The 126,217-nt window shown below is 45.4% G+C and overlaps 4 protein-coding genes and 1 non-coding gene across 9 annotated transcripts; 1 reads left to right on the forward strand and 4 right to left on the reverse strand.

Annotated features, from left to right (window-relative positions):
- Window positions 1-26,053: 26,053 nt before the first annotated feature.
- RNF168 (ring finger protein 168) lies at window positions 26,054-52,343 on the reverse strand. 3 transcript variants are annotated; one of them, XM_054039606.1, is made up of 9 exons: window positions 51,632-52,343; window positions 50,308-50,475; window positions 43,036-43,143; window positions 39,117-39,460; window positions 33,055-33,131; window positions 31,085-31,261; window positions 30,273-30,397; window positions 28,952-29,039; window positions 26,054-28,235 (listed from the first exon to the last, which is right to left on the reverse strand). In XM_054039606.1, exons 4-9 carry the CDS (start codon window positions 39,415-39,417, stop codon window positions 27,150-27,152), a joined length of 1,854 nt encoding a protein of 617 aa, XP_053895581.1. In that variant the 5' UTR covers window positions 39,418-39,460; window positions 43,036-43,143; window positions 50,308-50,475; window positions 51,632-52,343; the 3' UTR covers window positions 26,054-27,149. The 3 variants fall into 3 exon arrangements, with proteins under 3 accessions (XP_053895581.1, XP_053895580.1, XP_053895582.1); XM_054039605.1 differs by lacking the exon at window positions 50,308-50,475; XM_054039607.1 differs by lacking the exons at window positions 43,036-43,143; window positions 50,308-50,475.
- Window positions 52,344-55,460: 3,117 nt separating this feature from the next.
- Window positions 55,461-79,970, reverse strand: SMCO1 (single-pass membrane protein with coiled-coil domains 1). Of its 2 annotated transcripts, none has more exons than XM_054040258.1 (3): window positions 79,857-79,970; window positions 59,698-59,847; window positions 55,461-56,323 (listed from the first exon to the last, which is right to left on the reverse strand). In XM_054040258.1, the coding sequence occupies exons 1-3, from the start codon at window positions 79,910-79,912 to the stop codon at window positions 55,900-55,902; spliced, it is 630 nt and encodes a 209-aa protein (XP_053896233.1). In that variant the 5' UTR covers window positions 79,913-79,970; the 3' UTR covers window positions 55,461-55,899. The 2 variants fall into 2 exon arrangements, with proteins under 2 accessions (XP_053896233.1, XP_053896234.1); XM_054040259.1 differs by having other exon boundaries at window positions 79,740-79,970.
- Window positions 63,379-63,450, reverse strand: TRNAG-UCC (transfer RNA glycine (anticodon UCC)). Its single transcript has one exon. It is a non-coding gene; the product is annotated as a tRNA-Gly (tRNA).
- Window positions 79,971-82,253: 2,283 nt separating the features above from the next.
- On the reverse strand, window positions 82,254-94,562 carry WDR53 (WD repeat domain 53). 2 transcript variants are annotated; one of them, XM_054040632.1, is made up of 3 exons: window positions 94,165-94,562; window positions 90,401-90,896; window positions 82,254-85,288 (listed from the first exon to the last, which is right to left on the reverse strand). In XM_054040632.1, exons 2-3 carry the CDS (start codon window positions 90,878-90,880, stop codon window positions 84,701-84,703), a joined length of 1,068 nt encoding a protein of 355 aa, XP_053896607.1. In that variant the 5' UTR covers window positions 90,881-90,896; window positions 94,165-94,562; the 3' UTR covers window positions 82,254-84,700. The 2 variants fall into 2 exon arrangements, with proteins under 2 accessions (XP_053896607.1, XP_053896608.1); XM_054040633.1 differs by lacking the exon at window positions 94,165-94,562 and adding an exon at window positions 92,711-93,248.
- Window positions 94,563-94,701: 139 nt separating this feature from the next.
- Window positions 94,702-101,332, forward strand: FBXO45 (F-box protein 45). Its single transcript, XM_054040504.1, has 3 exons — window positions 94,702-94,953; window positions 96,142-96,498; window positions 98,713-101,332. The coding sequence occupies exons 1-3, from the start codon at window positions 94,702-94,704 to the stop codon at window positions 98,896-98,898; spliced, it is 795 nt and encodes a 264-aa protein (XP_053896479.1). The 3' UTR covers window positions 98,899-101,332.
- The last annotated feature ends 24,885 nt before the right edge of the window (window positions 101,333-126,217 follow it).

A 126,217-nucleotide genomic window follows, 5' to 3' on the forward strand; every position in this document is an offset into this window, starting at 1 on the left:
ACGGTCTCTCCTATTCCCATGACTCCAAGAGCTGGGACCTTATGAAAAGCAGCATGGATCATGCAACACACTATATATTAATGAGAAATGGTGGCATGAGGGTTAGAAGTTGGCCAGCTACACTAGAGCTACCCATAGGGGATCCATCACCACCGTTCTGTGAGCAGGCTGCTCATGCCATGCCCATATTGAGTCTGGTGCTACGAAGGCAGTAGTTAGGCTTCAACCACTCCCACCACTCCCCGCCTGCAGTAACGGTGGCAGGAGTCTAGTGCCAGTGAGCATTCTGTCAACACACCAGGCAGATGAATGGGGTAATTCAGACTTCTCCAATGCTTCCTGTAGATGCAAATAGATGTCACAGAGACCACACTATAATTAAATTTTAGCATCATTAAAAAGGGTAGGGAAAAAAATACCAAAGAAACCCACCCCGGTAGCATTTTTTAACTTCAAAGAGAGGAACTTACCAAAAAATGAGGAAGCTAGTTAAACAGAAATTAAAAGGAACAGTCACAAAAATGAAATGCCTGCAAGCTGCGTGGAACAGACTTAAATGCCACAGTGGAGGTTCAAACTAAACGTATACTTAAAATAATAAAAAATAGGACCAAAAAATTGCTACCCTGGCTAATCAGCAGACTAAAGAGGTGGTTAAAGGCAAACAGGCATCCTTTAAAAATTGGAAGTCAAATCCTGCTGCAGAAAATACAAAGGAGCATAAACTTTGGCAAGTGTAAAAGTGTAATTAGGCAGGTCAAAAAAGAATGTGACGAGCAAATAGCAAAAGACACAAACAGCAAAAAATAAAATAATCAAGTACATTAGAAGTGGGAAGCCTACCAAACAATCTGGGTCCACTAGATAATCAAGGTATTCAAGGACCACTCAAAGAAGACAAGACTGTTGCAGAGAAGCTAAATGAATTCTTTGCATGAATCTTCACTGTAGAGGATGTAAGGGAGATTCCCACACCTAAGCCATTCTTTTTAGGTGACAAATCTGAGGAACTCTCTTAGATCGAGGTGGCAATAGAGGAGGTTTTGTAACAAATTGAGAAAAAGCAGGACCACATGGTATTCACCCAAGAGTTCTGAAGGAACTCAAAAATGAAATTGCAGAACTACTACCTATTGTATGTAACCTATTCCTTAAATCAGCCTCCGTACCATATGACTCAAGGATAGCTAACATAACACTGATTTTTAAAGAAGGCTCCAGAAGCAATCCTGGCAGTGACAGGCCAGTAAGCCTTACTTCATTACCAGGCAAACTGGTTTAAGCTATAGTAAAGAACAAAATTATCAGACACATAGATTAACATAATATAGAGATGGATGGAAGGGACCTCAAGAGGTCATCTCGTACATGTCCCTGTGATGAGGAAGGACCAAGTTTACCTAGACCATCCCTGACTTGTTCTTAAAAACTTCAAAGGATGGGGATTCCACAATTTTCCTAGCAATGATGGGGAAGAGTCAACATGTTTTTTGTAAAGGGGAATCATAGAATATCAGGATTGGAAGGGACCTCAGGAGGTCATCTAGTCCAACCCCCTGCTCAAAGCAGGACCAATCCCCAGACAGATTTTTACCCCAGTTCCCTAAATGGCCCCCTCAAGGATTGAACTCACAACCCTGGGTTTAGCAGGCCAATGCTCAAACCACTGAGCTATCCCTCCCCCCAAAAATCATACCTCACCAATCTATTAGAATTCTTTGAGAGGGTCAACAAGCATGTGGACAAGGGTGATCCAGTTGATATAGTGTTCTTGGACATTCAGAAAGCCTTTGACATGATCCCACACCAAAGGCTCTTAAGCAAAGTAAGCAGTCATGGGATAAGAGGGAAGGTCCTCTCATGACTCAGTAATTGGTTAAAAGATAGGAAACAAAAAGATAGGAATTAAATGGTCAGTTTACACAGTGAACAGGTAAATAGTGGGGCTTCCCAAGGATTTGTAGTGGGACCTGTGCTGTTCAACATATTCAAAAATTATCAGGAAAAGGGAATAATCACTGGGGTGGCAAAGTTTGCAGATGATACAAAAATATTCAAGATAGTAAAGTCCAAAGCTGACTGTGATGAGTTACAAAGGGATCTCACAAAATGGGGTGAGTAAGCAAGAAAATGGCAGAGGAAATTAAATGTTGATAAATGCAAAGTAACACACATTGAAAACAATTCCAATATACAAGCAAGATACCGGTATCAAAATTAACTGTTAACACTCAAGAAAAAGATCTTGGAGTCATCATGGATAGCTCTTTGAAAACATCCACTCAAAATGTGCAGCGGCAGTCAAAAAACGCTAACAATGTTAAGAACCATTAGGAAACTGGTAAAATATAATGCCACTATATAAATCCATGGGTACACCATGGATTCTGCTTGCCCCATCTCAAAAAAAGATTAGACTTGGAAAAAGTACAGAGGGCAACAAAACGATTAGGGATCTAGAACAGCTTTCATATGAAGAGAGATTTAGAAGACTGGGACTGTTCAGCTTAGAAATGAAATGATTAAGGGAGGATATGATAGAGGTCTATAAAATTATGAATGGGTTGGAGAAAGTGAATAAGGGAGTGTTATGTATTCCTTCACATAACACAAGAAACCCAGGATACCCTATGAAATTAATAGGCAGCAGGTTTAAAACAAACATAAGGAAGTACTTCTTCACACAATGCACAGTCAACCTGTGGAACTCATTGCCAGGGGATATTCTAGATTTGATTTTGACAAATAGGAAAGAACTGGTTGAAAATTTGAAAGTGGAAGGCAACTTGGGTGAACGTGATCATGAAATGGTAGAGTTCATGATTCTAAGAAATGGTAGGAGAGAGAACAGCACAATAAAGACAATGGATTTCAAGAAGGCAGACTTTAGCAAACTCAGGGAGTTAGTAGATAAAATCCCATGGGAAGCAAGTCTAAGGGGAAAAACAGCTGAATACAGTTGGCAGTTTTTCAAAGAAACATTATTAAGGGCAAAAGAACAAACTATCCCACATAAGAATGGCTGTGTGAAGACTTCCTTTTGTTTTAAACCCACTGCCCATTAATTTCATTTGGTGGCCCCTAGTTCTTATATTATTGGAACAAGTAAATAACTTTTCCTTATTCACTTTCTTCACACCACTATCCCCTTTTTAATGATTCCTAACATCCTGTTTGCTTTTTTGACCGCCTCTGCACACTGCATGATGTCTTCAGAGAGCTATCCCTGATGACTCCAAGATCTTTCTCCTGATTCGTTGTAACTAAATTAGCCCCCATCATATTGTACGTATAGTTGGGGTTATTTTTTCCAACGTGCATTACTTTACATTTATCCACATTAAATTTCATTTGCCATTTTGTTGCGCAATCACTTCGTTTTGTGAAATCTTTTTGAAGTTCTTCACCGTCTGCCTTGGTTTTAACTATCTTGAGCAGTTTAGTATCATCTGCAAACTTTGCCACCTCACTTTTTACCCCTTTCTCCAGATCATTTATGAATAAGTTGAATAGGATTGGTCCTAGGACTGACCCTTGCGGAACACCACTAGTTATCCCTCTCCATTCTGAAAATTTACCATTTATTCCTACCCTTTGTTCCCTGTCTTTTAACCAGTTCTCAATTTATAAAAGGATCTTCCCTCTTATCCCATGACAGCTTAATTTAAGTAATAGCCTTTGGTGATGGACTTTGTCAAAGGCTTTCTGGAAATCTAAGTACATTATGTCCACTGGATTCCCCCTTGTCCACATGTTTGTTGACCCCTTCAAAGAATTCTAATAGATTAGTAAGACATGATTTCCCTTTACAGAAACCATGCTGACTTTTGCCCAACAATGTATGTTCTTCTATGTGTCTGACAATTTTATTCTTTACTGTTGTTTCAACTAATTTGCCCGGCATTGACGTTAGACTTACCAGTCTGTAATTGCCGGGATCACCTCTAGAGCCCTTTTTAAATATTGGCGTTACATTAGCCATCTTCCAGTCAGTCATTGGGTACAGAAGCTGATTTAAAGGACAGGTTACAATCCATAGTTAATAGTTCCGCAATTTCACATTTGAGTTCTTTCAGAACTCCTGGGTGAATGCCATCTGGTCCCGGTGACTTGTTATATTGTTAAGTTTATCAATTAATTCCAAAACGTCCTCTAGTGACACTTCAATCTATGACAATTCCTCAGATTTGTCACCTACAAAAGACGGCTCAGGTTTGGGAATCTCCCTAATATCCTCAGCCGTGAAGACTGAAGCAAAGAATTCATTTAGTTTCTCCGCAATGACTTTATCGTCTTTAAGTGCTCCTTTTGTGTCTCGATCGTCCCTCCCTCCCCTGCACGACCTGTTCTGTCCTTCCGAGATATTTTGTACCCCGGAATGATTGTGTCCCATTGATTGTCCCCACTCCACCAGGTTTCTGTGATGTCTATTATATCAATATCCTCCTTTAACACGAGGCACTCTAGTTCACCCATCTTATTATATAGACTTCTAGCATTTGAGTACAATCATTTTCAAAACTTGTCACTGTTTATTTGTCTGCCCTTTTCTGATGTGTCAGATTCTTTTTATGTGAATGTTTCTTGTCTGATCTGGCCCATACTTTATCCTCTTCCATCCTCTCCTCCTGATTAAAACCTAGAGAATCTCTATCAATAGACTCTCCTCTAAGAGAAGTCTCTGTCCGATCCATGTGCTCCTCTACAGCAATCGGCTTTCCCCCATCTCTTAGTGTAAAAACTGCTCTGCAACCTTTTTAATGTTAAGTGCCAGCAGTCTGGATACACTTTGGTTTAGGTGGAGCCCATACTTCCTGTACAGACTCCCCCACCCCAAAAGTTTCCCCAGTTCCTAATAAATCTAAACCCCTCCTCTCTACACCACCGTCTCATCCACGCACTGAGACTCTGAAGTTCTGCCTGCCTACCTGCATAGGAAAGATAGGAAATATCTTCCCACTGCGTCGGAAAGATAGGAAGCATGGCAAGAGACCACCGTGGCTTAACCAGGCGATCTTCAGTGATCTAAATCTCAAAAAAGAGTCCTACAAAAAGTGGAAACTCTGTCAAATTACAAAGGATGAATATAAGTAAATAACACAAGTATGTAGGGACAAAATTAGAAAAGCTAAGGCACAAAATGACAGGTTTCAGAGTAACAGCCGTGTTAGTCTGTATCTGCAAAAAGAAGAACAGGAGTACTTGTGGCACCTTAGAGACTAACAAATTTATTAGAGCATAAGCTTTCGTGGACTACAGCCCACTTCTTCGGATGCATATAGAATGGAACATATATTGAGGAGATATATATACACACATACAGAGAGCATAAACAGGTGGGAGTTGTCTTACCAACTCTGAGAGGCCAATTAATTAAGAGAAAAAAAAAAACTTTTGAAGTGATAATCAAGCTAGCCCAGTACAGACAGTGTGATAATAAGTGTGAGAGTACTTACAAGGGGAGATAGAGTCAATGTTTGTAATGGCTCAGCCATTCCCAGTCCTTATTCAAACCGGAGTTGATTGTGTCTAGTTTGCATATCAATTCTAGCTCTGCAGTCTCTCTTTGGAGTCTGTTTTTGAAGTTTTTCTGTTGTAATATAGCCACCCGCAGGTCTGTCAATTCAAGTGACATCATCATAGGACCTAATCACATCAGCCATACCATCAGGGGCTCGTTCACCTGCACATCTACCAATGTGATATATGCCATCATGTGCCAGCAATGCCCCTCTGCCATGTACATTGGCCAAACCGGACAGTCTCTACGCAAAAGAATTAATGGACACAAATCTGACATCAGGAATCAAAATACTCAAAAACCAGTGGGAGAACACTTTAACCTGTCTGGTCATTCAGTGATAGACCTGCGGGTGGCTATATTACAACAGAAAAACTTCAAAAACAGACTCCAAAGAGAGACTGCAGAGCTAGAATTGATATGCAAACTAGACACAATCAACTCCGGTTTGAATAAGGACTGGGAATGGCTGAGCCATTACAAACATTGACTCTATCTCCCCTTGTAAGTACTCTCACACTTATTATCAAACTGTCTGTACTGGGCTAGCTTGATTATCACTTCAAAAGTTTTTTTTTTTTTTTCCTCTTAATTAATTGGCCTCTCAGAGTTGGTAAGACAACTCCCACCTGTTTATGCTCTCTGTATGTGTGTATATATATATCTCCTCAATATATGTTCCATTCTATATGCATCCGAAGAAGTGGGCTGTAGTCCACGAAAGCTTATGCTCTAATAAATTTGTTAGTCTCTAAGGCACAAAATGAGATTAAAGTAGCTAGGGACATAAAAGGAAACAAGAAAACATTCTACAAATACATTAGAAGCAAGAGGAAGACCAAGGACATAGTAGGCCCATTACTCAGTGAGGGGGGAAAAACAATAACAGAAAATGTGGAAATGGCAAAGGTGCTAAATAACTTCTTTGTTTCGGTTTTCACCAAGAAGGTTGGTGGCGATTGGACATCTAACATTGTGAATGCCAGTGAAAATGAGGTAGGATCAGAGTCTAAAATAGGGAAAGAACAAGTCAAAAATTACTTAGACAAGTTAGATGTCTTCAAATCAGCAGGGCCTGATGAAATGCATCCTAGAATACTCAAGGAACTGACTGAGGAGATATCTGAGCCATTAGCACTTATCTTTGAAAAGTCATGGAGGACGGGAAGATTGGAAAAGGGCAAATATAGTGCCCATCTATAAAAAGGGAAATAAGGACAACCCGGGGAATTACAGACCAGTCAGCTTAACTTCTGTACCTGGAAAGATAATGGAGCAAATAATTAAGCAATCAATTTGCAAACACCTAGAAGATAATAAAGTGATAAATAACAGTCAGCATGCATTTGTCAAGAACAAATTGTGTCTAACCAACCTGATAGCTTTCTTTGACAGGGTAACAAGCCTTGTGGATAGGGGGGAAGCAGTAGATGTGGTATATCTTGACTTTAGTAAGGCTTTTGATACTGTCTCATATGACCTTTTCATAGACAAACTAGGGAAATGCAACCTAGCTGGAGCTACTATAAGGTGGGTGCATAACTGGCTGGGAAATCGTTCCCAAAGAGTAGTTATCAGTGGTTCTCAGTCAGGCTGGAAGGGTATAACAAGTGGGTCCCACAGGGATCGGTTCTGGGTCCGGTTCTGTTCAATATCTTCATCAATGACTTAGATAATGGCATAGAGAGTACACTTATAAAGTTTGCAGAGGATACCAAGCTGGGAGGGGTTGCAAGTGCTTTGGAAGATAGGATTAAAATTCAAAATGATCTGAACAAACTGGAGAAATGGTCTGAAGTAAATAGAATGAAATTCAATAAAGACAAATGCAAAGTACTCCACTTAGGAAGGAACAATCAATTGCATACATACAAAATGGGAAATGACTGCCTAGGAAGGAGTATTGTGGAAAGGGATGTGGGGGTCATCGTGGATCACAAGCTAAATATGAGTCGACAGTGTAACGCTGTTGCAAAAAAAGCAAACATTTTGGGATGTATTAGCAGGAGTATTGTAAGCAAGACACGAGAAGCAATTCTTCTGCTCTACTCCGCGCTAATTAGGCCTCAACTGGAGTATTGTGTCCAGTTCTGGGTGTCACATTTCAGGAAAGATGTGGACAAATTGGAGAAAGTCCAGAGAAGAGCAACAAAAATTATTAAAGGTCCAGAAAATATGATCTATGAGGGAAGATTGAAAAAAATTGGGTTTGTTTAATCTGGAGAAGAGAAGACTGAGAGGGGACATAACAGTTTTCAAGTACATAAAAGGTTGTTACAAGGAGGAAAGAGAAAAATTGTTCTTCTTAACCTCTGAGGATAGGATAAGAAACAATGGGCTTAAATTGCAGCAAGGGAGGGTTTAGGTTGGACATTGGGAAAAACTTCCTAACTGTCAAAAAGTGGTTAAGCACTGGAATAAATTGCCTAGGGAGTTTGTGGAATCTCCATCATTGGGGATTTTTAATAGCAGGTGAGACAAACACCTGTCAGGGATTGTCTAGATCAGACGTGGGCAAACTACGGCCCGCGGGACCATCTTGCCTGGCCCCTGAGCTCCCGGCCAGGGAGCCTAGTCCCCGGCCCCTCCCCCGCTATCTCCTCTCCCCCACAGTCACGCCGTTGCACGGGCCGCACTTTGGCTCGCCGCTCCCGCTGGGCAGCATGGGGAGCGCAGTTGATTCTGGCTGGGTGTCACGGCTGCGAACTCCTCCTGCTGGTAAGGGGGTAGGGAGCGGGGGGGTTGGGTAAGGGAGCGGAGGTCCTGGTGGGCAGTCAGGGAGGAGGGGGCTGTTGGATGGGGTGGAGATTCTGGTGTGGCGATCAGTGGATGGGGAACAGGGAGGGTTGGGCGTGGGAGTCCCAGGGGGCCTGTCAGGAGGCGGGGATGTGCATAGGGGTCGGGAGGGCAGTCAGGAACAGTGAGGGTTGGATAAGGGGGTGGGATCCCCAGGGGCAATTAGGGGCGGGGGGTCCCGGGAGGGGGTGGTCAGGGGATGAGGAGCAGAGGGCAGTTGGATGGGGGTGGGAGTCCCGTGGGGGCTGTCAGGGGGCAGTGATGTGGATAGGGGTCGGAGCAGTCAGGGGACAGGGAGCAAGGCAGTTGGATAGGGGGTGGTCAGTGGACAAGGAGCACAGGGGGTTGGATGGGTTGGAGGTTCTGAGGGGGGCAGTCAGGGGGTGGGAAGTGGGAGGGGGCGGATAGGGGATGGGGGCCAAGCTGTTTGGGGAGGCACAGCCTTCCCTAACCGGCCCGCCATACAGTTGCGCAACCTCGATGTGGCCCTCGGGCCAAAAAATTTCCACCCCAGTCTAGATAATACTTAGTCCTGCCTTGAGTGCAGGGGACTGGACTAGATGACCTCTCAAGGTCCCTCTCAGTTCTAGGATTCTATGTTGTGAAGGCATAAAGTATAACTGGGTTCAAAAAAAGAGTTAGATAAGTTAATGGAGGATAGGTCCATCAATGGCTATTAGCCATGATGGTCGGGGTGCAACCCCATGCTTTGAATGTCCCTAAATCTTTGATTGACAGAAGCTGGGATTGGATGACAATGAATGGATCACTTCATAGCTGCTGTGTTCTGTCCATTTCCTCTGAAGCATCTGACACCAACCATAATACTTAGTCCTGCCTTGAATGCAGGGGACTGGACTAGACCTTGTAGATGGCAGGATGACTATGAGTCGACAATGTGACGTGGCGGTGAAAAAAGCCAATGCGGTCTTGGGATGCATTAGGCGAGGTATATCTAGTAGGGATAAGGAGGTGCTGCTTCCATTGTATAAGGCGCTGGTGAGACCTCATCTGGAGTACTGTGTGCAGTTCTGGTTTCCCATGTTTAAAAAAGATGTACTCAAACTGGAACGGGTACAGAGAAGGGCCACTAGGATGATCAGAGGAATGGATAACCTGTCGTATGAAAGGAGACTAGAGGAGCTCGGGTTGTTTAGTCTGACAAAACGAAGGCTGAGGGGGGGGATATGATTGCTCTCTTTAAATATATCAGAGGGATAAATACAAGGGAGGGAGAGGAATTATTCCAGCTTAGTACTAATGTGGACACGAGAACGAATGGATATAAACTGGCCGTGGGGAAGTTTAGGCTTGAAATTAGACGAAGGTTTCTGACCGTCAGAGGGGTGAAATATTGGAACAGCCTTCCGAGGGAAACGGTGGGGGCGAAGGACTTGTCTGGTTTTAAGATTAAGCTAGATAAGTTTATGGAGGGAATGGTTTAATGGAAAAACATGATTTTAACCAAGGAATACTGAGCCATGGCGAGTAAATAGTATAATGGCTAACAAGAGTCAGGCTGGAGACTCTTGCCTACGTGCTCGGGGTTTAACTGATCGCCATATTTTGGGGTCGGGAAGGAATTTTCCTCCAGGGTAGATTGGCAGCGGCCCTGGAGGTTTTTCGCCTTCCTCCGCAGCATGGGGCAGGGATCGCTAGCAGGAGGGTTCTCTGCCAATTGAAGTCACTAAGCCACAGGATTTGGGGACTTCATCAGCAGAGTCAAGGGAAGGGGTAGGGACGGCTTTGTGGCCTGCAGCATGCAGGGGGTCAGACCAGATGACCAGAATGGTCCCTTCTGACCTTAAAGTCTATGAGTCTATGACCTCTTGAGGTCCCTTCCAATTCTATGATTCTATGATAGTCGGAAGACAGCAGACTAGGCTTTATGAACCATTGGTCTGACCCAGTATGGCCATTCTTATGTTGGTTTATCTCAGAACAGTTCACACCTCAGAGCGGTTGCTCAAGGCTGCCTGTAGACTCAGGCACACATCATTGCATATGGGATGTCCAGGTCATGGTTTGAAGTGTTTTTTAAAATATTTTTTTAAACAGCCATGAAATCTAAACCTATTATTAAGTGAAGCACTGGAATAAATTGCCTAGTGACATTGTGGAATCTCTATCATTGGAGATTTTTAAGAGAAGGTTAGACAAACACCTGTCAGGAATGGTCTAGAAAATACTTAGTCCTGCCGTGAGTGCAGGGGACTGGACTAAATGACCTCCTGAGGTCCCTTCCAGGCCTATGATTTTTTTTTTTAAATTAAACTTGAGATTCATCACCGGATTAATCATAGAATCATAAAATCATAGAATATCAGGGTTGGAAGGGACCTCAGAAGGTCATCTGGTCCAACCCCCTACTCAAAGCAGGACCAATCCCCAACTAAATCATCGCAGCCAGGGCTTTGTCAAGACTGACATTAAAAACCTCTAAGGATGGAGATTCCACCACCTCCCTAGGTAACCCATTCCAGTGCTTCACCACCCACCTAGTGAAAAAGTTTTTCCTAATATCCAACCTAAACTTCCCCCACTGCAACTTGAGATCATTACTCCTTGTTCTGTCATCTGGTACCACTGAGAACAGTCTAGATCCATCCCCTTTGCAACCCCTTTTCAGGTAGTTGTAAGCAGCTATCAAATCCCCCCTTATTCTTATCTTCTGCAGACTAAAACAATCCCAGTTCCCTCAGTCTCTCCTCATAAGTCATGTGTTCCAGCCCCTAATAATTTTCGATGACCTCCGCTGGAATCTTCCCAATTTTTCCACATCCTTCTTGTAGTGTGGGGCCCAAAACTGGACACAGTACTCCAGATGAGGCCTCACCAATGTCGAATAGAGGGGAAGGATCATGTCCCTCGATCTGCTGGCAATGCTCCTACTTAGACAGCCCAAAATGCTGTTAGCCTTCTTGGCAACAAGGGCACACTTAACTCATACCCAGCTTCTCATCCACTTGTAACCCCTAGGTCTTTTTCTACAGAACTGCTGCCTAGCCATTTGGTCCCTAGTCTGCAGCAGTGCATGGGATTCTTCCATCCTAAGTGCAAGACACTGCACTTGTCCTTGTTGAACCTCATCAGATTTCTTTTTGCCTAATCCTCAAAATTGTCTACGTCCCTTTGTATCCTATCCCTACCCTCCAGCATATCTACCACTCCTCCCAGTTTAGTATCATCTGCAAACTTGCTGCGGGTGCAGTCCACGCCATCCTCCAGATCATTAATGAAGATGTTGAACAAAACCGGCCCCAGGACTGACCCTTGGGGCACTCCGCTTCATACCGGTTGCCAACTAGACATGGAGCTATTGATCACTACCCTTGAGCCCGACAATCTAGCCAGCTTTCTATCTACCTTATAGTCCATTAATCCAGCCCATACTACTTTAACTTGCCGGCAAGAATACTGTGGGAGACCGTACCAAAAGCTTTGCTAAAGTCAAGGAATAACACGTCCACTGCTTACCCTCATCCACAGGGCCAGTTATCTGCTCATAGAAGGCAATTAGGTTAGTCAGGCATGACTTGCCCTTGGTGAATCCATGCTGACTGTTCCTGATCACTTTCCTCTCCTCTAAATGCTTCAGAATGGATTCCAGAATTGATTCCAGACCTGCTCCATGATTTTTCCAGGGACTGACATGAGGCTGACTGGCCTGTAGTTCCCTGGATCCTCCTCCTTCCCCTTTTTAAAAGATGGGCACTACATTAGCCTTTTTCCAGTCATCTGGGACCTCCCCCGATCGCCATGAGTTTTCAAAGATAATGGCCAATGACTCTGCAATCACATCCGCCAACTCCTTTAGCACCCTCGGATGCAGCGCGTCCGGCCCCATGGATTTGTGCTCGTCCAGCTTTTCTAAATAGCCCCAAACCACTTCTTTCTCCACAGAGGGCTGTTCACCTCCTCCCCATGCTGTGCTGCCCAGTGCAGTAGTCTGGGAGCTGACCTTGTTCGTGAGGACAGAGGCAAAAAAAGCATTGAGTACATTAGCTTTTTCCACATCCTGTCACTAGGTTGCCTCCCTCATTTAGTAAGGGGCCCACACTTTCCTTGACCTTCTTCTTGTTGCTAACAAACCTGAAGAAACCCTTCTTGTTACTTTTAATATCTCTTGCTAGCTGCAACTCCAAGTGTGATTTGGCCTTCCTGATTTCACTCCTGCATGCCTGAGCAATATTTGTATACTCCTCCCCGGTCATTTGTCCAATCTTCCACTTCTTGTAAGCTTCTTTTTTGTGTTTAAGATCAGCAAGGATTTCACTGTTAAGCCAAGCTGGTTGCCTGCCATATTTACTATTCTTTCTACACATCAGGATGGTTTGTTCTTTATAAGGATTCTTTAAAATACAGCCAGCTGTCCTGGACTCCTTTCCCCCTCATGTTATTCTCCCAGGGGATCCTGCCCCATCAGTTCCCTGAGGGAGTCAAAGTCTGCTTTTCTGAAGTCCAGGGTCCGTATTCTGCTGCTCTTCTTTCTTCCTTGTGTCAGGATCCTGAACTCGACCATCTCATGGTCACTGCCTCCCAGGTTCCCATCCACTTTTGCTTCCCCTACTAATTCTTCCCAGTTTGTGAGCAGCAGGTCAAGAAGAGCTCTGCCACTAATTGGTTCCTCCAGCACTTGCACCAGGAAATTGTCCCCTACACTTAACAAAAACTTCCTGGATTTTCTGTGCACCGCTGTATTGCTCTCCCAGCAGATATTGGGGTGATTAAAGTCTCCCATGAGAACCAGGGCCTGTGATCTAGTAAAAGACGGTTACTCACCATTGTAACTGTTGTTCTTCGAGATGTGTTGCTCATATCCATTCCAATTAGGTGTGCGCGCGCTGCGTGCACGATCGTCGGAGAATTTTCTACCCTAGCAACACCCGGTGGGTCGGCTGTTGAGCCCCCTGGAGTGGCACCTTCATGGCGCTGGATATATACCCCAGCCGACCCAGCGCCCCCTCAGTTCCTTCTTGCCGGCTACTCCGACAGTGGGGAAGGGGGGCGGGTTTGGAATGGATATGAGCAACACATCTCGAAGAACAACAGTTACAAAGGTGAGTAACCGTCTTTTCTTCTTCAAGTGCTTGCTCATATCGATTCCAATTAGGTGACTCCCAAGCCTTACCTAAGGTGGTGGAGTCGGAGTGAGACATTGCTGTGTGCAAAACCGCTGACCCAAATGCAGCATCGTCTCTGGATTGTTGCACCAGCGCATAGTGAGCTGCAAAAGTGTGGACTGACTACCAAACTGCAGCTCTACAAATGTCCTGGATCAGGACTTGAGCCAGGAAGGCAGTCAAGGAGGCCTGGGCCCTCGTGGAGTGAGCGGTGAGGTGCGGCATCGGGACACCGGCCAGGTCGTAGCAAGCACGAATGCAGGACGTGATCCAAGAGGACAGGCATTGTGAGGAGACCGGTAAGCCTTTCATCCGGTCGGCCACTGCAACGAAGAGTTGTGTCGTCTTCCTAAACGGCTTTGTACGGTCAATATAGAAAGCCAGGGCCCTGCGTACGTCCAAAGAATGCAAACGCTGGTCTTGGCGAGTAGCGTGTGGCTTAGGATGGAAGACCAGGAGAAATATATCCTGGTTCACGTGAAACGGTGAGACTACCTTGGGAAGAAAGGCAGGATGGGGGCGAAGCTGCACCTTGTCCTTATGGAAAACAGTGTATGGGGGCTCGGACGTAAGCGCCCTGAGTTCAGAAACGCGCCTTGCTGAGGTGATGGCTACAAGGAAGGCTGTCTTCCAGGATAGGTACAGGAGTGAACAGGTAGCCAATGGCTCGAACGGAGGCCCTGTGAGCTTGGAAAGAACCAGGTTGAGATTCTACATCGGAACGGGCTGGCGTTGCTGTGGGTATATCCGGTCTAAGCCCTTGAGGAATCTAACGACCATCGGGTTAGAGAAGACCGAGGAAGCGAGTTATCCTGGGTGGAAGGCCGAAATAGCGGCGAGGTGAACCCTGATTGAAGATATCGCCAAGCCCTGCTGTTTTAGGGATAGGAGATATTCAAGTATGAGAGGAATAGGCACCTGTAAGAGGGACGTGACTCGCTGCTCGCACCAACAGGAGAACCGCTTCCACTTGGCTAAGTAAGTGGTCCGTGTCGAGGGCTTCCTACTTCCCAGCAGAATCTGCTGGACGGACTGCAAGCATTGCCGCTCTGCCCGGTTCAGCCATGGAGCATCCATGCCGTGAGGTGGAGCGATTGCAGGTCAGGGTGACATAGTCGGCCGTGGTCCTGAGAGATGAGATCTGGACACAAAGGAAGTGTGATCGGTGTTTGAACCGAGAGCTCCAACAATGTGGTGTACCAGTGCTGCCTCGGCCAAGCTGGAGCGACTAGAATTGCTCGTGCCTGGTCTGTGCGCAGCTTGAGCAGTACCCTGTGGACCAGAGGAAATGGAGGGAAAGCGTAGAACAGGTGGTCTTTCCAGGTTAGAAGGAACGCGTCCAACAGAGAGCCCAGAGCTCGCCCTTGTAGGGCGCAGAACGCGTGGCACTTCCTGTTGGCTCGAGATGCAAACAGGTCGACCTGGGGAAATCCCCACCTCTGGAAGACAGAATAGATGATGTCTGGGCGAATTGACCACTCATGTGTCTGGAAGGACCTGCTGAGACTGTCCGCTAGCGTATTCTGGACTCCAGGAAGAAACGATGCCGTGAGATGTATCGAGTGGGCGATGCAGAAGTCCCACAGGCAAATGGCCTCTTGGCATAGAAGCGACGAGCGGGCTCCTCCTTGTTTGTTGATGTAAAACATGGCCGTGGTGTTGTCGGTGAGAACTAACACACAACGGCCATGTAGGAGATTGAGAAATGCCTGGAAAGCCAGGCGCACCGCAATCAGCTCTCGAACATTGATGTGCAGGGCTAGTTGGGGTGCGGTCCACAGGCCCTGGGTATGGTGCTCCCCGAGGTGGGCACCCCAACCTAGAGATGAAGCGTCTGTGACCAGGTGCAGGGAGGGTTGTGGGGCGTGAAACGGGACTCCCGCGCAAACCACTTTGTGATCCAGCCACCAGGTGAGGGAAGTCAAGACCGAGCTCGGAACCGTGACCACCATGTTTAGGTTGTCCCAATAAGGACGGTATACCGATGATACCCAGGCCTGAAGTGGGCGAAGCCGAAGTCTGGCATGCCTGGTTACGTAAGTGCAAGAGGCCATGTGACCCAACAGGGCGAGGCACGTCCTCATTGTGGTAATCGGAAAGGCCCTGAGCCCTCGAATGACGCTTGTGACAGTATGAAAGCGATTGTCTGGTAGAATAGTTCGTGCACGTCTGGAGTCTAGGACTGCCCCAAAAAATTCTATCCTCTGGGTTGGCTCTAGAGTGGACTTCTCTTTGTTGAGTAGAATGCCCAACTCATGGAATGTGTGTACTATTATGTGGACGTGAGCTTGAACTTGCTCTCTGGTGCGGCGCGTACCAGCCAGTCGTCTAAGTACGGAAACACCTGTATCCCTTGTTGACGAAGGTATGCTGCCACGACAGCCATACATTTTGTGAACACTATGGGGGCAGAGGACAAGCCGAAGGGAAGGACTGCAAATTGGTAGTGCACCTTGTTTACCACAAATCGCAGGAAGCGCCTGTGAGGCGGGTAGATCGCTATATGAAAATATGCGTCCTTCATGTTGAGGGCGGCGAACCAGTCTCCAGGATCCAGGGAAGGGATAATGGTCCCCAGTGATACCATGCGGAACTTCAACTTTACTATGAATTTGTTGAGTCCGTGTAAGTCTAAGATAGGTCACAGACCCCCTTTTGACTTGGGGATCAGGAAGTAGCGGGAATAAAACCCCCTGCCCCTTAACTCTAGCGGAACCTCCTCTATGGCCCCCATAGAGAGGAGCCCAAAAACCTCCTGTGTAAGGAGATGCTCGTGAGAAGGGTCCCTGAAGAGAGATGGGTGGAGAGTGGGGGGGAAGGGACGAAGAAAACTGGAGAGCGTATCCCCTCTCCACCGTGCGAAGTACCCAACGGTCCGAGGTTATAAGGGACCAAGCACGGTGGAAACGGGAGAGGCGATCCTGAAAGGAGGGAGCTGGATCCTGGGTAGTGGCTGGGGCGCCGTCCTCGACCGCACCTTCAAAAGTTCTGCATAGGGCCTGAAGGTGGCCTAGGCGGCCCCTGGTTCTGACTGGGTTGAGGGTTGGTCGACCTTCACCTACCACTTCGTCCCCGCCTTCTGGCGAAGTCCTGTCTTGGACGAGGCGGGGGAGGGTAGAACCTTTGAGGCTGGGGCCTAAAGGGTCTGCACTGGGGCCCTGGGACATGCATCCCCAGGGAGCGCATGATCGTTCTCGAGTCCTTGAGGCTCTGCAGCCGAGAGTCCGTCTTCTCCGAGAACAGCCTGTGGCCCTCAAAGGGTAAATCCTGCAGGGTCTGCTGCAGTTCCGGCGGCAAGCCAGAGACCTGGAGCCAGGAGACTCGCCGCATGGTGATACCTGAGGTCAGCATCCTTGCAGCTGAGTCCGCTATGTCCAAGGAGGCCTGTAAGGAGATCCGTGCCACCTTCTTACCCTCCTCCACTAAGGCCCCGAACTCTTCCCTTGAGTCTTGGGGAACCAACTCCTTAAACTTCCCCATAGAGTTCCAGGAATTAAAGTTATAGCGGCTCAAGAGCGCCTGCTGGTTAGCCGCTCTGAGTTGCAGCCCTCCGGCTGAATATACCTTACGCCCAAACAAATCGAAGCGCTTAGCGTCCTTCGATTTGGGCGCTGCAGCCTGCTGGCCGTGACGCTCCCTTGCGTGCACCAATGACACCACTAGTGAACACGGTTGGGCATGAATATATAGGTACTCATATAGTCCTTGGAAGGGACGAAGTACTTCCTTTCCACCCCTCTGGCTGTGGGTGGAATAGAGGCAGGAGTTTGCCATATTGTAGTGACATTAGCCTGAATCGTCCGAATCAAAGGCAATGCCACCCTGGATGGCATCCGCGGAGAGGATGCTCACCACCGGGTCCTGTACCTCTACTATCTCCTCCGCCTGGAGGTCCATATTACGTGCCACCCTATGTAATAGGTCCTGGTGTGCCCGAAGATCTATCGGGGGTGGACCTGTGGCGGTTGTGCCCGCCACCGCCTCATCTGGGGAAGATGAGGAGGATGCCTCAGGTGGCAAGGGGTCTAATGGCGGGTCCTGCTCCAAGGGTCCCTGAAGCGGAGCATCGCCTGCCCCTGGGTCCAGGGCCTCAGGTGGTGTAGGCACAGGAGCCTCCATGCCCCCCTGGGGGAGGGCGGGAGATGGTGGCCTCCGGGGCCCTGGGCTCAGAGCGTGCCGAGCGAGAGGCTGATGGTGGAGCCCCCTGCGCCTGATGATACGCCCACGGGGTCCAGAACGACCAGTGCGTAGGTCCCTGTGCAGGGTCCTCCGCCACCTCCTGCCAGTGGCCCAAGTCAGCCTCAGCAGCCTGCCCCTGAGGAGGGTATGCCGATCTCAAGGCCCCATCGGAGGAGCGAGATGCTGATCTCGAGGGCCAAGGCGGTGCCGATTGCGTCGAAATCGGCTCCGGATGATACGGTGCCAATCGGTGCCAGTCCGGAGATGATCGGTCCCTGCGCGGTGCTGGTGAGCGGTACCGGGATCGGTGCCGATGGCCATGTTGGTGCCGAGATCCGGATCTGGACCTGGATGAGGACGACCGTGAGTAGACATGGTACCGGGAGCAGCCCCTCGAACTCGAGCGGCGCTTGTACCAGTGCCGGGAACTATGTCTGGAGTCCGATCGGTACGATGATCGTGACGGTGCCGAGACGTAGAGCGGTGCCGCGACGAGGATCTTGACCGCGAGTACGACCGGTGCCGAGGTGATAGTCGGCGCCGGGACTGCGAGCGGCGTCGGGACCTGCTCCGAGACCTGGAGCGGTGCCGTGAGTCCACGCTCTGAGACAGCGGGCGCACCAGGGCAGGCTTGCCCCTGGATTGCACAGCGCGAGGAGCCAACGGTGCCGGTGGTTGGGGTGGTTCTGGCTCCGTGAGAGCAATAAGGTCTCTTGCCGTCGCGAAGGTCTCTGGGGTGGACGGAAGACAAGGCTCCACCACCGACCGAGGTGGTGATCCTGTCCGCACCGGACTCAACGGCCGCGGAGCCGGAGTCGACAGCGTAGCAGGCACTTGCTTCTGGTGGTCCAAAGGTGGACGTGGCTCTACCCCCGGCACCGGGGGAGCCGGCGTCTTCAGGACAGCAGTCTCCTGCGCCTTGCGGGATTTCTTGTGTCCCGGAGACAAGGATCGGTGCCGAGGCCCCTGTGGCGGGCGCGGTGCCAAAGGAGGCCGGTGCCGTGAGGCCTTGTCCGACTCTGCCCGTGGTGCAGTACCGGTCGGTGCCGCAGGGGCACTGCGCACCAAGGCGCACGGTGCCAGGGCCGGACGCGCCGATGGAGGGTCTGGGCTAAGTGCCGCCTCCATGAGGAGCTGCCTAAGCCTAAAGTCCCGCTCCTTTTTGGTTCTTGGTCTGAAGGCCTTACAGATTTTACACTTATCTGTCTGATGGGACTCTCCTAGACACTTCAGACATGAGTCGTGCGGATCACTCGGGGGCATAGCAGGATGCGCACGGCTTAAAGCCAGGAGCCTTGGGCATGAGCCCGGCTATGCGCCGGGGGAGGAAGGGGGGAGAACAACCCCCTTAACCCCAGCTATTTACAACTATTAAAAAGTAAAATGAATAACTATCTAACACTATACAACAAATATAACTACAACTATCTACAGAAATAACAGGATAAGCTAGGGAGAGTGGAGAACAGCTATGCCGCGCTCCACAGTTCCAACGACCGTCAGGGGCGGTAAGAAGGGGGCGCTGGGTCGGCTGGGGTGTATATCCAGCACCATGAAGGCGCCACTCCAGGGGGCTCCACAGCCGACCCACCGGGTGTTGCTAGGGTAGAAAATTCTCCGACGATCGTGCACGCGGCATGCGCACACTTAATTGGAATCGATATGAGCAAGCACTCGAAGAAGAAGAACTTCTGTTAGTTGCCGGAAGAAAGCCTCGTCCACCTCATCCCCCTGGTCTGGTGGTCTATAGCAGACTCCCACCACAATATCACCCTTGTTGCTCACACTTCTCAACTTAATCCAGAGACTCTCAGGTTTTTCTGCAGTTTCATACCGGAGCTCTGAGCAGTCATATGCCTCTCTTACATACAATGCAACTCCTCCACCTTTTCTGCCCTGCCTGTCCTTCCTGAACAGTTTATATCCATCCATGACAGTAGTCCAGTCATGTGAGTTATCTCACCAAGTCTCTGTTATTCCAATCACATCATAATTTCTTGACTGTGCCAGGACTTCCAGTTCTCCCTGCTTGTTTCCCAGGCTTCTTGCATTTGTGTATAGGCACTTAAGATAACTCGCTGATCATCCTGCTTTCTCAGTATGAAACAGGAGTCCTCCCCTCTTGCGCTCTCCTGCTCATGCTTCCTCCCGGTATCCCACTTCCCCACTTACTCAGGGCTTTGGTCTCCTTCCCCTGCTGAACCTAGTTTAAAGCCCTCCCTCACTAAGTTAGCCATCCTGCCTGCAAAGATGCTCTTCTCTCTCTTCGTTAGGTGGAGCCCATCTCTGCCTAGCACTCCTCCTTCTTGGAATACCATCCCATGGTCAAAGAATCCAAAGCCTTCTTTCCAACACCACCTGTGTAGCCATTCGTTGACTTCCATGATTTGACTGTCTTTACCCAGGCCTTTTCCTTCCACAGGGACAATGGACGAGAACACCACTTGCGCCTCAAACTCCTTTATCCTTCTTCCCAGAGCCACGTAGTCTGCAGTTATCTGCTCAAGGTCATTCTTGGCAGTATCATTGGTGCCCACGTGGAGAAGCAGGAAGGGGTAGCGATACGAGGGCTTGATAAGTCTCAGCAGTCTCTCCGTCACATCATGAATCCTAGCTCCTAGCAAGGGGCACACTTCTCGGTTTTCCCGGTCGGGATGGCAGATAGATGACTCAATCCCCCTGAGGGGGGAGTACTCAACCACCACCACCACCTGCCTCCTTCTCTTGGGAGCGGTGGTCGCGGAACCCCCATCCCTAAGACATTGCATCTCATGCCTTCCAATTGGTGGAGTCTCCTTCTGCTCCCTTCCCTCAGATATATCACCTACTCCACTCTCCAAATTAGTACCTGTGGAGAGAACATGAAAATGGCTGCTCACCTGTATCTGCATTGCTGGTACATGGACATTCCTCTTTCTTCTTCTGGAGATCACATGCTGCCAAATTTCTTCACCGTTCTTGTGTCCCCGCTGCGCAGCCTGCTCTGATTCAGGATTCCAGGAACTAGGGCTTTAGGCAGGTACCTAGAGTGCTATGCTTCAGTACAGACCTTGGAGGCCCCAGGCACATTGAAGCTAAAGGCCTCAAGCATACACCTGCCTCACCACATGTATCAATGGTGAGACTTGGACTTTGGGGGGAATGCTCAGAATTTCCACACCTCAGCAGGGTTACACATTATAGTCAGGGCTACAAGGCATAGGCATTATGAATGCAGTAGGTGGCATAGGTGCTGAGAGGTATTGAGTTGGGAAGTGCTACAGGGGCAGCAAGTGGTGCAAACGTTGTGGGTGAGGCAGAAGGTAGTAGTGTAGTACCTGTGTGTGGGCCAAGCGATGCCATGAGTAGTGTGGGTGCTTTGGTGGCAGCTGGTGCTATGAACAGCTTGACTGAAGGTTTTGTGGCTCTAAAAGTGACATTGGACTTAGACTAGAGAAACAATAGTGAAATATGTCCTATCCATTGAGATCCAAAGAAGGCAGTTCCCTTTGTCATGTAGCTTCCCTTAACAACTGGAGTTTTAAAACTTTTTAGTGAGAACTACATCTCACTATAGCAATTGTCTCATGGACACCTTCACTTTCCATGTACACTCCTATAAGAGCCCTGTGCCAACTACTGTAATTGTTTACTTTGAGTAGTAACAATTCAAAAGTATTTTATATGTTTTTAGTTGTCTTTTAATTCAATTTGGCAGCAGGCCACCAGGAGAGTTAGAACTGAATGGCCATCTTGCTCACAGACAACCTTGAGAACAAATGCTTTAAAATTAATGAAGATTTTTTTTTTTTTTTTTTTTTTAAATACAGAACCAACTCCAGGTTATCCCTGAGATGGAAAGATCTTCATATTAAGTAATCTGTACATGCACCAATTCTAGAAATACACATTTTTAAAATAAATTGAAATAGTTTTGTCTTGTTAATTAGTTTTATTTTCATTTGAAAACTAATTCAGAGTCACACTCAGATTAACCTTTTGGCCCATAAGGCATTCAAGGTAGAGCACATTCAAGATAGCAGAATTTTGAATACTGTACTATCATTTAAGGATGACTTCTGAAGTGTATTTAATCAATGAATGCAGGTGCTATGGCAGGGGTGGGCAAACTTTTTGGGCTGAGGGCCATATCTGGATGGGAAAATTGTATGCAGGGCCGGGCAGGGGGTTGGGGTGTGGGAGGGAGTGCGATGTGCAGGAAGGGGCTCAGGACAAGGGATTGGGGGAGAGGAGGGGTGTGGGATGTATGAGGGGGCTCAGGAAAGGGGGTTGGGGTGCAGGAGGGGACTCAGGGCAGGGGTGCAGACTGCGGGAGGGGGCTCAGGGAAAGGGGTTGGGGTGCAGGCGGGGTGCGGGGTGCAGGCAGGGGGCTTAGCGCAGGGAGTTGGGGGGCGGGGTGCAGGTGGGGTTTGGGCTCCGGCCCAGTGCTGCTTACCTAAAGCAGCTCCAGGCTGGCAGCAGCACGCACCAGGGCCAGGGCAGGCTCCCTGCATGCCTGCCCTGTCCCTGGCCCCGCGCCACTCCAGGAAGCGCTGCGGCCCCTGGGGGAGGGGAGGGGAGGCGGAGATCTCCGCGTGCACTGCCTTTGCTGCGCTTCCAGATACCTCCCCCGAAGCTCCCATTGGTCGCGGTTCCCCCTTCCCGGCCAATGGGAGCTGCGGGGGGCAGTGCCTGGAGGCAAGGACAGTGCATGGAGCCCTCTGCCCCCCCGCCTGGGGGTCGTAGGGACATGGTGCCGGCCGCTTATGAGAGCAGAACGGGGCCCACAGCGCCATGAGGGGCAATCCCGCGGGCCATATCCAAAGCCCTGAGGGGCCATATCCGGCCCACGGGCGGTCGTTTGCCCACCCCTGTGCTATGGCAGTAGATACTACAATTTTTTTTTTAAATAAAGTTTGGAGGGTCTTTTTCTACCATCTTTGATTTGTAAGATAGGAAAAAAGTATTCTTGAAAATAGAATACACTTTTGCACTTCTATCATCCAATAATTCAGCAACAGCTGAGCAGATTTAACCAATTTCCCCTACAATATATGTAGTTTGGGAAGCATGAAAAATGGCAGCCCTACAGAAGAAATTAAATTAAAAACAGAGGAGGTAGAGGGGGAATTTAGTTATAAAACCAGACCCACACTGATTTGGGGGGGGGGGGGGGGGGTGTATATGAAATCTAAAGGCAGAGCCAGTCCGGAATTTTAAAGACGGTTCTTATCTTTATAGACATAAAGGCCAAGGTAAAATAGGCAAAGAACCCTGGCTACATATACCCCTGAACTTTGGAGTACTTGAAATCAGATCCAGGTCCAATTTTTGCCATTCGGATAGGTTTGTTTTTAACACAGCTATAACTGTAGGTTTTCTTATTTGCTATTAACCTCAATGGGAAAAGCACTTTTGAAAAATCAGGCCATTTATTTAGGTGTCTACATACAGACTGAGGAGCCTAACTGTAGGCATTCTTAAAAAAATCTTGCCCCTCTTCCTTAAATAATGGATCAGCTGAAACAAAGTATCAGTCTTGTATCTGTTGAAGGTATGTAAAGAAAGTGAGTCAGTAGCCACTGGCTCAGGAGGTCACAATAATCTTTGTAGGACATAATCTGATAGGTGGTGGTATAACAGCCTCACCAGCACAATTGCTCCAATACAGGGTTTAATCCAGCAAGCTAATGTGACTGCCAACCAAGTTTTTAAAAAGCATGAGTCAAGCACCCCAAAAGTCATGAAACTGACTTGAAAATAACTTTTTGCGCTTTTAGGAGTCACATTTTCAAGCCTTCCTTTGCAACCATAAGGGTTAGCAGATTTAGTTATTTTTTTTTAATTAATGAAAAGTAAGATTCTCACAATCACATGAGCCCACAAGCTATGGCTTTAAAAAAGAAAACACCAGATATTGTGAGACTTAAAATATAATCTAGTGTTGGCAACAGTAATTAGCGCAGGGTCTCCTCTTGGACCCCTCCCTTTAGAGGGGAGAGTTTCAGAAGAACAAAGTTGCTTAGCATGTTATGTGGCAAGTCCAGAAAGGATAACAGCCTTCTGACTCTAATAGGTAATGTAATTACTTTTTTAGCTCAAGCAGTAGAGGTTTGCCACAGCACTGAACTGTCCTAGGTTTTAACTCTGCTGATAATCCACAGCAGTTGGGGTGGGCAGGGGGGCTGCTAAACTTGCACACAATATAATTTTTTCATTTTTAAACTAGGAAATCACTAAAAAATATTACAAGATCATTGAGGTTACCAGCGAAGCACTCAAAAGTTAGGAAATGTCAAAATTAAAGTTGCATTTGTAACTTTAATCCTCTCCCATTGTATGTATGCATTTGAGATGGTCTTTAATTATATGACAGTACACCTGAGGGAAATAAGGCCAATGACCCATAGTGTGCCAAAGGCTATGTCTACCCTATGAACCTTACAGCGGCACAGCTGTACCGCTACAGCTGTGCCACTGTAAGGTCTCCTGTGTGGCTGCTCTATGCCAGCAGGAGAGAGCTCTCCTGCTGGCATAATTAAACCACCTCTAACGAGCAGTAGTAGCTATGTCGGTGGAAGAGCACTCCCGCTGCAATAGTGCTGTCTACACCAGCACTTTTGTCGATGAAAAGTATGTCAGTCAGGGGGTGTTTTACAAAAATTTTACCAACAAAAATGCTAGTGTAGACATAACCAAACTTATCTACCTACAAGTGGCAATAGCTAAAAATCCCTCCTTGCCTCAAAGCAGCACTGATAACTCAGACTATGGCTATGTCTAGATTACGGAGGCTATTGGCATAGCCCCTTAGCCTAGATGCAGCATATACCAACAAAAGTAGCATTTTGGCTGATGTAGCAACACCACTTCCCTGAATGTTAGCTATGCTGACAGAAGCCCTCTTCTGTTGGCATAGCTGTCTCTCACACTGGTTGTTTCGTCAGCATAGCTATGTCACTGGGGGGTATGGTTTTTTCACATCCCTGACCAATATAGCTATGCTGGTGTACATTTTTAATGTAGATCAGGCCTATTTCATCTGCAAAGCTAAAAAGCACCAATGGAGAGACAATGCTGTAACCAAAAGAGAACAAGGGAACAATAAAGTTGCAGAAACGCCATCAAAACTGGATAAAAAAATTTGCCAAGGCAGTAGAGAGCTAGACAGGAAACTTCTTTTCTGAACAAAGTCAGAAGGAACTGAAACAAAACACTGCATAAGGTATTAAGGCATAGGCAGTTGGCCTTCAAATGGAGCTGAACTACCAGTGCCTCAAAGAGAAAAAAGTCTTTTGAAAGCTGGAGGAATTACGGCTTGTGCATGCTAGGAAGAGCAGGAATCCAGTCAACATTTTGTTTTTAGAGAAACATTTTAATGTAGGAAAGGGTTAACAGCTTTGAGCAAAGGTAAGATTAGTGATAGAGTAAATACATATCTAATAAGTATAAAAATTGAAAGGAAAAATTAAGGGCTGGACTGGGATAGAATATAAGTTATGGTATCTGATAAAGAAAAATATAGTGAGTGAAGGCTTCTGCACAAGGGCTGAGAAAGCAATAACCTGGGCAAAGGGGCGAAAGGTTTTGTTTTGGGTCTGGTGTTTTTTTGTTTTTAAATGTATCATCTCACTTATTGTCTTTGTTAGACTGAAAAGCTCTTCTGGGAAAGTACCATTTATGCATGTAATGCTCATACCATGCTGCTATTGTTATTGTCATAAACATCAGAAGACAAAAAGTCATGCACAGGTTTTTGGCTTGTCCCACTGCTTATGCTTTCCAAAAATTATTTTAAAATGCTGTTTACACCAGGGGTTGTTTCTCAACCAGGGGTCCAGGGCCCCCTGGGAGGCTGTGATCAGGTTTCAGGGGGCCACCAGGCAGGGCCAGTGTTAGATTTGCTGGGACCCAGAGCAGAAAGCTGAAGCCCCACTGTGTGGGGCTGAAGCCCAGGACTCCCAGCCCTGCCACCTGGGGCTGAAACGTGAGCAACTTAACTTTGTGGGGACTCCTGCAGTGTGGGGCCCCAGGCAACTGCCCTGCTTGCTACACCCTAATGCTGGTCCTGGCTTTTATATGCAGAAAAACAGTTGTGGCACTGGCAGGCCATGGAGTTTTTGTAGCATGCTGGGGGGCCTCAGAAAGAAGGTTGAGAACCCCTGGTTTACACCCAAAATGTAAACACAAGTATTTTTAGTCTTCCCTAGGGAAAAAAATGGCAAAATAATTAATTGAAGTTACATAGTGATGAAAGCCATTTTAAATGATAGAAAGTCAGAAGAAACAGCAGCTGTATTGTGGCTTGGGAATGTCTCGCACTTAAACCATGAAAAGTGCTTGACCTTAAAGATTAAACTCAGAGCCAAAACACAGTTTTTAGTTTTTGTTTTGGAATTTTTCATTCCAAATACACCCAAACTAACTGTTGTTCAAACAAATGTACAGATCAAAATAGGATCCAAACATTTATTGTAATACTCATCCACTAAAAATGTGAATATACACAGAACAGCTTCATCAGTATTACTGTAGATTAACATTTAGGTTAACATTTGGCAAGTCCAAATAAAATAAAATTGTTGATTTTTGTTTCCTCACAATGCAAACAAAATAGTAAACTGGGAGTTTCAGAGAAGTAACGAGGAGGAAGCAATGTGGGCAAATGAGAACCCTTCACCTATCATTTGTAGCCTGCAATAACTTCTCACAGGCCTGAGGTTTCTCGCATTCTAGACAAACAGCAATTCAGATGAATTATAAAGCTCTGATATTATTTGCTTATTTGAACAAAAATATTTAACATGTAACAAAACAGCAAAGCAGGAGGAAAATGGTTACTGACATAAAGGGATGATATCCTACAAAGATGACAAAAAGAAAGGGTAGTCTTATAACCAGACAAACTAACTCAAAACTGGGAATAAACGTAGTCCTTATTCACACTTGTTGATTCATTAATTATAACTTACTCCAAATTATAGTCTGTTTATCTTGACTTTTCCCGCCCCCTCCCCACCTCTTTTCTGGTCTGGTGATTTTGTAGATTATATACTTTTGATGAAATTCAACATTGTTGTAGAAAAAGTAATGCTAATTTAGCCAATATTTTCAATAGGAATCTAATTACAGAACTGTGAGAGGAAAAGAGTACAATAGACATGGTTAATGGTCATATCTTCACTAGCCAACACTAATCAAGCATGGTGAGGTTAGAGTCCAATCCTTCAACATAACGCACAGCAGCTGTGCTGATGGAGGCCTCTAGTGCTGTAGCCCTGCAGTGAGCAAATAATTGAAGATACAGACTCGTTCTGTATTTAGTTAAGAAATTAACTAAAACTGATAAGGTCTGGAGGAAAGAAAGGCATTAGAGGCTCCTTGGTTCAACAGCACTGTATAATTCTGAGTGCATTTATGCTCTAAATTGATCCTCCTTTAATACAATCAACTTAAAACTAGCTGTTTACAACAAGCTTTATCTGATACAGGGAAGGATACTGCTTTATTTCCCATCCACCCCACTGTGCCTTCATAGTTCTACTGATCTTTTACTTTGAAACAGACCTCTTAAACATCTGAAGGATTGTCTTTTGCTTATTCTTGGTCAACAGTGATTGGATATCCTTTGAGTCACAGCTGTTGACACAATTCAACACTTTTCCTCCTCTGACACTCGGCAATTTCATCTGGAGGTTGCTGGGAGGCTGCCAGTTCTCATTGTGGGAGCTTCTTCGCGGTTTCCGATGACTCGTTTCAGTCTGGCTCTTGGGAGATGTCGACTCACTTGCCATCTTATTACTACCTGTCCCAGTTGGAGATTCCTCCAGACATGGAGATGCTTTAGGACGCAGAAGGTACTCATCTGGAGAGCCTTTCTTTCGGTTTAATGTCTTTTGCTCCCTGTTTATCTCTCTCTGAAGTTGCAGAGCCAGGAGCCTGTCTTGCTCCTCTTGCTTCCGCCTCTCATAAAGCTGCTTCTCCAAATCTATATGCATTTGCACATTAAGATCATTTACCTTCTCCTCTTGGTCTTCATAAGTTTCTGGAAAAGTTTTCCTCCTTTTATCAATCAAGCATGCATCAACTGCTGATTCAGTTGGAGATTCTTGAGATTTTCTTTTTGGTGTCTCCTTACTGTTCTGTAACACATTTTGTTTCTTTCCTTCAACTGAGCAGTTTGCAGCCACTTCCATGAGATTATGGGATGCATCCCTGTTTTCTAATTTGCCAGATGTCACAGAATCAACTGCTTCCTGAAGAGAAGAGCTAATTTCTGCACATATTTCAGAGTCTATGTTTTCTGTACATGTAGAGTTATCATTTTCAAAGGCACTTCTAGCTAACTCTCCACTGGAAGAAGAAAGTCCAGTATCAGGCCTTTCCTGTTTTGTGACATTGTGAAGTGCATTTGTAATTTTATCTACCTTATAGTTTGCTCCTGACAGACCTTCCCACTCAATGGGATGAGACCCCACTACAGGAGAGGTATTTAAATAAGTCAGACATGATTCTAAAAATGAATCCTTAACATTTCTGTCTTGAACAGTGGAGAAAGTTTGTGGAGACAGCGTTGGCATTTCCTCTCTATCCTTTTCTTGCCACATTAAGATGTCATCTTCAGTGCTATTATTTTCCTACAGAAAAGATAAGGCAAAACTGAAAACAAACCGATCAAATACAGCTTGGTGAAAAGTTAATCTTCCATAAACTTTTACTTCTGTTCAGAAATATTTATTGTCCTCTGATGAGCTTTTATATAAATAGAAAATTTGATAAAATAAAAAGCAAGCTTCATTTCTGTTGGCTGCATTAGCTCTGAAAGCTAGAAGGTATTAAGCTGGATTCTTTTCTGACCTGTGCACCAACTGTACTATTAACCAAGTCACCATTGTATAATACTTGTTGGGGATGATGCACAAGTCAAAATGTAAACAAGCTTTCCTTCCAGATGCCATACTGAGTTTGCAGTTAGAATATTTTTTTTGGTCAGAAAAGTAGAGATCTCATACATAAGGAAAAATTACTCCTGCTTAGCAGACCTTAACAGTGAATTTTCTGGCTCCAATACTTGGTATCAGAGAATCAGAATACATATTCAGATCTTGCAATTTTTCACAGAGTAACAAAAATATATTTTGCCTAGTCAGTGATACAGATTGGATGAAATGCTTTCTAAGGCCATTTCTGAAATTCTATTTAAATACAACCTTTACCTTTTTAAGATGACAGTATGTTCATTTTTATGGTTATATAGGTACTTCCAGTCTATATACCCTCAACAAAAAGAAAAGAACATGCAGCTACTAATAAATAGTGCCATATATAACTTCAATATGGAGACGTAGATTACCATAGAAAAGGAGTTATTCCTGCGTTTCTCTGCTTTTTTAGAGAGCAACATTGGTACCGAGGCACAAGGTGGCTTTGGAGATAGATACCTTAAGGAGGAGAAAAAAAAAAAAAAAAAAAAAAAAAGCACATATTAAGACAAAACTTTAAGCATCAAATTAAAGTCTGAGTCTCCTCCATATTTCTCTGAACCTTCAGATCAGTGTAGGTGAGTGTCCCACTATTATCTTCCACATTAGCCTGTGCTGAAATACTGTAACATTCAGTAGCTTCCTGTTACCATAGATTACTAAAAAAAAAAAGAAAGAAAGAAAGAAGAAAAAAAAAAAGTATGCCAAAAAAGTAATGCAGTTCGCCACTTGAATCCAAAGATTAAACGATAGCTTATTTTACAAACGAAAAAATCATTTAAGTATAGTCATTTTGAAGGCGATTTGTTGCATCAACAGGAAACAAATGCTTGGTATTATACTTTCCAAGCCTCCTTGAAGCCAGGAGAAATAGTTCATATTTACTTTAAAAGGCAACAGTGATTATACAGTGTGGCTACCAGCCACAGCTGGAGGACCATAAAGGGTCAAGTTCTCTGATCCTAACTGGAAGACTGGATGGTATACAAGTCTATAAGGACTGAATAACACTTCTCTGAAAAAGTGAACTTAAAAAAGAAAAAAAAAGTTAACAGAAACTGATCTGCCAGGAACAGAACTAAAGTTGAGTAACAAGAGGGGCCACAGTGATTAAATTTAAAGAATATATCAACATAGAATAAATTCAGCCTAAGTAGGCCAATGGGACAACAACAGTATATTGAGGCAGAACACAGTGATCTTAAAGTGAGGTTACAGTCGAAAGAGTCAACTATGCAAAGGCAGCACTCGTTATTCAATAGATCTACCTGTATGTGTCAAATCTTATCTGTTTACTGACATTTTCACTATTTGCCTTGCAGCTACAGGAGAACAAGAATGATTCTATTCTTGGCCACACATCAACAGAATTACTAACTGAGCTCCAACTGCAGAATCTCTATTGCTGTGTCATCTCAGAGGAAGAACACAGCTTGACTTTCAGATTCCAGGTTGAATTTGCTCTCCTGACAATTAGAAAATCCATCTTTTTATCTGTTACCTGAGCAAGTTTGATAAGAAAATAGTTGAGAGAATCAACACAGAATGCCAGTGTGCTCTTTTACGTGGTACTTTTCAAATTTTAGCCACACTTAGTTCTTCCCAAACTAAAAACCATATTTCTCCTTTCACATGCTGTGTATGTTGTGGAAGTGTACCATCGAATCTTGGACAGAAAGGTGGATTACTTACTTTTGGATGTCTCCAGAGTTGCTTGATTTGTTTTTTGTCTTGCATGAACTAATTGGAGATGGGCCAGATGTGCGACTGTTTGCACGTAAAGGAGTGCTGAACATGTGTTCATCAGTAGACTTGTTCTTTAATGACAGGAAACATACAGAAATTAGACAAAATTGAAAATAAGCGTGCTTCTATACACAGAATTAGTTATTTGCATGAATTCTTTGGAGCTAACAATAAGTATAGATAGGGAACTGCACTCAGCATGCATTAAATTTATCTGGAGGCAGTGGTATCAGGAGAAGAGTTTTTCATTAGTGATAAATTCATTGTTTTTCATTAGTATTACCACAAAATGGCAGGTTATATCAAATACAACAGAGCTATATACATCCCATATCTATATATATTTCAATGGTTAGGATTCTTCTATGTTACTCTTCCTCAAACATTGCCATTGCATTTTCCACTCCCAAGCACAGGCTACAGACATTAACCTCCTCCAAAAAAACATTTTTTAAATGATGGCAGAAGAGAGGAGCTCCTGATATCCAAAAAGGTGGTTACTATGGAGGAGATTTTAAATCAACTACTGGTAAACACTTCAAGTGTATTTTAAAAGTGGAAATTTTTATTTTCTCCTCTCTTTTGTTGGATTTTAAAACATAATGCTCAATAAGTTATTTAAGCATTGAATATTTAATGTTGGGTTCCAATCTAAAATTTGAAGAATTCATAAGGATTTTTGCATATGCTCTGGAAGATATAAAGATCACTCACTTCGAGAAACACACTGCTCTAATGCCCCCTAGAGCTAAACTCACCAAATTGATACTCAGCTCCCATGCCAGCTCTTCATCTTGTTTAAGCTGTTCCTCCATCTCTCTCTGCCTTTCTTCTGCCAGCCTGTGCACTTCTTCTTCCTCTGCTAATAGCCTTTGAATGTACTCCTCACTTGCTTTGCTCTCCTCTTGTTCGTGTGCCCACCTCTCTGCCTTCGCCTATAAGAGAAGTTTTTAAAAGATCTCAAATTAAATTTCAAGTGAACCTGCAGACAACACATTATTACACTAGAACCTCTCTATCTTACACTTCATTAATATGAACATCCCGTAATTCACAAAAAGGCACTCTTCATGTTTCTCAGCAAAAATTTAATAGCAGAGTGCTGTGAAACTTCACTAGTAAGACTTCACTAAATTTAGCATATATACAGGATGCAATCTAGGATACTATTAAGTATTAAAGCTTCAGTAATCAAAAGAATCGAGTACACTAATGAGCTACCTTTTGATTCCTAGAAAACTGCATTTGTAAACTTGCTAATCTGCAAGATTCAGTGACTTGCAAAGGGTCTCCCAGTGAGTGTGAAAAGGTTACTTACCTGTAGCTAGAATTCTCCAACTACGTGTATCTACAGAGAACCTTGAGAAAAACATGTGCCCTTGATACAGCAGACTGGAAACCATCCATATTGCAATGACTGCTGAAGCTGTTCGTTCTCTCATACAGCTAATCATTTAATGCAGGGATATGGAAGACGGAATAGCACTCATCTCTTTCAATTCCTTTCTAACCCTTTAGAGCGTCAAAAAAACTAACATAGTAGGGTGGGTGAGTATGGCTCTCTTGATGCAATATACTGAGAACTCCAGTTATAGGTTAAAATCTTTTTTTCCTTTAGGAATTACCTTTCCAGACTTTCTTTCTTTGGAGATCAGCCAGCAGAAACCACCCCAGTCAGACTAAAGGCATTGTGATTGTTCTGCATTACCTTGACTACAGACTGGAAAAGCTTGAACTATAGAGTGGAGGTGTAGAAGTGGCCAAGGGAGAAGCGTTTTAAGGTGCTCATGAGTGTCTGACCCTGGCAAACCCTCGCAGGGCTCTGGGCTGAAGACCGGTGGAGTGGGAGGGCCCAGGCTCCCCTACCACCCTCTAACCACTAGGCGCCATCTCTTTCAAGTGCCAGCCGTTACAACCCTTCTCCATTCTTCCATCAATGTCAGCCTTGACATCCCTATAATCTCCTTCCACACATGTTGTAAGAGGAAGGTCACACATGATCACTCAACTTCCTTGTTACCGTAATGAAAAACAATGCAGCCACCAGGAAAAGGTGGTACAAGAGCATTCAGACATTGGTTCAAATTGAAAATCTATAAGCATTATTAGTACCATGTTTAATTCCATTTAGAAGGGTCCTAAAGTAGAGAGTAAAAAAGAAGCAAGTGATCAAATAATTCCTGCACTGATCCTGACAATTTGTGGTTGAACAAGAGCATGTCTTTAGAGAAACATCTAATATTTATTGAAAGATGAAGAGTGAGAATTAGTCACATTCCTTGGTAAACTATTCCAATGGTCACCTACACCGACTTAAAATTGTACACCTTATTTCTTGTTTGAATTTTTATAGCTTTGACTTCCAGATGTTTGATATTGTTATGCCCTTGTGTGCTATATTAAAGAGCCCAGTAGTATCAAATGCCCTCTCCCTGGGTAGCTTCTTGTACATCATGATCAAGTCACCTCTTAATCTTCTCTTTAATAAGAAAAACTGAACTCAAGTCTCTCACTGTAAGGTGTGTTATCAAACCTCAAACCATTCTTGTAGCTCTTTCCTCTTCAATTTTCCATTACAGCACTAAACTTACTTTCTATTTTAAAAGAAAGAAAGAGGAAAGTTATTCTAATTAAATAGTCAAATACTGGAGTCATTCTATACATACAAGATTCAAATAAATCCATACTCAAGGCAGTTACTACTTTAAACAGGATTTTCTAGACTTACCTTGCTAATCTCTGCCTCATATTCCTGTCTCAGTTCCCCAGGCTTGCTTAGCTGATGCAGTGGTTGGGATATACAAACTAATCCAGAGAAAAAGAGAAGGGGAGTGTGGGGAAAACAAAATGATCACTTTAAATAGCTCAGATTTGTATAGATTCTTTTCATACCACAGCCCATTACAATTTCATATTATCCTAGTTTAACTTAAACCTAAAACATGCAGAACACAACCATATCCAAGACTGCACCTTAACTCAATTGTGTCCACCTAGTGGGAACATGCAGTATGTTCCAATTCATTGAGAAAGCAAATGCATCTCTCAATCACTTCCAGCTTCCCTCACCCTCTATGAGGAAAATGACCAGGCTTCCTTACACTGTAGGATAGTGCAGCATGAAATGTAAAGATCTTAAAAGCTGACCTTCAAAGGAGGGGAAAAAAAAGTCTGTACTCTCTTTTGTTCTTTATAGTATATAAACAGCCTGAAATGTGTGTTGCTCTGTTGCTTTGAAGCTATTTAACAGGATTCTCACTCTTGGGTGTAAAAAATTCTTGACAGGATAGAACTCTCAAAGCTAATGTGTTGCAGGGCTTCACCTCCACATATCAACAGAGGGAACATTCCCATCCTGGACTGGCAGTGATACAGTTCACTGGTGTCCTCAGATATCAGTTTCTTTTTCAAACAAATGAAGAAATGGAAGAAATTTATCAATTCACAGCTGTACAAATAAAGCCACTCAAACTCTGATGATGCCACAGCACAACTGGTTGCTGAGTTCTGTGACTTTATCTTCACACACAACTATTTCAAATCTGATGACAATATATACCTCCAGACCAGTGGCACCGCTACGGGCGCCCGCATGGCCCCACAATATGCCAACATTTTTATGGCTGACCTGGGACAACGCTTCCTCAGCTCTCGTCCACTCATACCCCTTCTCTACCTATGCTACATTGATGACATCATCATCATCTGGACCCATGGGAAAGAGACTCTGGAAAAATTTCACCATGATTTCAACAGCTTCCTCCTCATCCTCCCTGATTGAACTAACTTCGTTATCTCTAGCCTTACTCACTCTTGCTTGCATATTTATACCTGCCCCTGGAAATTTCCACTACATGCATCCGAAGAAGTGGGTATTCACCCATGAAAGCTCATGCTCCTATACGTCTGTTAGTCTATAAGGTGCCAAAGGACTCTTTGCTGCTCAAACTCTGATGGCAGTGAATGGACAAGTGAGATTCCTGTAAGAATATTATTTTCAAAGAAGCAGAATTAAGCATGTCTCCCTCCTTCTTGATGAAGGATATGATGCCCAGATTACTTGTTTGAAATTTCTGGGATATCAGGCTCTGAAAGTTCTCAGAGCACTCAGAACTGTCCTTATTTTGCAAACACTAATGTGCAGGTTTTATCAGTGGAGCAAGTTCATACCATGTGCCTATAATTTTATCACTGCTTGATCTAGTGTGTATTGTTAGTCTTTTTATTAAATGGGACATTTCTTGAGCTACTTACTTTCCAAAAGTAAGAGTCCTGTAATTTCCTTTTTTAAAGATACCATTATTATTATTATTTTTTAAAGCTACCGCTCTTGATTAAGTAGCTTAAGAGATGTCCTATTTAATAAAACATTCTCACTAGATCAGACAGTGATAAAATTATAGGCTCCTGCTCAAACAAACCAATTTGATCTTTTTAAATAAAGAGAGAGAGAGAAACCAGGCCCTTTCAACTGCATAAGGTAAATACAAATATTTCAAGGATACTCTACCATCACAATATATTTTCAAATTTGGCTCTCTCTACACTAATACTTTTAGTCGCAAAACTTTTGTCGGGCAGGGGTTTGAAAAAAAAAAAACGCACACCCCTGACCAACATAAGTGTCAGTGGCAGAGCATCTCCTGCTGACAGCTACTGCCGCTTGTTTGGGGTGGTTTAATTATGCCGGCATACAGCGGCTACACAGGAGACCTTACTACTGTGCTGCTGTAAGATCTACAGTGTAGACATTATCAGAGGGGTAGCCGTGTTAGTCTGAATCTGTAAAAAGCAACAGAGGGTCCTGTGGCACCTTTGAGACTAACAGAAGTACTGGGAGCATAAGCTTTCGTGGGTCAGAACCTCACTTCTTCAGATGCAAGTAATGGAAATCTCCAGAGGCAGGTATATATCAGTGTGGAGATAACGAGGTTAGTTCAATCAGGGAGGGTGAGGTGCTCTGCTAGCAGTTGAGGTGTGAACACCAAGGGAGGAGAAACTGTTTCTGTAGTTGGATAGCCATTCACAGTCTTTGTTTAATCCTGATCTGATGGTGTCAAATTTGCAGATGAACTGAAGCTCAGCAGTTTCTCTTTGGAGTCTGGTCCTGAAGTTTTTTTGCTGTAAGATGGCTACCTTAACATCTGCTATTGTGTGGCCAGGGAGGTTGAAGTGTTCTCCTACAGGTTTTTGTATATTGCCATTCCTGATATCTGACTTGTGTCCATTTATCCTCTTGCGTAGTGACTGTCCAGTTTGGCCAATGTACATAGCAGAGGGGCATTGCTGGCATATATAACATTGGTGGACATGCAGGTGAATGAGCCGGTGATGTTGTAGCTGATCTGGTTAGGTCCAGTGATGGTGTTGCTGGTGTAGATATGTGGGCAGAGTTGGCATTGAGGTTTGTTGCATGGGTTGGTTCCTGAGTTAGAGTTGTTATGGTGCGATGCGTGGTTGCTGGTGAGAATATGCTTAAGGTTGGCAGGTTGTCTGTGGGCGAGGACTGGCCTGCCTCCCAAGGTCTGTGAAAGTGAGGGATCATTGTCCAGGATGGGTTGTAGATCACTGATGATGCGTTGGAGAGGTTTAAGCTGAGGACTGTAGGTGATGGCCAGTGGAGTTCTGTTGGTTTCTCTTCTGGGCCTGTCTTGTAGCAGGAGTCTTCTGGGTACACGTCTGGCTCTGTTGATTTGTTTCTTTATTTCCTTGTGTGGGTATCGTAGTTTTGAGAATGCTTGGTGAAGATCTTGTAGGTGTTGGTCTCTGTCTGAGGGGTTGGAGCAGATGCGATTGTACCTCAGTGCTTGGCTGTAGACGATGGATCGTGTGGTGTGACCGGGGTGGAAGCTGGAGGCATGAAGGTAGGCGTAGCGGTCGGTGGGTTTTCGGTATAGGGTGGTGTTAATGTGGCCATCGCTTATTTGTACGGTGGTGTCCAGGAAGTGGACCTCCCGTGTAGATTGGTCCGGGCTGAGGTTGATGGTGGGGTGGAAGCTGTTGAAAGCATGGTGGAATTCTTCCAGGGCCTCCTTCCCATGGGTCCAGATGATGAAGATGTCATCAATATAGCGTAGGTAGAGAAGAGGCATGAGTGGACGAGAGCTGAGGAAGCGTTGTTCCAGGTCAGCCATAAAAATGTTGGCATATTGTGGGGCCATGCTGGTGCCCATAGCGGTGCCACTGGTCTGGAGGTATATATTGTCACCAAATTTGAAATAATTGTGCGTGAGGATAAAGTCACAGAGCTCAGCAATAAGTTGTGCTGTGTCATCATCAGGGATACTGTTCCTGACAGCTTGTATTCCATCTGTATGTGGGATGTTTGTGTAGAGAGCCTCTACATCCATGGTGGCTAGGATGGTGTTTTCTGGGAGGTCACCAATGCATTGTAGTTTTCTCAGGAAATCTGTGGTGTCACGGAGATAGCTGGGAGTGCTGGTGGCGTAGGGTCTGAGTAGGGAGTCCACATATCCAGACAGTCCTTCAGTGAGAGTGCCAATGCCCGAGATGATGGGGCGTCCAGGATTTCCAGGTTTGTGGCTCTTAGGTAGTAGATAGAATAACCCCGGTCGGGGCTCTAAGGGTATGTTGATTTGTTCCTGTGTTAGTGTAGGGAGTGTCCTGAGTAGATGGTGCAGTTTCTTAGTGTATTCCTCAGTGGGATCTGAGGAAAGCGGCCTGTAGAATTTGGTATTGGAGAGTTGTCTGGCAGCCTCCTTCTGGTAGTCAGACCTGTTCATGATGACAACAGCACCTCCTTTATCAGCCTCTTTGATGATAATGTCAGGGTGGTTTCTGAGGCTGTGGATGGCATTGCGTTCTGCACGACTTAGGTTATGAGGCAAGCGATGTTGTTTTTCCACAATTTCTGCCTGTGCACGTCGGCGGAAGCATTCTATGTATAGGTCCAGACTGTCATTTCGACCCTCAGGAGGAGTCCATGTGGAGTTCTTCTTCCTGTGTTGTTGGTGGGAGGGTATCTGTGTATCAGTGCGCTGTTCAGTGTTATCATGAAAGTATTCTTTGAGTCGGAGGCGGCGAAAGTAGGCTTCCAGATCACCACAGAACTGTATCATGTTCGTGGGGGTGCTGGGGTAAAAGGAGAGTCCCCGAGATAGGACAGACTCTTCTGCTGGGTTGAGTGTGTAGCTGGATAAATTGACGATATTGCTGGGTGAGTTCGGGGTACCCCTGTTGTGGCCCCATGTGGCAGGTAGGATTTTAGACAGCTTACGGTCCTTTTTCCTTTGTAGAGAGGTGAGGTGTGTAATGTAGATCTCCTGTCTTATTTTAGTAAAGTCCATTTGTGTGGAGGGTTGGTTATTTATGAAAGTCTCCAGGTTGGAGAGCTCTTTCTTGATGTTTTTCTGTTTGCTGTATAGGATGCTGATCAGGTGGTTCCTCAGTTTCTTTGATAATGTATGGCACAATCTCTCACTGTGGTCTGTGCAGTATGTAGATAGCAATGGATTTTTCACCTTCAGTCCATTTGGTATGATGTCCACCCGTTTGCATTTGGAAAGGAAGATGATATCTGTCTGTATTTGTGCAAGTTTCTTCATGAGGTTGATAGATTTCCATTCCATACGGCTAAATGCAGTGCCTTGCATGGTGTCAAGTATCAGAGGGGTAGCCGTGTTAGTCTGAATCTGTAAAAAGCAACAGAGGGTCCTGTGGCACCTTTGAGACTAACAGAAGTACTGGGAGCATAAGCTTTCGTGGGTCAGAACCTCACTTCTTCAGATGCAAGTAATGGAAATCTCCAGAGGCAGGTATATATCAGTGTGGAGATAACGAGGTTAGTTCAATCAGGGAGGGTGAGGTGCTCTGCTAGCAGTTGAGGTGTGAACACCAAGGGAGGAGAAACGGTTTATATACCTGCCTCTGGAGATTTCCATTACTTGCATCTGAAGAAGTGAGGTTCTGACCCACGAAAGCTTATGCTCCCAGTACTTCTGTTAGTCTCAAAGGTGCCACAGGACCCTCTGTTGCTTTTTAGTGTAGACATTGTCTTTTCTCTAGCTGAGCCAAAGGCTCTGACAGAGTGGGTTATGACAATATCAAAATTACAAACTCTATGTTGTAATAGAATCCTGTTGTACTGCATTCCAGACAGCTGCCCTAATTTGGGAAAGGTGTATAATATCTTATTGAAAGACCATCACTAAAACCAATCTGGGGCCACTGACTCAGAATAAACACTATGGAACAATGGTCTCTACACAAAGGTCTGCAAGGGAGGGGCCCAAACCTGAGAGTCAGATCTGGAGTTTCTGAATTTGAGCACATGGCACAGAGGCCTTATTTAAGAGCTGGGTTCTGCTCTGAAGAAGGGGCTGACAACACATATGGAGGACTTACAGGAGAGGTGGCAGGAGGGACTCTGCCCAGCCTGAAATGCTGATGAACCATGGACTCACAAGGGGTGAACTCAGACTAGGGGCGAGTGCATCTCAATACTTTTGTTATTTTCAAAGATATGTAATGCTGGAGTGCTTTAAGACTAAAAGTTACTGTGGCTAAGGAATTCCTTTGCTAAGCTTGTTTTCTGCCATGTTGTCTTTGAAGAAGTTAAACTGGAAGCCCAGAATACCCACAGTCATGGAGTGTGTGTAAGCAACTACCTTACAAAGGTAGTAGCAAATTACCTTTAATTTACCAGATGATTCAATAATTTAGCTGCGCCAGCAATTATTTTATGATCTCACTTCATGACATCCAAGCTCACTAATACCAATTACTTTCCTACAGCACAAACAGATACAAGAGAAATGTCATTTTACTTACTGTCCTCTTCCAGATCCTGTCCATTAACTCTGCGCTGGCATTCTTCTGGGTAATTCTTTTGAATCCTTTCCCACAGTTCCCAATTGATAAGAGTATTTTTGCGGGCATTATATCGCGCCCAAGAAGAGACCCACCGGCGGCAAAAAGGGCAGTACAAACTTGCCTTCTCTACTGTCAACTGGAAACAAGAGTTACAGAGTGTGTGGTTGCATGGCAGGGTCACTGGCTCCACAAAAATGTCCATGCATATCTGGCAAAGACAGTCAGTCAAGGAAAGAGGAGCCTCAGATTTCTTTGACATTTTGATTCCAAGCAAAAGAAGGAGGTTAATGCAGCATCAATACCTGCAGCCAAAACAAAAGTCACATTTCTTACTTGGTTCTATCAAGAATACAATTTAACACAGAGTTTGAAATGTTTGCTGAATAATGTATAAAAAGGCTTGAGCTATCAAAATGTATGCTTAATCAGCTATTTCTGTTCATCATCCCCAAGATTCCAGATTTGCAGAGTAAATTAGAAATCCTTCTCAAAGTCATTTACTATCCTGAAATGACTAAGACTACATCAGCAATCCATGTTACACAAAATGCTTGGAAACGAACTGCAAAGTTTTGAAAAAATCCTGAATGCTCTATTATAAAATTCCAAAGTAGGGGGGAAAAAAAATGTATGCAGGGCTTGAAAATTTACATGCATTCACTAGCTAGGGTGAAAAATACCTTTCCCAACACACCCCTTTTCTCCTACAAAGATATGCCCCTTGCAAGCCACTTGTGGGATGGGGAGTATGCTTAACACGCAGGTGAAAAGCTAAGCCCATTGGCCCTATTTCCCCAGCCCATCAATTCAGGAACAGGGAAGGTATTGGGATTTCTACCAGGGTGATTCTTTTAATTAAATGGCAGATGAAATTCAATGTTGATAAATGCAAAGTAATGCATATTGGAAAACATAATCCCAACTACACATACAAAATGATGGGATCTAAATTAGCTATTACTAGGGCCCAACCAAATTTATAGCTATGAAAAACGATTAACAGAGTGTGAAATATGATCTCCCCTGTGAAATCTGGACCCTAGCCAGCAGCTCCTATCCTGTGCAGGGCTCCAGATGCTCCCCCACCAGGGATTGAAACAACTTCTTCCCCTGCAGGGCCGCTCCCAGGGAAGGTCAGACACACCTCCGGGATTCTCCCCAGCTGCAGGAAGCACCACAGCTCCAGCTGTTACACCCCTCCTCCCTGCCCAAGAGGTTGCAGTTCTAGCTGTCACACACACACCCACACACCACCCAGGGAGGCTGCAGTTCCAGCTGTCACCATCCCCCGCCTAGGGAGGCTGTGGCTCCAGCTGTCACCCCTCTGTGTGGAGAGGCTGCAGCTCCAGCTGTCAGCCCGCCACGGGGGAGGCAAACTGCCAGAACCAGACCAATGGAAACTCACCCCCCAATACTGTGCAACCCTCACTTCTTTGCTGCTGCTGGTGGTGGCTTTAGAGATGGGTGCCCAGGCAACAGCCTTCCTCACTGGTTGCCCAGCTCTGAAGGCAGTGCTCCTGCCAGCAGCAGGGCAGAAGTAAGGGTGGCAATCCCATGATCCCCCTACAATAGCCTTGCGACACCCCCTCCCCAACCGCCTTTTGGTTTGGGACCGCCACGGTTACAACACCGTGAAATTTCAAATACAGTAACTCCTCGCTTAATGTTGTAGTTATGTTCCTGAAAAATGCTACTTTAAGCGAAATGAAGTTAAGCGAATCCAATTTCCCCATAAGAATTAACGTAAACAGAGGGGATTAGGTTCCAGGAAAAAAAAATTTCAACAAACAAAAGATTATTATTTATTTACACACACACACACACACACACAATAACTTTTAAACAATTTAATACTGTACACAGCAATGATGATTGTGAAGCTTGATTGAGCTGGTGAAGTCAGAGGGTGGAATATTTCCCAGGGAATGCCTTAGTGCTGAATGATGAACTAGCACTCGGCTGAGCCCTCAAGGGTTAACACGCTGTTGTTAACGTAGCCTCACACTCTACAAGGCAGCACGAATGGAGGGAGGGCAGACAGCATGGCAGAGAGAGACAGAGACACACAGTGTGTGTGTGTGAGAGTGTGTGTGTGAGAGAGAGAGAGGCGCATTGCCCCTTTAAGTATGCTGACCCCACTCTAAGTACACTGCCTTTTTAAGTAGATAAGCAAGTTGAGACAGCAGCTGCAGCCAGCAAGCGCCCTCTGTCCTGAGCCCTGTCGTGTCCCTCCCCTGCTCTGTGGAGATGGGGTAAAGGAGCAGGGGGCAGGAGACGGGTGGAGGGGGACACCCTGACATTAGCACCCCTCTTCCCCCTGCACAACAAGCAGGAGACTCTCGGGAGCAGGTCCAAGGCAGAGGGCAGGCAGGAGCAGCACACCGCAGTGGGGGGGAGGGACAGCTGAACTGCCCAGCAATTGATAGCCTGTTGGGTGGCTACTGCACAAGGAACTTAGGGGAATGGGGAGCTGATGGGGGGCTGCCAGTCCACCCTGGTTCCAAGCCCCCATCAGCTAGCTCCAACGGGCTGCTCTTCCTACAAGCAGTGGACAAAGCAGGCAGGTGCCAAACGTTATAAGGGAGCATTGCGCAACTTTAAACGAGCATGTTCTCTAATTGATCAGCAACGTAACAACGTTAACTGGGATGACATTAAGTGAGGAATTACTGTATAAACACCTGAAAATGTGAAATTGACTAATTTTAAACAAACACACACACAGGCTCTGAAATTGACCAAAATGAACCTTGAATTTGGTAGAACCCTAATAATAAGACTAACTATCATAATGCCACTATATAAATCCATGGTACACCTACATCTTGAATACTGCATACAGTTCTAGTTGCCTCATCTCAAAAAAATACATTTTAGAAAAGGCACAGAGAACTGCAACAAAAATGATTAAGTGTATAGAACAACTTTCACCTAAGGAGATATTAAAAAGACTGGGACTATTCAGCTTGGAAGAGATGACTAAGAGGGTGTATGATACATCAAGGGTTCTCAAATTGGGGGGGTCACAAGGTTATTACGTGGGGGTCGCAAGCTATCAGCCTCCACCCCAAACCACACTTTGCCTCCAGCATTTATAAAAATGTTAAATATTAAAAAATGTGTTTTTATCTATAAGGCGGGGGGAGTGTTGCACTCAGAGGCTTTCTGTGTGAAAGGGGTCACCAATACCAAAGTCTGAGAACCACTGAACTAGTAGGACTATATATTTGAAGCCACCTATTCCACACCATTATTGGAAAAGATGAGCATTCTCTCCTCCTTCTTGCTGTATTTCCAAGTTTCTAGCTGATGAGGTTGGTGATGGGGAACATTTCCAATACTGTACATATTTTCCAGCCTCTGGGTTGGGGTCCTCTTTCTCAATCAACACCTCCATTAACTGCATCATGAAATTAGTCCATTCTTGTCTGTTTAACTGTTACAGACATGATTCTGAACACTAGTAAAGAAAACTGACAACAGTCTGGTCAGATTTTACTGATTTCATCTGGCAAAGCTCCGAACAGAAGCATAGGCAATGGGATTATCGGTAGACTTAGGGAAGCAACACTATATCTAAGACATGTTTGGAATGTCATTTTCACAACTATAGAGAATACTTTATTTTGCAAAGTTTAGGGAACTCTCCTTGCTCAAGAAAGCTGGACGACTTTAAGTGAGGAGTTACTGTACAGGCCCTCAGTTTTATTATCACCTGAAGTTAACCTTCAATATTGTTCTGTAGATCAACAGTGGTTCTTGCTCAAAAAGATAGTGTACTTGCATTCATCTGGTTGACTAACCTAGGGCTAAAAAGCTGAAATGAAGTAATCAAAACTGAAAAGCCTGAAAAAAAGTGAAATGATATGCTGCATACCTTTTGTTGTCCAATATGATTTTGTGATACTTTTATGGACCATCCCATACCTTCCTCACAGCATTTTCTGTCTGCTCTAGTAGTACCAGGAAATACATTTCACAGGCTCTGATTTAAAAAAAAACAAACAAACATATAGATAACTGATACTCAGACTAAGGCTCAGGAGCACAAGCAGCTCTCCTGCACCTCTGTGCAGCACATGATATTAAAGCACCATGTGATTTAATTATTAACCAATCAGGATGCACTTTTACTATGTTATTAACCAATTGCAGTTGATAAAATAATAACTTGGTCAGACATTTAGTTGTGAGAAAATATATCTATATATTAAAAATAGTAAATAAAATTCACACTACAGTGGCTCTTTTGGGTAATGCTGATTTCTAATTTGGCTCCTGAACCACTGAAGTCGGAGTATCACTGATATAGATCAGAGCAGAACAAGTGACAATATATAATAATGAATACGTATTTTGTAAATGCTCCAAGTTACAAAAGCTTAAGTTTAAGAAAGCTCTCCCAATGATCTCCTCAGAAATGCAGGGAATATTTATATAGGTAATAGTTAACCCGTTCAGCTTGGATCCAGGACACTCTGGCAACTAAAAAGGAGCAGGTAGAGACTGTTGGAGTATGCAGTCCAATAACCAAGCTTTGGACATTCTGGGATGCATGCTATGAAATGCAGCACTCACTTTCAGAAAACATTATTTCAAAGACATGGAATGGACAACGATGGAAGAGACTACTGACCACCTGACCAGGATGGTGATAGTGACTGCGAAATGCTCAGGGAGATTAGAGAGGTTATAAAAATAAAAAACTCAACAATAATAGGGGATTTCAACTATCCCCATACTGACTGGGTACATGTCATCTCAGGAGTGGATGCAGAGATAAAGTTTCTTGACACCTAAAATGACACCTTTCTTGGAGCAGCTAGTCCTGGAACCCACAGGATGAGAGGCAATTCTTGATTTAGTCCTAAGTGGAGCACAGGATCTGAACCGCTTGGCTAAAAGTGCCACCAGGGCTTAAAAAAAAAAAAAAAAAAAAAAAAAAGTAAAAGAAGCAGTGAGAGGCAAAAAGGCAGCCTTTAAAAAGTGGAAGTTAAATCCTATTGAGGAAAACAGAAAGGAGCATAAACTGTGGCAAGTGAAGTGTAAAAATATACACCTCTACCTCGATATAACGCTGTCCTTGGGAGCCAAAAAAATCTTACCGCATTATAGGTGAAACAGTGTTATATTGAACTTGCTTTGATCCACCGGAGTGCGCAGCCCCGCCCCCCCGGAGCACTGCTTTACCCTGTTATATCCAAATTCATGTTATATCAGGTCGCATCATATCGAGGTAGCGGTGTAATTAGGAAGGCCCAAAAATAATTTGAAGAACAGCTAGCCAAAGACTCAAAAAGTAAGAACAAAACATTTTTTAAGTATATCAGAAGCAGAAAGCCTGCTCAACAATCAGTGGGGCTACTGGACGATCAAGATGCTAAAGGAGCACTCACGGAAGATAAGGCCATTGCAGAGAAACTAAATGAAATCTTTGCATTCGTCTTCATGGCTGAGGATGTGAGGGAGATTCCCAAACCTGAGCCATTCTTTTTAGGTGACAAATCTGAGGAACTGTCCCAGATTGAGGTGTCATTAGTCAAGGTTTTGGAACAAACTGTTTAATTTAACAGTAAGAAGTCACCAAGACCAGATGGTATTCACCCAAGAATTCTGAAGGAACTCAAATATGAAATTGCAGAACTACTAACTGTGGTATGTAACCTATCATTTAAATGAGCTTTTCTACCAGATGACTGGAGGATAGCTGATGTGACACCAATTTTTTTAAAAGGCTCCTGAGGTGATCCCAGCTATTACAGGCCAGTAAGCTAACTTTAGTCCCAGGCAAATTGGCTGAAGCTATATTAAAGAACAGAATTGTCAGATTTGAGAGTAGCAGCCATATTAGTCTGTATCCGCAAAAAGAACATGAGTACTTGTGGCACCTTAGAGACTAACAAATTTATTTGAGCATAAGCTTTTGTGGGCTACAGCCCACTTTGTCAGACACATAGATGAACATAATTTGTTTGGGAAGACTCAACATGTTTTTTGTAAAGGGAAAAAATGCCTCACCAATCTATCTGAATTCTTTGAGGGGGTCAACAAGCATGTGGACAAAGGTGATGCAGTGGATATAGCGTACTTAGATTTTCAGAAAGCCTTTGACAAGGTCCCTCAGCAAAGGCTCTTAAGGAAAGTAAGCGGTCATGGCATAAGTGGGAAAGTCCTTTTGTGGATCAGTAACTGGTTAAAAGATAGGAAACAAAGGGTAAGAATAAATGGTCAGTTTTCAGAATGGAGAGGGGCAAATAGTGATGCCCCCCAGGGGTCTGTAATGTGGCCAGTACTGTTCAACATATTCATAAATGATCTAGGAAAAGGGGTAAACAGTGAGGTGGCAAAATTTGCAGATGATACAAAACTACTTAAGATAGTTAAGTCCAAAGCAGACTGCAAAGAGCTACAAAAGGATGTCTCAAAGTTGGGCGACTGGGCAACAAAATGGCAGAAGAAAGTCAACTAAATTCAATGTTGATAAATGCAAAGTAATGCACATTGAAAACATAATCCCAACTATACATATAAAATGATGGGGTCTAAATTAGCTGTTACCATTCAAGAAATTGATATGTATCAAAAAAAGTATTCTTGCCAGCAAGTTAAAGTAGTATGGATTGGATGAATGGACTATAAGGTGGATAGAAAGCTGGCCAGATCATCGGGCTCAACGGGTAGTGATCAACGGCTCGATGTCTAGTTGGCAGCCGGTATCAAGTGAAGAGCTCCAAGGATCAGCATCTTCATTAATGATCTGGATGATGGGATGGATTGCACCCTCAGCAAGTTTGCAGATGACACTAAGCTGGAGGGAGATGCAGATAGGGTCCAGAGTGATCTAGACAAATTGGAGGATTGGGCCAAAAGAAATCTGATGAGGTTCAGCAAGGACAAGTGCAGAGTCCTGCACTTAGGATGGAAGAATCCCATGAACTGCTACAGTCTGGGGACCAACTGGCTAAGCAGCAATTCTGCAGAAAAGGACCTGGGGATTACAGTGTATGAGAAGCTGGATATGCGTCAACAGTGTGCTCCTGTTGCCAGGAAGGCTAACGGCATATTGGGCTGCATTAGCAAGAGTGTTGCCAGCAGATTGAGGGAAGTGATTATTCCCCTCTATTCGGCACTGGTGAGGCCACATAGAATCAATCATAGAATATCAGGGTTGGAAGGGACCTCAGGAGGTCATCTAGTCCATCCCCCTGCTCAAAACAGGACGAATCCCCAACTAAATCATCTGGATTACTGCGTCCAGTTTTGGGGCCCCCACTACAGAAAGGATGTGGACAAATTGGAAAGAGTCCAGAGGAGGGCAACAAAAATCATTAGTGGGCTGGGGCACATGACTTATGAGGAGAGGCTGAGGGAACTGAACAAAGCTTCACATCATATTATTTAGTCTGCAGAAGAGAAGAGTGAAGGGGGATTTGATAGCAGCCTTCAACTACCTGAAGGGGGGTTTCAAAGAGGATGGAACTAGGCTGTTCTTAGTGGTGACACATCACAGAACAAGGAGCAATGGTCTCAAATTGCGGTGGGGGAGGTCTAAGTTGGATATTAGGAACAACTATTTCACTAGGAGGGTGGTGAAGCACTGGAATGGGTTACCTAGGGAGGTGGTGCTATCTCCATCCTTAGAGGTTTTTAAGGCCTGGCTTGACAAAGCCCTGGCTGGAGTGATTTAGTTGGGGCTGGTCCTGCTTTGAGCAGGGGATTGAACTAGATGACCTCTTGAGGTCTCTTCCAACCCTAATGTTCTATGATTCTATGATGTTGGAGTCATTGTGGGTAGTTCTCTGAAAACATCCACTCTATGTGCAGCAGCAACCAAGAAAGCTAACAGAGTTGGGAATCATTAGGAAAGGATAGATAATAAGATAGAAAATATCATATTGCCTCTACATAAATCCATGGCACACCCATATCTTGAATATCACATGCAGATCTGGTCCTCCCCCCCACCCCCCATCTCAAAACAGATATTGGAATTGGAAAAGGCTCAGAAAAGGGCAACAAAAATTAGGGGTATGGAACGGCTTCCATATGAGTACAGATTAAGACTGGGACTTTTCAGCTTGGAAAAGAAACAACTAAGAGGGATATAATAGAGGTTTATAAAATCATGACTGGTGTGGAGAAAGTAAACAAGGAAGTGTTATTTACTCCTCATAACACAAGAACTAGGCATCATCAAATGAAATTAATGGGCAGCAGGTTTAAAACAAACAAAGGAAGTATGTCTTCACACAACACAGTCAATCTGTGGAACTCTTTGCCACAGGATGTTGTGAAGGCCAAGACTATAACAGGGTTCAAAAAAGAACTAGATGAATTCATAGAGAACAGGTGCATCAATGGCTATTAGCCAGGGATGCAAACCACGCTCTGAAGTGTCCCTAGCCTCTGTTTGCCACACGCTGGGAATAGGCGACGGGGATGAATTACTTGATGATTAACTGTTCTGTTCATTTCCTCTGAAGCACCTGGCATTGGCCACTGTTGGAAGACAGGATACTGGGCTAGATGGACCATTTGTCTGATCCAGTATGGCCGTTCCTACATTCTTAAAAGATAATCTGCCAAATCTGCTGGGCCTCTTTTCATTTTATGATATACAAGGAGAATACAAGAATATATAAGAACCTGAAGAATCCCTACACTACCATTAGAACAGCATTGGAAAGCCCCTAGGGCAGTGGTTCTCAAACTTTTGTACTGGTGACCCCTTTCACACAGCAAGCCTCTGAGTGTGACCCCCTTCACACAGCAAGCCTCTGAATAAATTAAAAACATTTTTTTATCTTAAACATTATAATAAATGCTGGAGGCAAAGCGGGGTTTGGGAGTGGAGGCTGACAGCTCGCAACCCCCTGAGGGAGTCACAACCCGCAGTTTGAGAACCCCTGGCCTAGACAGTCCATAGGTCTTTCTGTGGTACTCTCAGCTATTTCACTTTTGTACACACTGACAGAAGCAATGTATTGTGAGCCTCAAAGCTTCACATCATATTAAATGTGAATTGTTATAATTGGCTTAAGCCTCTTCAAGCTGGTGAAAAGCTTATACCAGTGAGCAAGGACACTGTCTCCTGTCATTTGATTCTCCCTTTGTTAAAGGAAACAGATTTTGTATGTTTTTTGTAGTAAACAGGGCTGCATTCAAGCTACCTGGCTCCAACATCAATTTCTCCTATCTGTAATAACCTGCAAGACCCCAAGTCTTTGACTAACTGCTCGGGTCAAAAGGAGTAATAGAATGCTCAAAAAATGATGAGAAGAAAGGAAAAATAAGGTCGGAAGATTGTGCAAAACCTTCCCTGACGTGATGCCAGTGCACTTGGCACTGCACAAAGAATGCAGCCCTGGCTCCATAGATTATAATCTAAATCAGAAAAATAACTCAGCTTTGACTCAATACATAGTCTCACAGTGGCACTGATTAAAAATCCAAAAGTAGAATAACCAATAGAAGGCTTCAAAGAAGACATTTTAAGGAAGAATCAGAAAACAAAGGGAAGTAGTAGCTTGGCACATAAGGAGAGAGGAAGAGTTTTTTGAGTAAACGGAAGCTTAAAAGAGAGGGAATACAAGGAAAGGAAAGTTGCTGTTTTGGGACTTGAAGAAAATAAGCTTGAACTTGATGCAGAATGTGAGAAAAGGACAGTGAACAGGGAAGTGACACAATCAGAGCAATGAAAGAAGTGTAATTTTCACAGCAGCATTTTATACAGACTGGAGGTGAACAAAGTTAAGTCTGGTGTGGAGACTGTAGCAGATGATGCAAGGGATAACCAACACACGGACAAGGGCTCTAACAGTAGGTGTTGAAAGCGACAAGGAGTCCTGTGGCATCTTATAGACTACCAGAAGTATTGCAGCATAAGCTTTCATGGGTGAATAACCACTTCATCAGACGCATGTAGGTGTTAAAAGATTTGAGAGATGTTGTAAAGGAGCTTAGCTTTAAGGATACAGATCCAAATATTTTGGGGACTGTTCATTTTTTTAACAGGATAAATAACTTTTATTTGATCTTTTAAGTGCAAGCTGTATTTTATGTTCACGCTTCAATAGTTGAGCAGAGTTGTTGGTAACTATTCAGTTGATTCATTTACAGAAGACAGGCTTTAAGAGGAGTGTATGCACATGTTGCCATTACAGTGACTGAACTATTCAGTGCCAGGATACCTGAATAAATGGACTCTCTTTTCATGAATATTTAAATGGGCAAAGCAAGAGAAAAGACAATCTAGTTTTGGATTTATAAGGATTTTTCTATAAAAAGCACAGCTGTGTATCCGGTATGATGTTCAGATTTACAGGTGTAAGGCACAGAGGGGCACTTACACCACAGCACTGAGGGCTGCATTGGCATCTCACCAGCAGCTGGGGGTCCGCTTTGCATTTTTCAGAACAAGCACTTGCCTGTATTTTTGCCCACATGAATAAGAATGGGATTTCAGCAGTTACCCATTCCCCCCTCAACTGCTCCTCTTGGCCCCCTCCCCCCCCCATGCAGGGCCTCCTTCCCCCAACCTCAAAGTGAAGTAGGGTTGCCAACTTTCTAACAGCACAAATTCGAACACCCTTGCCCTGCCCCTCACCCCTTCTCCAAGGCCCTGCCCCCAACTCACTCCATCTCCTCCTTCCTCCCCCATCACTCAACTCTCCCCCACCCTCACTCACTCATTTTCACTGAGCTGGGGCAGGGGTGTGGAAGGGGGCGAGGGCTCCAGCTGGGGGTGCAGGCTCCAAGGTAGGGCCAGAAATGAGGGGTTCAAAGTGCAGGAGGGGGCTCTGGATGGTGGGACCAGGGATGAGAGGTTTGGGGTGCAGAAGGGGGCTCCACGCCGAGGCCAGGGGCTCGGAATGTGGGAGGGGGCTTAGGGCTGGGGCAGGGTGTTGGGGCACAGGAGAGGGTGCGGGCTCCAGGAGAGGGCTCAGGGCTAGGGCAAAGGTGCGGAAGGGGGCACAGGCTCCAGGAAGAAGTTTGGGTGCGAGAGGTGGCTCTGGGCTGAGGTGCAGGAGATGGTGTGGGGTACAGGCTCTGGGAAGGAGTTTGGGTGCAGGAGAAGGCTCAGAGCTGAGGCAGGGGTTGGGATGCAGTAGAGGGTTCAAGGTGCAGGCTCCGGGCAGGCAGCACTTACCTTAGGAGGCTCCCCGGAAGCAGTAACATGTTCCTTGGCTACTAGGCATAGGGGCAGCCAGGGAGCGCTGCACGGTGCGCACTGCCTCCACCTGCAGGCAGCATTGGCCACAGTTCCCAGCCAATGGGAGTTGTAAAGCCAGTGCTCAGGACATGCCTGTCCCTCCACCTAGGAACCAGAAGGACATGTCGCCGCTTCCGGGAGCTGCGTGGAACCAGGTAGGGAACCTGCCAGCCAGGGCCATCTCTACCAATTATGGTGCCCTACACAGTCCGAGCACTTGCTTTCCCTCCCCTCCCCTCTGAGGGTCTGGGCTGCGCTCAAGGCCTGGGGGACAGGGAGGCAGGAGCTGTGGGGGGCCACTTTGGGGGGCTCCACAGGCCCAGAATGGCCCAGAGGATTAGCAGGGGGCCTGGCGCGGGCAGCAGAACAATCCGGCATCAGTCCGCTCTGCTCCCCCCACCCCAGCCGCTTGGGGGAGGGGGACGAACCCCCCCCGCACTCACTGGCGAGAAGCGGAGAAACGCAGCTGGGAGCTGGTGGAGTGGAGAGGGCTGGGGCCGGGTTGCTCTGCTTCCCGCCTGCTGGTGAGTGTGAGTCAATGGGGAAGAGGTGGAATGGGGGCAGGCCAGGGGCAGAACGGGGGGGGGAGGGGCAGCAGGGGGATAAGGGCTGGCTGCCAGAGCTGCTGCCATGTATGCAGCACGCAGCTGCCTAGGGCACCATGAAATTTGGGGCAATTTGGTGCCCTAGACAACTGCATATTCTGCATATGCCTAGGGATGGTCCTGCTGTCAACCCTGCACCAACTGGACTTTTAATGGTCCACTCAGCAGTACTGACCACCAGGGCTAGCTTTATGAACTGCGGGGCCCCATTCAAATACCGGGCAGCACTTCGACTGCGGGGGGGTCCGCTCCAGGTCTTCCTGAAGGACCCCTGCCGCCAAAATGCTACTAAAGACCCAGAGCAGACCCCCCCCCCGCCGCCGCCGCCGCCGCCGCCGCCGCCAATGCCAAAGTGCCACCGAAGACCCAGGTGAGTAAAAATACTTTAAAAAGGCACCTAAGGCACAGGGCCCAATTTCGGGGAATTGGCCTAAAGCCAGCCCTGCTGACCAGAACCACCAGGGTCTCTTCTCAACTGGGCTTTCTGGTCAAAAACCGGGCACCTGGCAACCTTAGCAAGGGCTCCAGGGCCCAGAGCCCTCTTCCCCCAGGTCCCCAGTGCAGGGGCCCAGAGACCTGTTATCCCCAGGAAACAACATAAGCTGGGTCTGAGGCCTCCACTATCCGCCGCCCCAGAGCTACAGCCTGATACTCACCGCCCGCCTCAGCCCGAAGCTGCACGGCCGCAACGGATTCTTACCCCTCTCTGGGGGTCAACCAACTGACGTCATCACGTCAGGCGCGCGCGATCCGCACTTCCGGATCCCGCCGCTACCCGCCTACCCCTGGCGCGCCGGAGGGCGGGAGCCGCGGCCTGGCTTCCAGAAGCGCCTCACCGCTGAGACTCTGCGGCCGCCTCTCGGCAAGGGCGGGATGAAGGAAGAAGAGGCCAGGGCTGTTGAGGGCCGGGCCCCGCCCTCTGCTTGCCTGGCTTCGGACGCCCAGCCCCGTGACAGGGCCTGGCCTGGCTGGCCCTGCCCTCGCCTCGTCTTGCCTTGGCGGCGAGCAGAGACCTCTCATTCCAGGCAGGGCGGGCCCCAGGAAACGGAACGCGGGGAGACGACGCGGGGCTGTTAGGCGCCGCTCGTGGGTCGGAAGCCGGCCCCCCGGCCGGCCGTGCCTGCTGCCGGGAGAGGCCTGGGCGCGGCTGGGAGCTACCTGCTGGGGAGGCACATCTGAAGGTGGCGGCTGCTGTTTGACAGGAATTCCCCTTCCTACACCCAGTCTGGGCCCTTAGCCTGTTCTGACACTGCTGGCCGGGGGGAGCGGAAGCCAGGCTATAGCTTGATTTTAGTCAGGCTTTTGGCGCAATCTCTCATGATATAATAAACCGACCAGGGAAACGTGGGCTAGGTGAAATTACTATAAAATGGATGTGTAACTGGTTGAAAGATTATAAGTATAGTCATCACTGGTATCCTAACCCCCCTTGTAGTACAAGTACTACAAGTCCTCTACCGGCCCCTGCAACCCTAACTTAGGGTTACCATATTTCCACAAGCAAAAAAGAGGACACTGGGGGAGGGAGGAGCCCTGCTCCTGCCCCACCCCCATCCACTCCCTCCCATGTCCCACCCCCTGATTGCCCCCCTCAGAACCTCCAACCCCCCCCCCGCTCCTTGTCCCCTGACTGCCCCCTCCTGGGACCCCTGCCACTAACTGCCCCCTTGGACTCTACCCCCTATCTAAGCTGCCCTGCTTCTTGTCCCCTGACTGCCCCCTCCTGAGAACCCCCACCCCATATTCACACCCCTGACAGACCCCCGGGGACTCCCATGCCCTATCCAACTGCTCCCCGCCCCCTGACAGGACCCCCAGAATTCCTGACCCATCCAACCCCCTCTGCTACCTGCCTGCCTCGACCCCTCTCCACGCCCCTGCCCCCCTGACAGCCACCCCCCCCCCCAAGTCCCAACCCATCCAACCCTCCCTCCCTGTCCCCTGACCAGGGCCGGCTTTAAAGAGCCCAGGAATCGGGCTGCACTCTGGCCGGGGTTGCAGGGCTTGGGGCTGGGCCAGAGGTGCTCGGCCGGCGCGCTTGGCCAGAACCAGGGCCGGCGCTGCTGGGGCCCGAGGAGCTGGGGCTGGCACTGCTGGGGCCCGGGCCGGGCCGGGGGTGCTCGGCCGGGGCTGGGCCGGCGCGGCTGGGGCTGGGCCGGCGCTGCTGGGGCCCAAGTCGGGCCGGAGCCGGGGCCAGCGCTGCTGGGAGTCAGGCCGGAGCCGGGGCTGGCACTGCTGGGAGTCGGGCCAAGGGCCGGGGCTGGGCCAGCGCTGCTGGGGGCCGGGACGGGGGTGCTCGGCCGGAACCGGGGTCGCCGCCCTGGGGCCGGAACCGGGGCCAGAGCCACTGGGGCCCGAGCTGGGCCGGAGCTGCTGGGGCCGCCGGGCGCTGCTCGGCCTGGGCCGGAGAGAGCCACTTGTCCAGGGCCATTTCAAATGACACAAAAGTATTCAAAATTTTTAAGTCCAAAGCTGACTGTAAATAGTTACGTGGGGGAACTAACAAAACTGAGTGACTGGGCAACAGGGTGGCAGGCGAGCTTCAACAATGACAAGTGCAAATAATCTCAATCTCTCTCTATCTCTCTTTATATAAAAATGATGGCTTCTAAATTAGCTGTTACCACTCCAGAAAGATATCTTGGAGTTACTGTGGATAGTTCTCTGAAAACTTCAGCTGTGTGCAGCAGTGGTCAAAAGGGCCTACAGAACGTTAGGCACTATTAGGAAAGGAATAGAAAAGAAGACACAATATCATAGCACCAATATTTAAATCCATTGTGCACCTACACCTTGAATATTGTATCCAGTTCTTGTCTCCACATCTCAAAAGGGATATAGTGGAACTGGAAAAGGTTTGGAGAAGGGCAACAAAGATGATCAAAGCTATAGAATGGCTTCCATATCAGTAGAGCCTAAAATGATTAGGGCTGTTAAGATTAGAAAAGAGATGATTAAGGGGACATATGACAGAACTCTATAAAATAATGAACAGAGTGGAAAAAGTGAATAGAGACATGTTACCGTTTTCCACAATACAAAAACCGGGGGTTAGGCAATGAAATTAATAGGCAGCAGGTTTAATACAAACATAAGGAAGTACTTTTTCACACAACACACAGTCAGCCCGAAGAACTCATTGCCATGGGATGTTGTGATGGCTAAAAGTATAACTGCGTTCAAAAAAGAACTAGATAAGCTCATGAAGGATATGTCCAGCAACTAGCAATGGCTATTAGCCAAGAGGGTCAGGGATATAACTCCAAACTCAGTGTGACCCTAAACCTCTGAATGCCAGAAGGTGAAGACATGGGTGCATCTCTCCAAAATTGCCAGTCAGAGTCAGGATACTGTGCTATATGGACCATTGGTCTGATCCAGTATGGCAGTTCTTATGAAATCAACAAGATGACATTCAGTAAAGACAAGTGTAAAGTACTACCCTAAGGAAGGAAAAATCAAATGCACAACTACAAAATGGAATAACTGGCCAGGGTTAGTGCTGCTGAAGAGGATCTGAGGGTTATAGTGGATCATAAATTGAATACGAGTCAGAAGTGTGAAGAAGTTGCAAAAAGGGCTAATATCAGTCTGGTGTCTATTAACAGGATTATCATATATGAAACACAGGAGGTAATTGTCCTATTCTAGTCAGCACTGGTGAAGCCTCAGCTGGAGTAGTGTATCCAATTCTGAGTGTCACTTCATAAAAGATAGGGATAAACTGGTGAGCAACAGAAATAAGAAGTTTAGAAAACCTGACCTATGAGGAAAGGTTAAAAGAACTGCACAAGTGTAGTCTTGAAAAAAGACTGCGGGGGACCTGGTAAATCTTTAAATACATTAAGTGCTGTTGTAAAGAGGATGGTGATCAATTGTTCTGCATCTCCGCTGAAGGTAGGACAAGAACTAATAGGCTTAATCTGCAGCAAGGGAGATTTTAAATTAGATATTAGGAAAAACTTTCTAGAGTAGTTCAATTCTGGAATAGGCTTTTAAGGGAGATTGTGGAATCCCCATCATTGGATGTTAAATACAGGTTGGACAGACATCTGTCAGGGATGGTCTAAAGCAGTGGTCTCCAAACTTTTTTGATCGCGCACCCCTGTCTGTAAAAAATTTTTGAGCACCACCTGCCGCGCTGAAGCAAAAAAAAAAAAAAAGCCGCTCGGACTCCCACCCGAACTGCCGAAGCAAAAAAAAAAAAAAAAGCCACTCAGACTCCTTCCTGACGAAGCAAAAAACAAAACAAACCGCTCCTCCTGCCACGCACCCCAAGGATCCTCTTGCACACCCCCTGGGGTGCGTGCACCCCACTTTGGAGACCACTGGTCTAGTCCTGCCTCAGGATGGTGGACTGGTCTTGATGACATCATAATATCCCTTCCAGTCCTATATTCCTAGGATTCTGTGAAAATACTGATTTTCCACAGAGCAGTACACACATTAAATGATAAACCAAGGAGTTTTATTATAAGAAATTAGTTTAAGTTTCATACTACAGTTTACAGCTTTCATAGACATGCAATGAGAATACAAAGTACAGCAAAGCAGATTTTATGCTGGAAAATGTTGGCATTTTAACTCTTCAGCATTATGCAAGTGTCAAAATATTTTAGCTAAGAAACAGAAGAATCTGTGTGTCCCTCCCAGCAGCCTCTGGCTACACATTTGCATGTACGCGTGTACATGATGGTGATGAAAATCTTATATGACTGCTGTATTAATTCTGGGAATCTGCCTGGCTTTTCAGACTCATGATACACTTTAGTGTGTCATGGTTGAGAGCATTTGTACATATGGATCTGTGTGTTGATATACACATGCACAGGTATGTAATTGCGTCTTTATGTAGGAACCTGTTTAGGTTGTAAGCTTGTTTGTCCTAAGTGGGTAAGGGAGTTTAAGAAATCTGCCACATAAGTTATTTTTGGACAAGGGTTATTATCTTTTTTGGATCCCTCTGTGCTCTGCCATTCTCTACCACCTGGACAGCACACAGCAGGCTCTCTCGAAGGATCTGGTTCTTCACCACCTTGGTTATCATCGTGCTGATATCACTGGTGTACTTTTGCCTCTGGTTAGCTGGGTAATACTGTGCTTCAGAGCAATGTATGATGAAAAAGGTGCATAGAGCTAAGATATCTCCTTCTTGCAGCCCCAGCATCTCCAGCACTGCTTCCCACACCAGTCTAATTCTCTGGTTCTTGCCTTTGCGCCTCATGACAGAGGCTAATGTGGGGAGGCTTCCCGCCAGATCTGGCAGCTTCACTCTGACACAGGAATGCAAGCAGCAAAGCATTTCACTGACATAGCTGTAGAAAAGATTTATCTCCACTGAAGTGAACCTGCCACAGAGATGGAGACAGAAACCATTTCTCAGACAAAAATACTTCCCGTATACTTCAGTTCATTCCCATTTAGGTAATAAGTGGAGAATTCTGGTGGTCTGTAACCCCAGCAATCCCTGGTAATGCAGCCATCACATCACAGTAAGCCTTCTATTTAAAAGGCAAACACAGAGTGTCTGAAGGGGTGTTGTCAGGTTTCTTATAGTGTAGGTGAACTTGAATTTGAATGAAAAAGTGGGTAGAATTTCCATTTCCCTGAAGTCATTGTTAAGGTCAATTTCAGGGATCATTAGTTCATTTTTCCCAATGTACTTTTTATAGCCTTTTACAGTTTGACTAAGAATCCTATTGCATCTAAAACTCCTGACCTGCGTTTAATTATTCAGCTGAGTCTAAGAATTAGTTGAATGAAGGCAGCCTTTTGAAACTAACTGATTGCTGCTGCAGCTGAGCTCTGACCAGATCAGTTACCACAATAAATGTGTATACCTTAGATGATTAGTGTACCTTTTCTAGTGTATACCTTAGACAATTTCCCTCAAGGCTTCCTGGAGGAAAAAGAATAAAAAAAGAAAGAAAAGATCGTTTTGCACTTGTGTAGTAACACTTATCTGAATAAGTGCTTTCACAGAATCATAGGAATGGAAGGGACCTCGAGAGGTCATCTAGTCCAGTCCCCTGCACTCATGGCAGGACTAAGTATTATCTAGACCATCCCTGATAGGTATTTGTCTAACCTGATCTGAAAAATCTCCAATGATGGAGATTCCACAACCTCCCTAGGCAATTTATTCCAGCGCTTAGCCACCCTGAGAGACAGGAAGTTTTTCCTAATATCCAATCTAAACCTCCCTTGATGCAATTTAAGCCCATTGCTTCTTAATCTCTGAGGATAGGACAAGAAGAGCAATTTTTCTCCCTCCTCCTTGTAACAACCTTTTATGTACTTGAAAACTGATATCATGTCCCCTCTCAGTCTTCTCTTTTCCAGACTAAACAAACCCAATTTTTTCAATCTTCTCTCATAGGTCATGTTTTCTTGACCTTTAATCATTTTTATTGCTCTTCTCTGGACTTCCTCCAATTTGTCCACATCTTTCCTGAAATGTGGCACCCAGAACTGGACACAATACTCCAGCTGAGGCCTAATCAGCATGGAGTAGAGCGGAAGAATTACATCTTGTGTCTTGCTCCTGCTAATACATCCCAGAATGATGTTTGCTTTTTTTGCAACAGTGTTACACTGTTGACTCATTTGTTTACATATGTTTAGGGCCCTACCAATTTCACGGCAGTGAAAAACATGTCTCAGACTGTGAAATAATATAAAATGAAATCCGATCTCCCGTGCTGCTGGAAGCACCCCAGCCAGGGGCTCCTAGCTGCTAGTCCCATCTGGCTGGGGAGGGACAGGATTTCCTCTTCCCCTGCATGGCCCCTCCCGCTCCTGTTGGTGCTCAAGGCACCCATTTTTCCAGGGCCTCCCGAAATTTGTTGGGGACCCTCACAGAGCCTGTGCATTAACCCGCCACTGGCCAGGTCTAGCAGCCCCCGGCTAGGGTGCTCCCAGTAGCATGGGGTGATCGTACCCACTCTGGGATCCTCCTCCAGGTGCAGGAAGTCCTGGGGCTGCTGCCCAGCCATGGAGCTTCCTACAGACTGGGGAGGTACCCGGAGGTCGGTCTGATCTCCCCCTAGAGGGGCCATGCAGGGAAGAAGAAGTCCTCTTCCACCCCAGCTGGCCAGGACTAGCAGCTAGAAGCGCCTGGCTGAGGTGCTCCTAGCAGCATGGGGAGATCAGACTCACCTCCACTCGCCAGGAGCCTCCTCTGACTACAGGAAGCTCCACAGCTGCTGCCTTCAGAGCCCAGCTGTGCAGGCAATGCAGAAGTGAAAGTGGTAATCCCGCCACCTCCCAACAACAGCTTTGCGGACCCCACAACCCCACTTTGGGTCAGGATCTGCACCACATTACCACACTGTGAAATTTCAGATGTAATCTGAAATTGTGAAGTTGACCAATTTTAAAATTCTGTCTGCAAAACTGACCAAAATGGGCCGTGAATTTGGTAGGGTCCTACATATGTTCTATTAAACTTAATACCACAACACCTAGAAGAAAAGAAAAAACAGTATTTGGGGGACTATTCTGGTTTTGTTTGGGTTTTTAGTTGATGTACAGCTCCTAGAGTAGTACATAGTTTTATTTCGGTTTCTGCAGTATCAGAATCATACACCCATTTTACTGATGGATAAACTGAGGCACAGAGAGGTTAAATTACTTGGCAAGGTTACACAGCAAACCAATGGCTGTCCGGTGTTCTCACTCAGCTCCAGTTCCTGTTCTAAAGGCACCAACTAAGGGAGAGAAGCTTAAGGAACACTCCCCCCTAAAGGGACTAGAAAGTTCTGAAAAGGATGTAGAAGCTAATATTTTTTGTTTTACCTGATTTTTCTCCACCAGATCTATCCTGTTTCATCTAAAATCATTAGGTTCAAGTATGTGTTTTATGAAGTGCTATTTATTTTTGTTGCAGTTATTGATATTAATGTGATAGGCCTCCAACTAAGCAATTTGCATTCATTTTTGAATGCGATTAATTTATTTAGGCCAAGATTTTCAAAAGTGGGGGGGCCCAAATGTGAGCTCTGAAATCCATATTTAGACCCCAGTTCTGCAGAGGCTTAAGCATGTGTGTATTTTTACTCCAAAGTAGTCCCATTGAGTTCAGTGAGACTACTTATGTGCCCATAGTTACACAGCTGTAAGAGGCACCTAAGTAGCCTGTTTTTCAAAGCACTGTGCTCTTGCAGCTGTCGTTGCTTTCCATGGGAACTGTGAGTAGCTCGGGATCTTTAAAAAAAGCCTGTTATTTAGATGTCTAAATATGGTTATGGGAGCCTAACTTCAGGCACCAAAATGTGAAAGATTTGGCCTTATTTGCTAGCAAAACAAAACCAGGGCATTAATAAGATTCTGATTTTTACTGCTTATAGTGGGACACAGTTATCTGAAAGATTTTGAAAGAGCATACGGTGTCTCTGGTATTCTTAGAAATGGTGTGGGTTTTTTTAAGATATAATAATATTTAGTGCATATTTAAAATTTCTTTAGAAGTTTTTGCACTTGGAATGGAATTTGGCTTGCATTTGCTGAGATCAACAAACTGTATTCTCTTGTGGTAAAAGGCAATTCAAAGCCTACATCATTCCTGGATGTAGAAAGAAAGTTGTATTCTTTTCACTCAGTGTAGCCTAAACCCATTCATCTTCACCTGCACATATAGAATGTTACACAGGTTTCTCAATTCTCTAGTCTCCCAGCTGATACATGGAGGGGAAACAGCTGTTTTTTTTCTTCCGTGGCTCACCTGCCCTCCAGCAAGGATATCCACAACTCATCCTCGCCCATCTGCTTCTCCAGGGTTTTATCCTGAAACTGCAGTTTCTGTGTCAGTTTCTCCATGGCAGAGTTCAGCTCTTTGAACTGAGTCTCCACTGTCTGCAGCCTGTTTTCCACCCTGTGGAATATAAGAACCAGAGTCATTATTAGAATCAGCATATCTGAACTTCTGCACTGAAAGAGGGCTCCACTTCTGCTGCATTATGGCTAACTTCAGATCCAGTTTAAGATTCCTCCATTTTACTTGGAAGTCATTATGACTCCTTTTGAAGGTGTTTGCCAGTTGAGCTTCAATTGCTTGATGTAGTCTGTGTACCTTTAGAAGTAGTCATCACATAGTCTTCTTCAAAGACAGTCAAGGTTATCTGAATTAGTTTATCAGACACCCTCATTCTTATCATAAGAGATTAAATGTCTACTAATAGTGACCTATCAAGCTCAGTCTAAACTCATTGAGAGTTTCATTTTAGGACCCAAATTGATCCTACATAACACTTAAATCAACCCTGTATAAAATCTACCACAAAAATATTATAATAGCTAATACTTACATAATACTATACTTAAAACCAGCCTTTTTCTTGCCTCCCTCAGTACCATGGCTGGTGACTTCCTAGTCCCTACTAATTCTTCCTACATAGGTGCTAGAACTAGGAGTGCTACTACACCCCCTGGCTTAAAATGGTTTCCATCATATACATGATTTATAGGGTGGTTCTATGCCTCTCAGCACTCCTGTCTCCCTATTGCAATGTTTTCCTTTTATAGGAACTTTTCCCCCCAGCTTTTCTAGAGACGGCTCTTTAAATATGGCAGAACCAAGTAGCTGCAGCACAAAAAAGACTATTTTGTAATTGGTAGCTGTATTGGTCTCTCTTCCAGCTAGTAAGTACTTATGATTTTCCTTCTGATTTCTAAGAAAGTAGTATATTTTCATATTTCCTATGAATAATATAATTAAATGAGGTATTGTGATTTTGAAGTTTCTCCATGTGACCTCTATCAGAAAGTTTATTTTATTAGGGTTACCATATTGCAGTCCTGGAAAATGAGGACACTCCAAGGGACCCCGCCCCCACCCCAACTCCACCTCTTCCCCGCCCCAACTCCGCCCCTTCCCCAAAGTCCCCGCCCCAACTCCTTTCCCTCCCCTGAATGCTCCGCCCCCCTGCTCCTTCCCCTCCCCTGCTTCCTGTGAATCAAATGTTCACAGGAAGCCTGAAACAGGCAGGCAGGCAGCAGGTAAGCTGGGGCAGCTGGGGGGAGTGCAAGGAGGTGTGGCCCAGTCCGGCACCCCCGGCCAAGTGGCTCCCTCCGGCGGCCAGCCAAGAGGCTCTGGCCCCAGCAGCTCCGGCCCGGCTCGGCTCGGGCCCTGGGGCGCCGGCCCTGGTTCCGGCTGAGCGGCTCTGACCCGACCCCGGCCGAGCACCCCCGGCCCTAGCAACTCCAGCTTGGCTCGGCCCCGGGGCACCGGCCCCGGTCCTGGCCGAGCGATGCCGGCCGGCGGCCAAGCACCTTCAGCCCCAGTCCCAGCGGCTCTGGCCCGGCTCGGCTCGGGCCCCGGTTCCGGCTGAGCGGTGCTGGCCGGTGGCGGCATCCAAGCTCGCAGCCACCTCCTCCCAGGCTCCGGCTGCTGCTGCGCTGGGGAGAGCAGCAGGAGCCGAGAAAGTTGGAGCCCAGGGAGGAGGCGGTCCCCTTACCATGCCTCCCTATTTTCCCAGACATGTCCCGCTTTTTGGAAATTCCTCCTGGGCGGGGATTTGAGGACCAAAAAGCCGGACATGTCTGGGAAAATCCGGACGTATGGTAACCCTAATTTTATGAGGTGCTATTCTGTTGAATTTATGTCAAAACATGAGGAGGCAGGGAGCATGCTTTATACTCATTCACTGCTGTTCTGTAGATGTAAAGGAGTGGAATATGCTGGTCACTGTCCATTTTGATAGTGTTCCTCAGGAATAATTTAGGGTAATTTAGCTTAACTAAGATCCCAATTAAATTGTTCCCCTGAGGTGCAACTTTTGGGTAATTCTAGAATCTTGAAGCTGTTGAAACACTTTAGACTGAAAGGTTTTTTTGCCTAGGTTTCATACAGATAACAAGGGATCCCTGAATTGGCCAAGTATTGACTATAACAGCGTTTAAAAGAGAACTGGATAAATTCATGGTGGTTAAGTCCATTAATGGCTATTAGCCAGGATGGGTAAGAAATGGTGTCCCTAGACTCTGTTTGTCAGAGGGTGGAGATGAATGGCAGGAGAGAGATCACTTGATCATTACCTGTTAGATTCACTCCCTCTGGGACACCTGGCATTGGTCACTGTCGGTAGACAGGATACTGGGCTAGATGGACCTTTGGTCTGACCCAGTACGGCCGTTCTTATGTTCATCAGAAGGTCAGTTAGCCTTGATTTTTTTTTTTTTTTTTTTAACGGAATGAACTTCAGGTTATCTTGAAAAACTGTCTCTGGCAACTAACAGCTATTGAATTGCAAGACTCTGTTTCAAGCAGAGTGGTCCCTGGGTATTCTTACTACTGTTTTATTTGTTTTGTGATAGTGCTGAGGAGCCCAAGTCAGGGACCAGGACCCTATTATGCGAGGCACTATAAACACAGAATGAAAAGCCTGGCCCTGCTCCAAAGAGTTTGAGATCTGTTGCATTTGGTGAGCTTCCTAGACTAAAAGTATAATTTTTTGCCTTACAAATATTACATTTCCTGGTCTATCTTTTCATCTTTGTCTGATGTTTTTAAAATGCCAAAATATCCAGTAGTTTTCAGGTCATTGGATAATCTCTGTCTCTTTTCACTTTAGATCGTAGGAACAGTGGATACTCAAACCTATTAAGAGCTGATTTCCACCCCCTTTTTTGCTGTAATATATAATGAGAATTTTTTTGGCGACTAACTTCAAATAACATTTTGCGTTAACCATGCTTACATCTCATTTTACCCCCTTGGGAATATTCATAAAAGTGTAAACACTTTCATATAAATGTTTGCCAAAAGGGAATTTTAGGCCAGTAACAGAGATTTGTTTAATCACAAAGGAAATTTGTTTAATTAGAAAATGAAATTTATGTTGGGCAGAAATACAATTAGCTTACCAAGGTCAGTGTAACTCATTTCAGTACCGCGGATCTTTGGCCTGGTCTACACTACGAGTTTAGGTCGAATTTAGCAGCGTTAAATCGAATTAAGCCTGGACACGTCCACACATCGAAGCCCTTTTTTCACCTTAAAGGGCCCTTTAAACCGATTTCTTTACTTCACCTCCGACGAGGGGATTAGCGCTGAAATCGGCCTTTCTGGGTTGGATTTAGGGTAGTGTGGACGGAATTCGATAGTATTGGCCTCCGGGAGCTATCCCAGAGTGCTTCATTGTGATCGCTCTGGACAGCACTCTCAACTCAGATGCACTGGCCAGGTAGACAGGAAAAATTAAATTAATGGAGATATCCCATCTCCTAGAACTGGAAGGGACCTTGAAAGGTCATCGAGTCCAGCCCCCTGCCTTCACTAGCAGGACCAAGTATTGATTTTGCCCCAGATCCCTAAGTGGCCCCCTCAAGGATTGAACTCACAACCCTGGGTTTAGCAGGCCAATGCTCAAACCACTGAGCTATCCCTCCCCCCAAAACACATTGCTGCATTGGCCGGGAATCGAACCCGGGTCAACTGCTTGGAAGGCAGCTATGCTCACCACTATACCACCAATGCATCTGAGGCCTGTGAAATTTTGAATTTCATTTCCTGTTTGCCCAGTGTGGAGAGCACAGGTGACCATGCGAAGCTCATCAGCACAGATAACCATGATGGAGTCCCAGGATCGCAAAAGAGCTCTAGCATGGACTGAACGGGAGGTACGGGATCTGCTCGTCATATGGGGAGATGAATCAGTGCTAGCTGAACTCCGTTGCAATAAACGAAATGCCAAAACATTAGAAAAAGTCTCAAAGGGCATGAAGGACAGAGGCCATAACAGCAGTGCTGCATGGAAATAAAGGAGCTAAGGCAAGCCTACCACAAAACCAGAGAGGCAATCAGAAGGTCCGGGGCAGAGCTGCAGACATGCCACTTCTACGCTGAGCTGCATGCCATGCTAGGGGGTGCAGCCACCACTACCCCAACCCTGTGCTTTGATTCCATCAATGGAGAATCACGCAACACGGAAGCGGTTTTGGGGTACAAGGAAGATGATGATGAAAACAATGAAGATAGCTCCCAGCAAGGAAGCAGAGAAACTGCTTTCCCCAACAGCCAGGATATGTTTATCACCCTGGACCTGGAACCTGTAACCCCCGAACCCACCCAAGGCATGCTCCCAGACCCTGAGGGCACACAAGGCACCTCTGGTGAGTGTACCTTTGTAAATATTATACATGGTTTAAAAGCAAGCGTGTTTAATGATTAATTTGCCCTGGCATTCGCGGCCAGTACAGTTAATGGAAAAGTATATGGGGATGGAGCGGAAATCCTCCAGGGACATCTCCAGAAAGCTCTCCTTCATGTACTCCCAAAGCCTTTGCAAAAGGTTTCTGGGGAGGGCTGCCTTATTCCGTCCGCCATGGTAGGACACTTTACCACTCCAGGCCAGTAGCACGTAGTCTGGAATCATTGCATAACAAAGTATGGCAGCGTATGGTCCCAGTGTTTCCTGGCATGCAGACAACATCCATTCCTTATCTCTCTTTGTTATCCTCAGGAGAGTGATATCATTCACGGTCACCTGGTTGAAATGGGGTGATTTTATTAAGGGGACATTCAGAGGTGCCTGTTCCTGCTCGACTGAACAGAAATATTCCCCACTGTTAGCCACGCGGTGGAGGGGAGGGGTGAAATGATCATCCCAGAGAATTGGGTGTGAGGGGGAAGGGGGGTTAGTTGGGTTTTTGCTGCATGTTAACCCGGAAACCGCAGCCTCTCCTTTTACATTGCTAACCCATTTTAAATGGCCAACCCAACGGCCACTTGGTATGGGAAATGAGGGCGCTGCTGTTTGAAACCATTCCCACATGTTATGAAGGTTAAAAAAGCCAAAAGACTGTGGCTTACCATGGCTGCCTGCAAGCCGAATTCTGTTGCCTGGCACTGCGGGAGTGATCTCTCACACCAAACCGGGAGGCCCTCAATATAAGAGGAAAAATGCGACCTTGTAATGGAAGCACATGTGCTGTGTAATGTGAACAGCAAAATTTAACGTGAAAGAGTGTACCCATTGTTCTCTAAAATGTTTCTTTTTAACCCCCTCTCCCTTTTCCTTCACCAGCTGCAAATGTTTCTCCTTTGCAGAGGCTAGTGAAGATTAGAAGGAGAAAAAGGCGGACTTGGGATGATATGTTCCCAGAGCTCCAGACGTCCTCCCATACTGACAGAGCACAGCAGAATGCGTGGAGGCAGACAATGTCAGAGTGCAGAAAAGCACAATATGAACGAGAGGAGAGGTGATGGGTTGAATCGTGGGCTGAAGAGAGCAAGTGGCGGGCTGAAGAGGATAGGTGGCGTCAGATTGCTGACAGAAGGCAAGAGTCGATGCTCTGGCTGCTGGAGCATCAAACTGATATGCCCCAGCGTATGGTTGAGCTGCAGGAAAGGCAGCAGGAGCAGAGACCGCCGCTACAGCCCCTGTGTAACCACCAGCCCTCCTCCCCAAATTCCATAGCCTCCTCAGCCAGACGCCCAAGAACGCCGTGGGGGGGCCTCCGGCCACGCAGCCACTCCACCCCAGAGGATTGCCCAAGCAACAGAAGGCTGGACTTCAATAAGTGTTAAAGTTTTAAAGTGCAGTGTGTCCTTGTCCTTTCCTCTTCCCCCACCCCACCCGGTGCTTCCCTCCTCCTCCACCCCTCGTGGGCTACCTTGGCAGTTATCCCCCTAGTTGTGTGATGAATTAATAAAGAATGCATGAATGTGAAGTAACAATGACTTTATTGCCTCTGCAAGCGGTGATCGAAGTGGGGAGGGGAGGGTGGTTAGCTTACAGGGAAGTAGAGTGAACGGGGAGAGGGAGTTCATCAAGGAGAAACAAACAGAAGTTTCACACCGTAGCCTGGCCAGTCACAAAACTGGTTTTCAAAGCTTCTCTGATGTGCACCATGCCCTGCTGTACTCTTCTAACTGCCCTGGTGTCTGGCTGCGCGTAATCAGTGGCCAGGCGATTTGCCTCAGCCTCCCACCCCACCATAAATGTCTTCCCCTTACTCTCACAGATATTGTGGAGCGCATAGCAGGCAGTAATAACAATGGGAATATTGGTTTCGCTGTGGTCTATCCCAGTCAGTAAACTGCGCCAGCGCGCTTTTAAACGTCCAAATGCACATTCCACCACCATTCCGCACTTGCTCAGCCTGTAGCTGAACAGGCCCTGACTACTGTCCAGGCTGCCTGTGTACGGCTTCATGAGCCATGGCATTAAGGGGTAGGCTGGGTCCCCAAGGATCACGATAGGCATTTCAACATCCCCAATGGTTATTTTCTGGTCCGGGAAGAAAGTCCCTTCCTCCAGCTTTCGAAACAGACCAGAGTGCCTGAAGATGCGAGCATCATGTACCTTTCCCGGCCATCCCACATTGATGTTGGTGAAACGTCCCTTGTGATCCACCAGGGCTTGCAGCAGCATTGAAAAGTACCCCTTGCGGTTTATGTACTCGGTGGCTTGGTGCTCCGGTGACAAGATAGGGATATGGGTTCTGTCTATTGCCCCACCACAGTTTGGGAATCCCATTGCAGCAAAGCCATCCACTATGGCCTGCACATCACTACCAGAGTCACTACCCTTGATAGCACCAGGTCTTTGATTGCCCTGGCAACTTGGATCACAGCAGCCCCCACAGTAGATTTGCCCACTCCAAATTGATTCCCGACTGACCGGTAGCTGTCTGGCGTTGCAAGCTTCCACAGAGCTATCGCCACTCTCTTCTCAACTGTGAGGGCTGCTCTCATCCTGGTATTCTGGCGCTTCAGGGCAGGGGAAAGCAAGTCACAAAGTTCCATGAAAGTGCCCTTACGCATGCTAAAGTTTCGCAGCCACTGGGAATCATCCCACATCTGCAACATGATGCGGTCCCACCAGTCTGTGCTTGTTTCCCGGGCCCAGAATCGGCGTTCCACGGCATGAACCTGCCTCAGTAATGCCATGATTTGCACATTGCTGGGGCCTGTACCTTCTGTGAGGTCTATGTCCATGTCAACTTCCTCATCACTCTTGTCGCCGCGCTACAATCGCCTCATCGGCTGGGTCCTGGTTTTGCTTTGGCATGTCCTGGCTCTGCATATACTCCAGGACAATGCGCGTGGTGTTCATAGTGCTCATAATTGCCGTGGTGATGTGAGCAGGCTCCATGATCCCAGTGCTATGGCGTCTGGGCTGAAAAAAGGCACAAAACTATTGTCTGACGGAGGGAGGGAGGGAGGGGCGACTGACGACATGGCTTACAGGGAATTAAAATCAACAAAGGTGGCTGTGCATCAGGGAGAAGCACAAACAACTGTCACACAGAATGGCCCCCCCCAAAGATTGAATTCAAAACCCTGGGTTTAGCAGGCCGTTGATTTCACGGAAGGAGGGGGAAGCAAATGAATACAGAACAAATCTGGTCCATTTATTGTTTTGATCCACTCCATCTATCTTTTACATCTTAGGCTGGCAGCAGACGGTGCAGCATGACTGATAGCCATCGGCATCTTCTGGGTGCTTGGCAGAAGAAGTTGCATTACGATTGCTAGCCATCATCATCAAGATGGTGCAATAGGACTGCCAGCAGGACTGAGTCTCCAGAAGACAAAACATGTCTGCCCAGGCACCTCTGATCGAACTCACTGAGGAGTATGACGACGATGGCTACCAATCGTAATGCACCATCTGCTGCCAAAAGGCAAGGAGCTGCTGCTGTATAGCAATGCAGTCCCACATCTGCCGGCACCCAGATGACATATGGTGACGGTGAGCTGAGCTGAGTGGGCTCCATGCTTGCCATGGTATGTCGTCTGCAAAGGTAACCCAGGAAAAAAGGCGCGAAATGATTTTCTGCCATTGCTCTCACGGAGGGAGGGGGGCCTGACGACATGTACCCAGAATCCCCCGTGACACTGTTTTTGCCTCATCAGGCATTGGGATCTCAACCCAGAATTCCAATGGGTGGCGGAGACTGCAGGAACTGTGGGATAGCTACTCACAGTGCAATGCTCCGGAAGTTGACGCTAGCCTCGGTACTGTGGACGCAGTCCGCTGACTTAATGCACTTAGAGCATTTTGTGTGGGGACACACACAATCGACTGTATAAAAACCATTTCTAAAAAAGCGGCTTCTATAAATTCGACCTAATTTCGTAGTGTAGTCATACCCTAAGTCTCCTTCTAGTGGCTCGTTATCACACTTATTTCTTAATGTAATAGTCAGTACATCAGCTCCAGTAGTACAGACTCATGCTATTAGCAGTGAAGGTTCAAGAGTTCAAACCCTACTATTTATATGAAAGTATCAGTTAGAGAACAGGAACAATACTATGATTTAGTGACTAATCACACAGCTCACAGATAGATACTCAAAGGAATAGCTGTCAGCAAACACTTTGTGTCTCGGTGGGAGTCACTGGTTCAATGCTCTGGAACTACTCCATATGAAGCCAGTCAGGACTCTGGGGGAGCATGCCTCCTCTCTCTCAGCATAATGTCTCCAGGACAAGAAGCTTACACAGCTTAGATCTTCCTAGGTCTGACCTTGGAGCATTCAGCATCCCCTTCCACACTGTGCGCTTCCCACAGCGAGTCTGCCCAGACAGGGCTCCTGGGGAAGCCAGAGGGTCCCGCATCCCAACTCCGCAGTCAGATGTTACTCTCAGCCAGCGGGTAAAACAGAAGGTTTATTAGTCTACAGGAACACAGCGTAGGACAAAACTTGTTAGAACAGAAATCAGAGATTTTCAGCTAAGTGCATCTTGGGGGGAAGGGAACCCAGAGCTAGGGCTCTGGTCCTCCCCCTGAATCCCAAGCCAGCCAAGACTGACTCGTTTCCAGCTGTCTGGCCTCTGCCCTGCCCGTTGCTCCTCCTCCGGCCTTTGTCTCGCTTCCCGGGCCAAGAGTCACCTGGTCGCATCCCCCTTCTGGGTCTCAGGTTACGAAGGGGCGGCTATAGCATTGGTGCAAGCAGCTGGAGCAGCCTCCGCAAGTCACACCCCCTTATTCCCACCACCTAGACATTGGTGCAATACACAGGGAAACTGAGGTACACACACAGGGCTGGCGCAATCCATTAGGCGACCTAGGCGGTTGCCTAGGGCACTACAATTTGGGGGGCGGCAACTGCAATGGTATTTCAGCGGCAGGACCTTCCGCAGCCTCTGTGGTGGCTGGCATTTCGGGGCGGGACCTTCCGCCACCTAGGGCGACAGAAAAGCTGGCAGCACTCCTGTACACACAGCATTCATGCAAAACAGTAAGACTCACATAGGCTCATATACAACATAACAAAGGAAAATCCCCACTTCATCACACTTTGTCAACTATCTACAGCCTGAAACTTATTTAGGTAACATTTGTTAGAAAAGATGAGCAAACATATTTGTAAGAGTCAGTTTTTGGACAAGTCAGAGATAAAAGGCTGAGTGAATTATTCATTACAGATTGTAATGGCTCATTGACCGAGCTGGGTGAATGAAGATTCATGGTTTCTGTTTTCACAAGCTTTCTTCTACATAAATGGTGAAAATGGCCAATAGATTTAATTATTGATGAAAATGGGTCACCACTGATGCAATAATTCTTCTCTGTTGCTTTTAATATTTAATAATGTTGCTTTAATATTCCCTGGCTTTTCCAGCCATTTTTGTTCTTGGGAGAAACTGCTCCCCGCCTTTAAGCTACTTGCAGATGTTTTAAACCACTTTCAAGCCAAAACTGAAACATTCACAAGTGTCCCCTCTGAAAATGCCAATTCACACTGCAGTGACCACTTGAAATTATGAAGTGGTTTTACAATATTATGATACATGGAAATGACCCTTCATTAATAGGAGCAAACCCCAGGAAAATTTTGCATCTTGAGCCTTTGGGGAATAGATTAGCTCTCACTTTGCCCCAATATTCACTTTGCCAATGAAAATGTATTCCCCTCTCGTCAAAGGATGACGGTAGGTTATCTGACTTTTTAAATAGCTCACATTTCTTTGGGTTCCATTTCAAAAATAAGAATTATTACACTTACACAAACTGATGCAATTACAAATTTAGGCAAACATCAGGTTGGCATCCACATATAGCAAACAGGAGAGAAGTCCATTAGTGGCTATTATCCAGAATGGGTAAGGAATGGTGTCCCTAGATTCTGTTTGTCAGAGGGTGGAGATGGATGGCAGGAGAGAGATCACTTGATCATTACCTGTTAGGTTCACTCCCTCTGGGACACCTGGCATTGGTCACTGTCGGTAGACAGGATACTGGGCTGGGTGGACCTTTGGTCTGACCCAGTATGGCCATTATTCTGTTCTTAATGTAGGGCAGGATGGTCCTGTGTTTAAGACACAGGGCTGGCAGTCAGGAAAACTTGATTTTTGTTACCAGCTGTGCCGCTTTTTGGGCAAATAAATTAACTTTGTGCCTGTTTTTAATGTAAAATGGGAGTAGTTATATTTCCTAATCTCACTGGGGTCTTATGAGAATTTATTAATAATTGTGAAGCACTCCGATTATAGAGTAATGAGTTTCTTTACTTTTTAAAAGTGGTAACCAATGAGGTTACTACTAAATTAATACCACCTGTGACACACCCAGACCAGTGGGGTACAGAAGTCTGGTAGAAGGCAAATATACTGGTCACTGGATGAGTAGTTTTCTGTTCCCTGAGTGACCAGAGCAGGGGCTGAACTACGGTAATCAGGAACCTGCTAGAACCAGATAAAGCAGGCAAGCTAATTAGGACACCTGGAGCCAATTAAGAAGAAGCTACTAGAATCAATTAAGGCAGGCTAATCAGGGCACTTGGGTTTTAAAAGGAGCTCACTTCAGTTTGTGGTGTGAGTGTGAGGAGCTGGGAGTAAGAGGAGCTGAGTGAGAGGGTGTGCTGCTGGAGGACTGAGGAGCACAAGCATTATCAGACACCAGGAGGAAGGTCCTGTGGTGAGAATAAGGAAGGTGTTTGGAGGAGGCCATGGGGAAGTAGCCCAGGGAGTTGTAGCTCTCATGCAGCAGTTACAGGAGGCACTATAGACAGCTGCAGTCCACAGGGCCCTGGCCTGGAACCCGGAGTAGAGGGCGGGCCTGGGTTCCCCCCAAACCTCCCAATTGACCTGGACTGTAGGTTCTTCCAGAGGGGAAGGTCTCTGGGCTGTTCCCCAACCCACATGGTGAATCTCTGAGGCAAGAAAATCCGCCAATAAGCGCAGGACCCACCAAGATAGAGGAGGAACTTTGTCACACTGGTGTCAGGGGTGGGATCTTGGGGTGCACAGCATGGTGGAAGAAGGAGAGTGATTTAAAAAAAAACAAAACAGCAACAAAAATGGAGAGGGTTTATTTTTTTTCACCACAATAGGGGCACTGATGCAAGCTATGGCGGCCCAGCAGGAGGCTACCCGTATCCAGGCAGCCGCCCAACAGGAGGCAGTGAGGCTGCAGCAAGAGACTAATCGTGTGCTGATGGACCAGGCTGCTCAAGACCGAGCTATGTTGTGGGAACTGGTAAACCAGGTAAAGTCCCTTACAGAGCTGAATCGCGGCCAGGATGGGACACAGCTCATACGGGCCAGCCATTGGCTGCAGAAAATGACACGGGAGGATGATGTAGAGCCATACCTTCTGGCCTTTGAGAGGACAGCCCTATGGGAGGCCTGGCCTCGAGATCAGTGGTCTGGCATCCTTGCCCCATTCCTGTGTGGGGAGGCCCAGAAGGCCTACCATGATCTGCCTGAAGAGGGTGCGGCAGACTACCCCCAGTTGAAAGCAGAGATCCTGGCCAGATCTGGGGTAATGACAGCAGTGCGGGCCCAGCAGTATCACGGTTGGAGGTACCAGGAAGACAAAACCCCGCAGTCCCAATTGTATGACCTCATCCATCTAGCACGAAAGTGGTTGCAAACAGAGTCCCGGAGTCTGGAAGAGATACTAGCGGTTCTGGTCATCGACCGATGCATGAGGGGACTACCACCTTCGTGCCTGGGTAAGCCAGAACGAACCCTCCACCTATGACGAGGTTGTCGCCCTGGTAGAGAGGCGAAGGACAGCAAGGGAGCTGACCTGACCAGTTAAGGAAGAGGCACCCCGGGTTAAACTAGCAGCACCAAGCCCTAAAGTTTGGATGACTGGGCCACCAGGAGGGCCCAGGTGGAAAAAGAGAGAGGCTGAAGGCCCATCAGAGGCCACAAAGAGTCGGAGCACTGAGGGAGAAGAGGATCATGATGTTAGACTGCCCAAACCAAGAGCCCGGGAACGCCTACTGCTCCATACAGATGTTATGCCTGTGGGGAGTGGGGACCGATAGCTGCATAGTGTCCCAATGCTGAGGAGCCTATGCAGTGTAACCTGGGGAACTGGGCAGATCCATGCTCCCTAATCCACCTTGTGGGGGGGTCTCACTAACCCCACATATGTATACCAGACCAGTGAAAACTAAATGGGGGTAGGGACCATGGCACTGGTTGATTCAGGGAGTGCTATCACGCTTATCTCAGGGAAGCTTGTGAAGCGTAGTCAGCTGCTACAGGCTAAACATACGGGGATAACATGTGTCCATGGGACAGTTAGTTACTACCCCACCATCCTAGTAAAAATCGAGATCCAAGGGAACACTACTGAGGTAGCAGCAGGTGTAGTCCCTAAACTCCCATACCTGGTGCTCATAGGGAGGGACTTTCCAGGGTTTGGAAACTTACTCCCAGTAGGGGGATTGGAGAAAGATGGGGATGCTGTAGTGAGTCGGTGTGGCTCCCCTCCTGTCCAGAAGAGGGAGCCCACGTGCCGGCACCAGAGTGGGTGGGACCACCACCGCCTGTCCCCGCCCCCCGGAAGTCAAGGGGCGGGACAGGAAGTATAAAGGCTGGCCGCCAGAGCTCAGTTAGGGCCCAGCCACCACAGGGAGCAGACGTGCGGCCGGTAGCTCCTGGCCAGGAGACCGTCGAAGACCGGGGCTTGGACCCTGGCTGGCCTGAGCTACCCCGGGCCCGCTACGAGGAGGAGCCGCCGGAGCCCGTTCACGCCCGCCACTGGGAGAACCCCTGGGAACCGGACCTCACTAACCCTGAGGGTGAGACTGGTCCCGAACCCCTTCGCCCCTGCTGCTATCCAGAGGAGCCGCCTGAGGACCATTGGCCGGACTTCCCGGCAGAGCTACCAGACTTGCCGCCGAGCCCGGGCAGAGAGGAGCCCATGGAGATGGACTGGCCCGATCCCGGCGTAACGAACGAGGTAGGCTGTGAGGGGGATCACGGAAGTAGCCCGGGGATAGCCGACCCCGGTCCGGCTGCAACTGAGTGTGAGCCTATGTCAGTGTGTTGCGGCCTGGATACCCCACTGACCAGCAGCGGCAGCAACCGCTGTTAGGGCCCCGGGCTGGAACGCAGTGGAGTGGGTGGGCCTGCGTTCCCCCCTGCCACCCCCTGCACGGGTGGCAGGCTTCCCCCTCACCCAATGCTCGGCTACAGCAAGCCTAGGCGTACCTTACCAGAACTATTTGCTCGCTCAGCCCCTGCAACAAGGGCCTGAGCCTAACTGTGTTTGCCCCGCCCTGATCCAGGGCCTGGGCTTTGAACTATTTGCTCGCTCAGCCCCTGCAACAAGGGCCTGAGCCTAACTGTGTTTGCCCTGCCCTGATCCAGGGCCTGGGCTTTGAACTGTTTGCTCGCTCAGCCCCTGCAACAAGGGCCTGAGCCTAACTGTGTTTGCCCCGCCCTGATCCAGGGCCTGGGCTTTGAACTCTTTGCTCGCTCAGCCCCTGCAAACAAGGGCCTGAGCCTAACTGTGTTTGCCCCGCCCTGATCCAGGGCCTGGGCTCTGAACTATTTGCTCGCTCAGCCCCTGCAGTCAAGGGCCTGAGCTTTAACTGTAGTTGCTCCGACTCTGCACTAAAGAGCCGGAGTTTCGGGACTAACTGACTACTTGTTCCCACAGTAGTGAGTCGGTGTGGCTCCCCTCCTGTCCGGAAGGGTCGAGCCCCGGCTAGGACCTACTACAGATGCCTAAAATTAGTGAGGCATCCACAGCAGACTGTCAACCCCCAATCTTCTCTGAAATATCCCCAGATTTGTTCTCCACCCCCAGACAGGGTAGAAAGACAAAAAGGGAAAGAAGGGCAGCTAAGGCCTTGGGAACCCGAATACTGATCCAAAGCCAGAGGGTCGCCCTTGTAGGTAGACGGACCCGCGCAGCTGAAGAGGAGGCCACACAGGACGGAGAAGCACCTGAATCTGACCCCCACCCTAATGCTTCTGAACCAGTAGAGGCAACAGAGACTGGACCCCTAGATCTTGGGCAGATTAGCCCTGGGAGAGGAAATTTTGGACGGGACCAGGCAGAAGACCCAAGGTATGACAACATTAGGAAGGAGGTGACTGAAATAGATGGGGTCCCCGTGGAAAGGAAAACCCAGGGACCAGGACCCTACTTCGTAATGAAGAAGGATCTCTTGTACCGGGTTGCACCAGTACAGGGGCAGAAGGTACAGCAGATCCTAGTACCTCAAAAACACCAGAACGCTGTATTAAGTCTTGCTCATAGTCATCTTTTTGGGGGGCATTTGGGGGTAGAGAAGACCCTGGCATGAGTCCTACAACGGTTCTTCTGGCCCGGAGTACATGAAGAAGTGCGGAGGTACTGTGCCTCCTGCCCGGAGTGTCATCTGCACAGTCCCCATCCCCACTTGAGGGCACCTTTACTACTACCCCTTCCCATCATAGAGGTCCCCTTCGAGCGAATAGCCATGGACCTAGTGGGACCCCTGGAGAAGACGGCTTGGGGCCACCAATATATACTTGTTTTGGACTATGCTACTCGCTACCCAGAAGCCGTCCCCCTGCGGAACACGACCTCTAAAACTATAGCCAAAGACCTGGTGGGGATCTTTGCCCGACTGGGGCTACCGAAGGAGATATTAACCGACCAAGGAACCCCATTTATGTCGAAGCTAATGAAGGACCTCTGTACGCTGCTCCATATACATACCTTGAGAACTTTGGTCTACCATCCGCAGACTGATGGGTTGGTAGAAAGGTTTAACCGAACCCTCAAGGCTATGATAAGGAAGGTGGTAAGTTGGGACGGGAAGGATTGGGACACCCTACTACCCTACCTTATGTTCGCTATCCGGGAGGTACCTCAGGCCTCAACTGGGTTTTCCCCCTTCGAGTTATTATACGGGCGTCATCCCCGTGGCATACTAGATATCGCCAAAGAGATCTGGGAAGAGGACCCCAATGAGGGGAGAAATATAATAGAGCATGTAATGCAGATGCGAGACCGGATAGCCCGGGTTACTCCTATTGTACGGGAACATTTGGAGAAGGCACAGGAGGCCCAGCGAACCCATTACAATCGCCAGGCAAAAGTGCGACAGTTCCAACCAGGGGATTGGGTTATGGTGTTGGTACCCACAGCAGAAAGCAAGCTTCTGGCCCAATGGCAGGGGCCCTCTGAGGTGGTTGAACCCGTGGGGGAAGTAACCTACAAGGTGTGGCAGCCAGGACGCAGAAAACAAGAACAAATTTATCACGTTAACCTTCTGAAACCCTGGCATGCACAAGAGGCATGCACAACGGTCCAAAAAGACCTAACCTAGGAAAACAAGCCTTCCAAACAGGTGAGAGTGTCTCCCGATTTAACACCAGACCAGAAGAATGAGGTGTCTGAGATGATCTTCCGGAACCAAGATGTGTTCTCGACAAAACCGGGTCGAACAACCGAGACCTATCACCACATCGTCACGAACCCTGGGGCCAGAGTAACAATGAGGCCCTATCGGGTGCCAGCGGCAAAAAGGGAGGAAATAAAAGCAGAAGTAAAAAAAAAATGCTGGAGTTGGGGATCATCGAAGAATCCCACAGTCAGTGGTCCAGCCTAATCGTGCTGGTGCCCAAACCTGATGGCACCACAAGATTTTGCAATGACTTCCGGTGACTAAACGAAGTATCCCAGTTCGACGTGTACCCCATACCTCGCATAGATGAGCTAATGGACCGTCTGGGTAATGCCCAGTACTTGACTACCCTAGACTTGACAAAGGGGTACTGGCAGATTCCCCTTGCAGAAGACGCAAAGGAAAAGACTGCGTTCTCTACACCAGAGGGTCTTTTTCAATATACTGTCCTCCCTTTTGGACTACATGGGGTCCCAGCTACCTTCCAGCGCCTCATGGACAAGCTATTATGCCCGCATAACAGTTATGCTGCTGCCTACTTGGACAATGTGGTCATTCATACCCCAGACTGGGAAACCCACCTGGAGAAGGTGGAGGCAGTCCTTGATACCTTCAGGTGATCTGGCCTTACAGCAAACCCTGCCAAGTGCGCTGTAGGGTTTACAGAAGCCAAATATCTTGGCTACATTGTGGGAAAAGGTTTGGTAAAACCCCAAGTGAACAAGTTAGAGGCCATCCAAAATTGGCCCCAACCAAGTCGCAAGAAACAAGTCCGGGCGTTCCTAGGTGTGGTGGGGTATTACCAACGATTTATCCCCCACTTTGCCACAAGGGCAAGCCCCCTGACAGACCTAGTGAAAGCCCGTGGACCTGATCTGGTGAGATGGTCTGACGCAGCAGAGGAAGCATTCACAGACCTACGGACTGCCCTCTGCAGTAACCCCGTACTGATAGCCCCTGATTTCACCAAGGAGTTTATCCTGCAGACGGCTGCATCGGAAGTAGGGTTGGGGGCCGTTCTATCACAGATGGTCGGGGAGGAGGAACACTCAATTCTATACCTCAGTCGGAAACTCCTTCCAAGGGAACGAAAATATGCAGTGGTGGAGAAAGTATGCCTTGCTGTAAAATGGGCCATGGAAACATTGCGCTACTACCTGCTCGGGCGCAGATTTGTCCTCGTGACCGACCATGCCCCTCTTCAATGGATGCAGCGGAACAAGGAGAAGAACACAAGGGTGACCAGATGGTTCTTATCCCTCCAACCTTTCCAGTTCCATGTGCAACACAGAGTAGGGAGCCGTCATGGTAACGCCGATGGCTTGTCACGTGTGCACTGTCTGGTGTCCCAAGCTGCCCAACCCCTTGGCGTTGAGCAGAGGGGAGGGATATGTGACACACCCAGACCAGTGGGGTACAGGAGTCTGGTAGAGGACAAATATACTGGTCACTGGATGAGTAGTTTTCTGTTCCCTGAGTGACCAGAGCAGGGGCTGCACTAGAGTAATCAGGAACTTGCTAGAACCAGTTAAGGCAGGCAGGCTAATTAGGACACCTGGAGCCAATTAAGAAGAAGCTGCTAGAATCAATTAAGACAGGCTAATCAGGGCACCTGGGTTTTAAAAAGGAGCTCACTTCAGTTTGTGGTGGGAGTGTGAGGAGCAAGAGGTGCAAGGAGCTGAGAGTGAGAGGGTGTGCTGCTGGAGGACTGAGGAGCACAAGCGTTATCAGACACCAGGAGGAAGGTCCTGTGGTGAGAATAAGGAAGGTGTTTGGAGGAGGCCATGGGGAAGTAGCCCAGGTTGTTGTAGCTGTCATGCAGCTGTTACAGGAGGAACTATGGACAGCTGCAGTCCACAGGGCCCTGGGCTGGAATCTGGAGTAGAGGGCGGGCCTGCGTTCCCCCCAAACCTCCCAGTTGACCTGGACTGTGGGTTCTTCCAGAGGGGAAGGTCTCTGGGCTGTTCCCTAACCCACATGGTGAATCTCTGAGGCAAGAAAATCCGCCAATAAGCGAAGGACCTACCAAGATAGAGGAGGAACTTTGTCACGCACCTCATGTCAATCTTGTTCTGTACAAGCACAAAACAAATCCTGATCCTTTACAAGAAAGCTTTTAAAATCTTCCTGCTGCTCTTCCTGTAAATATACAGCACTGCACTCATAACACATCCAGTAAAATCAGAGCTCACGTTCTTATGAAGGTTATTGAACGCTATATGGAAAAAAGAGGCTTTTTAAAAATAAGTTATTTAATGCTCATGGCTTTTCTTTCCCTGAGTTTAGATCCTTTCCAGAACATCAGACACCTTCATTTTATTACTTTTAGAGCTAAGCTATAAATGTTCATATTCCAGGTCATCACTGTCGCAAACTCGTGTATAACACTATGTCCCACACACCACCTCTTTATCCTATTTTCATGATACCAACCATACACTTATATCTTTCCTTTGCTTGCTCCTCACTTAAGACCTCAATTCTCCACAGGCTTCTAATCACCTGTCACTTTTACTGTAATGGGTAATGTTATTCACAGAACCACGGAACATCAGACTTTCCATACCAATCAGACCTATAGTCCAGTGTCTTGTCTCCAGTAGTGATTGGTACCATGTTTCAGAAGAAGGGCAAAATTCCCCATAATGAACAGTGGCAGAATACCCCACTCTAAGGAAAAGTTTCTTGCCAACCCCATTATCTGGTGGCTGGTTTGTGCCCTGAAGCATGAGGGTTCATAGCTCTATATAAATGTAAATGAAGTAAATAATTCCTAACCTTATAAAGATTTATTCACACAACTCACAGCAGCTCCTTACACTTCCTACTGAAAAGTTACTTGCTCTTCTCTTTCCACATCATTCTCTGGTGTCTCTCTCAGCATGCATATTTCTCTGTATAGAATATGTATGTTCAGACACACTGTCCTCAGTCTTGTTCTTAGATATTCAGGTGAATGCTGCCTTTTTGCTAATTTGTTACAGCTGATTTAATAGTACAGTCAGTGATCTTGTGTAGCAGGAAGATTGAAGCACTTGTTACAGCACTAGTTAAATGAGAGAAACTGGAGATCTCATGCTGAATTACCCAATTTTGCCAGTAGTGGCCACTGTGTCATTCCTTTTGTTACCTCTTCCTCCCATCCCAACTCCACCTACATGTCTGTGTTCACACACTTGTGTCCTGACACGTAGACAGTCTTTTCTCCAGAGATCTGACAATCTTCTTTGTTAATTGTCTCTATAGTGTCTAGCACAGTGGGGCATTGATCTTTGGGGTTCCTTTCCTGGGCATTTCCATAGTATAAATAATGTGCATACAAATATGCAGATGTTGGGATATTAGAAATGTTAATTGAAATACTGCATCCCAGCTGCAATAATATATTTGTTTTACAACAGCCACTTTTACTACAATAATATTTATTTAAGCAGACACCAGCTTTACACATACTCAAGCCTCCCTTGTTAGATAACATTTGCACAATAATGTCAGACCTGGGATTCCCATATATATACTTTGTAGTAAAAAGGGACTATACTTTACTCTAGTAACTATAGGAGCATTTTCAAATCTTTTGCTTTCCTTCCCCTTTAATTTTAATATGAACTGTTAACTATTTAAATTAGAAAAATAGTCTGCAAATTAAAGAAAGTGGTAATATGTTACCAGGCAATTGATGAGAGACACAATATGAAATAGTTTCCTCTGTGAGCTGCCTTCCTTCCTTTCTTGTCTTTTGAATCCACTGGGTTCTAAGCTCTTTGCTTCTAACCCATCCTGGGCCTGGGCTCACCTAAAAACACTTGTTCAGAACTGGACCTTATCAGAACATTAGCGTATGGTTGAATATGGAAACATTAGAATTTCCTGCTGGCCCATAATCAAATAGCAACTTTTTAAAAAAGAGATCATTTATGATTGGGGATCAAGTGGTTGCATTCATGCTGATGGCAAAGCACTCATGCACTCAGTGCCACAGGGCTAAATGCCTGCGAACTATACAAAGGCTTGTTCACAAAACAGGTGGTTGGTTGTTTTCAGAGATAAAGGAGAAACAAGGAGACTCCTTGTGATCTGAGACCCATCAGCCTCCAAGTTCATGTTTATACCCCCTCTATTTCCCATAAAGAATTAAGAAACAAGTACAGGCTCATCTAATATACAGACCTGTCACTCTGGTAGTTAGTTTCTTCCCTTGCCCAATCTTGCTATACCCCCTTCCCAGCACAATGGAGCCTTGACTTGTTCCTCCTTGTAGTACTAACACATACAATCCTTTGTGACCTGTTTAATGTCTCGTTCAGGGAGTGCAGAGATATGGCCTCTTTAGTCATCCTCATGGGGAACAAGAAGAGAAGAAATGCAATTTTAATAGGCTTGGATCTTCTCTCGTGGGCAGTCAGCAACAGCACGGACAGGAGATCTGACTTCTGCTAAAGGTCACTTTGCACTGAGGGCTTTTTATAGCCAGTACATCCAAATATAGTTCAGAAACACACAAACATATGTCCACAAACATGTTACTTAATGAATTATGAATTTGGTGCAGCTCCTCAAACATGAACACCCCACTTGTCTTTCTTTGTATATGAATTCCTCTTATTTAAAGGTGATCTGAAAAGGGGCTTGTGCCCTGTTCAGCTTCTTCCTGATGTATTATTATTTGTATTACTGTAGCATTTATGGACGAGAACTCCATTGTGCTAGCTGGTGTACAAACAGAAAAAAAATACCTGGCTTTTATATAGAGACAAGGTGGGTGAGGTAATGTCTTTTATTGGACCAGCTTCTGTTGGCGAAGAGACAAGCTTGTCTTTTGCCAATAGAAGTTGATCCAATAAAAGATATTACCTCGCCCACCTTGTCTCTCTAATATCCTGGGACCAACATAGCTACAACAACACTGCAAATTGCTTTTATATAGTGCTTTTCCTATATAGCTCTGTAAGTGCTTTACAAAGGTAGTGTGATCAGCATCAGTTACACATGGGGGAACTGAGGCACAGAACAATGTCCCCAAGGTCACCTAGCAGGCCAGTAGCAGTGCCAGGAATAGCACTCAGGTTCCTGGGGTCACAGTCCAGTGCTAATTCCACTAGATCCCACTGCCCCAAAGAGCTTACAAGCTATGTATCAGACAAGAGACAACAATGGATAGACAGATGGGGAAATACGAGACAGTATAGGTCAGCATAATAGGCGGAGTCTCAGCATATCAGCGGTCTAACTGCTGTCACGTTTTCTGTAGGCTCCATGACAAAAGGGAGTCTGAAACAGATTTGGAGGAGGAGGAGAGCTTTGTGGATGTTTACAGTGAGCTTCTCCCAAGTGTGAGGCATATCATAGGAGAAAACACAAAGGAGCTTTTTAGAAAATGAGACAGGTGGACAACAGGCTGGCATCATTGGCCAGCTGGGGGTGGGGATATAAAGAAGGCCTGAAATGTATTTACAAAACAAAGTGTGGCTTTATATCAAAAATGCACATACTATCTAGCTTGGAAAACTGATGACTGGATATCTAGTGAAATTTGACATCACAAGAATCAAAGGTTTGTTACTGCCAATCAACTTGTTAGCTAACATGTTTGTCCATGCTACTCTGGACACTACAAACATGTATGTGCTAGCAGACTAGCATCACTATATCTGAAAAAAAGAGAGAGAAATGTGATTTTTTTTAAAATAATTTTTGATTAATCTCTGGCTCTCCTTTTCATCCTCAAACTGGAGGCTGGGCCCTATCATACCTGTCCCGCCAATGAACTGTGGTTGTGCAGAGAGACAGGAGGAGCCAGCATGGGGCTGGGTGAGTAAAGAGCCAGAAATGAACACAAATTGCTAGCCCTAACATTGTGCACCATTTCTTGCTCTTTTTCCTTTTCTCCTACCTGACTTTCATTGCAATGTCACTTCCTTTCAGTTTTTCTCCCTTTTATTTGGTTACCTCGTCTCTCCTCATACCACTTTCCTACTCCCCACCTTATTTCTTGTTCCCCCTATTCTCATAGCTTCCTATGTTGCCATGAGGGACTTTAACTCTATTTTTTGAAGTGGTGAGACACTTCCTAATTGTTAAAAAGTTAATTCCAGAAGTGTGTTGACTGTCTTTTTGCTCAAGATAATGAGGATCACAAAGATGAGAGCAGCACAAAGATTCCCACTGCCATAGAGATGTTACCCTTATACTTTGAAATGCACATCTGACAGTAGGCATTACTTTGTCACCATGGAAATGTTTGAGTGCTAAATATTCAAAAGCAGAGGATAAAAAAAAAACAAGATAAAGCATATACAATTGTAAGGAATCTTTTAATCTTTACTGATGCATAAGATGTTGTGATGGGTTCAGCCACAGCGACCCCCTTGAGACTGTCACCTACCTCTGAGCCTGTTTTCCCTGCCAGCTTGGGATTCCAGAAACCTGTCTTGTTGAGCCACACGCTACTCAGCTGCAACACAGACTCAGGGTCTGAACCACGCCCCCAACGCTGCAGACTTTAATCAAAACTGCTCAGCAGGTTTCCTATGTCCAGCAGCCAACGGGATCCAAACTCCCCAAATAAATCCGTCTTACTCTGTATAAAGCTTATACAGGGTAAACCCATAAATCGTCCACCCTCTATAACACTGATAGAGAAATATGCACAGCTGTTTGCTTCCCCAGGTATTAAGCACTTACTCATACACAAGTGATTTTATTAAGCATAAAACATGGGTTTTAAGTGGTTTCAAGCAATAACAGACAGAACAAAGTAAGTTACCAAGCAAAATAAAGCAAAACACGCAAGTCTAAGCCTAATACATTAAGAAACTGAATATAGGTAAATCTCACCCTCAGAGATGTTCCAATAAGCTTCTTTCACAGACTAGACTCCTTCCTAATCTGGGCCCAATCCTTTCCCTGGTACAGTTCTTGTTAGTTCCAGCTCAGGTGGTAAAAAAGGGGATTTCTCATGACTGCAGCCCTTTCATGGCTTTGGCACAAGGCGAGAATCTTTTGTCTCTCTGGCTCTCTACCCTTCCTTCTAAATGGAAAAGCACCAGGTTTAAGATGGATTCCAGTACCAGGTGACATGGTCACATGTCCTGTGAGACCCCAAGCCTCCATTCTTTCCGGCCTGACTCACGAACAGAGGAAGGCTTACAAGTAAACAGAGCCATTTACAGGTGATTGATTCTGAAGCACCTTAATGGCATCCACTTAACATGTTTACATCTTATTCTCCTAACTCGAAACAGAAATGATACATTCATACAGATAAGATGAACATACGCAGTAGATAAGCTTTGTAATGATACCTTACAAGAGCATATTCCAGTTACATTATATTCACTTATTAGCATAATTTCATAAAGCATATGGAATGCAACATCACCAATGTACAGTGGATAGTTTTGGCAGCCAGAGGGGAATGTCTCCTAAGTATTTTAGTTACAGTTTGGCTCTTTTCTTACGATAAAAGGACAATCCATCTCTCCCATTATCTTACTGCTTGCCACCAAAAAAGCTTCTAATTGACAAACACAAATTAACTTTATTTTAGTAATGTCAGATTTAATACTTCAAAGTTCAGTGTTTTTGGCAAAGATCGCTCCTTTACATGTATAAACAATGAGAAGGAAATAATTTAATTGGTCAGATTAGTTCCCAAACTGTATAGTAGTGCACTTTTAGCACATCAGTGATACAGGAAATCCTGGGAAAATAAACTTTCTGAATTATCTGCACATCCCATAAAAGCCGAGAGTTTATTAAATAACTTCAGAGGCACAGGATTCACATTTGGTCACCTCCCCCCACATTTGTAAGCTAACTCTTCACCTAGGGCAAGAGCCTGCTTTCCCTATTCATGCAAGGAGCCCTTGAAATCAATAATACTATGTGTGTAAGGAAGACAGCAGCATTTGGCCCTCTGTGTTTTTATTATTCTCTGCATTTAAGTTATAAAATCCTCAACTTCACATTTTTCACAACATATAGGGTTACATAGGATAGTCATACAAGAGCTAGCAGGAGCACAAGTAGCACAGTGATGGAGAAAGCTTTTATTGAAACAGTTCTAAAACATTTTTTTCTTCTCTGACACATGAAATCAGAGGACAAGCCAAGTTAATAGCTGTTAACATTTCCCCCCATCCCCTAATGTTTTTCCAGTCTGAAAATCCCACTCAATGATGAACTTTAAATCAATTTAGCTATCTAACCCCTTCAGTAATTATTCTTAACTATATTAAATTAAAAATAGTTCAAACATGCTTGCAACCCACATTTCAGTTGTCGCAGCTCAGATTTTTTTTTAATTAATTAATGGAGATATCCCATCTCCTAGAACTGGAAGGGACCCTGAAAGGTCATCGAGTCCAGCCCCCTGCCTTCACTAGCAGGACCAAGTACTGATTTTGCCCCAGATCCCTAAGTGGCCCCCTCAAGGACTGACCTCACAACCCTGGGTTTAGCAGGCCAATGCTCAAACCACTGAGCTATCCCTCCCCCCTAATAATCAGATAATCAGAATATATGTCTAATTCAGGCCTAAATTACCAGAAATGTTGAAATAAGGAAAGCAAAGAATTAAAAAGGGGAATTAGCAGGAAAATTAGTAGTTTTATTATTGTGCAGGGGTTTTGGAGGACTCCAGTCAATTACACCTTCAACAAAGCTTACCACACCCATTGATTTAGTTTTTACAGAAAAGGCCACCATTTTTCTCCCAGACTGAATACCTTCTTATAATGTTTGCAGACTGAAACATAAAATGTTACAACCTGCAGCATGAGGCTGCCTCAGTGTCTGCTCATTTTTGAGCCTGCAATTCCTCTCAATCCATTTCAAACAAACTTACACCTGTATTCAAGATGCACCATCTTCCGACCCCACAAGAAAATATTTACAGTGAAGATGTGCCATGATTGAAAAAGATAAAGCATTGTTACTTATGTGCATAATGTGCCATAACAAATTCCTGGCCACTTCTAAACATGCATGAGAGCTGGGAATTATTTAAGCTACAGGAAGTTTACTCTCGATGGTAACAAAGAGGAGAGTGCCCTGTAGGGAACCAGGTAGGCCAGCTCACAACAATCCAAAAAACTAGCTACTTGCCAAGATTTCCTTAAACAATGTGTCTAGGTTTCAATCAGAGGATATACAGATATACAGCTTCTCTGATCGGCAACTAATACCCTCCTGAAGCCTTTGATCTCTGCACATGAAATCCAGTTTACCTTCTCTCCATGTTCTATGCTTAGTTTTGGTAAAACTCTGGCATGTTCATTTGTAACCATTGCATTGGGCTCGCCATCTCTCTTGGTGGAAGCTGGTGTTCTGGCCTTCCTCCTGTGGATGGATTTCACAGGACTCTTCAGTTGCTTCCCAACTTCATTGCTGACATCCCACAGTAACACCTTCCCATCATTTCCTCCCGAAAGCAGCCAATATTCTTCTGGCAGAAAGAGGACCTGTGACACCCCCAAAGTGTGACCCTTAAACCCCAGCTCCTGTTCAAACTTGACACCGGTTACCCTGAAGATCCGGATTTTACCATCTTCACCTCCACAACCAAAGACGTTGCCACATGCTGCAACAGACAGAGAATGAGCTAGGGGAGGGTTAAAGAACTGGCCAGCTGATTGCTGTTCCGCTCCTTCTGCTTCGTTCTCCTGCAGGGTCATGGTCCACAGTGGGCGAGCTTTCTGCAGGTTCCACAGCATAACCTTCAAATCAAACCATAAAAAATGACTTAGCACTATAGCTGCTGAAACAGACTTCCTATGGTTAGTTGAGACTCGACCCTTGAGAAGGTGGAAGTGGTGAAGAAACCACTCTGAATGCTTTCGGAGGCATCTGAGCAGCAGTAGCCATGACACACTGACAGTTTTAACTATGTAACTGAAAAAGGAACACACCAGTGTAATGGGGAATGAGAACAGCGTTGAGTCAGACACTTTCTCTGCCACCTTTGGTGACCCATTTTATTTCCTTATCTGTAAATGGGTAGAATGCCTACTTCATAGCGGGGGTTGATGACTTTTATAGATAATGCTGAACATTAAAACATTATATAAGAACTAACCAATTTTCATGATAACATACTAACAGTTCAGGGGAATCCAAGCCTCTGTGCTCTGGATCCCCAGGGCGTTTCAAGTTCCTGGAGCCTGAATGGAGTCCAGCCACTGCCCCAAATCTTTGAGTCCCTTGACCTTCAGGGTGCAGACCTTCTATCTGTCACCTCCTTCTAAGTGTTGGAACCTACTGTCCAGCTGCCTAACCCCTCTGGGTGCAGCACTGACCCTTCAGACCCCCTGATACTTAAACACACCCCTCTCCCAGAACTCGACCCAAAGTGTGAAGCTTCTGATTACATCTGAACTCTTCCAGGGGCAAAATTGTGAATACTTAACACATATTGGTAGACAGGCTTTGCACTGATTCTAGCACCATTGCTCTTTAACAGATAAAGCACAGGAGGCCACAGATCATACAAAACAAATATATGAAATGGCAAGATCCCTCACTTGCTATCTTGCCCTTTCCTTGGGGTACCACCTGGGTCCAGGAAGGCAGGGTGTTACAGAGTGAGTGCTCTCTCCCTCACAGACTACAGTAAATGGTCCCCAACCCCAGCTGCGCAGACCATCCTCTGCCCTTTTCAAAACTTCACCCTCCCCCGTTAGGTAACACCCTTGCCAGGCAAACCCCTGTAAAGTGACTTTGTTGCTGTGACTTCCTCCGCTAAGCAGCTCTTCTGGGCTAGGACCAGTCTTTTGTCTAGAGTGAATAGTTTTCCTATTATTGGGTAGTCCTAAGTAGTCAACTGCCCTGTACTGTTGTTCTGCTCCCACCTTTGGAATTTTTAACCCAACATGGAAGCAAGTACACCATAGAGAAGTCAAAAGGCTGCATGTTCAAAATGGAGTTTGCAGCCTGACAGACACACAGGGTTTGTAATTTTACACACAATCCATGAATTATACATATATATTCTCAATTTATCACACCACAGTATCTACAACCCTCAGTGTAGCACTGCGCTAGTGCATGAGAAGTGAAACTGACTAGAAACAGGCCAGTCTAGTTTCACTAGCCAGGTTGAATAAAATATAAAAACGAAATATCAATTTTAACAGGTAGTGGCCCTTTAACAGTAACCTCCTAAATTTCCAAAACAGCACACAGGGATTTACCTGCATGGTTCCGATTATCAGTTGGGGGGAGAGGACCACAACTCAAATTCCATACTCACCTCATTGAACATTTGAGTTCACTTATTTGAAGAGACAATACAAGATGCTTAGAACAGTTTCCTGTATTATCATAGTCTGAGAACACATCTCCGGATGATAAAACTTAGTAAGACTCTACCACCTGCAGAATCCCCATATTGCAATAAATATGCTTCCAAATGGAGCATTATTTGACTTCCAGTACTGAAAGTCAATTATGGATGAGTCACCCAACAGGGTTAGTGTGTGTGTTAGGTGGTAATTCAAACAAATGATGTTACTGAGCTACAGCAGCACAAGGAAGCTTCAGAAACTGTAAAACATCTATTCTCTTCCTCCACCCCACCCCCAGCCTGTGAGGAAAAAGACACATAAAAGGACAAGACTTGGGCCAAAATTTTCAAACTTGGTGTGTAAAGTAAGTGGCCTGATTTTCAAAAGTCCTGAGTGCCTGCACCTCCCATTAACTTCAATTGATTTTTGGGTACTCAGCACTTCTGAAAATTATCTCTCCAAGTACCTAAATATAGATTTAGGAACTTTAGGCAACCAGGTTTCCAAATCTTAACCATTGTATAAAAAAGTCAGCCCTTACTGAATTACAGCTACATTATGAATTCTAAAATTGAGATTTATAATGAACACTATCACCTTAAGTAGAACATGACAAATGGGACAGTGCTAGTGGGAATTAGTATATATGCAGCGGCACAATTATTTCAAATTTGGTGACAATATATACCTCCAGACCAGTGGCACCGCTATGGGCACCCGCATGGCCTCACAATATGCCAACATTTTTATGGCTGACCTGGAACAACACTTCCTCAGCTCTCGTCCACTCACGCCCCTTCTCTACCTACGCTACATTGATGACATCTTCATCATCTGGACCCATGGGAAGGAGACTCTGGAAGAATTCCACCATGATTTCAACAGCTTCCACCCCACCATCAACCTCAGCCTGGACCAATCGACCCGGGAGGTCCACTTCCTAGACACCACGGTACAAATAAGTGATGGTCAGATTAACACCACTCTATACCAAAAACCCACCAACCGCTATGCCTACCTTCATGCCTCCAGCTTCCATCCCAGACACACCACACAATCCATCGTCTACAGCCAAGCGCTGAGGTATAACCGGATTTGCTCCAACCCCTCAGACAGAGACCAACACCTACAAGATCTTCACCAAGCATTCTCAAAACTAGGATACCCACATGAGGAAATAAGGAAACAAATCAACAGAGCCAGACGTGTACCCACAAGCCTCCTGCTGCAAGACAAGTCCAAGAAAGAAACCAACTGAACTCCACTGGCTATCACCTACAGTCCTCAGCTAAAACCTCTCCAATGCATCATCAGTGATCTACAACCCATCCCTCTCTTTCACAGGCCTTGGGAGGCAGGCCAGTCCTCGCCCACAGACAACCCACCAACCTTAAGCATATTCTCACCAGCAACCACACACCGCACCATAGTAACTCTAACTCAGGAACCAATCCATCCAACAAACCTCGATGCCAACTCTGCCCACATATTTATATCAGCGACACCATCACAGGACCTAACCAGATCAGGCACACCATCACCGGCTCATTCACTTGCACGTCCACCAATGTAATATATGCCATCATATGCCAGCAATGCCCCTCTGCTATGTACATCGGCCAAACTGGACAATCCCTATGTAAAAGGCTAAATAGACACAAGTCAGATATTAGGAATGGCAATATACAAAAACCTGTAGGAGCACACTTCAACCTCCCTGGACACACAATAGCAGATTTAAAGGTAGCCATCCTGCAGCAAAAAAACTTCAGGACCAGACTCCAAAGAGAAACTGCTGAACTTCAGTTCATTTGCAAATTTGACACCATCAGCTCAGGATTAAACAAAGACTGTGAATGGCTAGCCAACTACAAAAGCAGTTTCTCCTCTCTTGGTGTTCACACCTCAACTGCTAGAAGAGGGCCTCATCCTTCCTGACTGAACTAATCTCATTATCTCTAGACTGATTCTTACCTGCATATTTATACCTGCCTCTGGAAATTTCCACCACATGCATCTGACAAAGTGGGTATTCACCCACGAAAGCTTATCTTACATACAAAAGTAGATCTTTAACATCAAGGGCCTACTTGCATGAGTGAGTCTTTGCAGGACTGCACCCTAATAAGCTATCAAAACCTGGGTATTGCAATGTTTGGAATGTTGTTTGCATTAAGTCTGTATGAGTCACCAGTGGATTATGCCTTCAAGAAAAAAAACAGACCCCGGCATCTCTATGCTCAAAGAATAACCTGAGTCATGTTTTACCATTAGAGGATTAGTAAAGGGTACATTGTCAAAGTTAGGGTATTCCCCAAAACTGACTTTCCCCCATCTTTTTGCAAAGTCCGTGTGATTCAGTAACATTTAAATATTTTTCATTAAAAAAAAAAATCTAGTCCTAAATAGTAAACCTAAAATAAAAGTTGGAATTTGAAGTGAGGTAGAGGTAGGACAAATTAACAGAAGTAATTGATTTCATTTAAGCTTTCAAGAAGTTATTAAAGGAATAACGTATGAAATTTTAAACAAACCTTATCATTGTAAGTCATAAATGTGCTTTTAACTAATCTGTACTAAATGTCAGAACAGTAATATCAAAAGTTAGCACTTTTTGCAAACCACTCACAACGTTCTGTTTGCAATATTTAATTGGTCCCCTGGGAAAAGTCAGAATGCATAAAGAAAAACAATAATAGTTGATGTAGTGCAAGCTTTCTACAGCTACCTTGTCATGATTTATCCCCTTTCTCCACACCAGACAGAATCTCTGAGTCTTGGCTAATTTAGGCTTTGGGTGATTTGACCTGTGGTCTGTTTGCTGACGATAGACTGAAGTTCTCAGCCACAACTATCCAAGAGCTGTCCCTCTCTGTCTTAGGCTAGTTGCTTCTTTTAGCTCTGCTGTCACTTCTCACACCACCCCCTTTGACAGAATACTTTAATTCAGTGACATTCAGACCCCAGTGGTTCAGGAGCCAAATTAGTGATCAGTTATGATTCTTTTGGGTAACGTAGTGTGAATTCATTATTTCATTTACTATAGTACTATATAGTCATATTTAAACAACATGATGGGAAATATTTTGGGTTTTTTATATATATATAATTATCACAGCAAAATGAGTGACCAAGTATTATTTTATCAACTAAAATTGGTTAATAACATAGTAAAAACGCATCCTGATTGGTTAATAATGAAATCATAGTATTTTAATATGTGCTGAAAAAAGCCGCAGGGGCCGCATTAAAGAGCCACTTGCTGCTCGCGAGCCTCAGTCTGAGTATCACTGCTCTAATTCCTGCTTTCCCAACTCTTTTATAATAAAGGAAGGCAATAATAGAAACAATGTAACTGCTGTGCAGAAAACAGCATTATCGTCCTTAGGACACTGCTGGCTATTATGCTGGGGCCATATTAGGAGTGTTGGAGAGCCACATTAACTATCTTAGAATGGAAGAGAAGTACAGCAAATATCTAATTACTCATATCTGGTTGATATTTAAGTTCTCTAGCCATCATCCACCATCTACTATAAAAATCACCTTCATGTCCAGTCCACAAGACACAAGGCTTTGAGGGCGCTGAGGTCGAAAGGCTACAGAAGAGCAGATGTTTGAATGCCTCCTCAAGGACCGGCTGACTTTCTTGTTTTCCAAGTTCATAATTTTTATTGCCCCAGAGTCATCTGCAGCAGCCAGGACACTATCTGTCTCATTCACTGACAGGCAATTGATCTCTTCCTCATTCAGATGAAAGCATTCAACTGGCCCCTTAAGGGATCTGACATCCAATATGCTAATGGTTTCACCATGGGAGATGTATAGCCTGCTGGGGTAGGTGGGAGAGAACACAACACTGGTGACATCATCTGCCCTTGGAAGCTGTATCTGTCCTAAATGAATCCCTTCTTCATTCCAGATTGTGAGTTCTCCTCTCTCTGCTCCGGAAGCTACCAGCCCTTCTTTGTTTACATTCAAGCACAATATAGAAGAGGAATGTCCACTAGTCCATTTGACTGCCATGATACTTCAAGGGAGTCTGTGAAGGAAAACAAATTGATGTTAGGGAAGGGTTTTTCCTACTACAGTAAAAAATTAAAAATGCAAGCACGCTTGGCTGACACAGTAACATGCAGTGGATGAGATGCTAGTGTCCCTAAGGTAAGACAGACACCTGTATAAGTAAGCACATTAACTGGGACTTGGGCTCAAACAGTATTGACATTTTGCATCATCCCCTTGCTGCTCTATTGTGAGAAGTGCTATGTCCGGTACATGAACTAAACTAAATCACCTTCTGCTAATCTTGAGTAGTTGTCTAGGTGGAAGTTACTTCAGCTGCAACCACTGCAGCAGGGACTGTCTTTTCAATATGTGCATACAGAGCTCATCACAATGAGGTCCCAGTCTGTGACGGGGGTATTTAGGTGCTCATTACAATGGGGTCCCAGTCTCTGACTGGGGTATCTAGGTGCTATCACAACACATAAGTTAAACTTTCTATTGCACTTACTGAAAAGAGTAGGGGGGGAAATTTCAGGGCTTGTCTATACTTTCAGAGCTGAAGCAGTGCAGCTGAACCACTGTAGCACTTAGTGAAGATGCTACCTACGCTGACAGGAAAGTTTCTCCCATCTGTGTGGGTACTCCACCTCCCTGAGAGGCGGTGGCTATGTTGATGGGAGAAGCCCCCCCGTCAACATAGCGCAGTCTACACTGGGGGTTAGGTCTGTTAACTGTCATTCAGGGGTGTGGTGTTATATTGACATAAGTTCCTAGTGTGACCAAGTCTTAATATCCTAGACAACAGTCCCTCTTCATAAAACAAATTCTTATGTTCCAAGCTGTGTGAAAAGCTACAGTTTAGAGCATGACTACTTCCTCTGACTACACAGTCACTGAACTGCTTTGTAAATCACACCAATACCTAGAGTAAGAAAACTGCTCTGTAAGACAAAGTTATTTTCTTCCTAAATAATAAGCTTATTTTGATAATGGTGGGGTTTGCATGAAGTAACATCATCACTGTAAGCAGAACAATGAAAATAGTTTAACTATATACAGCACTACCCACTTAAGCAGAAAGGAAACATACAAAGATGAGATATGGAAAAACTGAAATGAAAAGTAAAAAAGGACTCCACCAGGGGTGAAGGCAGAATGACGTAAATTGGTGGAGTTGGGAGGAACTGAGTTAATTGAGGGATGAAGTGAACAAGGTTTAAATATGAGATCAGAAGGGAGGAGGTAACCTGTGGTTCAGAGCATTTGAGAGAGAAAAGGTTGAGGAACTTTCTTTGGTGCTTTGACTCTTGCTATTGAATTTTCAGGTAAAAGAGACCAACATCTAAAACTATAAAAATGTGATGTGCAAAAAACTGCGTTCAGCATTTTTCTAAAGTTGCTGGAAGCCCCAACAGAGGAGGAATTCAGCACTTGTGTAAGCTAAAACTTTTTGCTTGTTTGACCCTACTGATGAGAATTAGGTCCTAAAGTATGGATCCCACCAGTCCCCAGCTTCTTATGTGTGACACCACTGCCTGCAGTCTGCTGGTACACCTGTCCTGGAACCTCACTGCCAAATAATCCTCTCTATAGGGGCAAAGGAAGCCACTTTGAAAAAGTGTATAGTTTCTTTAAAAAAAACCCTTGCTAGTATGGATAAACCCACACATTTTAAAAAAATGTAGGTCTGTAAAATATTTTACATTTTAGTATAATAGGATATAAAGAGAACTATAAAACCATGCTGAATTCCTTATATGTGGCATTTACTTTACTATGGGGTTGCAAGGTGGCACACACGTGCATGTGACGCTGCTAGCAGAATGCTTTTATGGACAATTCACATACCAGGAGTTGGAGATCTGTGGCTGGTCCAGACTTCTCAGGGCCTGAACTTTAATAAATTTCAAGTTAGCTAATGTGCTTGATGACCATGTTTCCCCTTATTAGTTGGAGTCATCAGCAAGCATGTCTAAGGCTCTGCTCCAACAATTGGATCCACCTAGAAGGACTCTGGCACCTATGAGAATCATATTGTAGGCTGGGGCCTAAAATTGTTGAGGCTTTTTAAACAGCTTTACATGTTATGGTTGAAACAACACAAATATATTTAATATTTCAGCAATTTGGCATTCCAATCCAAAGTGTGGTAAGAAGCACTGCCTCTATTTTAAACCAAACATGATTTGTTCAGATTTTGTGGTGGAGGCAAGGATCAATGCTGTTAAATATATTAATGGTTTTAAATTGTAAACTCTTGGCAGGAGGGATTTTTTTAAAAATTGTACAGCACAGCTAACAAAGCTCCTTATGTGCATGCAGAGGTAGGAAATGGCTGTAGTGCAGGTTTACAGTTGAGGGTGGCAGCCATAGGTAAAGCCCCCTGGTGGGGGGGGGGGGGAAATGAGCAAGAGGAAGGAGGGACAGCTGTAGGCAAAGCTCTCCCCCACCTCCCCACCATGGAATAGGTGAGAGTGTCTTTGTGTGGAAGTGGCTGTAGACAAAAGCCTGTGGTGGTGACTGGGGATGGGGGGGAGGGTGTCGGAAAGGCCCAGGGGATAAGCAGGAAGAGGGGTGGCTGTATGAAAGGACCAGGCAGGTATGGCTGGACAGAGGATCAGGAAGGGGGGGTGTTTGGGGGTGGCTGTAGGAATGGCCCGGGGTGAGAGAGAGGAGGACAGCATGGGGGAAGTTAGCAGGGGGATGGTAGGAAAGACCCAGGGGAAGGATTAGCGGGGGATGGGGACAGGGTGGCTGGAGAGAAGGCCTGGGCAGGGTGGCTGGAGGGAAGGCCCTGAGGGGAGCAGGGGGAAGATGGCTCGGGGGAAGGCCCAAGCATGGGTGGGGTGGCTGAAGGGAAGGCTCAGGTGAGGGGGAGAGGGCTAGAGATAAGGCCTGTGGGGCGGATGGGGAGGGATCGGGGTGGCTGGAGGGGACAGCTAACAGGAAGACCCATGTAGGGGAAGGGAAATAACTATAGGGAAGGAGCGGACTAGGTGCTCATAGGGAAGGTCCGGGCAGGGGGCCTGAAGGGAAGGCCTGGGAGGGAGTGGAAGGCCGGGGAGGGAAAAGCAGGGGGTCGGGGGTGGCTGGAGGGATGAGCATGTGGGGCGGCGGTCTCGAGGGACTGAGCGCAGGAGGGTGTCTGGAGGGAAGGCCCGGAGGGGAATGAGCGGGGGGCGGGGTGTGTGCGGAGGGAAAGCCCGGGGGGGGGGGACTGGAGGGAAGGCCCCGGTGATAGGTAGATCCCACCGCGCCGCTCGCTCTCGTCCGTGCTGCGGGGTGAGGGGAGGGCGCGTTACCTCTGACCACACCAAGCACCCAGCTTCCCCGCGCGACCCGCCTGTTCCGGCGCAGCATAATGACATCATCTCAAAGTACTTCCGTGCGTCCTCTGCGGCCAAGCTAGCGTACGCTGGGGCGCATGCGCTTCCGAGATCCTATGCCAGCTCTACCCGTAACCAACATGGCGCTCCTGCTGTCAACCTCTCCTCGTACAAAGTAGTAGTGACAGCTACTGTGGAGAATGCGGGGTGGATGGTCTGGGTGTCGCTCACGGCTATGTTCCCGGGGTAAACTGCGGCACTCTGGACTCTCAGCTGTGCCCCTCCCGCCCAACCGCAGAGCTCACTTCCGCCCGCACTTGTCCCCAGTCGGGGGAGGGCAAACAGCTCGCACCGCCCCCCGCGATACTGCCGGTTCCCGCGAGGCTGGGTAGTGTGGCTGGCGCCGCCTCAGGGGCTGGTACAGCGCCTCGCGCCGCCGCGGGGTCTCGCGGAGGGGGTGGTTGTTGCCGGCCGGCAGGAGGGGCGAGCGGCCGGTGCGCGCCGCCCTAGGCGATGGCGGCGGGCGGCGGCGGGGGTGCGGTGGGGGGCGCGGGCTGGCGGCTGCCCGGGCGGGTGCTGGAGCTGGTGTTCTCCTACCTGGAGCTGCGGGAGCTGCGCAGCTGCGCGCTGGTTTGCCGGCTGTGGCACCACGTCCTGCACGGCGATGAGAACAGCGAGGTGTGGCGCAGCCTGGCCGCCCGTAGCCTGGCCGAGGAGGCGCTGCGCACTGACATCCTCTGCAACGTGCCCACCTACAAGGGCAAGGTGAGCAGGGCCTCGCCACAGCTCCGGGCTGCCGAACCGGCGCCGCGGGGGGCAGGGCTGGTGGTCCCTGCTGCGCCGCCGGGATCACGGCAGGGCCAGGGCACCCCGCGCGGCGATAGCTACTGTGCAGGGCCGAGCGGCACCGGCCGGCGCTGTCCGCGCACCCGGGCATTGCGGGGAGGGACCCTCCTGCCGCATCTGCCGTCCGCGCCCCAGCGCTGCCAGAGCCGTTATCTACTCCCTGAAATGACCCTTCTCCACTTCGCCTTGACAATGGGACTGGCCTATGGAGAGCAGGTTTTCCCTGGCTGCGCCTCCCCACACCCACTGCCATGTTTTCCATCCCCCGTTGGAGAATGGCAAGTAGATCTGGTGTTGCTGAACTGTCATCTTCTTGCAAGGAAGGCTTGTCTTAAGCTGCCGCCATCGGTCCTGCCAGTTGTTCAAAGCAAGTCTGGTCAACTGAACTTAAAATACTCTGCACAGCCAGCAGGCTGCCTTCATTGCTGTGGCCTGGGAAGCTGAAATCGGGTTGGCTATTTGAAAAATTTCCCTAATATAGACTAGGCTTTTAATTGCTTGTTTTACAGGTGCCCTCCACTTCCTACCATTCCTCTCAGTCCTCTCTATTGCTGTCTGTCAGGGGCTCAGGTATTCTGGTTCGCTACTCTCTGGAGTCTTCAACCAGTAAACCCACTATCCTGCGCATAGGTGCTGACTCTGTGGGTGCTCTGGGACTGGAGCACCGACGAGAAAAAAATAGTGGGTGCTCAGCACTCACTGGCAGCCCCATGGATTAGCTCCCTCCCCTCCCCCACAGTCCTCCTGCCTGCCACAATCAGTTGTTCAGTGGTGTGCAGGAGGCACTGGGGGGAGGGAGAGGAGCAGGGGCAGGAAGAAGTGGGGGGAGGGCAGGAAGTGTTGGAGGTGGGAGCTTGGGGGAAGGGGGTGAAGTGGAGGTGGGGCCTAGGGGGGGAACAGGCAGGGGGAGGTCAAGCACCCCTCGGGAACTCAGGAACTTGGCACCTGATCCTGCGTGCTTTTGTGTCTCTTCTACATTGTGTTTTTTTTTTTTTTTTTTTAAAGTTCGAAATTTGTTGGGAATGAGGTGTAAGATGTTAATGAATTAATTCATTTTATTATTATTTCCTCCATTCAAAAATTCCATCTCTCTTTCTGTGGTTTTAGGTACGGGCCTTTCAACATGCTTTCAGTACCAATGACTGCTCCAGGAATGTGTACATCAAGAAAAATGGATTTACATTGCACCGGAACCCCATTGCTCAGAGCACAGATGGGGCAAGGACCAAGATTGGTTTCAGCGAGGGTCGTCATGCTTGGGAAGTTTGGTGGGAGGGGCCTCTTGGCACAGTGGCAGTAATTGGAATTGCCACAAAACGGGCTCCCATGCAGTGTCAGGGCTATGTAGCACTGCTGGGCAGTGATGACCAGAGTTGGGGATGGAATCTGGTGGACAATAATTTGCTACATAATGGAGAAGTAAATGGCAGTTTCCCACAGTGCAATAATGCACCAAAATACCAGGTGAGTGAGACTAAGCACCAGCTAGAGAGGCTCTACACATCTGTGAACAGCTGTCCTTCAAGAATTGTCAGGCAAGAAAAAGACTTAATTGCCTAATAAGCCTTAACACTGTTCTATAATATGTCCCTTTTCTATTATAAAAATGTCTGTCTCCTAAACTGGTCTGACATGGCAATATATACAATATGTTTACCTTTTGAGGGGAAAAATTTACCTTATTATCTTTTTTCTAATTTACTGGTTTATTTTAGATTACATTCCTGTATTGTGTACAGATTCTGGATCCTACGTTGTCTCCTGCAGTTAGAATGAAATTAATCTTGTACCTTTCTTTTTTCTCAAATCTTATCTGATAATATCCTGCATTCATACAGTTCATTGAAAGGCAGCAACCTCTTTTGTTTAAAAAAAAAAAAAAGGGGGGGGGGGTACTAGAGCATCCTAAATGTTTTAACCAGGGATTTGTCAACCAATAACAGAGCTGTGTTTGATAAGCATTGTCTTTTTGGCGCATCCCAACGTTAAGTGTGCTGACTCTAGTCGGTAATTGGATAGGAATTCTCCAAGGAAGTCCTGGGTGATGCAAAAGTGATGTTTATTCAATAATTGATATTCTTCGAGGTGACATCTTTTGGATAAGACATAACATTGATGTTCAGATAACTTGCCATAATTAAAGAATGTGTGGCACTTTTTCCCCCCCAAAATAGTGGTATTTAGCTGTGGCCAAATTCCACTTTTGGATAACTACATTCTGTTTACTAGATTTTCTGACAGTACAGCTTCAATTAAATACACTATACTTCCTGACTTACACTGTTATGTAGTGTTGTTGTGTGATGTGATCCACTTCAGATGTGGCTGCATTTTAGTGGGTGAACATTGTTTAATGTATATTTATATATAATATTCCTAAGTCCCCACTCTAAATAAAGTTAGCTGTCTGAGTGGTATAGCAAACATGATCTGTGTAATGGCACTTACATTTAAAAAATTGCACTTTTCTCTGAAACATGTATCTATGATTTTTTATGAGTTAAACATATTACTGTAATTTAAAGATCAGAAAGACTATTTTTTCTGTAGTTAATTTTGTGCCTTTGATAGCACTATGTCTAGTCACTCTGCCTATTTACTTTGTGTGCTCAGTTTCCTTTGTTTGGGTCTTTCACACCCTAACAGGAAAGGAGGGTGGGGAAGAACTTAAAACTATAGCAATGGTCATGGAGACTCAAGGATATGGTGTAGACAAAACTGCTTTGATCTTAGTTTTTAAATTGACTTGATTTCAAGTTGATGTCTCTTTAAAGTATGCTTGAATTAAGTAAAGCATGTGAGATGATCTTTCTTTTCATAAAATAAAGACTAAAAAGTATACATTCTTAAGTGCCCTCTTATAAGTTAGAGGTTAAAAGAGATTACATTTGAGGGTGGCTTGAACTCTTCCACAACACAGAAGCTTGTGTAATATCATGTTACTGCTTGCTGTTGGGAGCTGTGTACTTATTTAAATTTCAAATCATGCTCTAGGTAAATGAACTGACACGCAATTTCATGTTTATATGCTGATCTGTGATTCTCCTGGTGCATTCAATGTTTATTATTCTCACATATCTTTTTTTTTTTTTCTTTTGGCAAAAACAAATGGGAAAAATCTACACATAGTTTTGAAATGTCCTGCTCTATTGGTAAATAAGAGTGTAATGCCAATGTTCAGAGTGCATGCTTGGCCAAAGAAGTGTTTTATTTCACCTGGCATACAGCACCTACTTTCTTAAAACCAGTTCTGTGGCTTTAAAATCTCTCTGCAAAGGCTTTACCTATTTAGCATAATAAAAGCTATATTCAAAGTCATGGGAAATTCAGGGTGGAGGCCATTACAAAATAGCTACATACTGCAGAACACTGAAGTAGATGTAATGCAGTGTATTAATTCTTATTGCCAGATCAGTCACATGTGAAGGGTCACATTTGGGGTATTTAGCATTGTGATTGTTAACTTGAAATTTTCTGTACAGCTATACAGAATCTTGTGAGCATCAGTGAAACTGACCCTCCTACAGAAAAATTAATTCATTTTTATTGAGAAACAGAAAAATGCCCTTCTCTTAAGGTCTCCTGTTCTACTGTTTAGGTGCTATATTTGTTTTATTTCCCTTTTAATTGGTTTCCCTTTGAATATTGCCTGACTCTTCTTCCTATCTCCGTTTGCAGATAGGTGAGAGGATTAGAGTCATCTTGGACATGGAAGACAAGACATTAGCCTTTGAGCGGGGCTATGAGTTCTTGGGCGTTGCATTCAGAGGATTGCCAAAGGCCTGCCTATATCCAGCAGTGTCTGCTGTGTATGGGAACACAGAGGTGACTTTGGTCTACCTGGGAAAACCTCTAGATGGATAACATTGATTGTTTCATTGGGACATCAAGATGTGGAAGATCTGGAGAAGAAATCTGCACGTTGGTTAGAGGGAAAGATGAACTTGAAATAAAGTGTGGGTCCGTGTGCAAGAAACATCCAGGAAAACAAAGAATTGTGATCTGGAGAACCAGCCATACTGCAGGAATTGTTACATTTCCTTTTTCTATCAAACCAGAAAAATCCTCAGGGTTGGAGTTGGTTGAATGGGCAGTTCACACATGCATGTTGCAACATATTTCATTGCTAAGATGGCTGTGTGTGACCTCAAATACGTAAGGAAAGATTTGATAGACGTGCTTGAGGAAATTAACCTGCGAATTTGTAGGTAGCGTGTTTTGTGAAAGACTCCCATTTTAAAACTGTTCCTTCCGGGCCAGTGTGGCTACCAGAGGGGAAAGAGTCTGGTTGGGTTTTATTTATATTTTTTAACATATTGAGAAGCATGGTCTGCCTGGACTGCACTTCTCTTATACAATGAGATATAAAATTTGTGCAGCTATTTTTAAGTGTATTTTAAAGGTTGTATATACAGAACATGTAAAAAAAAAAAATCCTGTTAAAAGGTTGGCTTCTTTCTAAACTGGGATATAATTTCTTAAAGGAAAAACCACTACATGGCATCAGAACAACCTCTGTTGAGAGATAGACAACATGCATGCAAGTGTTATAAAGCATCTTAGGATGCTTTTGTGGAAGAAGGTGCTACATAGGCTCATTTGGATGTGGAGAAAGTTTCCATGGCTAAAGCAATTTTTGTTTGTTTTCTGTGACAAAAAGAAGCCCCCCATGAGTTTTATTATGCCACAAATCCTGATACCTATTAACAAGGGAATGCAAACTGATTTACTGGGTTGATCTTCCTCTTGATGCAGAAAAACGAATTCATCTTTAAGAAGTCATAAAGTTTATAATATTGTAAAATGAGGCTTTCAAAGTAATATGAAAAACAATGTTGAACTTCCTGGGTCTAGATTTTATTTTTCTGTTAAAATGTTTTAATAAGGATTCAAGGTTTCCTTTTATTTGACTTAAATTGGATGTTTAAAAGACAAACAAACCCCCAAATATCCAGGTATGGGCTCTGTCCGCCTACAACCAAGAGTAGTAAAACTCTCACCTCCCTCTGACAGGAATTCTGGATCAGGTCTACTGTGTGGAGTTTTCACCCATTTTATTTTTCTAAAAACTATTTTTCACAAACTTGTCAGCATTACGGTACTCATGGAATCTGGTATCACAGCCTTCTCAATCAGTTGTGTCCTAAGGAAGTAGATGTAGGTGCTGTAGCAGCTGCTTTCCACAGAGGCTGAAAGCTCAACAGTGGTCTAGGAAACTGCCAGCTTCCACAATGAAAAATGCAAAGTTAGCCTCCAACCTGGCAGTAACATCTTAACCTCTAAGCCCTGAAGCCAACCCTTGGTACTAAAATTTTATTTCTTTTTTTTTTTTTTTTTTAAATGTTTCTCCAAGCTACACAGAGCTATCTTAACTTTTTTCAGGATTATTATTTGAGGGAAGGGGAAGGGAAACATTTGTACAAACCCTTAATTTGTCTGTGCTAGAGAATCTGAATCATGTAATCTCAGACATGTCTTTGAGTTCTCTGTGTATGGGCATGAGAGGAAATTCTTAAATTATTGATTTAATTTTTTTCTGTTATCTGATTAAGCCGGGGAAATGGTACAGGGAGCTGTCTGGAATAATTGGGGTGCTGTTGAAGAACTAGGTTTGGAATGCTTTTTACATAATATATAATAGGGTTCTGCTCTGGAACAGACTCTGTTGTTGCTACTTGAAGGGTTCTAAAATATTTATTTGTGTTATGTGTAGTCTGTTACTTAAAGGGAATATCTGTTGAGGTCAGTTTCTCTTGTTTGTTTTTGAAAACAAAATGCACAACAAGAAATGAAAGACCTTTTAAAACATTGAACTGAAACATGGAACAGTTGAATGAAGTGAGACCTGTACATGTGAATAACTTTTAGAAAAATCTAATTGTTACAAACATTTACTATTTGTACTAGATTGTAAACTATATATCAATACAGCAGAACATTATGGCATCAATTTAAAAACTGTCCTAAAATGAAAGAAAAACTTAAGTTAGATTAATGTGCTCTTTAAATGAGTCTTGGAAGGCATGGTCTCTACACTTGTTTATGGAATCCAAGTATATATAGCTAATCCCAAGAACTGTTCCAGAGAATTTTGTTCATGAATTAGGTTTCACTTTTCTTTTTCAGGTAATGTCATGCCCTCTTTCCCTATAAATTAGAAGTGGTGGAAGCTGAACATTCCTTTCCTTGGAGGGTGGGCGATGGGGAACATCTTGCTTATGTAAACTTGTTATAACTTATTACTGGAGACCAATGCTAGTTGTACAAAATATTAAAATAAACTCTGCTACAACATACAAGGAAATGTTTGTGTATTGTTATAACAGCATTCAGGGCATGTTGGTGGGGGAGTTGAAGTAGCAATTTTGAGAGTGTTGAATTGGAGAAATGTCATTAAGTTCAACTGCCAAAAAAGTGAGGCCGATTGTGATTGATTTCTGCTGTTTGATTTGTAGTGTGGGCATTTTAAAAAGAGAGAGCCCCTGGCCAATGATTGTAAAGAGTTTGTAACTCAATGGTGTATATATGTGTTCTTGTGTACTCTGACACACAGGAAATCTCACAGGTGACTTTGACTCAGGGAGAGTGCTCCCAACTAAAAGCCAGAAAAATGTTGGTTCAAGTTTCATACCAGGAGATGAGTTGATATTTATTGCTGAGACTTCATTGCAGTGTGTGCAGTGCTGCACAGAGAGTTCTTTCTGCCACTCTGTGGCTCTTGATGTGAAAGTTAAAGGTCGTGGGTACCTTTAAGGAGAGTGAATAAATGTTTCCCCTCTTAATAAGAGGCTCCAGAGCAGGGGTTCTCAAACTTTTTTTGCTGGGCCCTCCTTTGAAAATATTTCACCCCCTAAAGTTACCATATTTTAAGTTCCCAAATAGAGGACGCTGTTGGAGGTACGGGGTTGGGGAGCTGGATACAGCAGCCACCGCTCTCTGGCCACCCAACTCTGAAGGCAGCACTGCTGCCAACAGCAACACAGAAGTAAAGGTAGCAATACCATATCCTTCCATCCTTACTTCTGCACTACTGCTGGTAGTGGTGCTGCCTTCAGAGCTGGGCACCCGGCCAACAGTAAGGCCGTCCCTATGCAAAGTACGCAGCTGACACTCATTTCCTTTCAGATCTTACCCTGGACAATTGACTTTATGGCAAGTGCATTCATTAGAAAAAGATTTTAGGAGTAATACATTCTCTCACCCTGTGACTGATAAGCATTTTGCTATTCAGTATTATACAAAAATATTTATTTGTAGCTTTCTGATTTTTTTGCTCATCATTCTTAAAATGATACACTTACTAGGTAGTATCACTAGGAATGGAAGATTTAAGGAACTATGCTGTCACCCCCAAACTAACTTTTCTCTATTATAGATGCTGCTTTTAAAATGGTTTAATTTGAGGAAACTTGTCTCAAATGAAAAGTTTTATCCTCTTTGGTTCATTACATTAGTGAAATATAGTCAGGCACTGTAAAGTTGAAAATATCTGAAAATAAATCTATAATCAAAAGGGGGTGATTTGGGTTAACAGTTGGTAAGTAATTATGAGATCACCTTCCTCTTTGGCTAGGGTATTGGTGGCTTCTTTTAGGCTTGGTCTACACTAAACCCCCAAATTGAACTAAGGTACGCAACTTCAGCTACGTGAATAACGTAGCTGAAGTCGACGTACCTTAGTTCGAACTTACCGTGGTCCAGACCCGGCAGGCAGGCTCCCCCGTCGACTCCGCGTACTCCTCGCGGCGAGCAGGATTACCGGAGTCGACGGGGAGCACTTCTGAGTTCGATTTATCGCGTCCAGATTAGACGCGATAAATCGAACCCAGAAGTTCGATTGCCTGCCGCCGAACCAGCGCGTAAGTATAGACAAGCCCTTAGATGTGGATCTTGCCACAGTCATCTGTAGCACCTCTAGCCTGGGTTACACTAATTGGGGCTACACTTGCTGACACTTCTGAGTATTTTCTAATAGAGAATGCAGCTCCTTGTTTATTACTGGTGTCTTACTTGTGGTGCATATTACATTGTTTCCATGGGGCACCCTTGCTTCCAGTTTGTTTGCAGAGGCAGTTCAAGGTGGTGTATTTGACTCAAGGCTCTTCATTTTTGGGGTCCTGGTTAGGATCAGAGAGCTGGACTCAAGGGAATCTTCCTCAACTGAAATCCAACTTAGGTGATCTAACTTGGTATGTATTTTTGTATAGGTAGTGGCCTCTTAGTTTTTGAGCTCCTCCTTGGTCTGAAAGGGCTAGAATTTGAAGGTCTTTAGGGCAAAGCCTGTCAGTTTACTCAGATTTTCCCTGAAGAAGCAGTTTAGAGGGGAAGGAGTTCCATTCTATTTTGGAGGAGTAGGAACAGACTTCTTTCAGGATCATGAATATTTTATTAATAGATTTGTGCTTTTAAATCTTTCATTGTAAATGTGCCTAGAAAGATACTATGTGATACATGACCTTAAAAACCAGATGGCCATCTGTTTATCTTGTATGGAGAAGCCAAGAAGAGCTCAAAAACTTACAAAAGGGAAGAGCTACTTTCCCAGATTTGGGACCTATTCTGCTCAAGCAGCAGCCCAGCTTTGTGATTTAAAAAAAAAAAAAATCAAAATTTGCTTCTCTGGTCTGGCAGGGGGCAGGGCTGGCTGGTCCTAAAGCTTTCCTTTTTCTATTAGTGATTAATTTGGTTTGTAATTAATCTTGAATGTGATCCCCCAAATCTGTGTATTTTAATTCTAATGTTTTAGCTCTAATTGAATCTCATAATTTCTTTCCCCTCTTTTAGTTTCTTGGATGTATGAATTCTAATAATCTTTTCATAAACAAGGAAAACATTGTGTCAAGTATCAGGGGGTAGCCATGTTAGTATTACAAAAACAACGAGGAGTCCGGTGACACTTTAAAGACTAACAGATTTATTTGGGCATAAGTTTTCATGGGTAAAAAACCCATTTCTTCAGATGCATGGAGTGAAAATTACAGATGCAGGCATGATTATACTGACACATGTAGAGAAGGAGAACCAGTGTTGACAGGGCCAATTCAATCAGGGTGAATGTAGTCCACTCCCAATAATTGATGAGGAGGTGTCAATACCAGGAGAGGGAAAGTTGCTTTTGTAGTGAGCCAGCCACTCCCAGTCCCTATTCAAGCCCAAATTAATGGTGTTAAATTTGCAAATGAATTTTAGTTCTGCAGTTTCATAGTATAGAATCACAGAATACCAGAGTTGGAAGGGACCTCAGGAGGTAATCTAGTCCAACCTCCTGCTCAAAGCAGGACCAATCCCCAACTAAATCATCCCAGCCAGGGGTTTGTCAAGCCTGACCTTAAAAACCTCTAAGGAAGGAGATTCCACCACCTCCCTAGGTAACCCATTCCAATGCTTCACCACCCTCCTAGAGAAAAAGTTTTTCATAATATCCAACCTAAACCTCCCCCACTGCAACTTGAGACCATTACTCCTTGTTCTGTCATCCGGTACCACTGAGAACAGTCTAGATCCATCCTTTTAGGAATCCCCCCTCACTCTTCTCTTCTGTAGACTAAACAATCCCAGTTCCCTCAGCCTCTCCTCATAAATCATGTGCTCCAGCCCCCTAATCATTTTTGTTGCCCTCCACTGGACTCTTTCCAATTTTTCCACATCCTCCTTGTAGTGTGGGTCCCAAAACTGGACACAGTACTCCAAATGAGGCCTCACCAATGTCGAATAGAGGGGAATAATCACGTCCCTCCATTTGATGGCAATGCTCCTACTTATACAGCCCAAAATGCTGTTAGCCTTCTTGGCAACAAGGGCACACTGTTGACTCATATCCAGCTTCTCATCCACTGTAACCCCTAGGTCCTTTTCTGCAGAACTGTTGCCTAGCTACTCGGTCCCCAGTCTGTAGCAGTGCATGGGATTCTTCCGTCCTAAGTGCAGAACTCTGCACTCATCCTTGTTGAACCTCATCAGATTTCTTTTGGCCCAATCCTCTAATTTGTCTAGGTTCCTCTGTATCCTATCCCTACCCTCCATCATATCTACCACTCCCAGTTTAGTGTCATCTGCAAACTTGCTGAGGGTGCAGTCCACGCCATCCTCTAGATCATTAATGAAGATTTTTGAACAAAACCGGCCTCAGGACAGACCCTTGGGGCACTTCACTTGACATGGAGCCATTGATCACTATCCGTTGAGCCCGACAATCTAGCCAGCTTTCTATCCACCTTATACTCCATTCATCCAGCCCATACTTCTTTAACTTACTGGCAAGAATACTGTGGGAGTCCGTATCAAAAGCTTTGCTAAAGTCAAGGAATAACACACCCACTGCTTTCCCCTCATGCATAGACCCAGTTATCTCCTCATAGAAGGCAATTAGGTTAGTCAGGCATGACTTGCCCTTGGTGAATCCATGCTGACTGTTTCTGATCACTTTCCTCTCCTCTAAATGTTTCATAATTGATTCCTTGAGGATCTGCTCCATGATTTTTCCAGGGTCTGAGGTGAGGCTGACTGGCCTGTAGTTCCCCGGATCCTCCTCCTTCCCTTTTTTAAAGATGGGCACTACTTTAGCCTTTTTCCAGTCATCCAGGACCTCCCCGGATCGCCATGAGTTTTCAAAGATAATGGCTCTGTAATCACATCCACCAACTCCTTTAGCACCTCGGATGCAGCGCATCCGGCCCCATGGACTTGTGCTCGTCCAGCTTTTCTAAATAGTCCTGAACCTCTTCTTTCTTCACAGAGGGCTGGTCACCTCTTTGAAGTCTGTTTTTGAAGTTTTTTTGTTCAAGTATGGCTACTTTTAAATCTGTTATAGAATGTCCAGGGAGATTGAAGTGTTCACCCACTGGCTTTTGTGTGTTACCATTCCTGATGTCCGATTTGTGTCCATTTATTCTTTTACGCAGAGACTGTCCAGTTTGGCCAATGTAAATGGAAGAGGGGCATTGCTGGCACATGATGGCATATATCACAGTAGTAGATGTGCAGGTGAATGAGTCCCTGATGGTGTGGCTGATGTGTTTGGGTCCTCTGATGGTGTCGCTAGAGTGGATTTGGGGACAGTAGGCAACAAGATCTGTTACAGGGATTGGTTCCTGGGTTAGTGTTTCTGTGGTGTGGTGTGTAGTTGCTGGTGAATATTTGCTTCAGGTTGGGGGGCTGTATGTAAGCAAGGACTGGCCTGCCTCCCAAGGTCTGTGAGAGTGAGGGATCATTTTCCAGGATAGGTTGTTGATAATGTGCTGGAGAGGTTTTAGCTGGGGGGCTGTATGTGATGGCCAGTGGTGTTCTGTTATTTTCCTTGTTGGGCCTGTCCTGTAGTAGGTGATTTCTGGATACCCGTCTCACTCGGTCTGTAAGGAGGCTATGCTCGTCTTGTAGCCTCAGTATCGGGCGGCTATGCAGGGGGAGCACCGGCGGGCTGGGCCCCGCTGATCTGGTTCAGCTCCAGGCAGCACCGGACTGGGCCAGCAGTGGCTTCTGCCTGGAGGTGCGGGCTGCACCCAGCGAATCGGCGCCGGCACAGAGGCTCCCGGTTGAGGGGATGCCCCGTTTCTCTGTAACCTTCGGGGGGCGGCCCTGGCCCTGCTCTCCCAGCAAAGTCCTGGGCCCAGGGAAGGGTGCTCAGGTACCGCACTGGCAGGCAAGCCGCCGCCTGGCCTGTGTCTGTGGCACAGAGCCCCAGAGCCCGGTTGGCGAGCGGACATACGGGAGGGGACACACACAAGAGCTACAATGAAACTAGATGACTTTTTGGTTCACATTTCAGTGTTTGGAGTGCTCATTTCAAGGCAGATGCAACATTAAATATTTTGTAAAGGAAGTAAAGCTGGTTTTAGAGCATTTATTAATTGTAGAACATTAGTGCAGACACACTGGTTCTAGACCAAAGGTTCTCAGGACAAATTTTTTGTGGCGTCAGAGTGCGGCCACCAACCCTTACTGGTGGTCGCTCTCACGCTTTTTCCTAAAATACTTAATTATCTTTAGGAAAAATAAATAAATATGCACATATATGTGTCCAAATCATTGTAATTTATTTATTGCTAGCTAGTAAGTCTGCTGTGAAAAGTGATATTAACAAACATACAAGTATCACTTTTCACAGCAGCCTTACTTAGCCCTCCCAAGCCTAGGGACAAATTAAGCCCTGGATGGGGGATCGGGAAGGCAGTGTGGGGGTGGAGCCTGAAGCCCCGCATCCGGAGTCTGGGGCCTGCCGCCGCACAGCTGGAGCCTGGGGATGGAGCCTGAAGCCCCTTGGCTGGAGCCTGCCGCCCCGCCATCCCAGGGCTGAAGCCCAAAGCCTGAGCCCCATCGCCCCTGGAAGGTGGGGAACTCACCGGCTGCCTGGTCCTCCCGCGTTGTGATCCAGGTGTCTCCAGAAGGGTCAGGACCCAACCCTGCTGGCAGCCCCAGCAACCAACACCAAGGCGATGCATCCAGGAGCAACAGGAAGAGGGAAGGGGCTGCTACTTTGCCTCCTCCCCCCCAATCACAGCCCAGGAGACTGTGGCTGCAAGAAAAGCCCCTGGTGGCCTCGTGCGGGTATGGTGGCTGCATTTGAGAAATGCTGTTCTAGACAACTTTTGTCTTCTACAAGCAATGATAGGTTTTGATAGCAGATACCTGAAAATGGCAATGTCCTTGCAGCTGCGAGTGACTGCACATAACCATGTGGGAGTTGTAGGATGATGTGGTCATTTCAAAGTGTAAAAATGTTTGAGCATTGCTGATAGAACGGCAATAAAATGTAATGGGCATTTTTATAACAAATTGTGATTACAGTTTAAAGAAATTAGACATCGTTTCCATACTTGTACCTAGTTATCTCTGATAACTAGTTTGCTTTTGTATTTATTCACCATTTTAATTAAGGCCTCAAAATAGAGTTGACTTCTATCAAGATTGTTGCTACTTCTCTTGGCAAATTGTCTTTGGAAAGTTGCTGTGTCAGACAAGCGGACGTTGTCTGTGACTTAATGTAATAGCATAGGTCATTCAAAGTCACTTTATCCCAGTGGTTCTCAAACTTTTGTATTGGTGACCCCTTTCACATAGCAAACCTCTGAGTGCACCCCCTTTATACATTTAAAACACTTTTAAAATATATTTAACACCATTATAAACACTGGAGGCAAAGCAGGGTTTGGGTTGGAGGCTGACAGCTCGTGACCTCCCATGTAATAATCTTGTGACCTCCTGAGGGGTCCCAAGCCCCAGTTTGAGAACCCCTGCTTTATCCAGACATTTTCCAGCCCTTGAAGTGTTTCATTTGCTGGCTGGGCTGTTTTGACTAGAGCTTCCCGGGAAATCTAGTGTTGCCAAATACAGGTTGAGTGACTAAGATAAAATGGGTTTAGGCCAAGGTGGCTTAATTTACTACAACTCTAATTTTATACAATATAATCTTCTTCTTTTCCTCATTACTATGGTATTTGGACACTTAAACTAAGCATGAGTACAAAAGCTACTCCCAAGGCTAACTCCATTGAATTCTGCCTCTGTAACTCACTAACTGCCTTCACCTACAATGACCTGAAGAAGAGCTCTGTGTAATCTCGAAAGCTTCTCTCTTTCACCAACAGAAGTTGGTCCAATAAAAGCTATTACCTCACTTAGTTTATCTCTCTAATATCCTGGGACTAATATAACTACGACAATATTGTCCCTCTGTGGGATGGAGAACTCAGACTTGTGCTCTGATAGGTAGACTGTTAGGGAAAATAAATTCCCCAGATGACAGTGCTTCTATGGCATTACTAACTTTGAGATATTTGGCCTGGAGGGGAAAGGTCTTTTGATGTAGAGAAGGAGGTGGTACTGCGAGTCAATGTTGTTACTCGTATCCATGAACAGTAATGGATACAGTAAGACACTGAGACTGGGAACCGTTTTAATAAATGGACATGTATCAACATGTAAACAAACCTTCCTCCATCCCTTCTTTCTGCCAGTTGTTATGCTTATCTTCTCTGGACTGAGCATCTGCTAGTTCTCTTTTGCTCACTCTGTATCTTAGTCAGATGATAAATAAAGTAGGGAACATGGCTTTTCTGCTATAAATATCCATTATACACTGGCTGAAACCGTTATACCTCGGTGGATAAAAATCAATGATTTTTTCATCTTAAATCCAAAAAAATTGGATTTTTTTATAAAATACTTTTTGAGGAAAAATCTGATCTAAAGATAGATACATTATACCTTAAAGATATTTCATCATGGAATAGGGATTATAATTTCTAATTCTATAGTATGAGATAATAGATTAATGTAATGATTAAGAAGTTTTGTAAATGAGGTTCCAAGGGCTTCTGTATAGATTATTTAGGTTAATCTTTCTATCTATCCAATGGGACTCAGTGCTCAGTCTAGAAGATACCATCAGAGATGCTTAGTTTTGCGGTTCTCGAACTGTGGATTTGTGTCTCCAGAGATAACATGCTTGTTAACAGCAAAAATGTTTTAAAATAAATAAACAGAGGTGAGAAATAACAGACCTCAACACTATTGTCCCTCTGCAAATTTGTGTACACAGAGTCAATCCCTTACCTCTCTCTAAAAGTGCAAAGTTTCAAAAAGTTCAATGAATAGAAAATTGTTGGGGGCGGAATAGATCTGGACAAGGAGAAGAAGTCTGGAGATAAATGTGAGAAGGGAGGGATGGGCAGTAGAAACAAAAGTGAAACTGTTTGAGCAGCATATTCCAGAAGTCTTGAGGTCTTTCTGAGTGTAGTCTTCATTGATTTGAGATCTACCATACCATTCTCTCACTAGAAGGGAAAACCTATAATGGCAGCAGGCCGTAAAAGAGACCCAGTTTGGGAATATTTTAATGAAGTTCCTCTACCTGTGGGTAAGACAGGCATGCATGCAAAATGCAAACAGTGCAACAAAGAAATGCAAGGCCTGGTTGCCCGAATGAAACATCACAAGAAGTGTTCCTTCTCAGGAGGAAGCTGCGTTGAAGATGATGAAAACAACATGTCTGAACATGCAGGATCTTCAGGTTGGTCAACTGTTTTATTTCATACTTCTTTCTTATGGACTGCCTGTCTTCTTCCTTCTCAACTATTCTTGAATTCTCATGTTTGAGCAAAAAATATAGTTGTTACTCTATGGTAATATCATTTTATATGCAGTTGTGATTTTAAAAAAAATAGCTGAAATAAGCAGATCTTCCTTTTACAATTTTACCATTAAAGTAGTACTGAGTGTTAGTGAATGCAATAAGTAATACTAAATGAGCAGTATGGTAATAATAAATAACTGCATTGACTTATTTTGTTTAGGAGAATCCATCGTCAACATACAGGATTCTGAAGACTATCCACCTTCAAGATCACCACCATTTTCTATAGTTTCAGAGTTATCTGCCAATGATAGGGTTTCAGTCACACCATGTAAGTAGTATAAGGGACCTACCGTCAATCAAACCCTAACCCCAACCCTTGACCCCTTGGTTCCTCCCACCTGTCACCGGAAGTCCTGCCCCATGAGGGTATTACTTCCGGGGTCAAGGTGCCACCTGACCGGAAGCAAGGTGTGTCATGTGACCCCCTCTAAGAACTCCCACCACCACCCTCTACCAATCAGGAGGGGTTTCGTCCCAACAGGACCTCCCCGAAAGTAGATTGGTCAAAATCGGGGTGAGTTCCGGGTTGGGGTGACCCCTCCAGAAGTGAGTCATGTGATCCCACTAAGAACTCCTCCCAAGGCCCTCCGCCAATCAGAGTGCAGCACCATTACCCCATAAGTCTCTTACCAATGACACGTGTTTTCGAAATCGTGGAAAGGCTGCTGAGAGGAAACATGGACTCCTTCACCACCCCCTTGAGAACTTCGGACTTTTTTTTAGCCCTGAGGGTCTTTGACCATCCGCGGAGAAAGTGCTACATCAGTGACAGTTCCGAGGAGGAGGAGGGAGCGACCGAGGGGAGCCCTTTGGCCCAGCCATTGCTGGATACACTGGAACCCGACCCCGAAACCCTCGTAAGAAACCCCGATGAGCATGGCGGTCTCTTTGTCCACCCCCTCAGAGGTGGAAGGCGATTGCTGCTCGGGGGAGTCGGGAGGAGGAGGAGGGAGCGACCGAGGGGAGCCCTTTGGCCCAGCCGTTGCTGGATACACCGGAACCCGACCCTGAAACCCTCGTAAGACACCCCGATGAGCATGGCGGTCTCTCTTTGTCCACCCCCTCAGAGGTGGAAGGCGATTGCGTCTCGGGGGAGTCACCGGCGGACAAGGCAAACGTAAAAGACGGTGCTCAAGTAAATGAATGATTAAGAAGCGGAGGTCGAGGAGGGGTGGGTAATGGGTTAGGAACCGGGGGCTGTATAAATTAAAAAAACAAGCAGTGGGGGTGCTTACATGGTTTCTTTTCTGAAAATCTCTCAACAGCTCGACAATGCCTTTCTAGAGGACTCAGAGGCCCTGGACAGCATTGCATCAAGCAGCGAAGATGAACCGGGCCCACCATGTTTTTGCTCAACGCCGATACAAGTTGTTGAAGAGGACTTTGAGGATGATGGCTCTGAGGAGTTTAGGAGGCGGCTTGGCATAGAACTAACTGAGCCAGTGCCACGTCATGAGCGTAAAAAAGTCATGCGGACTATTGTACACGTTGCTGTTTATGCTATCCTTAAACACTGCTTTAGGGAAAAGCTTTTTGAAGATTGTGAGGGCTGTGTCATAGATGTACCAGGCCAAAGGCACCATGACTGTGACTTGGACTTCAGTGGATATAAACTGCAAGCTCCAGGGCCTGTGTGCTGAGCTGTATTTGGAAAGCTTATTAAACACTGTTATTGCCATAGGTTATGCTATGCAATGTCTGTGCCTAACCCAAGAACATTTAGCGCAAGGGGTGACCTTGATAAATGCTGTGCAATTCAGTGGAGACCCTGACCATGTTTTAAAGAATATGACCAAACCGGAAGATACCTGCTTACAGTGTTATATTGACCGTCTAGTCCACACAAAAAGTTACAGAACCCTGCTTAAGAAAAAGACTATTTGTAAGAAATCTAAAAGGATTAAGGTAGAGAATGGTGAGGGGACAAACATGCGATATAAAACTTGGTAGCTGTACATTTTTTTTTGTAAAGGGGGGTTTGTGACTATCTGTGTTTTGTTAGAAGGCCTTTAAGTGAGCTAAAAAGTTTTAATGAAGCATCTTGGTTTGTTTTCAAGGAGCTGTATGTTTTTTTTTTTTTAATAAAAAAAAAATTATGAGAATTAGCTCTTGTGTTTTTGTGTGTAAAAGAGACCTATTTATAGCAAAAAGCTGAAATGTATGTTGGGGTTGGGGGGGAATCCTAGAAATGTGCTTACAATAAAACAAACAGGGCTAGTTCAGACACGTGTCTGAGTACAATAGAGTTAATATGGAGATATACCTATCTCATAGAGCGGCCTTTACTAGCAGGACCAAATAGTGATTTTGCCCTAGATCTCTGAGTGGCCCTCTCAAGGATTGAACTCACAACCCTGTGCTTAACAGGCTAATGCTTAAACCACTGAGCTATCCTTAATCTGTTGAACTGAATGGGTTTAACCACACACACCCCTCACTGAATAGCCAGGGTGACTGCAATTACTTACCCTTGTTGCTATAGGGTTACATTTGATGGGAGTGCACCCATAGTAAGGGGTGGGTGGGGGTGGATGGTGAGTTCTGCTTAATATGAAATGAAATTAAACCTCAGGAATTCACAGATGCTATTGGACAGTTTAAATATAACCCCTGGGGTTGGTTAGAGCACTATTGGACAGTGTAAAGGACTCAGGAGTTGGTGGAACACTATTGAACAGTTTAAATATGGCCCAGGAGTTGCTTGAATGCTATGGGGTCATTCTTTCTAGGAAACAACCCCCCCCCCCCCAACTTTAAGAATGAAAGAAACATGTTTTAACATGTTTTAACATGTTTTAACAACGAAGCCCCAAGACATTCATTGATATCTGCAAAGGGCCCCCCACTTGGAAATGGGTACTGTTTAATACTGTAAGAAAGCCACAAATGTATTTTAACTTAAAGGAAAAAAAAAAAGTCCTGTTGTGGAGACAACATGGTTTCACTACCCCAGATCACAAAAGGGAATGCTATGAGAGGCGTGATTAAATTAACCTGTTAGCAACTGTGTTGAAGTCTATTTGAAACAATGGGCTAAGATGGTATAAAAACCTCAGGTATGCTGGAGCTTGTCCTTTTCAACAGAAAACTTTCTTGGATAGCTGCTGGACTGCAAAAAGAGGTAAGACTTGCTGTCTTTAACTCTGAAACTATATATTATATAATGCCACTCTTTGCCCATGCTGTCTTAATAAATAATGGTACCTATGTTTATTGCAGTGTGATCTGTTTAGCATGGGGAACCAGTAACTTTAAATTGCATTTCACCACCAGGCCAAGGTAAAAACCATTTTAACTATAGTTGTGCTTAATACTTTTTTTTTTTTTAATTCAACAGTATTACATAGGCTGTATAGGGATTTGGTGGTAATACTAACTAACATTTTTGCTTGTTCTTGAACCTGAAGGCCCAAACACACATGAGGGGGGACAGAACAAGTATGTGCCTGCAACACTTTATCCCATAGTGAAAGGTAACTTTTTTTTTTTTTTTTTTTTTTTTTTGCAACTGGTTTTTAAATGCATGTGGGGTTTTGAAAAGTATATGGCTGCAAACTTGGTTTGGTGTGTTTTATAAAGCTGCTGGTGTGTGTGTGTGTGTGTGTGTGTGTGTGAGAGAGAGAGAGAGGGGGGGGCCTGTGCAAGGCATAGTTTTTTTTTTTTTTTTAAAGTACTTGGTTTGTTTTCAAACTAACAGACTTTTTTACTGTGCATAATGTGTTGGGTTTTTAAAAATGGGGTTTGAGGCACTTGGGGAGGGGGGAATGCTACTAACTAAACCAAAGGCCACAAACACACATGGCTGGGGGACAGAACAACCATGTGGCTTTTAAATGCATGTGGGTTTATTGAAAAGTATTTGGTTGCAAACTGTGGGTTTTAAACTGGTGGTATGTGTGTTTCAAACTAACAAGGGTTTCTGTGCAAAATGGATTTTAAGAGCAGTTTTGGTTTTTATTCTGCAAAATGAGATGTATTTAAAAACCTGTGTTTGTTGTACAGCCTGAAATGGATTATTTTGTTGTAAAGCTATGACTTTTTAAATAGAAAAACACCCTAATGAAATGTGTGTATGTGTAAAATATATATTTATATTTAAGTTTACAAGACGGTTTCATGTGTTTTATAATAATGTTGTTGTTTGCTCCACAGTACAGTCAAAACATGAGAGATCCTTCGACCAGAGGGAAAACAAGCTGAAAAGGAAAGAGACACCTGAAAAGGAAAATTCACCAGCATCAGTGACTGATGGATGGATGAAGCCCTGTAAATATATTTTACTTATTGGTTTGGTTGTTCTATGAGGTTTTGTATTTTAAGTAAATACATAGGTGTGGGTGAGAGAGATGGTAAAGTTCAGTTTTATAAAATGTTGTTGTTTTTTCCCCCTCATAGGCCTGGGCAACTTCTCTGACAATGCTTTAGTCAGAGCTACAAAGACATCTCCTCCAGAACTGCCAACGAACCAGGAATCTTCTTTGAGACCTTTAACAACGCAAAACAGCACAAGAGTGCAGCTGAAGCATCCGGGCAGTCCAAACCTCATATATGTCAAACCCAAGGACAAAACAAAAGACTCTGGTAAAAAAACAATCATGCCACCACAACTCCAGTTCCTCAGCGGCCACCACCACACCAAGTCCCGAGGAAACTGAGAGTGAAAATGCCCACATTCACAAACCCGGAGCATGCGCTCTAGGGGTTGTGAATAAAAAACCAAGAACTGACAAACCATTCTCCCAAAACCATAAGCTCGTCACAGCTCCCCCATATTCTAGTATTTGGGAAGAGTTTGATGCTTCCCTCAGAAAAGTGATGGATACTGTATCCTCGGGGAGTCTAAAAGAACGGGAGTCTAGAAAGAAATGGGAAAAATGTGATGCTTTGTTCAGAACCATGCTGAAAGACATGAGGGCTGGAAAGGGTGGCTCTGAGCAGGCATGTCTAGTCGTGAAAAGGGGTTTGGGTAAAAGGGGCACCCTCCAGGGTACACATCAGCTCATGTGTAAACAAAAGCGGGGACAGCGCTTGAGAGATAAACAGATGGCTGCCAAAAAGTTCCAGGCCTGGGTCGTTGTAAAAATATTAAAAAGGGCTAAAGAGGTAATGAGGGGAAAAAAACAGAGATGCCCCCTACTGGAGGCTCTCAAACTAGCTTGTCTGAAAATGGGGAGGCGGAATCAGACTCTGGTTTAGCAAATTCCCCAGAGGGCTCTCTAGAGGGGTCCCGTTCTACTCCCAATGACCCTCATGGAGGCGCCTCAGAGTCTGACTCTCAAATAGCATCTGATGTAGAAGATGCTGCTAATGATCCCATAGAGGAACCCCCAAGTAACCCTGAAAATGCAGAGGTGTATATGGAGAGAGTGAGAAGCTGGCAACGTGAATTATCTAGATTTGGGGGGTTGGTGTATTGTGAGGAATTTTGTTTTGTCAGTCTTGAGCAAACAAATTCAGCTCAGCAGGTAGTTGAAGCCATACACCAGGGAATACAGTTAGTGCTTGATATTAATGGTAGGGTAGGCCCTGATGATTATGTTCAGTTACTTTTAGAGAGCCGTAATTTAACTAACTCTTTGTTTTCGGTCAAAAGAACTAGAATGAGCTGTCTGCTAAGGATTTCTTAAATCAGACCTCAAAGCTGCTACAGAGCAATAGAGAGTTGCATGTCAATGGGACATTGCGCCTCGTTGCGACAGTTGTAAAAAACAGGAGTGGGGGCGCTCGTAGAGTTTTAAATTCTATCCTAAGTAGTCAAATTATTCATAAAAAGAGACCGTGTTTAGTAGACCTGACTTACACCAGTACCAGCTTGTGTTTTGCGGGTGGGCTCTTGGCCGTCATGTCCGATCGTAAACTTACGGATGCGGAGGTGAGAAAGTTACATGAGAAACTGGGGTGGTAGATCAAAAAAAGATTATGCTCAGTGATGTAGCAAAGTTTGAATAGCATTTAGGAGTTAACATACAGGTGGTGCTGTATACAGCGAAAAGCAGCTGGGGCTTTTTTAAAACGGGGGGCACAGTGTACCCCAAGACTTATTTTATCCTGTTGCATGATGAGCATTCCTATGGGGTTCTGTATGTAAAAAAGTTGTTCAGAGCGAAAAATTGTGAGTTTTGCCATACGGTGTACAGCCACGACCACTCTTGCAGGTATCATTGCTGCCTCTGCTTGAGCGTTACGTGCTCAGACAGCGTGGGCGTGCAGCAGCGGTGTCCTAGCTGTGGACTGTATTGTCGGTCCAAAGGGTGTTTAGACAGACATATCGACTGTGCATCAAAAAACCAAACTTTGTGTGATAAGTGTCAGTCTTACGTGGATAAGCGGCATAGGTGTAAAGGGAGGCGGTGTAAGCAGTGTCAGGATTTGATCGTTGGTGATGTAGACAATCACCTCTGTTTTATGGACAGCCTTAGAAAGCCCGAATCTTCAGAAAAGTATATTTTTTATGATTTTGAATGCACGCAGGAGACCGGGTTGCACTCTCCCAATTACATTTTTGCTACGTCCCTAAAGCCAGAAAAATCCTGGGAATTTAAGGGTGATGAGTGTCTTTCTGTGTTTAAGACCTTTATTGGCAAAGAGTTTCGGGACTACACGTTCCTAGCACACAATTCTAAAGGTTATGATGCGTACTTCATTGTTAGACAGTTACTCAAGGAAAAGATGGGCCTAGAACTGATCACTTAGGGTAGTAAACTAATGTGCATGGAAGTTAAGGCCCTGGGCATTCGTTTTATAGACTCTTTAAACTTGCCCATGAAGCTTAGCAAGCTACCGCAGGCGATGGGGTTTGAAGGGTGCAAAGGGTATTTTCCACACTTTAACATGTTAGAAAATCAAAATTACGTGGGGCCTATGCCCGGTATGGAGCACTATGGTGTAGAAAGCATGATGCCCAGAGAAAAAGCAGAGTTTCTTGACTGGTATCAGGACCACAGCTCTGAGGCGTTTGACTTGCAGATAGAGTTCGCGTATAACTGTCAGCAGGATGTAAAAATTCTGAGACAGGCCTGTACCCTATACAGAAAAGAGATTATGAAAATGACGGAGAAGGGAGATGTAGTAGAGAGAGCAACAGAGGGTCCTGTGGCACCTTTAAGACTAACAGAAGTATTGGGAGCATAAGCTTTCGTGGGTAAGAACCTCACTTCTTCAGATGCAAGTAGTAGTAGAGAAAGAACCTGGTAAATTCACCAAGATAAAACTGTGTATAGATCCATTCCAGTACATAACACTGGCATCTGTCTGCATGGCTATGTACAGGTTTGTTTTTGGAGCCTAACACGGTAGCTCTTCTCCCTCCAGACAACTGTCACAAGCAGAAAAAGAGATATTCGACCCCATCTATTCAGTGGCTGTTGTGTATATCTCTCACAAAGAAAATATACAAATACGGCATGCTTTACAGGGTGGGGAACTACAGGTAGGCCCCTACTTTTTAGACGGTTATGCCGATGTTGATGGGGTATGCACAGCCTTTGAGTTTAACGGGTGTTTTTTCCACGGCTGTGTCCCCGTCATAGGATTTTGTGCTTTTTCACAATAAAGAGGTGACATCTTTTGGGTTTCTTTATTACAAGACGCAGCTCAAGACCGACTATCTGAAACTATTTGGTTTTGTAGTGAGGACTCTTTGGGAGCACGAGTGGGAGGTGATGAAAGAAACAGACAGGGAGCTTGCAGACTTTTTAAACAGAGCTCAGTTACCCCATCCTCTCATGCTTAGGGATGCTTTTTTTGCGGGGAGGACAAACGCTATCTACCTATATTACAAGCCTAACCCCGGGGAAGAAATCCACTATTATGATTTTACCCTTTCGTAAACAAAACCAAAGAATACCCTATCGGACACCCCGATATAGTCTGACAAATTTGGACCCCTTGCAAATTATTTTGGAATTGCAAAAGTTAAAGTGTACCCCCCGCGAGACCTCTTTTCCCCATTGTTACCTGTCAGAGTGGGTGGCAAGCTTATGTTCCCGCTATGCCGAACCTGTGCGGAAACTGAGCAGCGGGAGACATGCTCCCATACTGATGAGGAGCGGCCATTCTGGGGACTTGGTGCATGGTGGAATTGAACACGGCCATAGCGAAGGGGTACGCGGTGGCTAAGATCTATGAAATCAGGCATTTTAATGAAAAATCTGATAAACTCTTTTCAGAGTACATAAAATTACACCTCCGCCAGAAACAAGAGGCTTCAGGGTATCCCAGTTGGTGCACAGACGAGGAAAAACAAAATAAGTACGTTAGCGATTTCTACCAGAAAGAAGGCGTGCATTTACACCAACACGAGATCAGATCAAACCCTGCTAAATGCCAAATCGCTAAACTGTGTTTAAATTCTCTGTGGGGTAAATTCGGCCAAAGATCCAACCTACCCAATACCAGCATCGTGAGAGACCCTGACGAACTCTTGCAGTACCTGTTCTCCCCCAATTATGAGGTTTCATCCTGCGAGTTTATCAATGATGAAACAGCGTGCATGTTGTGGAAGCACGCAAAAGAACGGTACTCTGTCTCTGGCAATACCAATGTTTTCATAGCCTGTTTCACCACCGCTTATGCCCGCTTAGAATTATACAGCCTCCTTGATGGTTTGCCTATACCACGACACTGACTCGGTGATATTTGTGAAAAGGGAGGGTGACTGGAATCCCCCTCTGGGGGATTATTTAGGGGACCTCACGAGCGAGATCCCGCCAGATCAACACATCACTGAGTTTGTGTCGGCAGGCCCGAAAACCTATAAGCTGTCGGTTGGAAAGGCCTGTATGAAAGTCAAAGGTATTACCCTAAACGTAGCAAACTGTGAAAAGATTAACTTCGACAGTTTGAAAGATCTAGTCCTGGACTATTGCACGGGTCTGCAAGAAAACACCTCAAAGATAGAGGTGCAGCAGCCCTCTATCATAAGAAACAAAAACCAGTGGCAAATAGAGACAAAAACCCTTAAAAAGACACAAAGTGGTTTACAACAAGAGGGTCCTAGGAGAAGGTTTTAAAACCTTGCCCTACGGCTTTTGAAAAAATGGATAAGAGGTAGAAACACCCCTTTTCTGCAATTCTCGCGGGGCCTAGCAACTGCGGGAAAAGTTACTTTATAAAAAACGTGTTGGATAATGCCAAACACACACTGTCTGTTATGCCTGAGAATATCATGTGGTGTTAGTTGTTGGCAACCTCTGTATAAAGAACTGCTTTGTAAATATCCCTTTATCAATTTTGTGGAGGGGCTCCCTGATGCTTTTGACGATGACAGTTTGTTTCCTACTAATAAAGTAAATATGATTATCATAGACGATCTGATGAACTCTGCTTGTGACGAAGTCTGTTCTTCAAAGAACTGACTTGGCTGAATACGAAAAGGCTAAACTTTACAGCGCCGTGCTTCAAAGGTACCTAATGTACGTGAAGCAGAGCGATGCGGATAAAGGGAAAATAAATCTGTTTCTACCAGAACAGGAACAAAGTGTGACTGCCAAACCCCCAGAAACAACAAAGAACTCAGACTCTGTTGCTCAGGAGGTGTTGGACAACGTGAATAAGCGTTATAAGAAAAATGCAATAGTATTGCTAAATAAGCTGGGCCAGGATAAAAATCTCTCTTCATGGAACGATAAAGGGTCTTTTGTGTACAAAGGCTCTGTGGTTAATGGTTCTAACATGCTCGACTTAGTCAGGGCCGACACCCAGACTCGCTCTGTTCCTAGCAGACATGTACCTAAAGGATGGGATGTGTTTATGAATGCCATGGCGGAACTGAATGTACCATCTTCCGTCATGGGCAATGTGGCCAACAGAGATCTTTTGGAATGCCTCAAGGCCTCGACTACTAACACCGGGGTGGATCGAGAAACCGTGACCCCTTTTTTGCCATCTAAAAAACGAAAATTGGCTAAAAGAGCCGAATGGCTCAGTTGTAATGTTTTTCACATTCTAATTTTTTTTTTAAACTGGTAATGTTTTGCTTTAAATAAAACATTTCTATAATTTTAAAAAAAATGTGTACTTTTTCTCAATTGGTCATTGTTTTTGTTTGTTTAAAAAAAAAAAACACCAAACATCAATTGTCTTTAAACCCCTCACCTGGGATGCTTTATTGGGTAACATGGCTATGAAAATCATTGCAAGATACATGTGTCTGGGCTTGTTGAAACATGGTTTGAGCAAGGCTAGGCATGCCCAAGAATTTAAATTTATTTTTTACAAAATTCATCACCATCCAGTCGTTTTGCACTAAGTTGTTAGAATACAATTTTAAAATCCAGTCTAAAGATAAACCCTTACTACGATGATGTAAGAAAAACACGCAGTGATAGCCGCATGCGACGGAGCGTGGGTCTTGTAATTATCTATTGTGAAACACCATGTCTGTGGCATTTTTGTTTAAAAATTTCATAATGCTTTTAGGAAACAACACGCTGTTCAGGGGGTGCCCATATGAGTCAAAAAACTCTCCATGGTTACGCTCCGCCAGATACAAGGCGAGCCAGTGTTCACCCAGTTGGTTGTGTGGATGCGTGTTCACCACCAAGCCTAGGGGTCTCTGAGACAGCTTGCCTCCAGAGAGCCAATCGCAAGGGAACACATCTAAGAAATTCTTTTTCGTGTAAGGGTCCATTGATAAGACACATGAGAGCTGCACGGTGTCCATGTTCACATGTAGTCAAACAGAACATTTCTCCTCTGATTTATTTCTATGACATTGTCAAAAACCCTATACACAATCATATTGACGGTGACCATTAAAGCCTTCCCAAAACGTATTTCTGGTCTCAGGTTCCCAGTTTTAATCAGGGAATAGTGATCAGCACATTCCTGGTCGGGAGATAGGTCAAAGGCAAACAAGGTGTAACCCTGTGCAAACTCCTCACGGTCGATTAACAGAGAATGATCTTTCATGTGTTTACCAGCTGTCTGTACCAAATTCATGTATTCTCTCACGCAGCGTCCTGCCTCGAAGTCCAGTTGCAGAGGCTTGGTCGGTATCTGTTCACCATCCATATACAAGGCCACAAAATTAATATCATAATGTTTAAAATGAAAAGGATTTTTAGCGTAACTTCCGCTAAAGGCATCGTTATCCACAAACCCTAGGACAAGCATTTTGGGTAACTGTCCCAAGAACAGGTTCTCCTGGTTACTGACCCTGCCGCCCACGGAGATGCTAAACACTTTCATTCCCACACGGTCCCCGGGGTATTTAGTATTAGTGGTAAGCAGGGCCTCCGCGTGCCCCAGACGGACTCCTGGGGCCACCCGTACTTTCTTCACAAAAAGGGACGCTGATACAATGCGCAGTTTAAAGCCTTCAGCCACACTGCCCATTAAACAGAAAGCGTCTTTACTGTGTGTCAGTTTAATTTTCACATCCACACCGTTTAACAAAAGTTTTTCTTGAAAAAACAGGTTGCTGTGTAAATGGCCCAGCAGCTCTACCATTCTGCTCTCGGCTGTCAGCTTTGCACACCTCACAAACCCTAGATTCCCTCCATCCAACTCTGTTTCTTCATGTTGTCCCGCAGTGTCTTTGTAAAACAGGCCAGCGGAAAATTGCGTGGCGAGGGTGTCGTCACTGTAATTGAGCACCGATTCTATAAAGGCCCTGTAAGGGTAACAGTTGTTGCTTTGGCTTATGAGGCGGTCTCTCAGCATGACATCCAACTGACTGAAAATAGAGGCCATGGGGTAATTCACCAGGCCCACTTTGGCGTCCACGGCAAGTTCAGTTCTGTCTCCTTTTACAATCTTGCAACACAGGTACAGCAGCGTGTTGTTTAAATCCATATAATCTATGCCATTCCCTGCTATAAAAAAGTCAATGGGAGCAGACTCCGTAACGGCCGATAGAGGCGGCACCTCGATGTAGATGCTTTTCTCGATGCTGGTCTGCGTAGGGGCTATTTGAAACAAGTCTAGTTCGGATTTGGTGCACTCTTCAGACCCGCAGTGAACAAAAGCCATGTTGATTAAAATATGTCTCTTTTACCAGGCAGAGTGCGTCTCCTCTTTCGCCCAGGCTTCCTCTTGGACTTTCGCTTATGGGCGGCCCTGCGTGTCAAAGCCCTTCTTTTAAAGGATTTCGGGGGACTTGTGCATCGCGGGTATGACGTATTTCTCTTTCTCTTCCTCATTTTAATGTACATCAGCCCCGATCCTTCCTGTGAAACTGTATTCCCCACCTTATCCAGAACAGCACAGGAGACATGACCTACCACATCTTTAGCTATGTTTTGAGTGGCGGTTTTTATGTGGGGTTTAATAATCTCTAGCCCACTCCTCAAAAGCGGTACGGCTTTTCGAAAGGCTACGAAATATTCCACCCACACCCGCCCTGTACATCACGGGGGCCCCATGATATCCAGGAAGGGCATATCCAGCCTGGGCTTTGTAATAGTTTCCGTAGGTGATGGGGTCGCCATAATTTTTTGGGATCGCCATAATAGTGTTCTGCTTTTTAGAAACCTCGCTCTCTCCGCAGACGCAGATGCAGCTTGACGATCACCTTGCCGAAGCGAAATGAGACATGTCTGTTCTGATCTGTCTTTATTTCAATGGTGATGCTGTCAATGTGGTGTTTACTGACAGGGATGTAATGAGGTTTATCGTAGGTGATGGTAACAAACTCGTTGTTCCTTCCTCTAACAGGGGAACATAACAGGGGAACAGAAAAGTCCCCCACAAACTGATGTTCTACGATATCCGTGTATAGATATAAGCAGTTAAAACCTCCTGTGATGTCTGCCAAGAAGGGGAATTTTTGGACGTTGCGTTTAGGGCCCAAACCCAGAATGTTAGCTAGCTCCCCGCCAGTAGAAAACACATACATAAAATCGGTAGATTTAAGTCTTACTTTTCTACCCACAGGGTCATAGTTCATGACCACCTCAGGCGGTCCGGGATGACGAGCCACGTTGCTGTTTATATGCTCCAGTAATTCGGGTATGGTTGAGTAATAACCTCGTCATAGGATGAAATTCCACATTGTAGCTCCAAAGGTGATTTCAAAAGGGGTGTCTTCGTTGATACAATACCCGCACAGCTGGAATACTATTTCCACTTACCCCACCTCCCAGGCACCCGGGAGATCCAAGGGCTTAATTAGCCGTATTGTAAAGTTCGAGACGGTGTTTTGGGGGAAAACTGCAGAGCTGGCATTTCTGGGCAAAGTAATGTAAAACCCGCCGTCGCTCATTTTTCTCTCTCTCTGTCTTTGCAGAAGGAATTTTTTTTTCCCGTGTCTAGATGTCACAGAGTTGAGAAGCTTCCACCTAGCTGTTAAACTTATCGGGCCACCCCAACCATTTCACCAGTAGCTGCTTTTTTCTCCCTTTTCCTTTCTCCGCTAGAACTTTTTCAATCCTGTAAATCCTGTCTCGTTTGGGGTTTACTTTTTGTAATTTTTCAGGGTAAAAAGATCCAGTAACTGCCTCACCCTCGTAATCTTTTAATCGATATACAGGTCTCTGGCCCCTGGTTAAGGCTTCATCCACTATGAATATCTCATCGGTAAATGTCTTTCATAACCTTTTTCAAAAGCGCGTTTAGTTTTAGATAGTCTCACGTGGTCACCTTTTCTAAAAGGGGCAACAACCGATTTTATTTTAAAACCATCTCCGTAAACAGTTTTCCATACCTTCAGAGAATTTGAAGGGTTAACATCAATGGGTCTGGTACGTATAGTTCTGTGAAAGCTCTGGTTGTAACTCTTTATAAAGTCAGGTAAGACGTCAATGTAGTGAAAGGTGTTATGGGCTGTCAAATATCTCCACATCCTAGTTTTTAAAGTTCTGTTAAATCGCTCCACAACCCCTGCTTTGACTTCATTATTGGTAACAAAATGGTGAACTCCATGCCGCTTTAACAATTCGCTTAAAGGTTTGTTTAAAAATTCTTTCCCCCAATCGGTTTGTAATTTTTGAGGCACGCGACCTTCACTGAAAATAGCTTTAAAGGCCTTGGATACCTCACCACTCGTCTTGTCTTTTAGGCCTAAGGCCCAGGCATATTTGGATAGAATGTCTATCACTGTTAAGATGTACTTAAAACCGCTGTTGTGTTTGGAGAACCAGTGCATATCCACCAAATCTGCCTGCCACTGCGCATCCACATCTGAAACAATGGTCTTGTTTCTTTTAAAACGTATTCGAGCCGGTTTGTGTAAAGTGTAAGCATCCTGGTCTGAAAGCCATGCTGTTATCTGTCTTCTGTTTAAAGTTTTACTATGCTTTCTGGCCACTTGAAAAAGAGGGTTGACCCTGCCGAAGTTCCCAATTTCCCCGGGGGCGTAATATATTTTCTTTAACAGAGCCGTCTGTGTAGACATGACTGTTACTGGTACTGTCTTTTACTACTACGAGTATGAAAGGGGACACATTCATATTGACACATTTAAATAAGTTTTATTAATTGCCTGGTTTAACACAACCTTTTACAGTCGCCTGTAAAAATGGAAGCCATGACCCCTATCATAAGGGAGTCTCAGATGGTTCATTCTTCCATTTTGTCCTTTTCAGCTTGAGATCTGTGTCTCAGACATGAGCAAAAACAGCTGACACACGATATATTTACTCCCAAAGGACTACCGTTCTGTAAGTTCTTAAAGGCCTCTAAAAAGGCATCGTCGAGCTGTTGAGAGATTTTCAGAAAAGAAACCGTGTACACACCCCCACTGCTCGTTTTTTAATTTACGCAACCCCCGGTTCCTAACCCATTACCCACCCCCTCCTTGACCGCTGCTTCTTAATCATTCATTTTACCTGAACGCCGTCTTTTCTGTTCACCTTGTCCGCCGGTGCCTCCCCCGAGCCGTGATCACCTTCCACCTCTGTGGGGGTGGACAAAGAGAGGCTGTCACGCTCATCGGGATGCCTCATAAGGGTTTTGGGGTTGGGTTCCGGCGTATCCAGCAACGGGTGGGTCAAAGGGTCCTCCTCGGAACTGTCGCTGATGTAGCGCTTTCTCCACACAAGTCCAAAGGTGCTCGGGGCTAAAACAAAGTCCGAAGTTCTCACGGGAGTGGTGAAGGAGTCCATGTTTCCTCTCAGCAGCCTTTCCGCAATTTCGAAAACATGTGTCTTTGGTAAGAGATGGCCGCCTCCTCTGTCTGGCGCTGGGACTTATGGGGTAATGGTGCTGCACTCTGATTGGCGGAGGGCCTTGGGAGGAGTTCTTAGTGGGGTCACACGACTCACTTCTGGAGGGGTCACCCCAACCTGGAAGTGACCCTGATTAGTCAAAATCTCCTCTTGGGGAGGTCCTGTCGGGATGAAACCCTTCCTGATTGGTAGAGGGTGGTGGGAGGAGTTCTTAGAGGGGTCACATGACACACCTTGCTTCCGGTCAGGTGGCACCTTGACCCTGGAAGTAATACCCCCATGGGGCTGGACTGCCGGTGACAGGCGGGAGGGACCAAGAGGTCAAGGGGCGGGGCTTAAGGTGTCAAGGGGCGGGGTTAGGATTTGATTGACGGTGAGGCCCTTATACTACTCATGTATGTCACATAGCCACAGTATATCACCTGTAGCAAAAAGAAAAAAAAATCTCCATCATCCAGAAACAACCATAGATAAATTTGTGATCAGAACCAGCAGATTACAAAGAGGTAATTGATGAAAAAATTGCCCGGTTTGTTTATGCATCAAACTCTCCTTTCCGTATGATTGAGAACCCACACTTCATTGACATGGTTCAGTCATTAAGACCAGGATAGAGTCCACCCAACAGAGCAGATGTCGCAGGCAAATTGCTGGATAAAGTGTACGAAAGAGAAATTGAGCAGTGTGCAAAAGGTCTAGAGGGTGAAATTGTTAACCTGAGTCTTGATGGGTGGAGCAATGTCCAGGATGATCCTGTTGTATGTGCTTGTGTAACAACAGAAGAAGTGAATGTCTTCCTTACAGAAACAATTGATACATCAGGAAATGCACACACAGAAGAATACTTACAAGAAGTAGCAGTAAAAGCTATACTGCTACTTCTTGTAGAAAAAAAATTCAAATGTTTAGTACGCAGCTTCGTCACAGACAATGCTGCAAATGT

The sequence above is a fragment of the Malaclemys terrapin genome, chromosome 9 (genome assembly GCF_027887155.1).
Source record: "Malaclemys terrapin pileata isolate rMalTer1 chromosome 9, rMalTer1.hap1, whole genome shotgun sequence".
NCBI lineage: Eukaryota > Metazoa > Chordata > Testudines > Emydidae > Malaclemys > Malaclemys terrapin.

Bases quoted from the DNA above. Each gene is read 5' to 3' on its own strand.
- RNF168 (XM_054039607.1), bottom strand. From the start codon at position 39,417: ATGTCAAAGAAATCTGAGGCTCCTCTTTCCTTGACTGACTGTCTTTGC. The intron at 33,132-39,116 runs GTAAGTAAAATG...TCTCTGGATTAG, and splicing joins ACAGGATCTGGAAGAGGACA to TTTGTATATCCCAACCACTG. The intron at 31,262-33,054 runs GTAAGTCTAGAA...CTTCTCTTATAG, and splicing joins ATGAGGCAGAGATTAGCAAG to GCGAAGGCAGAGAGGTGGGC.
- SMCO1 (XM_054040258.1), bottom strand. From the start codon at position 79,912: ATGAGGATGACTAAAGAGGCCATATCTCTGCACTCCCTGAACGAGACA. The intron at 59,848-79,856 runs GTCACAAAGGAT...TATATTCCACAG, and splicing joins CTGAACGAGACATTAAACAG to GGTGGAAAACAGGCTGCAGA. The intron at 56,324-59,697 runs GTGAGCCACGGA...TCTCTGTGGCAG, and splicing joins ATATCCTTGCTGGAGGGCAG to GTTCACTTCAGTGGAGATAA.
- WDR53 (XM_054040632.1), bottom strand. From the start codon at position 90,880: ATGGCAGTCAAATGGACTAGTGGACATTCCTCTTCTATATTGTGCTTG. The intron at 85,289-90,400 runs GTGATTTTTATA...TTTGATTTGAAG, and splicing joins CTTGTGGACTGGACATGAAG to GTTATGCTGTGGAACCTGCA.
- FBXO45 (XM_054040504.1), top strand. From the start codon at position 94,702: ATGGCGGCGGGCGGCGGCGGGGGTGCGGTGGGGGGCGCGGGCTGGCGG. The intron at 94,954-96,141 runs GTGAGCAGGGCC...CTGTGGTTTTAG, and splicing joins TGCCCACCTACAAGGGCAAG to GTACGGGCCTTTCAACATGC. The intron at 96,499-98,712 runs GTGAGTGAGACT...CTCCGTTTGCAG, and splicing joins ATAATGCACCAAAATACCAG to ATAGGTGAGAGGATTAGAGT.